Consider the following 144,179-nt stretch of genomic DNA (forward strand, 5'->3'; position numbering starts at 1 on the left):
TAAATTAAATTAATGGATTCGATTATAAATTTATATGAGCTTTAAATTTTAATTAAATTTGTATGTTTCCGGTTAGACTAGAAATACATTTTTATGTTTTAAATTAGTAAAGCATATGAATTTATTGGTTTAAGTGGGAGCATTTTTTAGTCATAAACTCTTGATTAGGTCTACAAATCCTTTAAGGTTAAACAACTTGATTAGAATTAATAAGGACTGAATAATTGGTAGATTATTGGTGCCCTTAATTAATTGCTGCAAATATTTATGTGATGCATAACGTGTTTTACTAACCAGCTATGTGGGCCATTCATGATAATGAATGGGTGAATGGTATATATTGTATATGTACTGTTTTGCAGGTTATGGAGTGACTAGTATGGCCCAAATAAGATAGAAAATATGGTCTGCGTACCATTAATTTGAATGTAATTGGTCTAATGCACCAAATTTGTTTTTCAATTTAAATATGGTCTGCGTACCATCAAATAGTTGTAATTAGTTTAATTATAGCTTATCCTATTTGAAGAAAATGGCGCCTCCCACGGTGAAATTCAAGACGGAGTTTTCAATCCATTTTCATGACGGACTTTGAAGTTGAAGCTTCAAGATGAAGTCGGGCCATACTAGATCACATTTATCTTATGCATGCTTTAAGTTATTTATTGCTTTAAATATGTCTTAATTATGCATGAGATTGTGGCTTGATCATGTTGCATGATTAAGGATTTTAGTTCACTTAAAATCTAACCAACATAGTAAGAGCCTTAAGTTCCAAACTTAAAAATTGAGTTAAAAGGTGCCATGCCAAAATAAACACTTGCTTGGATATCCTTTACATCAATCTAGTAATAGTTTTCGCTCAGCGAGGTGTTACTTATTGGTCCTAAAGGGGTAAGGTACACAAATAATTGTGAGTACATGTTAGTTTTGGTGAAACTCAACGATATAAGTAAGGAGTCCTTTTATGTCGTGGAAAATTCGATAGGTTTTCCTAATAAGTTCTTAGACGTACCTATCAACCAAGAGTAGTTTCTAAACTATTAGCAAAAGGCTTTTGCTTACCTAAAATATTTTAGAATTGAGTCAAAATAAATAATATGCTTAATTCTTCAATGATTTTAGGGTCTTGGAATCATTTTATTCACGCCTGCCGGAACAATAAATTCGAATAAAATGCTAATAACTTGTTTAAATTGCATAATTGCTTTAATTTTCAAGTTATTACTCATGATAAATGTTTAGACTTTGCATGCTTCAATGTATGTTTTAATTATTGTTTATAATTAAATATCTTGCACTGCAATAAATCCTTTTAGAAAGGTAACAGTAAATTTCCTCGATTGGTATGAATCCAAGAACGATTCACGGAAATGAGAGATGTGAGCAATTTAAAATGTACGTTTCTTTAGCGACTTTTATGGTTGTTTTCGAGTATCAAAATCGAATGGCAAACCAATTGGTGCTTGTGAATTCAAAATACACTGTAGTTTTGAGATCATAAAGCATTGAGTTTAAACGTTCAACTTTACCAATGGTTAGCAACCTAAAATCTTTTTCCATTTAATTCTCGAATGAGTCTAGTCCTTAGACATTCGAATAGATCGATGCTTAGAGAACTTTAGAAGCTTCTGGTAAGATCATCTAGTTGAAACAGAACTTTCAACATAAAATGGTAAGAACTTTGTTGGAGTGACATTGGACATGTCTAAACATAATATAAAATTCAACACTGGAGAATTCAATTCTTAAGGCTATTAGAAAGGGTACAAGAAATAGGAAAACAAGGAACAAAGGAAAGGAATTTACAATTCCGTTTCTACCTAAAAGTTAATGTTTAAAGAAAAGTGACCTAGCAATCAAACTTCCTTGGTATCATATACCGCTTGAGGTTCTTACTTCGGTAATAACTCAAACAATGGAAGCTAGGCTACACTAATGGCCTACAAGTGGGAAATGAAGCATGGCAATGCTACATTAGTTGTAGGGTCATCTAGTTTGTTTTAAGTCCTTTCAAAGGCTGGAACTTAATGGCTATTTTGTTCCATAATCAGCATACCTGAATTTTTGTTTCAAACACAAAAGACTCACATTCAGAAGAACGAAAACAATGCTTGTTTGTTTGTTAATTTGAATGAAATGGTCACTTACGGTTTGAGTCAATATGCTTGATTAAAAACAAACAACTCTTTAACAATAAAAACTTTACTTGGTTCAAATCAACCCCTTGATTTGAGTTCCACTAATCTTTGGCACTGTTTCTTAGACCATATCAACAAGTTAACATTCAAAAGCTCTATTTTGATGGACTTTTGAAAGTTGATTGTTTTCTAGATCAATTCAAGACAAGCTAGTCTTACTTGTTGAAAGTAACAAAAGATATGAACTATTGTTAGAACGCCTAGACGATAAAGTTCAAAGCTAAAGAAAGGTTTTATGACTTTATTATTTCACATAGATTTGAGTGAATATAGGTTTATTTACTCAAATATGGTATAAGTTTGAATCTGTTTGGCTAGTTCAAAGATTCAGAAGTATAAAATCCACTTGGCAAGAAATCATAAAGATCTAAGTTAGATCATGTCGATGATTACTTTAAGACCAAATATGATCATCAATGATTGTGTGTTATAATTTCACGATCTAGCTCCATAAGATATGGCATATCTAAGTTGGAATGATCGAAGTCAATTAGTACTTGATTCGATCAATGATAAATCATAAAGAACTTTCCTATAATTTCTAAAAACAAAATGCTCAACTACCACCAAACTAAACCAAATTCGTCAAAGCTATTGAAAAGTAATTTCAAAATATCTTTTCATAATATATATCTAGAGAGTTGCTAAACTCAGTGGGAGCTTAGTGTTTGTCATTCGACAAACTAAGGCCCAAGTATAGATATATGTTTCATTGTGATTTATTCAAATGAGACACAAGGGTATTGTTTCTACCACGAATTTTTGAGAACATAATGTTTGTTTGCTCGAAATAATGTCCTTTTGGAGATTCGTTTCCAAAATGACAAGTGGGAGAAAATAGACCTCGAAAGTCTTCGAGGCTAACAACAAACATAAACGGACATTCCGGAGGCTTTTCGAAGTGCTTCAGAAAATCCGAAATTATTCTTTAAGGACTTTAGAAGTGGCTTTTAAAGAATAGACATCTCTTAGAAGACTTTACAAGTGCTTCAAGGAGAACAAATATTGAAAGGACTTTCAAGTGGCTATTGATATTCTATTTGTTTGATGTTCTATACCCAAGTAGGCATAGAGTTCAAGTCACTGGAACTATGATATTCTTCTATTGGATAGGGAAGAAACATAGAGTTCAGGTCAATGAAACTATGAGATTCTTCTATTAGATAGTGAAGAAACCTACAACTTGCAGTCAAACTATTATCATGTAGAATAATGAGTTTGTGACTTGTAAGAAAGCTATGACGAAACCCAGATTCCCTAAAATGGTTAAAGGCCATATATAGACTCAAATGTTTTAGATGGTTAAAGGCCATAAAACATAACCAATGTTTTTATGACAAAATTGAAGTTTTGTTGATTTGCAAGAATGGGTTAACACCTATTGGTTGCAAATTTGTTTTAAGGATAAAAACCATCAAACATGGAATTGTGTTCACACACAAAGCTAGATTAGTTGCTAAAGGTTACAAGCAAATTAACGGTGTGGATTGTGTTGAAACCTCATGCAAAATCGTAATGCTCAAGTCTATAATTCAAGCAATAATTACATATTGGTACATATGGCAATTGGATGACAAAACATCTTCCTCAGTAAAATGTTTGAAGAAACTATGTACATGGCATGTTATAGGATTTGTGGATCCAAATAATGCTTGAAATGAATGCTAGCTTATAAAATCTAAGTACAAATTTAAGCAAGCAATTGGGAATTGGAATTGTATTTTAGTGAAGCTAATAAGTATTTTAGTTTCATAAAATGAACATGATTCTTATAGATATATAAGAAGTTTAGTGGGAGTACATAAAAACTTAGTTGGTCCTATGTGTGTCATACACATATCTCTCTATTGTGAAATAACATTCAAATGCTAATGACTTAGATTTGAAAATTATTCATTAATGACGGACCAAGGAAAAACTTAGTGCATACTGGGTATTAAGATCCATTCACAAAGATCTTATAATATTGTTTTGGATTAAGTAATGGAATTTACTAAATCAAACACAAAATACTCCATTGGAGATATTCGACCCATGTGAATAAATCTAAGTAAAAGAATGTTTGAACTATGTATAAGCATTTACTAAGTTAAACATCAAAGGATCTAATTAAGATTCTTAACCTATATTATATGTCAAAGAATTTAGCTGGATTTAGTATCTACTGAAACTAGATGAGCTAAAGTTACATGAATAGAATTCAATTGGGAATTATTCTGCAAAAGAATTTATCATGTATGATATGATATGAGGATCGCCAAAAACGTATCGTATGACTTTAGGCATAACGAACATATACCAATCTCTATTGATCTAAGTGAAGATCAACTAGATTGAGATCAAGAAAAACTTATGGTACTCGAAAATGTACATAGGAATAGTTCTTGATTCAAGGAAATAAAGACATGCTAAATATTGATGCTACACGCATAAACACTGGCAAAGGATCAAGCAAGATTCCTTTGGAGTTAACCATTGACAAGGACGAGCTAAATAGCATCGTGTTTCGAAATGGCAACATGGATTGGAGACCATGAGTTGTTGCGTGGGAAATTAAAATATTAAGTTCTATGTTCTAAGATACAGTTGGAAAGTCTTCCACATATCTGTGAACTGCTTGGATAAGTAAATCCAAACAAAGCATCACTACCAACCTAAATAGTTGAAGTAAAAGTACTTATTGCCTAAGAAGCAATAAAACAGAATTGTTTATATTAATGAGTTCTTCATTGAACTTGGGTGGATCACATGTCTGCTAACTTGATGGTTCTTCATTGCAAAATGCGTAGAACCACTATCGAAGTAAGAAAGACTAGATCACATAATAAACAAACTCAAAAGATCTTATCATCATATCTCGAAAAACATTCGATGAAAAGGATATTAAGATTGGCAAAACATGATAACTAAACCTATGCAACAAGTGAGAAGCAACACTCACATTGTAGCACCGGAAATCAAGCATAGCTTTGAGATTCCATGAACTGTTTTAGAAGATGGGTTTGAGGCCCATGGTTGTAAAACATTGGGGATGAACATTTATCATATATGAAATGTATTTTCATATTCCATTTAATCTTGGTTTAGTATTAAATGATGAGTCCCTTCAATTTGACGATATATTCAAGATAGACTGTCAGGACCAGTCCTGTGACTAAGAAATGTCTATCAAGTGAACTTGAATGTCAAAAGTTGAAAATGGTCCCTGGTCGGAGTTTTCTATAAAGATGGACGCATAGAAAACGTTAGACGACTAGAATGCAAGATGACTAGTAGTTCTGTTTCTTGAACTATGTGGACATGGCAATGTCATAATCATTTGCATAGATACTTACTTTGGGAAGACTAGTATCGGACAAACCTATGAAACTTTACTGTAAGAGATGAAAATCTGTCATAAGTAAATTTCATTAAAATTATTAGACACTAAATCCTCAATACCTGAGTGATTTGAGATTACTTGTTTGAGAACTGGTTGCTTTGACGTTGACCAACCGTCGCACCATAAAAGGAGGCTATAAAGGCAACGCTCAGATAATCACCTATCAAACGAAGTCTAATCTCAAGATCGCAAGATTGGGATTGTCCTCCCATAAATCGGGATGAGATGCTTAAAAGTTGTAGAAGGCCACTCGGAGAGCTAGAAACTGTGAAATGCATGGCCGTGCTCGGATGAATCATAGGATATGATTATCTGTTTATTTGATTAGTTGAACTCTGAAACCGAGAAACACCTCTGGATATAATAAGGATGACAACTCTTACCTTATGTTCAAGAGCAAGCATTGAGCGACAAAGGAATTAGGAAATGCACACTTGTCCCTAAGGACAAGTGGGAGACTGAAGGAAATAATGCCCTTGGTCCAAGTATGCTTATAATGTTAAGTCTAATAAATGCGGTTCAGTATTAATTAACAAGTTAATAATTCAGTGAGATCAAGTGAGCTGAATGCCTAGCTAGAGGCCGCTTCAGTTCAAGTGGAATTAATTATATTAATCCACAGCTTACTCTTGACTTAACCCATAGGGTCACACAAATAGTACGTAAACGGATCAAGTATTTAATGACATTAAATACTCCATCTATGGATATTCGGAATCGACGGATCTTGGTTCCAATGGGAGCTGAGATCGTCAAAGGCAAGAAATGAATACTCCGGAAACGATGATATTGCCGGAAACGGAAATATGGATCGTATCGGAAATATAAATATTATCCAAGTCGTAGATGTTGCCGGAAACGGAAACATGATACGTATCTGAAAATATTATTGGAAATGGAAATATTGCCGGAATCGGAAATATTGTCGGAAACGAAAATATTGTCTGAATCGGAAATATTATCGGAATCGGAAAATAATTCCGGAAACGGAAATATTAAATATTTGTTCGAAACGGAAATTCATTCCGGAATCGGAAATATTAAATATTGTTCGTATCGGAAATGAATTCCGGAATCGGGAATTTAATCGGAAGCGTATCGTACGAATTAGCATCGGACGAGGCTCGCTAGACGAAGCCAGGCCATCGCCCAGCAAGCCACACGCATCACCATCACACGCCAAGCCTTGACCAGGCCCAGCGCAAGGCCAGGCCCAGGGAAGGCCTTGGGCGCGCGCGCGGACACAGGCAGCGAGCATGGGCCGAGCGCTGTGCGCTCAGCGTGGGTCGCAAGGCCTGCGCGAGTGTGTGGTGCTCGTGCGATGCTCGTGTGTGTACTATACGAATCCTAAAAAAAACAGGATTCGATTAATGATTAAATCCTAATCCTAATAGATTAAGTTTATTATTTAGAGTTCAAGTTGGATTCTAATTAATAAATCCAAATCCTAGTAGAATTATAATTCCTTTTCCATGCCTCTATAAATAGGAGCCTAGGGTCATAATTTATAGAGACAATTGAAGTATTCTAAAGGTAAGGTTTTGAAGAAAAATCAGCCATACACATGCACCTAAATAGCCAAAATTCCTAAGCAACCTTAAGGGCGATTCTAGTTTGTCAAGATGAAGGCGGATCCGGACGTGCTGTGGACTATCTACGGAGGGACGACACTTGGAGTCCTAAAGACTTGTTCTTGTTCGGTTCGGGCGCAGCTAGGGAGGGCACGCAACAAAGTGTATGCATCTAAACTATGCTAAATGATTATGTGTAAATAATATGTTTTCCTGGCTTTATGGTTTTTCCGCATGATTTATGTTTTGTCATATGAATCATAACCTAACATGAGCCTCTTATTATTTTCATAATCTAAATTGCATGAACATGGTTAAATTTTACAAATTTGCAAAGAATTAAAGGGGTGATTAGTTTTCGTAATTAATTGCAAATTGCGTTTATTTAATTATATGTACGCAGGTTTTCGGCAGTTTCTTCGTTTCTCATCCAAATCGAGTGATTTTTGTGTCAATTCCGCATGTAAAAGGCATTCTAAAATTTTGACAAAAGTATTATTTTTCGGCCGAACCCAGAATTCCCAAATTCGAAGCCTAACTATGACTTTTCGGAGGTTTTAGTTTTTCGAACGCAAAAGTTTGTAAATTTAAGATGTTAAATTAAGTATTTGCAATTCTTGTTGATAAATCTTGAGTTTTTGATTGACCTACTGTATATGTTTAATAATTATGAATGCCTAGACTTGTTAATTATACAACCTAATTTGTAATTATGATTAATTTGTTGAAATTCGAATAATTTGGAATTGATTTGTTTTTCATAATTAATTAATAATTTAATTAGGTATCCATGATTAAAATCCACCATAAAAATTGTTAATTTATGTTAATTTTTTAATTTTCATGACCTATATTTGAATCCATGTTAATCGGAAATTAATTGATTAATAAATTTTCGATTTTTCGCCCTAAAATTATGAAATTAATATGTTTTGTTAATTTGTCATTAATTTTGAATTAAAAATTTTAAATTTTTATGAAAACGCTCATGAATGTTGCACGCACAAAGCAATGGAAGCTACGTGTTACCCTTGGGGGTGTTGTATAGTGCGGGCACGCGACGACGAGCAAGGGAGCTCGTCGCCCGTGCGGTACGAATGCAGCGAGCAACAAAGCGTGGCGCGCGCGCGAAGCAAAGGAGATGGCCGTGTGTGCTATGCGATGGGCGGGGGCGAGGGGCAAGGCAAGCGAGCAGTCGCGTGTGGGCAGCTAGCGAGCTGCGCCACAGCGCGTACTGCCGCGCGCAGCGAGCGCTGGCTCGCGTGCAGCGAGCGGTGCCTTTCGAGGGTGACCAGCAGCAGACGCGACACAACACAGAGGTTGCGCGCATCGTGGCCAGCGATGGCTGCGTGTGCGTGTGGCCTATGGCTGTGCGTTGCGTGGTGATGTGCGTACCTTGTGTTACGATTAAATCGTTTTAATTTTTAATTTGAGATTTTCAGTTCGAGTAATTTTAATTAATTTTAAAATTAATAATTTAAATTGTTTTCTTGGATTTTAATTTTAAAATATTATAATTATTAAAAATTTTAATTTATTCTAATTATTTTACTAAAATTAAAAACCTTGAATTAATTTAAATTCGACTGAAAATAAATTAAATAAGTGGATTCAATTATAAATTTATATGAGCTTTAAATTTTAATTAAATTTGTATGTTTCCGGTTAGACTAGAAATACATTTTTATGTTTAAAATTAGTAAAGCATATGAATTTATTGGTTTAAATGGGAGCAATTTTAGTCATAAAATCTTGTTTAGGTCTACAAATCCTTTAAGGTTAAACAACTTGATTAGAATTAATAAGGACTGAATAATTGGTAGATTATTGGTGCCCTTGATTAATTGCTGCAAATATTTATGTGATGCATAACGTGTTTTACTAACCAGCTATGTGGGCCTCATGAATGGGTGAATGGTATATATTGTATATGTACTGTTTTGCAGGTTATGAAGTGACTAGTATGGCCCAAATAGGATAGAAAATATGGTCTGCGTACCATTAATTTGAATGTAATTGGTCTAAAGCACCAAATTTGTTTTTTAATTAAAATATGGTCTGCGTACCATCAAATAGTTGTAATTAGTTTAATTATAGCTTATCCTATTTGAAGAAAATGGCGCCTCCCACGGAGATTTTCAAGATGGACTTTGAAGTTGAAGCTTCAAGATGAAGTCGGGCCATACTAGATCACATTTATCTTATGCATGCTTTAAGTTATTTATTGCTTTTAAATATGTCTTAAATATGCATGAGATCGAAGCTTGATTATGTTTCATGATTAAGGATTTTAGTTCACTTAAAATCTAACCAACATAGTAAGAGCCTTAAGTTCCAAACTTAAAAATTGAGTTAAAAGGTGCCATGCCAAAATAACACTTACTTGGATATCCTTTTTTCATCAATCTTAGTAATAGTTTTCCGCCATAGCGAGGTGTTAAATATCGATACTAAAGGGGTAAGGTACACAAATAATTGTGATTACATGTTAATTTTGGTGAAACTCAACGATATAAGTAAGGAGTCATTTTATGTCGTGGAAAAATCGATAGGTTTACCTAATAAGTTCTTAGACGTACCTATCAACCAAGAGTAGTTTCTAGACTATTAGCAAAAGGCTTTTGCTTACCTAAAAGATTTTAGAATTGAGTCTAAATACATAATGTGCTTAATTCTTCAATGATTTTTAGGATCTTGGAATCATTTTATTCACACCTGCCGGAACACATAACTAGAATAAAATGCTAATGACTTGTTTAAATTGCATGATTGCTTTAATTTTCAAGTTATTACTCATGATAAATGTTTAGACTTTGCATGCTTCAATGTATGTTTTAATTATTGTTTATAATTAAATATCTTGCACTGCAGTAAATCCTTTTAGAAAGGTAACATTAAATTTCCTCGATTGGTAATGAATCCAAGAACGATTCATGGAAATGAGAAAAAAATGAGCAATTCAAAATGTACATTTCTTATAGCGACTTTTATGGTTGTTTTCGAGTATCAAAATCGAATGGCAAACCAATTGGTGCTTGTGAATTCAAAATACACTGTAGTTTTGAGATCATAAAGCATTGAGTTTAAACACTCAGCTTTACCATTGGTTAACAACCTAATATCTTTTTCCATTTAATTCTCGAATGAGTCTAGTCCCTAGACATTCGAATAGATCGATGCTTAGAGAACTTTAGAAGCTTCTGGTAAGATCATCTAAGTTGAAACATAATATTCAACATAAATTAAAATGGTAAGAACCTTGTTGGAGTGACATTGGACATGTCTAACAAAGTATAAAAGTCAACACTAGAGAATTCAATTCTTAAAACTATAAGAAAGGGTACGAGAAATAGGAAAACAAGGAACAAATGAAAGGAATTTACGATTCCGTTTCTACCTATAAGTTTATGTTTAAAGAGAAGTGACCTAGCAATCAAACTTCCTTGGTATCATATACCGCTTGAGGTTCTTACTTCGGTGATAACTCAAACAATGGAAGCTAGGATACACTAATGGCCTACAAGTGGGGAATGAAGCATGGTAATGCTACATTAGTTGTAGGGTCATCTAGTTTGTTTTATGTCCTTTCAAAGGCTGGAACTTAATGGCTATTTTGTTCCATAATCAGCATACGAATTTATCATGTATGATATAATATAAGGATCGCCAAAATGTATCGTATGGCTTTAGGCATGACAAACACATACCAATCTCTATTGATCTAAGTGAAGATCAACTAGATTGAGATCAAGAAAAACTTATGGTACTTGAAAAGGTACATAGGATTAGTTCTTGATTCAAGGAAATAAAGATATGCTAAATATTGATGCTTCACGCATAAACACTGGCAAAGGATCAAGCAAGATCTCTTTGGAGTTGACCATTGGCAAGGACGAGCTAAAGAGCATCGTGTTTTGAAAATGGCAACATGGATTGGAGACCATGAGTTGTTGCATGGGAAATTAAATATTAATTTCTATGTTCTAAGATACAGCTGGAAAGTCTTCCACATATCTGTGAACTACTTGGATAAGTAAATCCAAATAAAGCATCACTAGCAACCTATACAGTTGAAGTAAAAGTACTTATTGCCTAAGAAGAAATTAAACAAGGTTGTTTATGTTAAAGAGTTCTTCATTGAACTTGGGAAGATCACATGTCTGCTAACTTAATGGTTCTTCATTGCAAAATGCGTAGAACCACTAAAAAAGCAAGAAGAGACTAGATCACAAAATAAACATACTCAAAAGATCTTATCATCATATCTCGAAGAACATTCGATGAAAAGGATATTAAGATTGGCAAAGCATGATAACTAAACCTACGCAACAAGTGAGAAGCAACACTCACATTGTAGCACTGGAAATCAAGCATAGCTTTGAATTCCATGAACTTTTTTAAAGATGGGTTTGAGGCCCATGGTTGTAAAACATTGGGGTTGAACATTTATCATATATGAAATGTATTTTCATATTCCATTTAATCTTGGTTTAGTATTAATTGATGAGTCCCTTCAATTTGACTATATATTCAAGATAGACTGTCAGGACCAACCCTGTGACTAAGAAATGTCTATCAAGTGAACTTGAATGTCAAAAGTTGAAAAAGGTCCCTAGTCGGAGTTTTCTATAAAGATGGACGCATAGAAAACGTTAGACGACTAGAATGCAAGATGACTAGAAGTTCTGTTTCTTGAACTATGTGGACATGGCAATGTCGTAATCATTTGCATAGATACTTACTTTGGGAAGACTAGTATCGGACAGACCTATGAAACTTTACTGTAAGAGATGAAAATCTGTCATAAGTAAATTTCATTAAAATTATTAGACACTAAATCCTCAATACCTGAGTGATTTGATATTACTTGTTTGAGAACTGGTTGCTTTGACGTTGACCAACCGTCGCACCGTAAAAGGAGGCTATAAAGGCAACGCTCAGGTAATCACCTATCAAACGAAGTCTAATCTCAAGATCGCAAGATTGGGATTGTCCTCCCATAAATCGGGATGAGATGCTTAAAAGTTGTACCAGGCCACTCGGAGAGCTAGAAACTGTAAAATGCATGGCCGTGCTCGGATGAATCATAGGCTATGATTATCTGTTTATTTGATCAGTTGAACTCTGAAACCGAGAAACACCTCTGGACATAATAAGGATGACAACTCTTACCTTATGTTCAAGAGCAAGCATCGAGCGACAAAGGAATTAGGAAATGCACACTTGTCCCTAAGGACAAGTGGGAGACTGGAGGAAATAATGCCCTTGGTCCAAGTATGCATATAATGTTAAGTCTAATAAATGCGGTTCAGTATTAATTAACAAGTTAATAATTCAGTGAGATCAAGTGAGCTGAATGCCTAGCTAGAGGCCGCTTCAGTTCAAGTGGAATTAATTATATTAATCCACAGCTTACTCCTGACTGAACCCGTAGGGTCACACAAATAATACGTAAATGGATCAAGTATTTAATGACATTTAATTCTCCATCTATGGATATTCGGAATCGACGGATCTTGGTTCCATGATCAAAAGGTTGTTCTGAAAGGTCCAAATGGGAATAGAATATCCTACCAGGGCATTGTAACCAAACCTGGGGTGAAGATTATACCAGCCTTAGCTATGCATAAGTACCTTAGAAAAGGACAAGAAGCCTACCTGTGTCAGATTCAAGATTTGGGGAGAGAAGATAGTGAATTAAGTGATATTCTTGTTGTTAAGGAGTTTCCTGATGTATTTCCTGAAGATATTCCAGATATGCCCCCGGATAGAGAGGTTGAGTTCACCATAGAGTTGATTCCAGGAACTGCACCAATTTCTAAAGCACCTTATCATATGGCCCCTGCTGAGATGAAGGAATTGAAGGATCAGATAGAAGATTTATTGAATAAGGGATATATTAGGCCAAGCGTGTCACCATGGGGAGCCCCTGTGCTCTTCGTGAAGAAGAAGGATGGAAGCCTGAGGTTATGTATAGATTATAGGGAGCTAAATCAAGTCACGATCAAAAACAAGTATCCACTGCCTCGTATAGATGACCTTTTTGACCAGTTGAAGGGTGCTGGAACCTTCTCTAAGATTGACTTGAGATCTGGGTACCATCAGTTGAAAATTGCGGAAAAAGACGTGGCAAAGACTGCTTTTAGAACAAGGTATGGCCATTATGAGTTCACAGTTATGCCATTTGGGTTAACCAATGCCCCAGCCGTTTTTATGGACCTCATGAATCGTGTATTTAGACCCTACCTTGATCAATTTGTGGTAGTATTCATTGATGATATTTTGATATACTCTAAAACCCCTGAAGATCATGAACAACACCTGCGTGTGATTTTAGAGACCTTGAGAGAGAAAAGATTGTATGCAAAACTATCTAAGTGTGAATTCTGGAAGAAGGAAGTAGCTTTCCTAGGTCATATCATATCAAAAGAAGGAGTTTCTGTAGACCCCTCAAAGGTTCAAGCTGTAATGAGTTGGCCTAAACCAACTAATGTGACTGAGATTCGTAGCTTTTTGGGTTTAGCTGGTTATTACCGTAGATTTGTGAAAGACTTTTCGAGAATTGCGAGACCCCTTACCAACCTTATGAAGAAAACTGTAAAGTTTCAATGGGATGATAAATGTGAAGAATCTTTTCAAGAGTTGAAAACAAGGTTAACCACAGCCCCGGTGCTGACATTGCCATCTGGAGATGAAGGATTTGATGTTTATAGTGATGCTTCAAAGAAAGGTTTAGGGTGTGTTCTTATGCAAAATGGTAAAGTTGTGGCTTATGCTTCTAGACAATTGAAATCGTTTGAGGAAAATTACCCTACTCATGACCTGGAGTTAGCTGCAGTCGTTTTTGCACTCAAGATATGGAGACACTATTTGTATGGGGTAACCTGCAAGATATTCACAGACCATAAAAGCCTTAAGTATATTTTCACACAGAAGGAGCTGAATATGAGGCAAAGGAGATGGCTAGAACTTATCAAAGATTATGACCTTGAGATACAATACCATGAGGGAAAAGCCAATGTAGTGGCGGATGCGTTGAGCAGGAAATCCAGTCATTCAGTCAATTCTATGTGGGTACTCCCAGATAAGTTGTGTGAAGAATTCTCGAGGTTGAACTTGGAGGTTAAGGAGTATGGAGAGGTGGAATCTGAAATAAAACTTTATTCTATGACTATTACCCCTACCATATTTGAGAAGATTAGAAGTGGTCAACCTGATGATGTCAAGCTAAAAAGGGTGATATCTAAAATGGAGAACGGTGAAATAGGACCTTTTAAGATGCATGATGATGGTAGCATTCTCTATGAGGGTCGGTGGTGTGTTCCAATGAAGTGTGACGAAATAAAGAACCAGTTGATGAAAGAAGGACACTTCACGCCCTATTCGGTACACCCCGGAGGCGACAAGCTTTATAAGGATCTCAAGCAACACTTCTGGTGGCCTGGAATGAAGAGGGAAGTCGCTGAATTTGTCTCTAGATGTATGACATGCCAGAAGGTAAAAGCTGAGAGAAGCAAACCTAAGGGATTACTTCAGCCATTAGATGTTCCAAAATGGAAGTGGGATTCGATATCTATGGATTTTGTGACTGCCTTACCTCTGACTAAAACCGGAAAGAACACTATTTGGGTCGTAGTAGATCGTTTGACCAAGACTGCTAGGTTCATTCCAATGAAAGATACATGGTCGATGGAGCAAATGGCAGCTGCGTATGTAAAGAATATTGTGAAGCACCATGGTGTACCTGAAAGCATTGTTTCTGATAGAGATGCAAGATTTCTTTCGAATTTTTGGGAGAAAGTACATTTGGCATTTGGAACGCAATTGAAGTATAGTACTGCATTTCACCCAGCAACAGGCGGTCAGACTGAGAGAACCATTCAGACCTTAGAAGACATGCTTAGAGCCTGCGCCATCATTTTAAAGGTTCGTGGGAAGAGCAATTGGACTTAGTAGAATTTTCCTATAATAATAGCCACCATGCAAGTATAGGAATGGCTCCTTATGAAGCTCTCTATGGAAGAAAATGTAGAAGCCCGTTATGTTGGAGTGATGTGACTGACCAAGTGGTGCTAGGCCCTGAGTATTTGCATGACACAGTTGAGAAAGTACGAATTATTCAAGAGAGGATGAAAGCGGCACAAGATAGACATAAATCATATGCTGATCAGGATCGTCGCCAAGCTGTCTTTGAAGTAGGAGAAAAGGTGTTGTTGAAAGTTTCACCAACCAAAGGTGTTATGAGATTTGGTAAAAAGGGAAAACTTAGCCCGAGGTATATTGGCCCCTATGAAGTGTTAGAAAGAGTTGGAGAAGTTGCTTATAGACTCGCCATGCCAACCGAGTTGTCTAAGGTGCATGACGTTTTTCACATTTCACAACTCAAAAAGTATATCCATGACCCGTCGCATGTGATTGAGCCAGAAATAGTAGAATTGGACGAGACTTTGACTTATGAGGAGAAACCCATAAAAATATTAGATGAGAAAGTGAGAAAAACAAGAAACAAGGAGGTGAAAATAGTAAAGGTCTTATGGTCGAACCATCAAACCGAAGAAGCTACTTGGGAAGCAGAAGATACCATGAGGCAGAGATACCCTGAATTATTCCCCCAGGTATTTATTTAGAGTTACAGGGACGTAACTCCCTTTAAGGAGGGTAGATTTTAGCATGTCCAAAATAAGTCATAATTCACGACCTTACTTAATAGTATTGCTATTAGTACTATTACGGAAAATTAGGTATTTAAAATTGATTTAGGATTTATTTAAGATTCGAGGACGAATCATTCTTTAAGGGGGGTAGATTGTAATACCCCATATTTTACTAACATTTATAACCTTATACAAATAACATTAGTTTTTCTTTATAAAAATAAAATAAAATAAAGTCCTATCACTATTTGGATAGTCCTCACCATATCACAATTTACTCCTTACTAACCTCACGTGTTTATTTATTGTTTTTAAAATAAAAATAAAAATAAAAATAAAAATGATTTTGAAACAACCTTATCATTTGCAACTTATTTTCGTATCAAGCTAAACTCAAGGGAGGATAGACTTCTCATCAAACCAACTCTAACTAATTTATCTAAGACTATCTTTCTAGAGCTTAACCGTGAAATCTTATCTCCGTAGAATCTCTAACTACTCAAATTGATAACCCTATTGTGTGCCTCCCCTATAAATATAGACATATACCTCATACCTCAAGCTTTTTGCAATCCCTCAAACACTCGTGAAAAACTAGAGAAAATAGAACGGCAATCGCCAAGGTTGGTTCCCATCTACTTTCGGCTTCACCGAGACACCATCAAACAACCTCGATCACCACTGCGAAGATAAACCCTTTACAGCCCTCACAACCCTCTACAACTACGGCCTTTCGGTTCCCAAAACCGCCAACTAACGAAGGTAAAATGGGTAGTTAAAAACTGATACTATCTCACGCTCAACTTCGAACAATACTCTGTTTTATACCGTAGCCATGGTTTTGAGCAATTTGGATTTCATCTTACGTTCTTTATTTTGTCCTATGATTTTGAATATCACTTGGCTAATTATTCTACTATATAAAAGTATTATATTTCTACTAATTAATGGCCTCTAATTTCTCTACGTATTAATGTTTATTTTCCCCAAAATCACCATTTTCTACAAAGAGTTTTTGTATTTGAATTTTGTGCACTAATTCAAATATATCATACGCATAGGATGAAAATAAGATGGCCATGTTTTATAAGAGTATCCACTAAGAACACTAAGAACATGATATTACCAACATCACTAATAATAGTTTATCTTATACATTCTCTAGAGTACGTAGAAGGCTGAAGGAAGGTTTACTAGTACTTGTGTGCGGTTGTGAGACTAAGCTTAATAAGGTAAGTTACTATGTTCATCGCCTTGTTAAATCCTGTGAAAACCCTGTTTTAATATGTGGATTATATGACGTACCTGGTTATGAATTTGGAACATAATTGTGTAATACTGGGAAACGGTCGTACCTGTACGCATTATATTTGAGTAATGAGTACCGACAAATACTTAAGCCATATGTACGGGCTTGCATGCCTTATGATGTATAATCATTGATCTCTTGTTGATTAGTTGGATTTCATTATATATATGTGGATTTGGAAGCTACGTGTACCACCTATGTAGATCTTACTAATAGGAAATTGTTGGGTGTGAATAAATGAGAGTTCTACACTATTTAAATGTTTAGTGATTGTATGGTGGGTCGCCAAATTTATAGGTGATGCGTGCAGTGAATTAAACCAAGTAATAACTCTAATTATATGCGGCCTATATGCTAAAATACATGGTTGTAAGCTATCTTCTTATATGGTTTGGATCACGAACTTAAAATATAATCATGTAAAGAGAAATATTCTTGGTTGGTAAGACATCTTAGGCAGGATCCCCTAAGGTGATGAACACATTGGTGGAACGACACAACGTGTCTTAATATTTTGTCGGAGCTAACTAGCACGACCTAGGCTTATTCTACTCCTTTGAGTTAAAAACACTCACTGGGGGGTGTGCACACTTAAGGACTAAGACCTACTTTGGTGGTTACACCCATTAGGGTGGTAGTCTCGAACTACATTTATGGTGGAATTATCTTGTTCTCTTACCTCTAAGTAATCAATTAACTATTAAATTATGGACTGTGTGCGTGTGCTTGCTATGTGATATTTGTGCGTGAAATGTTTTAAAATAAAATGTTTTCCAAGGTAAGGAAAAAGGTTTTCGAAAATGTTTTACGGGGTGAAATAGTACTTACTCAATTTCCACTGATTTGTGGTTTCCTTTCTGTATATGTTTTTCAATTTACAGGTATGCGTGGCACGTCATGAGCGACCGTTTCACAACAACTAGTAGCAAGTTATTAATAAAGTAGATCACCTAAAGACAATCAGTTGGGTTTTATTCAATTCAGTTTGTAACGACATTTTGGGTAGTTGGTTTAAGTTATTTAATTATGACAATGTTGGTTTATTTATAAAGGTTGGATTATTGATGGATAATATAGCCTTACATTTGGGTTGTAGCCCAAATGTGGCGGTAATACCCTTAATTCATTATTTTATGCTTCCGCTATAAGTCTTAAACAGGTATGGAAATTGGGGGTGTTACAGCAGTTCCATGAGGAGATTACGAATCCACGTCGTTTCAGCCACGACGTTAGCAACTCCTCTATACTCTGCCTCTGCACTGGACCGAGACAATGTAGCCTGTCGTTTGGAGGACCACGAAACAAGATTATCACCCAAAAAGACACAGTAACCAGACGTGGAGCGCCGAGTATCCGGGCAACCACCCCAATCCGCATCTGTATAAGAGACCAAGCCAACAACTGGAGTCGAAGAAAAGTGCATGCCATAATCCAGAGTACCCTTGATATATAGGAGAACACGCTTCAAGGCGTGGAAATGCTGCTCACGAGGATCATGCATGAACAAACATACCTATTGAATCGCATAAGATATATCAGGCCTAGTGAAAGTGAGATACTGAAGTGCCCCTGCAAGATGACGATAGAAAGAGGGATCATCAACCGGTTTCCCACTGTTAGCATTAAGCTTGGACTTAGTGTCCACCGATGTTGCAGCCGACTTGCAGGACGACATGTCTGCATGAGCTAGAATCTCCTGTGCATATTTTCTCTGGCAAAGAAACATGTTTTTCTTGGTACGAGTAACAGAGATACCAAGAAAGTAAGACAGAGGACCAAGATCCTTCATAGCAAACTCAGAACTGAGCAGATCGATACAGATCCTGAGACTGTCAGACGAACATGCAAGAATGATATCATCAACATATAATAGAAGATAAGCAGTGTCCGTACCTCGCCGGAAAATAAACAATGAAGTATCGCTCTTAATGTTAACAAATCCCAGAGAAAGAATGTATGTCGTAAATCGCTGAAACCAAGCCCGAGGGGCTTGCTTCAGCCCACAAATAGACTTACGAAGGAGACAGACATGGCGGGGCTTGTCAGGATGGACGAACCCAGGGGGCTAGTGCATATACACTATTTCCTGTAGATGACCATGAAGGAACGCATTCTTCACATCAAGCTGATGTATAGACCATTTCCTAGAAAAAGCCAAACTGATGACCATACGGATCGTAGTCGGTTTCACAACCGGACTAAAAGTCTCACCACAATCAATTCCGACCTCTTGTCCCTTAGCATTAGCTACCAACCGAGCTTTATGCCGTTCAAAGTCCCCATTAGACCTCTCTTTGTGCTTAAACACCCACAAGCACAGAATCACATTTGCATCCACAGGTCGGGGAACCAAGTCCCAAGTATGGGTATCAATCATGGCATTGTACTCATCACTCATTGCATTATACCAGTTAGGGTCCTTTAGAGAAACAAAAGGAGACTTAGGGAGGGGGGAAATTTTTGGCGTAGATGAAGTTACCAAAACTAATTTGGCGTACTCCGAATTTGACCTAAAAATTCCATCCTTGGAACGGGTTTGCATGGAATGAGTGGGGGGGGCTGGCGGAGGAGAGTGGGTCGGGGGGGAGGAGTCCATAAACGGTGAGTGGGTAGACCACGGGTGATCCGTGGCTGATTGAACAGACCCACGAATCTCCGGCGATCCATTATGCCCAGTACACTGCTGTGGAGAAGGAGTAGAGAAGGTTGGGCTAGAGAGAGAATGGGCCAGCCCAGGGGAATTGGTCACACGGACAGGGGAGCAGTGATCAAAAAATGCACGGAGTTGAACGGGGGCTTAATTTATGTGGAGCGGTAGCCGAGAGATTCGGGTAACAAAGACAACCAAAAGTACGAAGGTGGTCATATGAAGGTGCTTTGTTATAAAGGAGGTGCATTGGAGTGAGATTATTAAGAAAACGACTTGGCCGGATGTTCAACAAATAAGCGGCCATATTAAGGGATTCAACCCAAAAAGAAGGTGGAAGAGAGGCATGAAAAAGAAGAGTATGACATATATTATTAATAGTCCGTATCATACGTTCGTCTTTGCCATTTTGTGGTGATGTATGGGGACATGAGTGGCGCCAAATCATGCCATTGTTTTGGAAAAACATAGTGAAGCTATTATTGTCGTACTCACGATCATTATCACAATGCAAGGACTTAATGGATACACCACATTGGGTCCTAACATAATTGTGAAATCGTACAAAAGTGGAATACACATCCGATTTAGATTTGAGAGGAAAAACCCATAAATAGTGAGAATAATCATCGAGAAATAGCACATAGTAACGAAATCCCGTATGACTATTAAGAGGATAGGTAAACAAATCGGTGTGAATAATATCAAACGGAGCAAAAGTCTTAGTTAAAGAAATAGAAAACCGAAGATTGCCTAATTGGCAACCATGACAGATTGTGAAGGCATTCCCTTTATTACAACAAATAAGTTTTTGATTTCTAAGAAAACTAAGAACTTGATCTCCCGGATGACCCAAACGATTGTGCCATACTTCAGATGAGAGAGCAGCAAAAGCAGAAGGAGGAGATGATGAACTCGGGGAAAGTGGATATAGATTCCCGACACTACTGCACCTCGTCAATATTGTCCCCGTCCGGAGATCCTTCACAGAAAAACCAAAAGGGTCAAATTCAACAGCCACTAGATTATCAGAAATGAATTGACGAACGGAAACAAGATTCTTAATGATACTAGGAGCATAAAGAATATTTTTTAGAGTTAGAGAAGGAAAGGGATGAGATAGGGTTTTGGTGCCGGAACCTCTAATTGGTATTTTATTGCCATCACCAACCATAATATTCGAATTTATATTACGCCAATCACTAATAGAAGATGTAATACCTGAGCCATTCATGAGATGAGAAGTAGCACCGATATCCATATACCAATTCGAATCCGGAGGTTGCATTGACATAGCATTGAAGAAGGTCGGGAGATCCGTTGGCTGATAACCACCCCCTGGAATGAGAAACGCCCCATTGGGCTGTTGCGTGCTTCTGGGAGCCGGGCCCAACATCCCTGGTTGTTGGTTAACCTGCCCACGCCACTGTTGGGAAGGAACTGGACAAAGGGGGAACATCCAGTTTTGGGCCCAAGGGTGAACCAATGTCTGTTGCTGGCCTTGTTATTGCTGGCCCTTCCCCTGACCGTTCCCACCAGAATTGTTGTTCGAACCAGAACCCCCACCACGAGAGTAATTCTTGTTATTTCCCTTGTGGTGTTTGCCACCACCTGCCTTACCAGACCCACCGCGACCAACGCCGCCCCCACCGTGAGTCAGCGACGGTTGAGAATGAGTGGAGGGTTGTGCGGTATTAGAGGCAACGAGCAGGGTCGTTGAGGTGTTTTCCGACCCGTCGTCTTCAGTCAGACGACCCATCATATCCAAATCAAGCGTGGAGCAAGCTTCTTCGAAAGAGGGTAAGGGGTTTGTTTGACGAATAATCGTCGCAATAGTACGATACTCAGCATCAAGTTTGCCCACCAATTGAAGCACCAAGCGTTCCTCAGAGACAGGGTGACCCATGGTCGCGCGTTTGTCGGTGATATTCTTAAGTGCTTGACAATAGTCATCTAGGGAAGGGTAATTTTCCAAACGAACATTACCAAACTGATTCTCCAACAGCACCACCCGTGTACCCTTGTTATCCTGGAAAATCTTACGGATAAGATTCCACGTTTCAAAGGCAGTAGCGTTGTCATCCAAAACCTTGAGAAGGAGATCCTTTGAGATTGTGTCGTACAACCATTGGAGAACAATAGCATCCAAACGATCCCACAAATCATCATCCATGTCCGACGGTTTCTTGACCTTCGGATCGATGTGGTCCAATACAATATAGACCTTTGCTGTGTTACGGAAGAGAGTTGCCCATGGTGCATATTGGACATTGTCTACATCAAGAATGAGAGGAATGAAGGCCTTGCCGTTTGTCACATTAAGAGCAAGATGATAGGCATTGACGATTGTTGTGTGAGTGGGAGGAGGAATACCGTCATCACCGCCTGCCATTCATTGAGAAGAAGAAAGAGAAGAAAGAAGAGAGAAGCAGCGGAAGAGATTGTGCCTAGGGTTAGGCTGATACCATGTAGAATTATGGAATTCTCCCCTTAGGAGGCTATGCATTGATTATAACATATATATAGTTTATAAAGTTAACTAGGGTTTACCTATTACTATATTTACAATGCTAATTATGTAACAATAATATTTACATATTATTGTGTCTAACACACACCAATGGAGTAACTAATGTGCATGGCAATTGACAAAACAAAGATTCGGTCTCAATGTCTAGAACCACAATCGTATAAATTTTGAGGTAATTAATCTTATTTGCATTTTCCTGATTTTTTTTACTATACAATTGAGAACTATAGCATCTAATTTATTTTTTAAAAGTAAAAGTAATTCATATAAAATAGTATTCACGATAGAAATAAAAACTAACGAATATAAAACAACTGGTTCAAACAAAATTTTAATTCGGCAAAACCACGATTATTGTGGATGAGATCTAACCATGATGAATACTCTCATTCACATTTTTGTTTGATACAACCTTCCACGGGTAGGTCTTTTGATCTGTTGTAGTTTTGAGATTAAATTGGTTGTAAACGTATAACTGGCATATGTCATAACACCATATAATATTTATCTAATAATCACCTGTTCCTACGAACTTATATACATATCTCAAACTCCCATAAGGATCGAGATAAAATCCAATAAGTAGGTAGATATAACCCAATAGGTGGGTAGATAAAGTCTCCAATAAGGAGAGAATTGAGTTTTTATTCCAGACATGAAATCAAAAGCTAGTGAGCTATAGAATCTACCTAGGTTATGTCTCGTTCATGCAAAATATTCTAAAATATTATTTGATTATTTTTAATAAAATATTTAACTAAAATATTTATTCTCCTAAAGCTATATTGCATAGTAAGTAAATCTTCAACATACTCATTTAATCATGTAATATATAATTTTCGTCCTACTATGTATTACATAGGAAGTATTTTACTCCGTATATGTTTAATAATTGACCAAAATATTCGATATGCTTAATATGTTAATTTGACCAAAGTATTGAGTAATATATTTTTCATTATTAATATTACCAAAAATTATTTTAGCAAATTATTATTACGTAGTACTTCGTATCTATTATTTTCATATTCTATATATGGAGCCATTTTTATTCCATACATAAACAATTTGTAAAAATGGATAAGAAATAGAAAATACTGGAGAAGTTTTTTTATTTTTTTTAAGGAAAATAGTTTTTGGAGGGATTGTTTTGCACCACGAAACGACATGTGTCATTCCTGATACTTGTGTTGGTAGATAGAAGATTAAACGTAGTCAATAAAATTAAGTTTAAGACTGAACTTTTGACATTAACTCATAAGTCATACTCCCCCCATCCCTAAATACTCGTCTCGATTTGACCGGCCCAGAGTTTTAGAAATTTTAATTGAATTATTAATTTATTAGGTGGTAGTTGATTTTAGAGTATTTTTGTTAATATAATTAGTGGAAAGTGTGCCAAATAAATAGGTGGGGGTAGGGTGGGGTTGAGAGGGGGTTTGATTTTTTTTTTTTTTAATGTTTCTTTAGGAAATAGAATATATATGGGTCCTGGTTAAGTGAAAAAATGCTATAATATTAGTAAAAGTATGTCATTTATAGAAACAAGACGAATATTAAGGGACGACTTTATAAGGAAATATGGACGAGTATTAAGGGATAGAGGGAGTAACTGCCGGAGTACTCACTAGTCACTATTTTAATGAGTCAAAATTGAAAAAGTTAAGGCCATAACATATAAATAGAGTTGGATGATGATCGGGCCGACCAATAGGCTTTTCGAGCCTGACAAGAGAATGGCTCGGCACGGCACAGGAGGCATGACGATAAGATGTGAGCAGTTAATGGATAGTAGTTTAGAAACTTGGCAAGAACACAACAGGTTGGTCGCACGTTGGTGCACTTACTTTTAGCCAAATAAGAAAAATAAATCTAAGCATTAATTAGTAAGGGCCCGCTGGCCCAACATGACACATATCACTTATGACGGGTTGTGTATGAGCTATATTTATGGAAGAGAGACATAAATCTAGTGCGACACAACTTTTCCTTGGTCCTTTCTAGGCGCGGTATGTTGAGATACAAGGCACGCAAGCTTAGCACATAGGCCTACACAGTTCAACACGTTCTCAACTCTGACAATAAGGCAATAAGAGTTTTATTTCATTTGTATTTGTTTAATTTAAAATTATGGATCTTTTATATCATGATGTCAATACTTCCTCCGTATTTATTTAAGAGATACACTTGGCCAGACATGAGTATTAAGAACAATAATTGAATGAAATAAAATAATAAAGCAAGTGGGTTTGGTTAGATATTTTACTAAGTAAACAAGTGAGGACTATGTCATTTTGGGGGGTGGGAGTTGAGGTGAGTTTCTGAAATTATTTGTTTAATATGACGGTGGGTCATAGGGTAAATTAGATATATTATTTAATTAGATGGTGGGATTGATAAGTTATTAAAAATTGCAAGTGTATCTCTTAAATAAATACGGCCGGAAAAGGCAAGTGTATCTCTTAAATAAATACAGAGGGAGTACTATCTTTGTTAGGCCCTGTTCTTTAGAGCTGAACTGAACTGAACTGAGCTGAACTGAATTGAACTGAACTGAACAAAACTGAACTGAATGGTCTGAACTGAACTGAACTGAACTGAACTTAACTGAACTGAATTGAACTGAACTGAACTTAACTGAACTGAATTGAACTTAACTTAGCATAAATAATAAATGAAAAATAATAAATAATAAATAATAAATAATAAATAATAAATAATAAATAATAAATAATAAATAATAAATAATAAATAATAAATAATAAATAATAAATAATAAATAATAAATAATAAATAATAAATAATAAATAATAAATAATAAATAATAAATAATAAATAATAAATAATAAATAATAAATAATAATAATAAATAATAAATAATAAATAATAAATAATAAATAATAAATAATAAATAATAAATAATAAATAATAAATAATAAATAATAAATAATAAATAATAAATAATAAATAATAAATAATAAATAATAAATAATAAATAATAAATAATAAATAATAAATAATAAATAATAAATAATAAATAATAAATAATAAATAATAAATAATAAATAATAAATAATAAATAATAAATAATAAATAATAAATAATAAATAATAAATAATAAATAATAATAATAAATAATAAATAATAAATAATAAATAATAAATAATAAATAATAAATAATAAAATAAATAATAAATAATAAATAATAAATAATAAATAATAATAATAATAATAATAATAATAATAATAATAAATAATAAATAATAAATAATAAATAATAAGTAATAAGTAATAAATAATAAATAATAAATAATAAATAATAAATAATAAATAATAAATAATAAATAATAAATAATAAGTAATAAGTAATAAGTAATAAGTAATAAATAATAATTAATAATTAATAATTAATAATTAATAATTAATAACTAATAACTAATAACTAATAATTAATAATTAATAATTAATAATTAATAACTAATAATTAATATTTAATAATTTATAATTTATAATTAATATTTAATAAATAATTAATAATCAATAATTAATAATTAATAATTAATAATTATTAATTATTAATCATAATAAACTATTAATTACTAATTATTAATAATTAGTAAACTCTACTTAATTACAATATAATAATAAAAATGTTAATTAATAACTAAAGAATATTAATAATTAATTACTAAATAACTATATAATAAATAATATAATATGTAATTAATTACTAAATAATTATAATAAATTATAAATATTAATAATAATAATAATAATTCATAATTCATAATTAATAACTGAATAACTGAATAATAAATAACTAATTAATGAATAATTAATAACTAATAATCCGTAATTAATTACTAAAAATAATAGTAAATGATAAATAATTAATAATAAATAATTGGTTATATATAATAATAATAATATAATATAAATATAAATAATAATTAATATAATATTATAAATAATAATACTATTAATAAATAAATAATAATAACATCATTATTATTATTATTATTATTAAGTTAAATTGAATTGAATTGAATTAAACTTAACTTAACTAAACTGAATTGAGCTGAACTGAACTGAACTGAATGCTCCTGAACTGAACTGAACTGAACTGAACTGGAAAATAAGTCTTTAAGCTGAAATTAAGCCAAAAAGAACAGGGCCTTACTCCGTATTTAACATCTTAATATAGGTGGCTGGCTAGAGAATGTGATCCGGTTGAGATTTCAATCTTCCATTGTTGTTAATTACTAATTAGCTCCCTAATGCGGCTCTCTCTCTCCTTTTTCTCTCTTCTCTCTCATCTTTTAGGGTTTCAGTTTTCTTTGCCGTTTAGGACGGAAATAGTCTAATTTCTTTGAAAATTAGACTATTTTCGACCATTCTTCTTGTTTTTTCATGGTTTTCTCTTCATGTTTTGTCCTGTTTTTTTTTTTTTACCATTGATTTGTTCCCAATTTATTTTTGGGTTGTTCCCAATTTATTTGGGTTTTTCCTAGAGTTTTCTAGGTTCTTGATTCTCATCCATTGATGAGAATTTTTTTAGGGTTTCAATAATTGGGAAGGAGATTTGAATTCATTCAGGTTTAGGGTTTATCATCAACTCGTCAATCAGAACTTTCGTGCGCAGATTTGGAAGGACTCTACTTGGAAAGATGCGAAAACATCGAAAATCACTGCTCGCGTTACGCTAGAAGCGGTAGAGTACGTGATGTGTGCTTTAGGATGCAGAATAGTAATTGTTTTTATTGTAAAGTTATGAATTTTCTTTGAATCTGTGGTATCATATCTATTTTATCATTGTAGATGTCGTATGACGGATTATTAATGAAATTGTTTTTTTTTTTTTGATAAGCAAGTAGTATTATATATTGCAACATCATGTACAACTCAGACTAAGATCAAGAGGACAAGCCCTCTGATCAGAAACACAGGTAAACCTGTGAACACTACCCTGTGACCAGGGCTAAAAACCAGCTACGATCCCTAGTGCTAACAGCCCTAGGTAAGACAATAGAAATCCTATTATGTATAGTTTTCTGTATGGTATCACACACCTTGTCTATCCTTCTAATTTGTGCATTCCAGAGTGCATTATTTCTTTCCTTCCATATATGGTAAACTGTACAAAGTATACCAGTGATAATCACTCCCTTTCTGAACTTTGAAATTTTCCTTTTTTGAACCCAATGAATCAATTTGTGAAGATCAGAGGTAGCTGGAGCTATACCAAGCCATTTAGATACATTATCCCAACATTTGGAGCTGTATTCACAACTAAAGAACAGGTGGTTCTGATTCTCCACTACTGTCCCACACAAGAGACAGAGATTATCATCAGTAACACCTATTTTCATTAGTTTCTCCTTAGTGTTAAGTCTATCTAGCATAGCCAACCAAGTGATAAATCTGTGTTTTGGAACCCCCAACCTATCCCAGATAACAGTTGCCCATGGCTGTCTGGCATTTACAGGAAGCAAACTGTTGTAAGCCAGTTTGATGGAGTATTTAGGCATAGCCACAACTTGTTCAAAAGAGAGGTATCCCTTCATTATATCCTTGACTTGACAAATTGTTCTCCAATACCAACTGTCACCAGCTTTAGGAGCATAATACCAATTTTTCTCCAATACAAATTGTTCTCCAATAAAATTGTTCTTTCCCGTTAAAAAAAAAATTAACTAATTAGCTCCTTAATTAACTAGTATATCTCTTACTTGTGCTATTTTTTTTTTTTTTTTTTTGGTGTTCACCTGGTTTACCCTTAAGGCTAATTTGAATTCGGGGCGAGTTCTGGATGGTTAGCTTCCAGCCCTCTCTCAATTGTTGTTGCGGGGTATCGAACATGGATTCTTCCTACCAAGTTCAGCTCCAATTACCACTATACCAACAAGCAATTGGTACATATGCTATTTGTTTTTCCACATCCTCGTTTATTTGAAAATCTACTATAACGCAAATCTACTTTTATTATAATTTATTAATATAAATAGATGAAAGTCATTATTTTCCAAACTTCCATATAAAGTAAACAATTCGTGGAGGTCGTTCTGCCAAATAAAGTTCCAAATAAATACAGTTTTGAGCATCTTCTATTCTTTTTCTAACTGGGAGTCAATCTAGGATTTTTAGAAGGCGATGCAAAACTGTGTAATAAAAAAGTTGTTATTTCTTACAAATTCAAACTCCTAGATTTTATTTAATCACATCATAATTAATTGTAGAATTATAGCTAGATTATGTGTTAATGTCGAAAATAACCTTTGGTGCAAATGTGATATTTCCGAAAACAATATACTCCTATTATTCACCAATTGCTTGTTGGTTCAGTGGTGATTGGAACTGAACTTGGTAGGGAGAACCCGTGTTCGATCTCCCGCAACAACAATTGGGAGGAGACTGAAACCTATCCACCCAGAACTCGCCCCGAATCCGAATTAGCCCTAAGGGTGAACAGGGTGCTAACACCAAAAAAAAATATACTCCTATTATTTGTAATGTAAAGTTCTAAAAGTCACAACTTACCACAAAACTATTTGTGTCGCAATTATTTTTTAACTAGATTTTAGCCCGTGCGATGCTCAGATTCTATTAAATTGTTAAGTTAAAATAAAACTCCTATGTATACTAACTGCTATATTTTATATATTATATTAGATTAGTATTTTATTTTAGATTTATTTTTTAATTATTAGAGTGTTTGACTTCGGATGAAGTTGTATATGCATAATATTAGTAATTAATTTTTAAAAATATATATGTGACACCTAATTATTTATCTACGTGACACTCGACTTTTTTTATTCAAAAATAATTTTGAAATCTTATTTTTCATTGGCCGAAACTCATTAGATTTTCTACGTGGTGCTCTAATATTGAATTAGTGTTTGATTTTGGATTAATTTGTTTTAGATTAGTGTTTAATTTTGGATGAATTTTACTTTTTAGATTAGTGTTTTATTTTGGATGAATTTTATTTTAGATTATTTTTTAATTATTAGAGTGTTTCATTTTGTATGGAGTTGTATATATTAATAATTAATTAATTAAAATATCTACATGACACCTAATTAATTATCTACATGGCACTCGATTTTTTTAATTCTAAAATAAATTAAAAATCTTATTTTGAATAGGGCCGAAACAAATAGTAATCCTAGGTGGCGCTCTAATATTTCAGCAAATAAAGTTGGAGTTCATCTACTGTTCCTTATGAACAGTAACTCCACACGTGCCAATTCCCACGTATCAATCCCAAATACTAGTTAATCAACCAGATTGCCCAGCTGAGCAATCGGGTGGCATTTTGTAAATAAGTGTTCTTCTGGGGGCGGAGTTATATTTGAAAACTGAAGGCGTTAAACTAACGCTTGCAAACGGACGTTAACGGAAAGTAGCTCAACTCTACTCTTGACTTAAATTGGGCGGCTAAATCACAAAAAAACTGGTATTATGTCATAAAGCTTCTCCTTCCCCCCTCCTCCCATTCGTTTCTCTCTCTGCTAACCCCTCTCTTCAACCAGATCGGCAACTATCAATTTCTGGTAGCCGACGACGCGGGCTGGCCAAGTATTCATGCAAGGAGGTAAGTGATTAGTAGTTAGTTTCTTGTATTTGTTAAATTAGTCTCGGGAAATTTGTTGATTGATTTTGTTATCGAACACCCGATTTTATTGAATTTGCTTAATAGCGAATCGGTAAAGTTGTAGAAACTGTTGATAAATGTGGTATTTCTTCGTGTTAACTCTGTATTTGGGAACCCGTATTGTTTAATTTGTAACTTCGGTTAGATCGGGTACCATGCAAAAGTTTTTCGCCTAATTGAGTAATGTGTAATTAAATTAATTCAAATCTTTGAAATTTTTGTTTAGAATGGTACTGTTTATTGCAAATAGTACTATTGAATTGTTGTCGAGCTGAATTTAGCGATCTCATTAGTTGAAATAGATGGTTTTTAATTTCAGTATTACAGGGGATGTATTAATTTGTATTTTGTGAAATGATGGGATAATTGGATCGAAGTGCTTGTGTGTCTTATTGTACATTGAACATTATATAGTTATCTCAAATTGGGCACTAAATAGTGATTGAAATTGTTGGTTATGTGTATCTAGTGTCGATTTAACGGGCAGGAAGATGAGTAGTACTCGAACGCGTGGGAAGTTTAATTTGAATGAAGTTGCTGATAATGAAGTGCGTAGCAGTTCAAATAGTGAGGTAGATGATAGTGATGACATGGATTATATCGTTGAAAATAATGGTGAAGAGGATGATGAACAAAATTCAAATGTGGTGACCAATACGTCTATGAAACGGAAGAGGGGGCGTCCTAAGGTATTGTGTGGTAACCATAATTGAAATAGTGATAATCTTTCAGCAATTAGGGATTGTCTAAAATGTTGTATAAATTGAATGTATTAGGGATCGAAGAACAAACAGCAGATGATTGGTGAAAAGAAACTTAATAAAGAGAAAGTCGTGCTGGAGACGCGAGTATTCAAGGTTAGGTTCTTGTTGTTGTAATGTTGGCTTTACAATGTAATGTCTGTTATATTATATAGGATGACCTATAATTATTTCAATTTAGGACAATAGTTTCACGAGGGGCGGCGAAGTGAAGGAGGCTGGTGAGGTGTTGATAGTCCTCCATGATGAATATAAAGGACGGGTAAGAATGTTTTGTTAAATGGCAAAATTTACTAGGGATGCATAGAATTGTATATAGTAAGAGGTCAGTGGTCTTAGTGTTATGATATTGTAGATTTTATTGAAGAAAAGTTTAATCCTATATTGTCTTTAAAATATTACAGACTGGATTTATGGTACATGAGACAAAATGTTTTAGAAAGTTTGTTATCCATCTGTCAAATTCCATAGTACTAAACACTAGAAAGGTTGACTAATATATATAGTCTGTATATAATGTTATTGTTGACTAATAAATTTTTTTTGTAACATTTGGTTATGTTTTTAGGCTCCCACCATACATTGCAAGATTGAAGCGTTTGGCAAAATGATGCAAAGGTTTGACAACCGAAGGAGAAACTGGGTTAATGAAATGGGATTTGGTGGGCTTTACCATTTGTGCGGGAAACATTTGCCCCGGAACTTTGTCTATTGGCTGATGACTCGGGTTGACCCTATTAATCAGATTTTCTCAGCCCCGAACGGAATAGACTTCCCCATGAGCAAGAACCAGATTCGTTGGATATTTGGACTCCCGATTAAGGGGAAGGTCATTCCTATTTCGGAAAACGATGCTGATGAAGAAATGAAAGCCAAGGCACAGTTTATACTCGGGGCATATGGGAAGACGTGGGAGAGTGATCACCCAACTAATACTGGGGCTGTGATATCCACAGATGCTATTCCGGTGAATCCTAAATTTATCCAAAGACTAGAGGGTACTTGGGAGGACAAAGATGAAGAGGAGTTTAAGACGATGTTTTTGATAGCTGCTGTAGAAATGGTGCTATGCCCAACACAATGTGGAAGATTGAGTCCAAGTTTGTTATATGCCTGTTCACTTGGAATGCAGGCACGAGAATATGATTGGTGCAAGCTTGTATATGAGTTCTTCATTGAGAGGGCCAAAGTGTTCTGTAGGGACTTCTACACATTTGGTTGGACCAAAGGAGTTGGGGGTTGTAGCATGTACTTAGTGGTTAGTAGTTTATTATCAAAGTTATTAAAGTTTTTGGAAATAATGAAATGTTAATTTTTATCTAATGAACTAACCATTGTTGTTGCAGATATTTTATCTTGATCGATTGAATAGAATGCCGTTGCAGTGGGGAGTATTCCCAAGGCTGAAGGCATGGGATATTAATGACCTTTTGAAAGCAAGGCAAGCAGATATTCTGCCATCAGGGGATTACGGAAAGATTGGGGTATGTTTTTCATATCCGTTGACTATTTCCGCTAATATGTAGTACTATATGGCCTTCTTTACATGGTTTAAAGCGTAATTACCTATGACAACACTCCTAAGTAAGAGACAAAACTAAGTAATAGCATTAATCGGACAAAGGTTGTCAAATATATTACCATTAGTGTGGTTTTATGTTAAAGGGGTGTATTACAGTCTATTTATTTGGGTCAACTGTCTAAGGTTATTGATATACAATCTACCAAGTATTAATCTGTAATCAGAAATAATAGTCTACAAATGTTGGCAAACAGTTTTCCAACATTATGAACAGTCTTTGAAAGATAATACACCAACGTTCCTAGTTTGATATTCTCTTATATGGTATTACAAGCTAATATATACATTGCTGTTGTTGGTTGAGTAATGTAAACCTTTCATCCCAGTGTGTTGATGTTGCGTATGGGGATAGACAACATCCGAGGGCTGCCCGGGATAGTGAATGTCCTGATGAGGAGGTAATGAGTTTGAGTAAATGTTATTATTATTATCCGCAATACATACGTTCTAGTTTCTCACCCTTATCTTTTACAAACTTATGATCATAGTTTGTTGAAACTTGCAGGTTTTAATGCCAGCCATTGAGAAGGAGAAAGTTATCTCAAAAGCGAGGAGAAAAGGGAAAAGTGTACGGAATCCTTTCAAAATCAGGAATCCTCAGCCCAATCCGCAACCAACTCCGCACCCAAGTCCGACACCCGATCCACAACCAAGTCCTCAACCCCATCCGCACCCAAGTCCTCAACCCCAAACCCACCCAAGTCCTCAACCCCATTCCCACCCAAGTCCTCAAACCCATTCGCAATCTGGTCCACAACCAAGTCCTCAACCTCATCCGCACCCAAGTCCGCAACCCCATCCTCAACCAAATCCTCAACCCCATCCTCACCCTAGTCCTCAACCTCAACCCCAACCCCAACCACAACCAAGTCCTCAACCAAACCCGCAACCCCAACCGCAACCTACTCCTCAACCAAACCCGCAACCCCAGCCACAACCTACTCCTCAACCAAACCCGCAACCCCAGACGCAACCAACTCCTCAACTAACTCGTACACGAGGTCAACGACGCACACCATTATCACCACATGAGCTTAATGCTCCTGTTGTAGATGGTTCTCCCAAGTTAGCATCGTATAAAAACGATGAAAAGCGTTGTGAAGTTAAGACCTTACGTAGGAGTCCGAGAAAGAATATGTCGGCAAACAAAACAATGTCTAGTAAACCGGTTCAAGAGGAAGTTATGGAGAAATTTTCACCATCCCAGTCAAATAAGTTAGGGTTGGATGGTGGGAATGGAGGTTGTTCTAGTGGTGGTAGTGTTGTGATTGCACTTGAAACGCCAATGGGCGTAGAGAAAACGGTGGTGGTATCTGGTAAAAGTACGGGCGTAGATAAGGCGAATAAGATTCTGTATTTTCAAAGAACTCGACCTCGCCGTGGAAGGAAAAAGAAGACCTATTTATCGTTATCGGACATTGCTCGGCGTTGGTTTACAAGCGATAGGAAGAAATTTAGCTATAACTTAGTTGAATTTGTCAACCACAATGGTGGATCTCTGTCTGGTCGGGGTAATTTAAAAGGAATGAGGTACTTATCTATGGCTTCATGCACTTACTAGGTTATTGTCCTAAAATGTTGTACTATATGACAGGCGCTTGTTTGTATCATATAGTATGTGTAAGATGATCAAGTGTGAAGATGGTAGTAATGTTATCATGAACCAGTGCAAAGGGGTGACACAACTAAACGGTTGTGTCCATAAGCAGGTAAGTTCCTGTTGGTTGTATTGGTTTGTTAGGGATTTATGTTTTTTGGTTGGTCACATGATTTTATTTCTTTTGTAGTACGTAGACACTGTTGCGAAGTTGTACAATTCAACTTGTCTTGAGAAGTACTCAGGGAGGAGTTTACGGTACATGTTGAGTTCCGGCTTTGCGGTAACACCCATTACACAGAATAATTTCGTATTACTCACACATTTTAAGCGTGTGTTGCAAGCCCTTTAAGTTGGGAATTTTTCTTTATAGGACAGAGTGTTTAAGGTTTCAGAACCCCGCGACGGAGTTCGTCTATCCCCCTTATAATGCCACAAAGTGGCAGAGTGGATGAAGTTGCAGAGGGAGAAAATGTTGGGTGGTTCTGCTTCAATGTCCACTGACGGGGCTGGTATTGATGATGACGCTAAAGGGTCACAAGTTGCCACTCTTGTATCTCGAATATCGGAGGTATAGTTTCTCCTTTTAAACATGGCACTGCAGTTCTTGAATTAGTATTTTCATTGTTAACTGGTTATGTGTACGGTGGTGCAGTTGTTTATCCCTGTCCTGGAAAAGTTAGGAACCCATACGAACCATTGGTGGTGCCTAGTTATATCTGCAGATCCTCCAACCATTTACGTGATTGACTCCTTACACAGTAATCCCGTGGAACAGCGTAAAAGTGTAATTGATAAAATGGTAAGTGGGTTGTCTCCCTGTACACGTAAAGTATTTAGTAAATATTAATGGGAAGAAGGTGGGAGAGTGTTATTTGGTAGCCAATTAATTGCATGTTTATATGTTGATCTTAGATAATTGGGGTAGAGAAAATGCTCTTTGGCGATGAAGGTGGGCATAGTTGGGGGCAACTTCTTTCATGGGATAGGAGGCGGATGGATATAGACATCCAGGAAGACAAGTAAGTTTCCCATTTGTTAGTTTAAAAGTCGTTTGAAATAGTTTAATTCTTACTTTATCATCTTAATTTTTCATGCAGCCATAGTTGCGGTGTCCGTATGCTGCTATCTATCAAGGAGTTTGCAGAAGGTTTTGAGGCGCTCCGTATTACCGACATGGAAGAAGCTCGTCGGCTATTGTTCACCCAGGATGTTCTTAGTCCCTATAATGTGGTACGTGATCATGTCATTGAATTAGTGAATGACACAAATAAGAAGAGGAAAACGTAATTATCCTCATACTGCGATTGTATGCTAATAAGACTCGATGAGGATCCCTAATGAGGGGTCGATCAGAACGTAGTTGTATTACCATAAAACTTTGTTGGGCCTTGTAGTTTAGAATAAGAAACATTTTTTAGTCAATCGTGTTGTGGAATGCACAACCATTAACCCAAGTGTATACCAATGGGCTTTAATTGAGTGCTGAGCCCAGTATGGTTCATATGCCCAAATCAAAACTGGATTGTCACTACATTATTGCAAATATGTAATGTTACGTAGGTATTATTTAGACATTTAATTTGGACTTGGTGTATTGAGTAGTGATCCAATAATATGCGTTATGTTAATTAATAAATTTTAGTTGCATGTAGAGGTTTCAGTATTTGACACTGCCATTTACGACCCGAACTTAGGAAAAGTATGTGTCATGAGAATAATCAAACCACAATTCAAATTATGAACGAGAGGTATTAAATAAACCCTTTGAAGAAAATTACCGACAATATGAAAATGTTAGCATTTAACGAAAATGTTTAAGTGCTTTATCAACTAACATAATCCTTCAAGATTTTACATACCGGGATAACCTTTAATATTGAACATTTACTAATAAACTTAAAATTTGAAGACCGTAAAAGTACGCATCACTCGTGCCATTCCGAAGTTGCTCTAGGTTTCGTGCGACAAGCTTCTTGTTCCCCCAATGATCCTTGAGTTCTTCAATCACAAGTACAAGTGCCCTGCATTTCATGAAATTTTGTAAATCCATCTCCTAATCATTATGTAAATTATGAATGTGCATATAAATAAAGAGTATACAAGGTGAATGTAGTACCTGAACAATCCCCTGTATTCCCTGCCTATCAATGCTAGTTGGCTCAAAATACACCTGATATGAGCGCCACAAGATAATGATCCCCCCCGCCAAACCAAGGGGCTCGACCATCACCCACTCATCATAGGGTAGTTCATACACTATCTCAGCAGTGTTTTGCCTACTAATTCTGGTTTCGGATATGACCATCATATGAGGATTGTGTTTTTGGATTAGTAGACTGACATTTCGAATAAAAGACTGCCTTGCTATTCCCCTTGCATTCAAATAAAGAACAGCCATATCCCGCGTGGTCGGATGGAGAGGAAAGGGTCTTGTGGCCCTTCCTACACCAACATTGTTTGGTGAGTAGTCTACCTCTCGGCCCACCCTGGGGTCGTAAAGCATAAAATTTCTCGGTTCCATGTACAAAATGGTGGTGTTTCCTTCATGATGTACATCACCCCGGTTCCATCTGGCCCAAAGTTGTATCTGAACGTGTCTTCCATAGGATTGAATCATCTTTACAGAATTCGTCCATCCCCTTGTCTCGTCCGTCACCGGGAGCAGTTGTAGTGCGAGTACTTCCGTGAAGTCGGGAAGCACTTGCGGTGGATCCATTAGAAATTCCAAATCCTTTGGGATTATATCAAGGGACTTGGTTATAGCCAGCTTCTGCATCATCCACGATATATATTCCCTAGCTCCGGACGACATAAACGCCAAATCTGTAAAGTTGGGGAGGTGCGCAGGTATAAGATCTCCTTGAGGGGTTAACATCTTCAAGTCTAGCCACTCAGTCGGTGCGTTTTCTGGGTTCATAATCATGTTCCTCAGCAGGTCAGAAGTCGCAATTTGCAGGCTGTTGATGTCCGGTGTATCTAGCATGTAATCCACTTTGTTATAGTTCATTTCTGTTATGCCGCAACGTGGGTGCGCTTCATCGACGATGGACGTCTCATCGGAAAAAATTATGTACGGTGGTTCAGACGGCGTCCAAGGTGGATACGAAGAGCCGCTGGGACTACTTGAAGATGTCGAACTACGACGACGTTTGTAGGTTGGTGACGGGGAAGAGTATGGCTGCATCGAAGGGCTGCTGGACGGAGATTCCGGCCAAAGTGGAGACACCATAGTAGACTGGTATTTGTTTCCGATGATACACGGAGAAGGGAAGAAGGGAACGTGTAATAGTAGTAGGTTTTTGTGCTAGGGTTTGTGGGTTGGTTTTCTGGAATTTTATTTATAGGGGGGTATATTTTTGCTTTTGTATTATGGGCTACATGACGTGGAGGCCCATCAAACCATTGATTTAAGATAACATGTTTGGTTAGATTTCTGATTAGTTGTCCCAATAATCCCCAATAATCCCCAATGATCTTGTGGTAACGTGGCATCGAAGTAGTACAACTCCCTTATGCATACCCCACATTTGTATCCTATAATAAATAACTAGTATATTTTAGTAAATAAGCCTTGAATGTTGGTTAAAAGTTTCATGATTACATATTTAAGACTACTAAAATCCGCATAAACTAATTAGAGAGTACAAGTTTTTACATAAAGTACTTAAATCCACTACTAATAATTAGGGAATTCAAGGAACCTTGAGCAAGTTAGGCACAATTCAAATTAACAGCTGTGGTAAACAAAATAACCCCATAACATGTTGTTTATTAACCACTATATGCGTACACGATGGACTTGTTCCCGATTTGCGCACGTTCAACGATTTGCGATGGTGAAAGCTTCCTACCTTGGTTGTAAAAAATAACCTTTTTATGGTCAACCCCCATTGCAGCGGCCCACGCCTTGTAGATGGTGTCCAATTTGTCTGATACTTTTGCTTCGACTGGGAAATCGTCCGGATTGTCGTGCATTGGGCGAATGATAAACCTCTTCACATAGGTGTTCACATTCATCCCGTCAAACTGTAAACAAAACAAGAATTTTGTCAATGATCGGCACGTATAATATAATTTTTTAATGTTTGCAACGAATGATTACTTCTAATGGATGTTTGACTTACAAGTGCTTTTACAGTAAACACCTCCCCATTTTGAATTCCTATTTCCTTCACAGTTGTTTTGATAATTGGGAATTTTTCTGTCTGGTGGCGCCTTATCGAAATATCTTGTGCAAGGTGGCCAATTCTACTTGCGTAGTCGGTGTAGATCCGGATCATAATATCGTCCGGGTGTAGCACATAGTGAACACTTGGATCATCTTCCGACTCACTCCTAACCAAAATGGTTACCATTCCGTAGGGTAGTTTGGGTGGTGAAAAAGGAATGGGGGGGTAGGGATAATTTGGACTTGGTTTGAGTTTTAGTCCCCAATAGCTAGGGTCACATTCATTTTTTTCAGAATTATGTATTGAGGACGTGCTAATTGAGTTTGATCCTATGGACTCAAACGAGAAGGAGGTATAAGTGTCTGTGGAACCAATTTCTATGGAATTTAGGGAGTTGTTGGAGGAAGAGTAGGCTGGTAAGATGGGAGGTGGGTTTGAGGAGAGGGTTTTACCATAAGAAATAGACATTATTTTTGTAAAACTAGAAGGAGAGTTGGGAAAATTACTGGTTGTGTGGGTAGGTTGTTTATGTTTTATGTAGATGTGATTCAAATGGAAAAGGGAAGGTGGTGTATTTATAGTGAATGACTTGAAACCCTATGTGAGTCCAATTAGGTTTTGGCACCTTACTAAATATGGCGCCAAATTAGTAAAACAATATGGTAGATTTGGCGCCACATAGCAATGAGTGTGTGTAGATTTTTTTTATTACCTTGGAGATTGTTTGCTACAATAAGATTGTAAGCTTAAAGACATTTATAGTTTATGGAGACAATGGGATACATATATATTTATTTAACAGTCAACTTGGTCGGGCACGAGTGGGACTATGTCATTTTAGGGAGTTTATTAGTTACTCCCTCCGTCACGGAATACTTGACCTTTTTTCTTTATCGGGCCGTCCCGTAATACTTGACCTATTTCTAAAAATGGAAATATTCTAACAAATTTATATTATTTCTCACTCCACCCCTTTTAACCCACCTACCCCCTACTCTATACAAAAAATAATTAAAAATTCAACCCCACTATCAACTACTACTTATTAAATTAAATAAGTCAATTCAAGTCCATTAAACTCTGTGCCGGTCAAACTGGGTCAAGTATTTCGGGACGGAGGGAGTACTATAAATGGCTAGTGTTTATTTAAAATAAATACGGTCGAAAATGACAAGTGTATCTCTTAAATAAATACCGAGGGAATATACAGTACTAGACCGTTTGTATTGTATGCAAGTTGTCTACTCCATACTCCATAGTGTAAGTCTAATTTCTAGGGTATCCAAAGTATATCTCTAGAGTGCTAGGGTGGGCCCATAGGATAAGGCTTACCTACATGGCTACATCCTAAAACATTGTGGATTTATGAGATAATCTACCAATTAACCTTATTTTAAGAACTAATCAATTGTCCCTAGTAACGAACGGCATTACTAGTAATATTCACCTTTTTCGTATGACAAATTCACAATTTTATAGATTAGTAGCAATAGTTTAGGCTACCCTAACATAGTAACAAGTTGTAATCTCCAATGGGTAATTTAGATGACCATGAACAAATACATGAACTAATTTGACTGAATACAAAGGGACAATGGGTGGGTAGATTATTTTTATCACCTAAGAGATTGTTAACTTCACAATCATGATTGTACGCTTAAACATCCTAATGGTTTGCGGAGACAATGTTGTACACATTTCTTTATTTGTGAGACAAATAATTCAGTTAACAGAAACCAGTACTACACTAGTAGTCTACTACACCTATTAGTTGCACACTTGTCCAATCCTAAATGAGGTCTACTATAGTGCACTTACATCATTATATTGCTAGCGTGGGCCCCAATTTGGTGTTATTGTTTGTTTAACTATTTCCATGTCCCACACCAATTTGGTGGTATTTGTTATTGTTAATGAAAACGGTATTAACATCAATATATGGGAATGCTATGAAACACTTGCACAAAAAATAAAATTATTATAATTGAAAGACATTTGCTAGAAGAGTAGATTGAAAACATATTATAACACATACAATTAAGTACTTTAAAACAGAAAATAAGACATACAATTAACTATTTTAATGTCCAAACGCGTATAAAATAGACTTGTTAACAATCTCAGCACGTTCAACAGTCTGTTTTGCTGTTAGTTTTTTTCCTTGGTGGTACATTACAACGTTTTCATGGTTGTATCCCATTGCATCACCCCATGTTTTGAAAATAGTTTCCAATTTATCTGTTACTCTTGCTTCGACGGGGAAGTCTTTTGGAATGTTGTACATTGGTCGAACGATAAACCTCTTGATGTAGCTGTTCACATTCATGGCGTCGAACTGCATAAAATATTAAAGCCACCAAAGTGTAATAGTATACCATTGTAATGTGTAATGTTATTGGGATATTGTCAACGTATTGTAAAAAAAACATGTACTTACCATTCCTTTTACACAAAACAAATCTCCGTTTTTAATACCAAGTTCCTTGACTTTCACAGTACTTATTGGAATAGTCCTAAGACTTCGCCATATTGTAATATATTTAATGGGGTATCCAATTCTTGAAGCATAGTCGTGGTACACTCTGATCATGGTTTTTTCGGGGTGTAAAACGTATTGTACCCCAGGATCATCTTTGGAATTGCTCCTTACCAAAATAGTTACCATCCCAAACGGAAGTTCGGGTGGTGAAAAGGGTACGGGATCATGGTTCAAATTTGGACCAATAGGGTGACGCACACCATATAGTGTACGGAATGAAGAAGTGGACGACGTGTCCGAGTAATCGTCTTGCGATGTATATGGGTTTGTAAAAGAGGAAAATGTGTTGTTGGATGAAAGAGACATTGTGTTGTTAGGAATTAGTTAACTTATGGAGTTCTACTATGAACGTTGAGTGCCATGCATCTATATAAGGGAGCATGGAAAATTCAACCCTAGTGTTCTTTATGTCATTTTATGAACAAATTTTCCGCCATGAGGAAGGATCACAAGCACAATTATTGGCGCCCAATGTATGGTTCCTATTCCACAATTTTTGGCGCACAAATTCTGGATCCCATTTCACATTTTTTGGCGCCCAAATTTGTGTAGACTGGGGACTGTATTTGTAGACAAAGATTCCAATTTTTTGATTATGTAAGTAGGCTAAAAAGTCTTCTCTAATCTAATCAAGGGCATGGCTTTGTCAGGTGTACAATTATGTGGTGGGGTCAGAGTTACATTTTCCATTTAAACTTACACAACTTGCATTTTATTTTCGTACAACAGTGGAAGTCAATTATAATGGATAACCGACTTGGTTAATTGTTGGAACATGTGTAAACTAACCAAAATAAGATGTATTAAGGAAAAATTAGTTTAAAATCGGCGGACCAATAAGTCAATTCTATTCAACGTACGATCGAGAATACTTATCCGGGCCTTACATGTGTCCATAGACTAACTAAGTTGCGTCTTAGTAACATAAGATAAGCTTATCAAACATGTTTGGACCTAAATAAGGGTAATTAGGTTAATTAGTTGATAGTCGGTAGACCAATAAGTCAAATGTAGTCATCGTATGCTCGAGAAAACTCGTCCGTGCCTAGAAAGTTGTCTTAAACTTACCAAATTGAGCATTATTAACATAAGATTAGCTTATGAAACATGTTTGCACCTTAATAAGGGTAATTAGGTTAACTGCTTGGAAGTCGGTAGACCAATAAGTCAAATCTAGTCATCGTACGCTCGAGAAGACTCGTCCGTGCCTAGAAAGTTGTCTTAAACTTGCCAAATTGAGCCTTAGTGACATAAGATTAGCTTATCAAACATTTTTGGACCTAAATAAGGGTAATTAGGTTAACTAGTTGGAAGTCGGTAGACCAATAAGTCAAATCTAGTCATCGTACGCTCGAGAAGACTCGTCCGTGCCTAGAAAGTTGTCTTAAACTTGCCAAATTGAGCCTTATTGACATAAGATTAGCATATCAAACATGTTTTCACCTTAATAAGGGTAATTAGGTTAACTGCTTGGAAGTCGGTAGACCAATAAGTCAAATCTAGTCATCGTACGCTCGAGAAAACTCGTCCGTGCCTAGAAAGTTGTCTTAAACTTGCGAAATTGAGCCTTAGTGACATAAGATTAGCTTATCAAACATGTTTGGACCTAAATAAGGGTAATTAGGTTAATTAGTTGGAAGTCGGTAGACCAATAAGTCAAATCTAGTCATCGTACGCTCGAGAAGACTCGTCCGTGCCTAGAAAGTTGTCTTAAACTTGCCAAATTGAGCCTTATTGACATAAGATTAGCTTATGAAACATGTTTGCACCTTAATAAGGGTAATTAGGTTAATTAGTTGGAAGTCGGTAGACCAATAAGTCAAATCTAGTCATCGTACGCTCGAGAAGACTCGTCCGTGCCTAGAAAGTTGTCTTAAACTTACCAAATTGAGCCTTAGTGACATAAGATTAGCTTATCAAACATGTTTGGACCTAAATAAGGGTAATTAGGTTAACTAGTTGGAAGTCGGTAGACCAATAAGTCAAATCTAGTCATCGTACGCTCGAGAAGACTCGTCCGTGCCTAGAAAGTTGTCTTAAACTTACCAAATTGAGCCTTATTAACATAAGATTAGCTTATGAAACATGTTTGCACCTTAATAAGGGTAATTAGGTTAACTGCTTGGAAGTCGGTAGACCAATAAGTCAAATCTAGTCATCGTACTCTCGAGAAAACTCGTCCGTGCCTAGAAAGTTGTCTTAAACTTGCGAAATTGAGCCTTAGTGACATAAGATTAGCTTATCAAACATGTTTGGACCTAAATAAGGGTAATTAGGTTAATTAGTTGGAAGTCGGTAGACCAATAAGTCAAATCTAGTCATCGTACGCTCGAGAAGACTATTATATTGATCGATCGTTGATAAATTGAATTATTTACACTTTTTTAGGATTTTTCTAGAACATTGCCTTATTCACCTGAGGAGATTAATGAGGTGAAAGATTTTTGGGCAGATTACTTCATGAACAATGTCGACTTTTAGCTTAATTTGTAATATGAACTCGATCTCTAGCTAGATACCTTTGTTGTAGTAATTTTATGTTTGTTGTAACATGTTGGTTGATCTATGACGAATTTAATTGCCTTTTATTGGGAAAGTTAATTACGTTGTAAACTATTGTGACAGGTATTATTTATAAATGTATTCCCGGTATTGGGAAGCGTCTACTTTCAAAGACGATCATGTCGGAATTTCCAATAAAATATTAAAAAACCAATTTAAAAAAAAAAGAAAAAAAAGTCATTTGCCACGCACGTTAGCTTAATGTGCGAGGCAAATGACTTAATTTTTTGGCGCCAAAAATGTCATTTGCGTCGCACATTAAGCTATTGTGCGTGGCAAATGACTTTTTTTTTGGCGCCTGAAAGTCATTTGCCACGCACTTTAAGCTAATGTGCGTGGCAAATGACTTTTCAACATGGTGCCTGAAAAGTCATTTGCCACGCACATTTGCTTAATGTGCGACGCAAATAAGGGTCATTTGCATCGCACTTTTGTGCGATGCAAATGACTAAAAGTCATTTGCATCGAGATCTTTTGCCACGCACAATGTGCGGCGCAAATGTGCTTAAAAGTGCGATGCAAATGACCCTTTTTCCACTAGTGGTAGACCAATAAGTCAAATCTAGTCATCGTACGCTCGAGAAAACTCGTCCGTGCCTAGAAAGTTGTCTTACACTTACCAAATTGAGCCTTAGTGACATAAGATTAGCTTATGAAACATATTTGCACCTTAATAAGGGTAATTAGGTTAATTAGTTGGTAGTCGGTAGACCAATAAGTCAAATATAATCATCGTACGCTCGAGAAGACTCGTCCGTGCCTAGAAAGATGTCTTACACTTACCAAATTGAGCCTTATTGACATAAGATTAGCGTATCAAACATGTTTGCACCTTAATAAGGGTAATTAGGTTAATTAGTTTGTAGTCGGTAGACGAATAAGTCAAATATAATCATCGTACGCTCGAGAAGACTCGTCCGTGTCTAGAAAGTTGTCTTAAACTTACCAAATTGAGCCTTAGTGACATAAGATTAGCTTATCAAACACACTTTATCAATAACACATATAAAAGCGTGCATAGGCTAGTTACTACACACAATTTGGCAATACCACATTTACACACTTGCACATCCCGTGTCTGACATTACAGTGTGATGGGTCATAGTTTGACCGTTGGCTTATAAAAGTTATGTTTGTGTTTAAAACATCTTTCCCTCTCTCTCTTCAGCTACCAAGTTCTTTTCACTCCTAGCTCAAACACCGTACATAATTAATACTCTTTCCAGAAAATGGGCTCTGGTTCAAAATCAACTGGACCTTCATGCAAGTCAAATGGAGAAAGCAATACACCCTTTCTGTGCTATTACAATGACGTTGCTGTAACTCGGACCGCAAAAAATGGAGTCAACGCTGGTAGCCGTTTCTATGGTTGTCCAAATTGGCCGGTAAAACTAAATCTTATCCCAAATTAAAATTTTCTGAATTATAAATTTTTAATAAAGGTCCATGCTTATACTGGTTTCAGGGGGAGAATGCTTGCAAATTCTTTGAATGGGTCCCGAGTCACACAAATGTTCCAATTGGTGTGAAATATAATGAGTTTCAGCTTCAAGTCCTAGAGTTGAACACACAGATAGCAGAATTGGAGATGAAGAATAGTATAATAGAAAATAAGGTTAGGAAATTACAGATCAAAAGGGAAAGTTTGGAAGAGGAGAACCAGGAATTGAAAAATGATCTGACCCACATGCGGATGGAGTTAATGAATTGCTCTAGGAATGAAAAGAATGTCTCAATGGTCTTGGTTTTTTCCTGGCTTATGTTCGCCGTCGTAGTTATGCTACTGAGATAGAAACTAACTGCATATGTTTATTTCATCAATAATAATATAGATTAAGGGATATCATTAATGTAACGTGTAGACTGTGGAGACGTGGAGTTGTAAGATTAGGTAAAAATACTTTAATTTTTAAACATCGCAAAAATAAGCATTTTTGGTGAATAATATCTTTTGGTCCACACCATATAAATTTATTCCTATGTATAAGTTAAATTTTTTTTCCAGCTTGGCTAGTTCCGTGTTCATGCATTAGCCGACGATCACCGAGATTTAATTTTCCATGTTCGAGCTTGGCCCATTTGAGTTTTTCGTTGTTCGTACCAGGTCACGAGTAGCTTGTATAAGTTAAAACTCGAGCCGAACCGAGGTATTGAACGAGCTTTTAACAAACAAGCCTTAATAAATAACCAAGAATCGAATTTTAATTATCATTTTAGAAAATATAATATATAATATAAAATATTTTAAAAAAATACCATTCCAAATACTTAGGACAGTTAACTAACTAATACTTCATTTTATTAGACCATAAGTTACCCGGAATGAATAAACCCGACTAAAACCCGATCTAATGAAAAAAATATTTTACCCACAACAAGATTGTTAACTGGACCTAAGATGACGAATTAATGAATTATGTATTACAGAAAGATTGTTGGCACAACAACGTAGATTAAAACAATAAAAGGGAATAATTGTTTGGGGATTTAACGTTACTCATAAGTGGGACCTAATGACCTATCTATAAGATAGCTAAAGTTACTAGGCGCCATTGTAGTGATTACTACCTATGTACCATAGGATCAACTTCCAAAGCATACCTAGGTTGGGGGCCCGAGGAGACATTAGGAAGCAATCTATTCAACCAATGACGGCAAGATTTACTTAACTACTCCTTGGATGGTACAATTATTTTCCATTTTTTAAAGTATTCCGTATGGCAGTGTAAGTTAAAGTGTACAAATTTACAAAGTTGTTAGATTTATTTTATCAACTAAGGCTATTTTAGTGTTAATTGTGTAATTTGGGCTACGTTACGGGTCTGATTGGGGGCGGGTTTGGTCGGGTCTTATTGAATATCGGATTTGAGTCATAATACGGGTGGCAATTTCATCCAAGTCCGACGGATATTGGAACCAACCGAACCGAACATATGCATGAAAACCCGATAAAAAACATATCTTAACCGGGTGACGGGTAGATCGGGTGATGGTTCCGTTAAAAGTTTTAATTTTTTAACTAAAATTAATTAATTATTAATAGATTCTTATATTTATTACCTTTTAAATTATTATTATTAACATCTTAGGCTTTTTATAATGTATATGTATCAGATTTGTACTTCATTTACCACTACATTAACAAATATTACTATATGTGGATATTATTAATAAAATTTTACGATGAATTAATTTCCCCCGTTAGACACCCAATCCACCCAAGTCATGCGCAGATGTGGATGGGGTGAAATCGAGTGCTGGATGGGTTGGATGATGGATGCAAATTTGACGTATGGTGCCGGAATAAGCACCACCCGATCCACCTCCGATCCATTGCCACCCCTACTTGTGGCAGTCAATTTTTTATCGGATAATTTTTGGACCTGTTAAAATTCATGTGGGTTCACATTAGGACACGAGTTAAGGATGAGTCTTCTAACTAACAGGTCTAGTCAAGTTTTTACCTTATAAATAACTTTTCTATATTTAAGTAAATTAAGTTTAATGCTTATTCAATTGTTGTAGATTAGGTTTTTTCAAAAAGTACATATTAACTTGGTTTAAGTTATTATGTAGTTATGTCAATGACAAATCGGGTTTAGATGTCTATGCATTTTACATTTATTATTCCATTGACGCTAATTCCAATCCTAAAACTCAAAGTTTATTCCATAGTGACCCATAATCTTAAAACTTAAAGTGTATTCACTTTTGACAATCCGTCATTACTCTTAAGTATAGTTGTTTTAATTGGCTTAATACTCCACGAAGTACTCCACGAATTTAAGGGATTGAATTGTTGATGGATACCCATAACTGTGTTTGTGATCAAATTCTTACTAGACCAAAACTAGGATATTTGTGGATTTGTGGGCAGGGTGGTCTTCTTTTTCTCGCACTACAAGTGGGGAGGATAGTTAAATCATGAGCAAAGTGTCTCAGTTTTACTAGACCAAAATGGAATATACTACTCCCTCGGTCTCTTTTTACTTTTTGTTTTAAGTGTCTCATTTTAATTTTTACATGTAGATATTTGATTTTTTTTTTTAATATATATGTATTCCATTTTTAAAGTCTTTTATAATGTTCCTATGCAAAAATATGAGGTTTTTTTTAAATTAGGAAAATCTACGACTTACAACCCTAAAACTTTATCCACTTGAATTATGACATTTTATATAATACTAGTTTTAAATTAATAAAGAAACATTATCTTGTAATATTGATTAACAATATTTCATAATGAATATAATAATTTAATAATTATTATTCATGTAATAATTCAGGACATTATCAGGTCTTGTTGAATAATTTAAAATTGTACGTGAATAGACATAAGACACAAACTTAACTCCAAAAAGGTCTTTTCCAATTGTACTAGCCACATAAGTGTTAAGATTTATTTTGTAACACAAGTTACACAACCCTAATTGTGTGAGTGTACAATCAATTATGACCAGAACCTCACGCCCCACCAACTTAATTATAACCGATAATATAAATGGATCAGCTTACTTCGCCATAAATTCACCCAAAATCCATCACCACCCAAGCCAATGTCAACCCCAGACCAATTCTAACCCTATGATAATGGTTCTTGACACAAATTGTGACAACCCGTTACTTGAAATTAAAACTCTTGTTGACAACCCGATTTGTCATTGGCCTATGAAATTATTAATATATTTCCATAATTCCGTAACCTGTAACAAATGAAAAGCATTCAAACAAATATAATCAAAATACAACAGTTAATTATAAGGTAGACATTTGAATAGACTTGATAACCGTCGATCACGTGACCGAAGTGTTTATTGACCAGCTCGGCTCTTTTGCGGACGTTATCACGTTCCGACACGAGAACAAACTTGAGCCGTAATTAAAATTGGTCTACACAACATTTTTAATTGTCTACAAGGTGGTACATTTGGTCTTTAAAATTATAAGGTCTATACACTAACAACTTAAAGTATTAATATCAAGTCTTTTTCGAATAGAACTTCCGTTGCGTCAATCTAAACGTGGGAAAGTATTGTTTTGAAAATAAAATAACGTTGCACAAATAGTCTGATTTAACTTATGCATGTAGTACAAAAAGAAAAAGGAAAGGCAATGACACCTTTCCACTACCTTGTACCACGTGTTGACCTACTTGAGAAGATAGACCGGCTATTAAAGGGGAGGGGGTGACTCCACCTTTCTTCCACCACTTCATTCACTACAACCCCTTTCCCACTTTGAGCTTCCCTAAATTCCCCTTTTTGTTTTCCAACACTTCTAAGACACGCCTCCATGGATGCACAACCCACAAACAATTTAGGGTTCGGAATTCCCCCGCCCCCGCAGCCGTTCTTTACTAATTTTGCAGCCATCTTTCCAACATGCATGGTGGTTCGTAGCTTGGATGATGATGATTTGGGGGTGGAGTACATGATGTGTCCTTGGGACACTTTTCGTCTGGTATACAACGACTACGCCCGCCGAGTAGCGTGCTCTCCTCAACACCTCCTGATTTGCCGCCAAGGAGGAGAAGTTGTCCCACCGTTGCTCACGGCTGGAGAGATCGGTCTTATGGAGGGGGAGACCCTCATAGTTCTCGGCCTCGTAAGTTCGAACTCTATCATACGAACTTCCATCGTTTTATTTATTTATAAAACTATCGTGAGATTTGATATTTTGTTGTTAATTTGTTTGTTTGAGGTTTATAGTTTGAAATATATTATTTTTTGCCATTATTTTATGGGGTAATTATCAGATCTGTGGGATTCTATCAACTTTAGGTAGTTTGGCCTTGTTTTAGATTTATTTTGTAGTACAAATTACTCACTTGATCCATGCATAGTAATAGGAAGTAAAGTTTATTAAGCTTGGTACTTTTTAACTTATTAAATGCGAAAATTGAGCTCGAAGTGTGTGTGTTAATTGAACAATTTTGCTTGATTTGGTATTTTTCTTTCATGTTGGGATTAGTTTGTTTAAATAAAGTTTATGATAGTTTAAAATTAAGAATAAGATTCAGTAGTATTAATGAATATTAAGCTTTGTTTATTTTTTGCATGATAAATTTGACTTCATTTTGAAATTTTATATATTGAAATTGTTATTTAAATTGCCTTTGATCGATGTTATTTAAATTGCCTTTGTTGCCTTTAGTCGATTATTTACATTTTATATATTCGTATAAATTAAATGTTCAATAAAAAATGTAACTAAAAAATAAATTTTTCATTAGTTTGATGAAATGCACGAATTTGGGGATTTTATACTTATGTTTGATATTATTATTTTTGACTCAACATAAAACAAATATTTTTTAAATGGTTGGCCTACATAATGATTTTTTCCTTTTAAAAATTATACAAATATGCCATGTATTTATTGAATTTGTGGCTTATTTGATGGGTCATTAACAAAATAACGATACATGCTTTTGTCAATGTTTCAGGTCCCTGGGATGAACGTCAACTCGTTTGTCCGGACTTTTTCGGTGGTAGCAACCATGGACTACCCACCGGTGTATATGGTGCAACGGCGAGTGACCGATTACTTATGTTCGGTCATTACTGAATACGCCGACTGGCTACGCATCCATCCCCTTAGGGTAACAATCCGGCACAACATGATTGTGCGGGAAGGGACCGAAACTATTCAAGATGTCGGTATTGTGAACGGGTCCACCCTCTACGCAATCATCGAGTAGGATGGATTGCTGAATATTCCCTTTTGAAAACTTTTGGAACGCAAGGGATAATTTTTTGCATTTAATTAGGCCGGGTACTTATGATCTAAGTTTTTTCCTCATGCATTGAGGTTGTTGTATCCAACTAGTGCCTAAGTACGACATTTTGTATAACTACTATCAAACTAGTATCAAAACTAGTATTTATTTATAACTCGAACAACTTTTAATGTACCAATTCAAACAGCTATCTACTTATCTAATTTTATTAATGATTTTTAGCAAGTTCTACCTTAACACGTTTATTAGTAGGTTAGCAAGTTCTACCTTAACACGTTTATTAGTAGGTTTAAGATCATAGATATATATTCAAACGACTTCTAATTTCAAAAGAGTGTGTTGTGTTCGCATATATTCGTTTGTTCATAACCTCGTTTGGTGGAACACCTTAATCGTACCGATTATTCACATTGTTTACATTTGGTGATAGGGTTTATACACTAACAACTTATAAATTAGTTACAAATATTACATTTATCTATAATATGAAATGTTTATCTCCAACTAGAGAACAATATTAAATAAACGACTTCAAAACGAGAGCAACAATCCTTTGCACCTTTAACACTTAACACATGTTTAGGGATTGAACACCGAGTAATCCAATTCATTAAATAACTGAACCGTCAATAACCCGTTAGGTGGAACACCTTAATTGTACCTACAACACTAGAAGAGTATGGGTTGGGAGTTGAGTTTCCCGGAGGCCGTTGAAAATGTAATTGCCACGGACTTTTGTCTAGCTTCTAATAGCGTTGTGGGAGATTTATAAAAAATACAAAATATTAATAATCAATAATTTAATGGAAAAGGGAATGACAAGGTTGGATGGGGGACCACAGTATGAACAACAATTATTATTATTTATGGTTGACTTATATTAGTCCATTACTATAATCCATTTAAGGAAACGGATTTTCCATTTATTAAATGTATTATGTGGCCCAACTTACCTTAGGTTCCAAATTGGGTCACACAAATGGTAAAAGGAAGGAATATCTGCAATCAATGGGCAACACTTTTGGAGTTTTGGATATACAACAAAATCTAGTCAGTGGGCCACGCTTTTGGAATATCTTACTTTTGTTATTTTCCTCTACTTTAGTCTTTATTGAAGTCACATAACCGCCATTTTATGGCTTTAAACATTCACCAGCAAGTTGGCGTGAGTGGGCCCCATTAGCAACACTCCATTTCGGCCCAATAATTGGGATATCCATATTTTAGTACAAAATGGCCTACAGTGGGAGCAATTCATAATTAACGCTACACTAAAATCAAGTAATAAGAGCGACCAAATTAATTGAACTTAATCAAATACGAAATCTCCAGTAAGGTACATTACATTAGGATCTTCAATAGTAAAAGGTTTCAATAAATATAAAGCTTTAACATTTTACTCACCACCTACTAACATTTCATACACTACAACTCGTTAGCTTGGTCTTCCCACCCAAGGCTATTTCGGGATAACAATATATCATCATCGGGAACAACTCCTATACTCCGAGTATTTTGTGAAAGCCCAAGCATTTTCGTGGCTTTTTGTTTCAGCTTACTTATCACCTAGGAAACATTAGGGAAATAAATCTAATGTATTACATGAACAGAAGACTACTACTAAAATTGCAGTAAAATAACAAGAGTAAAAGGGTCCAACGTACCTGTAACTTTCCAACCCATTCTGTCGCAGAAGTAGACACCCCTTCAACGACCTCATCATCCGATTCCGATGACTCCTCCGTGACCTAATATTGGATCAAAGGTATGCGGCATTATCATACAAATAAAACCATAGATAAAATATTAATTGGGTTCTTAATACAACGCTAACCTTATTTTTTGCCTTTGATTTTTGCGTCCATATGTTATTCTCACCCACAGCCTTGTGTCTTATGGTCAAAGGCCTGCCCCTTTTCTTCTTGCTCCTGCTTACAGGGTTCTTAATCTTCACCTGTGTGGTACAACTTTGTTGGGAAGCCTCGTCTAAAGCGCGGGATTCTAAGGGAATAAACTGTTGTTTTTCTCTGGCTGCCCATACCCTTTCCCTCACGCCTATTTCAAGACTTTGCAATTCCTTGACTACAAACTTGAGAATCTCATCGTTGAAAGTCGCTTCCTCACAAATAGGCTCAAATACGTTCATCATCATATCAAACCTTTTCAGCACCTCTGTCTTTGTAGGATCATAGGAAGAAACGATCACATGCATGTGCTTCCTATAAACATCTTTTCTCCATCTACGAAGGATGTATTTCTCAGGAACATCAACTACAAAGTTTTGATCCAGTATGCGTATACAATGCCTGCATAGAATACCTCTCGTTTCAAACATCTTACACATACATGAGACTTCCTTTGCCTCGGCACAAAATTTAACCAAATAGAACCTCCGATGATTAGTCAATATTTCTTCACTCTTACCTTTTTTAATGAGCCAAACCCTATCCTCCAGCACATATTCAAACTTCGTCTTTGATATTTCTTTGGTCTCCTTCACAACACAATATAAAAGCTTCTCACATTGTATTTGCACTTCCCTAAACTTGTTGTCTGTGTAAAGCTTCTGGAATACCGCCTCAATGTTAAAACCAGTTGTCAACTTGCGAATATATTTCGCATTATTAGCATCCGCGTCTTTCTCATCACTGCATCTTTTATTCATAGCTTCACAATATTTCTTAGGAAACTCATACAACTTTGTGCTTCTCTCCAAAAAACCATCAAAGAATGAATTTATCGACTCGACACGCTGCGTTGTTTTCATGCCAGCCCAAAATATATTATTCATAAACGCAGGTACCCACATTTCCCTATCCTTGTACAAGCTGTCGAGCCAAACATGGCAAGCATGGTTTGCAACTTCAAAATCAACCTTCATGCTAGACCACTTGTTCTCAAACTCCTCTACACACAAACTCTCGTAAACAACTCGCTTCATCACCTTTTTCAACTCCTTATACCTAGCCCGAACACATTTTTTGGTTTAGTACATATTTCTCCAAGGATAATTTACGTTATAATACTTATAAACAGAGGTACTACTCTAACAAGTTAATTTTTTTTAATAACGCTTGAATAACTAGTTAAATAAATTTTAAATTATCCGGTTTGCATCATACTCTAGTACAGTAAAATTTAATTATCACCAATCTTCTTTTTACCTAAAACAGTCTAAGTTAACATTTATACCGTCTCATAATCAACTGAAATTATAATCTACTATTAACATAAACAGTCTAATTATTTAAGAATCCTATCTGAACATTATTCTCCTACTTATTATATGCAACCAAATTACACACCTTAACGTGCAATGGACAAAAAAAATCGACTAATATTATTTTAAAGGGCCTCAAATATAATAAAACCATTCTACGTACCACTCACTGATAGGCACTATAACCCTAAACATGCAATGTCATTTTATAAATAAGGTACATAACATAATAGTCGCAAGAATTAGAAAACATACTTGGGATGACTACCAAGTTTGGTAGGAATTTTGTTCATTATGTGCCATAGGCACCAACGATGGCGAGCCTCCGGCATCTCATCCCTCAGAGGTCGTATCATAGCCGGTGCTTGGTCTGTTAAAATGGCATCCGGACATCTACCACCCATGCATATGCGCCATTGCCTAAACAACCAACTAAAAGTATCAACATCTTCGTGGGACAACAACGCACAACCAAGCAAAAGTGACTGCCCGTGATGATTTACCCCCACAAAATTGCAAAAGGGGAGCTCATAATTGTTTGTGAGGTAAGTGGCATCAAAACAAACGACCTCGCCAAATTCGTTAAAGGCCACACGGCTCCTAGCATCAACCCACATAATGTCCTTCAGACCACCTTCGACATCAAGTCTGTGGGCATGGAAGAATTTATCATTACCCTTTTGCATTCCTTCAAAATAGTTCATCATCGCATTTGCATCCCCACCTTCCATTTTCAGCCTCCTTCGTTCTTGAACTTTGTGTACAATATCCTTTTCAGTAAGGATAACATTTTCAAGCCCACCAAAGCGTTCAGCTAGATTAGCCCTGACTTGTGACACCGGTGCCCCAGATTCGTACCTGGACATTAATCCTTCCTTAAAGTAGTCACTAGCAGTAGCCATTCGATATTCTTTCACGCCCCTCCACTTGCTTGGTGTAGGCTGGTGGTTCAAGTGTTCTAGCACAACCTTCCTAACTTCCCATTCATTGTCCCCGTTAACACTAGCGTACAACATGGCGGTACAATGACACTTCTTTGATTTACGATTCAACTTACATGGTGGATCGGGTACTGAGCTACCACCCAATTCCATATTCTTTGCTCTTTTCTTTGCCTCCCTTTTCTGTCTCATGTAAGGGTCACCATAACACTCACACCTCCATGTCGTACCCCTCTTTTCCTTCAATTTATTATATGTAGCTTGCGGTCTACACACACCAAATCCCTGTTGTTTTGCATATCTCTTGTAATACTCCTCAACATCCTCCCAACTTCCAAAAATAAGCCCTTCGGTTGGGGGGGGAACTACTTCCTCGTTTGTGACAATATAGGAAGTACCTCCAACCTCGTTGGGTCTATCACCGAGTACGGCGTGTTCAGGAGTGCAAAGGAGTCCTTCCTCTGAATTAGTCATGCTATTCTGAATCCTACTATTAGGGGTTACATTACATGATTGGATTGAAGTACGGGGAGAGATTCCAAAAAAGTTGTCGTCTACGCTCCTACAATTTGTAGTGCGGCTTGGGGTTACAAATGATGAGGTATCTGAAGAAACAACACCCGACCTAACGGTTGATTGGAGTTCTACAATGTCAATTAATCCCTTCCCACAACTATCCCCATGATTACCAATAATACCACAAGGGATTTGGTGTAAAGTTACACTTGAATCTTGTCCTTCGCCCAATCCGACAGAACATCCTTGAGGTTCTACATTAACACCACCACCCAGGTATATGGCCTACATTTTACAATATTTTAATTATTATAACAGTCAATTAACACAAACACTGCTGTCTTTATTAACATCCTAACAATCTGATTATATCAATTTTTCATTCAATCACTCCAAAACTTAGTACAAACAAACTCTTCCACGGAATAATAGCCCAAATAAAATATTACCAACAGTGACAACAAATCTGTTTTATTAGAACATATTAGTGTAATTAATTAAACCCTTCTACATTTAATAAACTAAACCTATGGCCTTCACAAATTCATGTTACGGACAAAATGATAATTAAATTATCACCACACCACTTTTATAGTTAATTTCGTGTTTGTCGAGGATAATTAATCATTAATTATTAAAACAGATCTCACCACTGTTCACTCTCTCCCCCACAATCAAGCGGATCTCCCAATACAGGACAATAAATAAACCCCAATTATCATAAAAATGATTATTTCACACACCAATAAAATACAACAACAAAATTCGCCAACATTAATTGGATTCAACATACACACTAAGTATCATACGAGATTATGCACGAAACAGTCAAAAATTACCTCGACATAGCTAGGTACTGCAGCTTCACTCCCAATATGTGAATTTTTTCCTGTCATTTGCTGCGCTCGGGAGTTGATCAGAGTAGTTGCTTCATTAGGGTTTGTAAAAATGGAGGTTTGTCAGTCAAAAGAGAAAAGGATATTTGAATTCTCAAGAAATGGATTTGAATTTCAAACAAACGGCAATTAACTGGTGTTAACTTCATGTCATCTTCGTCAAGTAACGGAACAAAACCATCCATAATTATTTCTCCTTTATTTTGTATGTTAAGTAAGTAGAGAAACTTTTGTGTGAGACCGCCTCACAGGAAAGACCGCCTTGTTGGCAGTCTTGCTGGCAGCCATGTTGGCGCGTGTGCTGACGTCATGTTGACGTCAGCATGTAATTTTTTTTAAAAAAAATTAAATTTTTTATAAAAAAAAATTAATTTTTTTTTTTTTTGATTTTTTTTTTTTTTTTTTGATTTTTTTTTCAGGCTTAACTAATTGGACTTCAGGCTTAACTAATTGGACTTCAGGCTTAACTAATTGGATTTCAGGCTTAACTAATTGAATTTCAGGCTTAAATTATTAATTTTTCGCATTTTTTTTCAAAATTAAAATTTTCAATTTTTTTTGGTACTAACTAAACTAGTATAAAACATAACTAAAAATAATAAAAATCATAACTAATTGAATAACAAAATAGTTAACGTATATAGACAAATAGTTAACCTTATGAGTCAAATAGTTATTAATTTTAAACAAACTTATTATTAACTAAAACTCATAAAATCTTAACTAATCAGTTGCAATGCTTAACTAATTGATTTAATTCCTTAACTAATTGGTTCAGTACTTAACTAATTGATTTCGTTGCATAACTAATTAGTTTCGTTGCTTAACTAATTGAACTTTAAACTTAACTAATTAGTTCCAGTGATTAACTTAATTATATCCAGCGCATAACTAATTGATTCTAGTGCTTCACTAATTGGTTGCATGGTTTAACTAATATGTTACATTACTTAACTAATTTATTACATTGCTTAACTAATTGGTTCTGAAGCTTAACTTATTAGTTTAAATTTTAACTAATTGATTCAATTGCTTACCCAATTATTTTCAATGCTTAAAATTTTGTATCTTAACTAAAAATCTGAAATTCGTTATCTGAAAATCAAAAATACATAACTAAAACTCAAAAAATATTAACTAAAACCAAGAAAATCGTAACTTAAACAGGTAAAATCATAACTAAAACTCGAAAAATCATAACTAAAGCCCTGAATGGAAACTCAAAAATACGTAACTAAAACTCAAAAAAAATTAACTAAAACAAAAAAAATCGTGACTAAAACTTAAAAATTCATAACTAAAACATAGAAAATCAATCCAGCAATTCCACTGAGAAGACCATTATTTCAAAATTATAAAATAAACTAAAACTAAAACATAATTATTCTTAACTAAATACAAAAAATGTGTAACTAAAACATTACAATTCTTAACTAAAACTAAAACACCAGTACTTCCAGCTACGAATCCTCAGTTTGCAGCGATTCTATCACAATAATCGGCATCACACTGCAGCACTAACACTGCACAACCATCAGCCAGACCGCCACCACCGCAAAGCCTCCTCCTCCTGCCGGAAACAAGAACAAATCAATTACATCCACATAAACTGAAAAAAGTAAACCTAATCAATCCAATCTAATCGACACCAAAAACCTAAAGGATTGCACAAAAACCTAATCAATTCAATCGAAACGAAACAAAAACCTAATCGAATCAAAAACAAAATCGCAAGAGTTGACCTAATTACATCAAAAATCAAAATCCAAAAACTCTAGCGTAAACATAGCTTCAACCATCAAAATCGACAACAATAAAAAAAAAACGAATTACATACCTTGAAGATTTAGTTCGAGCGAGAGAGAAGCCGGAAATTTATAGGTTGCGTGAAGGAGATTAGATTTTCGACAACCTTCGTTGGCGACGGCAGCGACGCCGGATTCTCCTTCATCTCTTTCCTTCGCCGATCTGGTTTTCACTTCCCCATCCCGCCGGCCACCAGGATCCCGCTGCTAAACACCACAATCGACTTCGCTGTTCTCCTCCTCCACCACCACCACTGTCGTCGCTTCTTCTAACAATTAGGGTTCCGAAAATCAAAATCGAAAAAATTGAAGAATTTCAGAGGAGATAGAAAAGAGAAATCCAGATGAAGGAGAGAGATGAGGAATTACCTCAACAAGCCACCACCATTATCTGTTCCGTCGGCTTCTTAGCCATCTCCGACGGCGATTTGGGCAGGCAAGGATTCGAGAAGAGAGAGAAAGGCAGAGTTTCTGAGGAGTGAGAAATGAATTAGGGTGAAAATGAAATGAGATGAAATGATAAATACGCATATATATTTTCATTAAAAAAGCTAAATGTATGCTTACGTCAGCAAATTACGTGGCAGACTGACCGCCTTATACAAAAGTTTGTAAAGTAAGTTGATTCATTTTCCTTTTCTTTTTTAATAAAATATTGGATCTGAGATACCTATTTTACCCCCCGCTTAACGCCCCTGGTTAATCAAGAAGATCAACTGGGCAGGCCTCTAAATTTTCCTCTTTGCTTCCCCAGGTTTCCTCTCAAGTTTTTCCTCCCTTTCTCTCTCTTCCCCCATCCTCTATATCCTGTAACTCTGTAAACTAGAACCCGTGAAAATGGAGGTTTCTCCTTCAAGGTCAAGAAATCTAAGGCTTTTCTCTGTTTGTGAGCCTCCATCTCTCTACTGGTTATGATTTCTCTAGGTTTCTCTCTACTCTCTAAGAGCATTCTAAAGTTACCACTCCTTTAAAACCTTTTTCTTGTTTCTCAAATCAGGGAAATTACTGTATAGGTTTTCAGTGCGGTTGATACGTGACTGCGAGAGGGGAAGCTTTGGTTCCTACTCGTAGTGTTGGTGTTCCTCGATCAATCAAGGAACCTACGCCGGAGTTGGTATGTTTCCTATCTCTTAATCTCTTATTTATGTTCCCAGAAAACATCCAATGTTAATTTGATTGAGGAAATCATATTTGTTCCTGGTTTATCTTTGAAGCATTTTGTCGAACACATTGTGTGCACGAAATATTTCTATCTCAATTGGGATTTATATTGGGAAATTGTTGTCAAATTATCCTACATAATATTATGTTTGAACCAACCTCCTCCAATAATTTTTGTTCAACGCTCAAATTGAACCTAATTATGTATTTATACGCAAATCAATTAAACCATGGTGTCAATTTTGTTATGATTTTAATGGTAATCTCATGATAAATTATGTGTAGTTATTTTGACATAACTGAGAAGGGTTCAAGGTGGGGTAAGGAGATAGAGATCGATAAAGATAATTGTGTGTTGTGTGCCTAGGAAAAGATGGGCTCAAGGTGGGATCATTTCAGAAGAATACAAAATGGACAACATCCTTATCAATTACCCACTTAATCAATCACTCACTTAATCTTAATGGCAATGTTACTATTTGTCCTCCACCTGATGTGTTAGTATTTCCTTTTGGCAGCAATTTAGGACACCTTAGAGCAGAGCTTGGTAAAAGGGGAGTGAGTACTGAATAGTGCATCTTTTGTAAAATGTGAGTTGTTACATTCCATCAGTCACACCAGGGGTTGTTCATCAGTTGTAATCCATGTACCATTGGCAAGCACCTTAACATTTGAAGCTATCCTTTATTTATTTTAAAATAAAGAAATATTTATTACTAAACACACATTTTTTTTTCTTGACATTAAAGCTTCAGGGTTGAGGTTGCTTAGAATGAAGTATGAGGTGCTTTCATAACTCTCATATACGGATTATATATCATAATATCTGCATATATTTACCCCACGTTGCACTATTAGAGTTAATTAGTAGCATATCTATCATGAATTCTTGAAAGAGAATTTTTTTGTTTAGCTGTGTATTGGATGTATCTATTGTTGACACTAGCACATCCATCTGAGATTGGTTAGTTAACTTCTGAGAAAGTGAGAATGGTCAATGTGTTACCACTCAAGGGAAATTAAAACTGAGTTACGTAAAGTCACCAAAACCAAAGGAGCCATCTATGTCGTATTATTAAGTAGCAAATCCTGTAAGGCCGTAAAGAAGATAACTTCCCATAAAAGAGAACACAAACATTGAACTACCTAGAGCTTATAACTTACAAACTTCAAACAATTGAGGATTTTACACAGTCACAACTGAATTTGCAGTAGCAGAAATATACAAATTAGTGCAGGTTTTACTTAGAATATCAAGATTTTACTTTTTCAAGTAAAAGCAGGTATAGGGCTGTCTGATTCTCGAATGGCCTTCAGTACTTGAACTGTCTGCATGCCGCACCCTTCGCAAAATATCCGGAAGAAACTGAGGGGCTTAGGGAGGGAGCTATAGTCTTGATAAAGTGGTAAATAATTCTCTCATGCTATGCAAAAACATTACCTGTTGTAAATTCTGCTACAAAAAGAAAACCAGAAAGTTAGCCAGATATAAACTGAAGCCTTTATATCCAGCCTGGAGATATGTTGAATTCAAACCCTTAATTTTCAGGTTAGGTAGGTCAAGCCAGATGTGCTACTTGGTTTCTGGAGTTGGCAGTCTCTTGAATGAAGAGGTGAGTGTATCATGAGGTCTTTTTACATTTTTAAGCCGGACTGAAATGGAGTGATGACTAATGAGTAAAGACGAATTTAAATGGATTATGTATGCTATTTCAGAGATTATGAAACCGTTTGTTAGGGATCTCGGTTATTTGATTGGTATACTCCGTATTAAAAAGGGGCTTGAACTTGGACTTACCAGTTTCATGTATGGAATATTTAGATTATCTTCAGTAATATGATTATGCTTCATGTTTATCAGATGCCGTTTTAAGTACTTATGTAGTTATGTTACATCTGATAGTTAGGAAGGCATTTCCCCTCTCGAAAATATATTTTATCATTCTTGTATATTTTAAATACTAAGCGTATTGCATATAATGTTCTGCCATTGTTGTTTTTAATTTTTGGATAGATAAATATATTGAGACATCTCAGTTGAGAATATATGAGTATATGGGTATGTACGAGTACATTTTGTGTAATCCTACAGCAGGATATTTGCTATACGAAATACTTTGGCATTGTATTTTCGAAAAGTAGAAGAATATTAAACAACTTTAATACTTCGTACTAAGTAATTGTTTGCGTTTCTTCGATATGTCTGATGGCTGGAACTCTCAACTATTATTTTAGCACCAACAAAACCATAAGGCAATTTTCTTTTTTCTTTATAATTACATGTGATGTTTTTTTTTTGTTTTATATTCAATTCCATAATCAATGAGAGTCATTATTCTTCTTTGCTCATGCATTATGCACGACTCCTAATACATTGGTTGTGCAGACCTTAATTATCACTCCTTTGTGGGTTCTGATTATTCAGCTGTCCACTGTGATTACAGATTATTTTGATCCAAGTTTCCTTGTCTTCTTCCTGTGACTTACCGACTTTGATGATTAGTTCGTTTATTTATTTATTTATTTAGGGACATCGTTTTTTCTTATGAGAATCAGTATTTCGGAGCTAGGGTGGAGAGTGTGAGATGAGCATAAAAAGTTATCTTCGATGTAGGAAACAGATGGTATCTTTTGTGTAGCATAGGAACTAAGTTTCTTCTCCTATTGAGGAAATTGTTTCATGCTTAAGTTAGTGTACGATCTACCTACAGATTCATATAACAAAGTAAGATGAGGATATAAAAGAATTTCTTGAATTCAAGTGAGCTTCAGTGCTGTATTATTTTCATGATTGAATTAGATCAGTCTGAAGTTTCACCTATTAAAGATTGACCTATATTTACGTCCTTTGAGATGAACTCCACTGCATAAAACTTTTGATCAAATCGATAATCTGTCTTTTGTTGATTTGTGATAGTTTATGTATGTCTCTATTTTTGGTTCTTTTCTGTTGATTATCTTTCGTTTCATCTGCCTTTTTTTTCTCAGAAATTTTGTTATTTTGGGGGGTTTTAATTGGATAATGTAGTTTAGTTTATAAGGTAAAACTTTGAGTGGTAATGTCATATGTAGAACATTTTTCTGACCACAAACAAATATTATATGATCCTCTTTGAACAGGTAATAAAGTCCAAAATCAGCAGTCTATAAATTTCTTATAAAATATGTATGCTTTTCTCGTCCCGTATATTTATCACGCATTTTTTTCTCTTGTTGATGGGAGAATCAACTGAAACAATTGAAGAAAATCCAACAGCCAGCGCAGTAGACCACTCCCGAGACTTAGTTTCAAGTTCAAGAATTCTTCTTCAGAGATTGAGAATGCCGCCATTCTTTCCCTCAGTTTTCCGTCTTCGGTGGGAGAAGGGAGAAAACCAATGATGCGGACATTTTCTTTTTCAAAGCTTTTTACACCAAAAGGAAATAAAGCATATTCATTACCCGTTACTCCAATTTCACGCTTACACTTAATGTGGTTTATCAGATACTTTAATCTATGCACATCATCCATTATGGGTAGAATTGTTTAACATTTCTGCTATTATTCGTGCAGAAGTGGATGCATTGACCAGCTTTAATTGAGTGATTATTATGAAGGACCAACCTGCCGTCCAAGTATTTCAACGGGGTCCAATGCGAATGAAAGTCTAGGGCATCCTATCATTAGAAGTGATTCTTTAGGCAGGGGTACATTTGTACCCAATGACATTAATATTGGTGCCAAGACTCCCTTATAGCACTTTACAATCTCTCTATATTAATCACCAGCAAACATTGCCTTTGATTGTATCACCAGATATTGTATTGTACTAAAGCTTTGTTTACCTATTTTATTTATTAAATTTCTCTTTACCTCGCCACATGTATAGGACATTTCACTTCATAACGTTTACATAGATGCACACAGAGTATTTGGACCAAAGTTGGTGCCAAGTAGCTACACATAGCCATACCGCGCGCAACGCGCGCGGCCAAGCTACTAGTATATATATATATATATGATCAGGTTCTGGTGAGAACATCCCTTAAGATGAGAACCTCCCTTATAATGAGAACCTCTGATAGTTGTTGGATTAAAACAAAACGGACGGAAAGTAAACATAAGATTAAGAAAAGTAAACACAATATCGACAGAAAGTAAACACAAGATCGAAAAAAGTAAACACAACATCGAGTAAAAGTAAACACAATATAACCAAAAGTAAAAGCACTATCGACAGAAAGTAAACACAAGATCAAAAAAAGTAAACACAACATCGAGCAAAAATAAGCACAATATAATCAAAAGTAAACACAATATCGACATAAAGTAAACACAAGATCAGAAAAAGTAAACACAAGATTAGAAAAAGTAAACACAACATCGGATAAAAGTAAACAAAAAATAATGAAAAGTAAACACAGCATCGACAAAAAGTAAACACAACATCAGAAAAAGTAAACACAACATCAACAAACGAATAAGAACTAAAAACCCTAATTTCACTTGTTCGAAAATAAAAATTGAAAAGGGGATTACCTGGGCAACGGAAGAAACGAAAAACAAGTCCCAGAATATGAATTTAGAAGAAGAAGATATGAGAAAGAAGGAGGAAGAGATTGAGAGAGAGAGAGAGAGAATTCATAGGGGAGGAGGGAGGAAGAGAGAGAAAGAAATTCTGAAAATTGAGGAGTTGGGGGAGGTCATTCAACGCTGGTCAATTACCATTTTACCCTTACTAATTTCGAAATTTCGGGTAGCTTTACAGCCATTAGATTCAATTGATCGACGACTGAGATTAGTTCTCAGTTCTCATCTTAAAGGGTGGATCTCAGTTCTAATTTATATATTATATAAATTAGATTACATAAAAATATATTATTAGATTGTAATTTTTATTTTTTAATTTACAAGATAAAGGAAAATATATATCAACGCGTCTCCTATATGACCAGCCACACCATTAACTACTATGGAGAAGGTTATTGACTGGTGTTACTTGACTTTCTATGTTGTTGTGACTTATACATTGTATTCGTTGTTACTTTTCTTGTTTTATTGCAGTTTCTTGGATTTCATGTTAGAAATTCCTTATATAGACTGGTGTTACTTGGCTTTCTATGTTGGTGTTACTTATACATTGTATTCGTTGTCACTTTTCTTGTTTTATTGCACTTTCTTCAATTTCATGTTAGAGGTTCCTTATATTGACTAGTGTTACATATACATTGTATTCGCTTTTACTTTTCTTGTTTTATTGCAGTTTCTTGAATTTCATGTTAGAGTTTCCTTGTATAGACTAGTGTTGCTTGATTTTCTACATTGGTGTTACTTATACATTGTATTTGACGTTACTTTTCATTACAATTTCTTGAATTTCATGTTAAAGGTTTCTTGTATAGACTGGTGTTACTTGACTTTCTATGCCGGTGTTACTTATAAATTATATTCGCTGTTACTTTTCTTGTTTTATTGCATTTTCTTCATTTTTATGTTAGATGTTCCTTGTATAGACCCGTGCTACTTATTTTCTATGTTGATGTTAGTTTAAGTTCTGTTAATGTAGGGGTATTTTTTTGTATGCAATTCCCTACAAGGGGGGTGGTTTTTAGAAACCATCGTATTTTTGCACCTCGAAGGGTTCGCCACCAAACATTGTTTAGGGTCTTGTTTGGAAAGACTGTAAATGACTCTATTAGGATAAGGCTTGAATCTTCGAAACGGATGGGTGAGATCCGGGCACGGGAACGAGATGCTTATTCCGCGAGCTTTAGAAATTATCCAAGTACGTGACATAACATTTTCGAAAAAATACCCTAGTTTAGACTATGTGGGTTTGAATTTAGAGCAAATAGAATCTCTAATTTGTATGGTGGTCACTTTTCTTTAAAGTTAATTTAAGGGAACCTAAGATCGGTTTGTCCAAGAAATTATCTTTGTTAAGCGTGATGTAACCTTGTATTTTGTTGTATTTAGCATGTATGGTGATGAAAGCAATAAAGCAAATAAAGCAACTGAAGGAAATAATGCCCTTGTTCCAAGTATGCATTCAATGTTAAGTCTAATAAATGCGGTTCAGTATTAATTTACAAGTTAATAATTCAGTGAGATCAAGTGAGCTGAATGCCTAGCTAGAGGCCGCTTCAGTTCAAGTGGAATTAATGATATTGATCCACAGCTTACTCTTGACTGAACCCGTAGGGTCACACAAATAGTACGTAAACGGATCAAGTATTTAATGGCATTAAATACTCCATCTATGGATATTCGGAATCGACGGATCTTGGTTTCAGTGGGAGCTGAGATCGTCACAGGCAAGTGAATACTCCGTAAACGATGATATTGCCGGAAACGGAAATATGGATCGTATCGGAAATATAAATATTATCCAAGTCGTAGATGTTGCCGGAAACGGAAACATGGTACATATCGGAAAATATTATCGGAAATGGAAATATTGCCGGAATCGGAAATATTGCCGGAAACGGAAATATTGTCAGAATCGGAAATATTATCGGAATCGGAAAATAATTCCGGAAACGGAAATATTAAATATTTGTTCGAAACGGAAATTAATTCCGGAATCGGAAATATTAAATATTGTTCGTATCGGAAATGAATTCCGGAACCGGGAATTTAGTCGGAAGCGTATCGTACGAATAAGCATCGGACGAGGCCTGCCGGACGAAGGCCCAGCATGAAGCCGGGCCATCGCCCAACAAGCCAAACGCACGCCACACGCCCAGCCAAGGCAGCGCCCAGGCCCACCGCAAGGCAGGCCCAGCGCGCGCCAAGGCCACGGCTGTGTGGGCCTCGTGGCGTGGGCTGCTGCTCGCACGCACGCGCATGGGCGGCCCTCGTGGCGTAGGGTCACACAAATAGTACGTAAACGGATCAAGTATTTAATGGCATTGAATACTCCATCTATGGATATTCGGAATCGACGGATCTTGGTTTCAGTGGGAGCTGAGATCGTCACAGGCAAGAAATGAATACTCCGGAAACGATGATATTGCCGGAAACGGAAATATGGATCGTATCGGAAATATAAATATTATCCAAGTCGTAGATGTTGCCGGAAACGGAAACATGGTACGTATCGGAAAATATTATCGGAAATGGAAATATTGCCGGAATCGGAAATATTGCCGGAAACGGAAATATTGTCAGAATCGGAAATATTATCGCAATCGGAAAATAATTCCGGAAAAGGAAATATTAAATATTTGTTCGAAACGGAAATTAATTCCGGAATCGGAAATATTAAATGTTGTTCGTATCGGAAATGAATTCCGGAATCGGGAATTTAATCGGAAGCGTATCGTACGAATTAGCATCGGATGAGGCCCGCTAGACGAAGGCCCAGCACGAAGCCAGGCCATCGCCCAGCGAGCCGCACGCAGCAACGCACGCCTCGACCAGGCCCAGCGCAAGGCCAGGCCCAGCCAAGGGCGCGCGCGCGCAGCACCGCACATGGGCTGTGCGCTTGTCGTGGGCCGCAAGGCCTGCGCGGGTGCACGGCTTGTACGATGCATGTGCGGGAAATCCTAATCCTATTAGGATTCGTGCGAAGATTAAAATCCTAATCCTATTAGATTTGCTTTGTTATTTAGAGTCCTAATAAAGTTCTATTTAACAAATCCACATCCTAGTAGGATTACAATTCCTTTTCCATACCTCTATAAATAAGGGCCTAGGGTCATTATTTGTATACATGATTCAAGTATTCAAAGTGATTTTTGAGAGCAAAAATTCAGTCATATAATTGCCTAGATTAGCCGAAAATTCTAAGTACCTTAAGGGCGATTCTAGTTGGTCAAGCTTAAGGCGGATCCGGACGTGCTGTGGACTATCTACGGAGGGACGACATTTGGAGTCCTAAAGACTTGTTCTTGTTCGGTTCGGGCGCAGCTAGGGAAGGCACGCAACAAAGTGTATGCATCTAAACTATGCTAAATGATTATGTGTAAATAATATGCTTTCCTGGCTTTATGGTTTTTCCGCATGATTTATGAATTGTCATATGTATCATAACCTAACAGTGGTATCACGAGCCTCTTATTATTTTCATAATCTAAATTGCATGAACATGGTTAAATATTACAAATTTGCAAGAATTAAAAGGGGTGATTAATTTTCGTAATTGTTAATTAATTGCAAATTGCGTTTATTTAATTATACGTACGCAGTTTTTCGGCAGTTTCTTCGTTACTCATCCAAATCGAGTGATTTTTATGTCAATTTCGCATGTAAAAGGCATTCTAAAATTTTGACAAAAATAGTGTTTTTCGGCCGAACCCAGAATTCTCAAATTCGAAGCCTAACTATGACTTTTCGGAGGTTTTAGTTTTTCGAATGCAAAATTTGGTAAATTTAAGATGTTAAATTAAATATTTGCGATTCTTGTTGATAAATCTTGAATTTTTGATTGACCTACTGTATATGTTTAACAAGTTTGAATGCCTAGCCTTGTTAATTATGCAATCTAATTTGTAATTATGATTAATTTGTTGAAAATTGGAATAATTTAGAATTAATTTGATTTTCATAATTAGTTATAATTTAATTAGATACCTATGATTAAAAACCACCATAAAAATTGTAAATTTATGTTAAATTTTAAATATTTATGACCTAGACTTGAATCCATGTTAATCGGAAATCAATTAAATAATAAATTTTCGATTTTTCGCCCTAAAATTATGAAATTAATATTATTTATTAATTTGTCATTAATTTTGAATATAAATTTTTAATTTTTATGCGACTCGCTCATATAACTTGCACGCAGAAAGCAATGGACGCTACGTGTTACCCTTAAGGGGTGTTGTATAGTGCGGGCATGCAAAGACGAGCAAGGGAGCTCGTCGCCCATGCGGTACGAATGCAGCGAGCAAGGGCATGGTGCACGAGCACAAGGCAGCAGCCCTGCCTTGTGTCGTGGGCTGTGAGCAATGGGCGTGTGGGCAGGGGCGAGAGCAAGGCACGAGCAGTCGCGTGTGGGCAGCAAGCGTGCTGCGCCACAGCGCGCACTGCCTCGCGCAAGCATGCGGAGCCTCGCGCGCAGCGAGCGCAAGCTCGCGTGCCACGAGCGCTACGCACAGCGTCGATGGCTCGCGCGCAGCGAGCGCCAGCTCGCATACTGCTGCCTCGTGCGATGAGCGCAAGCTCGCGTGCGGGAAAAGGCAGGTGCGCAGCGAGCGTTGGCTCGCATGGATCGAGCGCTGGCAAGCGAGCGCAGCGAGCGATGGCTCGCGTGCATCGAGCGTTGGCGCGCGCAGCGAGCACCAGCTCGCGTGTTCGATTGATGCCTTGCGATGGTGAGCAGCAGCGATGCGACGCAGTGCATGGGCTGCGCGCACATGGCCAGCGATGGCTGTGTGCGTGTGGCCCATGGGCGTGCGTTGCGTGGGATTGTTGCGTTGCGATTAGATCATTTTGAAATTTTAATTTGAAATTTTCAGTTTACGTAATTTTAATTAATTTTAAAATTAATAATTTAAATTATTTTCTTGGATTTTAATTTTGAATATTGTAATTATAATAAATTTTATTTATTCTAATTATTTTACTAAAATTAAAATTATGAATTAATTTAAATACGACTGAAACTAAATTAAACTTTTTGGAATCAATTATAAATTTATATGAGCTTTAAATTTTAATTAAATTTGTATGTTTCCGGTTAGACTAGAAATACATTTTTATGTTTAAAATTAGTAAAGCATATGAATTTATTGGTTTAAGTGGGAGCATTTTTAGTAATAAACTCTTGATTAGGTCTACAAATCCTTAAGGTTAAAACAACTTGATTAGAATTAATAAGGACTGAATAATTTGTAGATTATTGGTGCCCTTGATTAATTGCTGCAAATGTTTATGTGATGCATAATGTGTTTTACTAACCAGCTATGTGGGCCATTCATGATAATGAATGGGTGAATGGTATATATTGTATATGTACTGTTTTGCAGGTTATGAAGTGACTAGTATGGCCCAAATAGGATAGAAAATATGGTCTGCGTACCATTAATTTGAATGTAATTGGTCTAAAGTACCAAAGTTGTTTTTCAATTCAAATATGGTCTGCGTACCATCAAATAGTTGTAATTAGTTTTAATTATAGCTTATCCTATTTGAAGAAAATGGTGCCTCCCACGGAGATTTTCAAGACGGACTTTGAAGTTAAAGCTTCAAGATGAAGTCGGGCCATACTAGATCACATTTATCTTATGCATGTTTTAAGTTATTTATTGCTTTTAAATATGTCTTAAAATGCATGAGATCAAAGCTTGATTATGTTGCATGATTAAGGATTTTAGTTCACTTAAAATCTAACCAACATAGTAAGAGCCTTAAGTTCCAAACTTAAAAATTGAGTTAAAAGGTGCCATGCCAAAATATACACTTGCTTGGATATCCTTTACATCAATCTAGTAATAGTTTTCGCTCAGCGAGGTGTTACTTATTGGTCCTAAAGGGGCAAGGTACACAAATAATTGTGAGTACATGTTAGTTTTGGTGAAACTCAACGATATAAGTAAGGAGTCCTTTTATGTCGTGGCAATATTGATAGGTTTACCTAATAAGTTCTTAGACGTACCTATCAACCAAGAATAGTTTCTAGACTATTAGCAAAAGGCTTTTGCTTACATAAGATGTTTTAGAATTGAGTCGACAAACTGTGCTTAGTTCTTCAATGATTTTAGGATCTTGGAATTATTTTATTCACACCTGCCGGAACAATAAATTCGAATAAAATGCTAATAACTTGTTGAAATTGCATGATTGCTTTAATTTTCAAGTTATTACTCATGATAAATGTTTAGACTTTGCATGCTTCAATGTATGTTTTAATTATTGTTTATAATTAAATATCTTGCACTGCAGTAAATCCTTTTAGAAAGGTAACAGTAAATTTCCTCGATTGGTAGTGAATCCAAGAACGATTCACGGAAATGAGAGAAAATGAGCAATTTAAAATGTACGTTTCTTTTCGCGACTTTTATGGTTGTTTTCGAATATCAAAATCGAATGGCAAACCAATTGGTGCTTGTGAATTCAAAATACAATGTAGTTTTGGGTTCATAAAGCATTGAGTTTAAACGCTCAGCCTTACCAATGGTTAACAACCTAATATCTTTGTCCATTTATTTCTCGAATGAGTCTAGTCCCTAGACATTCGAATAGATTGATGCTTAGAGAACTTTAGAAGCTTCTGGTAAGATCATCTAGTTGAAACAGAATATTCAACATAAATAAAATGGTAAGAACTCTGTTGGAATGACATCGGACATGTCTAACAAAGTATAAAAGTCAACACTATAGAATTCAATTCTTAAGACTATAAGAAAGGGTACAAGAAATAGGAAAACAAGGAACAAATGAAAGGAATTTACGATTCCGTTTCTACCTATAAGTTTATGTTTAAAGAGAAGTGACCTAGCAATCAAACTTCCTTGGTATCATATACGGCTTGAGGTTCTTACTTCGGTAATAACTCAAACAATGGAAGCTAGGCTACACTAATGGCCTACAAGTGAGAAATGAAGCATGGCAATGCTACATTAGTTGTAGGGTCATCTAGTTTGTTTTAAGTCCTTTCAAAGGCTGGAACTTAATGGCTATTTTGTTCCATAATCAGCATACCTATATTTCTGCTTCAAACACAGAAAGACTCACATTCAACAAAAACAAAAACAATGTTTGTTTGTTTATTTGAATGAAATGGTCAATTACGGGTTGAGTCAATATGCTTGATTAAAACAAACAACTCTTTAACATAAGAACTTTACTAGGTTCAAATCAACCCCTTGATTTGAGTTCCACTAATCTTTGGCATTGTTGCTTAGACCATATCAACAAGTTAACATTCAAAAGCTCTATTTTGATGGACTTTTGAAAGTTCATTGATTTCTAAATCAATTTAAGACAACTAGTCTTACTTGTTGAAAGTAACAAAAGATATGAACTATTGTTAGAACGCCTAGACAATAGAGTTCAAAGCTAAAGAAAGATTTTATGACTTTATTATTTCACATGGATTTGAGTGAATATAGGTTTATTTACTCAATGTGATATAAGTTTGAATCTGTTTGGCTAGTTCAAAGATTCAGAAGTATAAATCCCACTTGGCAAGAAATCATAAAGATCTAGGTTAGATCATGTTGATGATTGCTTAAGTCAAGAATGATCATCAATGATTGTGTGTTGTAATTTCACGATCTAGCTCCATAAGATATGGCATATCTACGTTGGAATGATCGAAGTCAATTGGTACTTGATTCGATCAATGATGATTCATAAAGACTTTTCCTATAATTTCTAAACAAAATGCTCAACTACCACCAAACTAAACCAAATTCGTCAAAGCTATTGAAAAGTAATTCCAGAATATCTTTTCATAATATATCTAAAGAGTTCCTAAACTCAGTGGGAGCTTAGTGTTTGTTATTCAACAAACTAAGGCCCAAGTATAGATATATGTTTCATTGTGATTTATTCAAATGAGAATGAGACACAAGGGTATTGTTTCTACCACGAATTTTTGAGAACATAATGTTTGTTTGCTCGAAATAATGTCCTTTTGGAGATTCGTTTCCAAAATGACAAGTGGGAGAAAATAGACCTCGAAAGTTTTCGAGGCGAACAACAAACATAAACGGACATTCCGGAGGCTTTTGGAAGTGCTTCAGAAAATCCGAACTTATTCTTTAAAAACTTTAGAAGTGGCTTTAAAGAATAAACATCTCTTAGAAGACTTTACAAGTGCTTCAAGGAGAACGGAATATTTAAAGGACTCTCAAAGTGCCTGTTGATATTCTATTGTTTGATGTTCTATACCCAAGTAGGCATAGTATTCAAGTAACTGAGCTATGAGATTCTTCTATTAGATAGTGAAGAAACATGAAGTTCAGATCACTGAAGCTATGAGATTCTTCTATTAGATAGTAAAGAAACCTACAACTTGCAGTCAAACTATTATGTAGATTAATGAGTTTGTGACTTGTAAGAAAGCTATGACGAAACCCAGATTCCCTAAAATGGTTAGAGGCCATACATAGACTCAAATTTTTTAGACGGTTAAAAGCCATAAAACATACTCAATGTTTTGATGACAAAATTGAAATTTTGTTGATTTGCAAGAATAGTTTCACACCTATTGGTTGCAAGTTTGTTTTAAGGTTAAAAACCATCAAACATGGAATTGTGTTCACACACAAAGCTAGATTAGTTGCTAAAGGTTACAAGCAAATTGATGGCATGGATTGTGTTGAAACCTCATGCATAATCATAATGCTCAAGTCTATAAATCAAGCAATAATTGCATATTGGTACATATGGCAATTGGATGACAAAACATCTTCCTCAATCAAATGTTGGAAGAAACTATGTACATGGAATGTCATAGGATTTGTTGATCCAAATAATGCTTGAAAAGGAAAGCTAGCTTATGAAATCTAAGTACAGATTTAAGCAAGTAATTGGGAATTAGAAATGTATTTTAGTGAAGCTAATAAGTATTTTAGTTTCATAAAATGTACATGATTCTTATAGATATATAAGAAGTTTAGTGGGAGTACGTAAAACTTAATTGGTCCTATGTGTATCACACACATATCTCTCTATTGTGAAATAACATTCAAATGCTAATGACTTAGATTTGAAATCATTCATCAATGATGGACCAAGGCGAAACTTAGTACATACTGGGTTTTAAGATCTATTTACAAAGATCTTATAATATTGTTTTGTATTAAGTAATGGCATTTACTAAATCAAACACGAAAGACTCCATTGGAGATATTCGACCCATATGAATAAATCTAAGTAATGAATGTTTGAACTATGTATAAGCAATTACTAAGTTAAACATCAAAGGATCTAAATAAGATTCTTAACCTATATTATATGTCAAAGAATTTAGTTGGATTCAGTATCTACTGAAACTGAATGAGCTAAAGTTACATGAATAGAATTCAATTGGGAATTATTCTGCAAAAGAATTTATCATGTATGATATAATATGAGGATCGCCAAAAACGTATCGTATGGCTTTAGGCATGACGAACACATACCAATCTCTATTGGTCTAGGTAAAGATCAACTAGATTGAGATCAAGAAAATCTTATGGTACTTGAAAAGGTACATAGGATTAGTTCTTGATTCAAGGAAATAAAGATATGCTAAATATTGATGCTTCACGCATAAACACTGGCAAAGGATCAAGCAAGATCCCTTTGGAGTTAACCATTGGTAAGGACGAGCTATAGAGCATCGTGTTTTGAAATGGCAACATGGATTGGAGACCATGAGTTGTTGCGTGGAAAATTAAAATAATAATTTCTATGTTCTAAGATATAGTTGGAGAGTCTTCCACATATCTATGAACTGCTTGGATAGGTAAATCCAAACAAAGCATCACTAGCAACCTATACAGTTGAAGTAAAAGTAATTATTGCCTAAGAAGCAATAAAACAGGGTTGTTTAAAGTTCTTCACTGAACTTGGGTAGATCACCTATCTGCTGGCTTGATGGTTCTTCATTGAAAAATGCGTAGAACCACTCTTGAAGCAAGAAAAATGTCTGCTAACTTGATGGTTCTTCATTGCAAAATGAGTAAAACCACCATCAAAGTAAGAAAGACTAGATCACATAATAAACAAACTCGAAAAGATCTTATCATCATATCTCGAAGAACATTCGATGAAAAGGATATTAAGATTGGCAAAGCATGATAACTAAACCTATGCAACAAGTGAGAAGTAACACTCACATTGTAGCACTGGAATTCAAGCATAGCTTTGAATTCCATGAAATGTTTTAAAGATGGGTTAGAGGCCCATGGTTTTAAAACGTTAGGGTTGAACATTTATCATATATGAAATGTATTTTCATATTCCATTTAATCTTGGTTTAGTATTAAACGATGAGTCCCTTCAATTTCACGATATATTCAAGATAGACTGTCAGGACCAGTCCTGTGACTAAGAAATGTCTATCAAGTGAACTTGAATGTCAAAGGTTGAAAATGGTCCCTTGTCGGAGTTTCCTATAAAATTGGACGCATAGAAAACGTTAGACGATTAGAATGCAAGATGACTAGTAGTTCTGTTTCTTGAACTATGTGGACATGGCAATGTCATAATCATTTGCATAGATACTTACTTTGGGAAGACTAGTATCGGACAAGACCTATGAAACTTTACTGTAAGAGATGAAAATCTGTCATAAGTAAATTTCATTAAAATTATTAGACACTAAATCCTCAATACCTGAGTGATTTGAGATTACTTGTTTGAGAACTGGTTGCTTTGACGTTGACCAACCGTCGCACCGTAAAAGGAGGCTATAAAGGCAACGCTCAGGTAATCACCTATCAAACGAAGTCTAATCTCAAGATCGCAAGATTGGGATTGTCCTCCCATAAATCGGGATGAGATGCTTAAAAGTTGTACAAGGCCACTCGGAGAGCTAGAAACTGTGAAATGCATGGCCGTGCTCGGATGAATCATAGGCTATGATTATCTGTTTATTTGATCAGTTGAACTCTGAAACTGAGAAACACCTCTGGACATAATAAGGATGACAACTCTTACCTTATGTTCAAGAGCAAGCATCGAGCGACAAAGGAATTAGGAAATGCACACTTGTCCCTAAGGACAAGTGGGAGACTGAAGGAAATAATGCCCTTGGTCCAAGTATGCATTCTATGTTAAGTCTAATAAATGCGGTTCAGTATTAATTAACAAGTTAATAATTCAGTGAGATCAAGTGAGCTGAATGCCTGACTAGAGGCCGCTTCAGTTCAAGTGGAATTAATTATATTAATCCACAGCTTACTCTTGACTGAACCCGTAGGGTCACACAAATAGTACGTAAATGGATCAAGTATTTAATGGCATTGAATACTCCATCTATGGATATTCGGAATCGACGGATCTTGGTTTCAGTGGGAGCTGAGATCGTCACAGGCAAGAAATGAATACTCCGGAAACGATGATATTGCCGGAAACGGAAATATGGATCGTATCGGAAATATAAATATTATCCAAGTCGTAGATTTTGCCGGAAACGGAAACATGGTACGTATCGGAAAATATTATCGGAAATGGAAATATTGCCGGAATCGGAAATATTGCCGGAAACGGAAATATTGTCAGAATCGGAAATATTATCGGAATCGGAAAATAATTCCGGAAACGGAAATATTAAATATTTGTTCGAAACGGAAATTAATTCCGGAATCGGAAATATTAAATGTTGTTCGTATCGGAAATGAATTCCGGAATCGGGAATGTAATCGGAAGCGTATCGTACGAATTAGCATCGGACGAGGCCCGCTAGACGAAGGCCCAGCACGAAGCCAGGCCATCGCCCAGCGAGCCGCACGCAGCAACGCACGCCTCGACCAGGCCCAGCGCAAGGCCAGTCCCAGCCAAGGGCGCGCGCGCGCGCAGCACCGCACATGGGCTGTGCGCTTGTCGTGGGCCGCAAGGCCTGCGCGGGTGCACGGCTTGTACGATGCGTGTGCGGGAAATCCTAATCCTATTAGGATTCGTGCGAAGATTAAAATCCTAATCCTATTAGATTTCCTTTGTTATTTAGAGTCCTAATAAAGTTCTAATTAACAAATCCACATCCTAGTAGGATTACAATTCCTTTTCCATACCTCTATAAATAAGGGCCTAGGGTCATTATTTGTATACATGATTCAAGTATTCAAAGTGATTTTTGAGAGCAAAAATTCAGTCATATAATTGCCTAGATTAGCCGAAAATTCTAAGTACCTTAAGGGCGATTCTAGTTGGTCAAGCTTAAGGCGGATCCGGACGTGCTGTGGACTATCTACGGAGGGACGACATTTGGAGTCCTAAAGACTTGTTCTTGTTCGGTTCGGGCGCAGCTAGGGAAGGCAAGCAACAAAGTGTATGCATCTAAACTATGCTAAATGATTATGTGTAAATAATATGCTTTCCTGGCTTTATGGTTTTTCCGCATGATTTATGAATTGTCATATGTATCATAACCTAACAGAAGGACCCTACTGCACTGGTACCTCGGACAGGTATTTCCAGCCATCTTTGCATGACAGACTCATTGGAAGTGAGGGGGGATTATAGGGGAAATCCTCACCTCCAAAGAGCCCCTAGTGAGGTTTGATCCCATAACCTTGAGGTTATGAGGCCAAACCTTTACCACTAGGCCAACCCTTGCTTGGTGGATAAACCTATATGTCTACGCTAACATAAGTAAACAATACAATACCATATACGAAGTTACTAACTTACCATTAAGATATTTCTTTACGTACATAGTTGTTTAAATTTCAAGGGGGCGTTTGGTTGGGGGTAATAATCAAAGAGAAAATGAATGAGATGACACCATTCCCTTTGTTGTTGTTTGTTACACCTATTTAATCATTTTCTTTTCCCTTTTTCATTTTTGAGTTTACCTTAAAACCCTCTACACTCACTCCTCCCCCCTCCCCCCCCCTCCCTGTGAGGGGGTCGAAAAAGCACGAGGCGAAGGAGAGCAGCAGCAGCGATGCGACGCAGCGCATGGGCTGCGCGCACATGGCCAGCGATGGCTGTGTGCGTGTGGCCCATGGGCGTGCGTTGCGTGGGGTTGTTGCGTTTCGATTAGATCGTTTTGAAATTTTAATTTGAAATTTTCAGTTTACGTAATTTTAATTAATTTTAAAATTAATAATTTAAATTATTTTCTTGGATTTTAATTTTGAATATTGTAATTATAATAAATTTTATTTATTCTAATTATTTTACTAAAATTAAAATCATGAATTAATTTAAATACGACTGAAATTAAATTAAACTTTTTGGATTCAATTATAAATTTATATGAGCTTTAAATTTTAATTAAATTTGTATGTTTCCGGTTAGACTAGAAATACATTTTTATGTTTAAAATTAGTAAAGCATATGAATTTATTGGTTTAAGTGGGAGCCCTTTTTAGTCATAAACTCTTGATTAGGTCTACAAATCCTTAAGGTTAAAACAACTTGATTAGAATTAATAAGGACTGAATAATTGGTAGATTATTGGTGCCCTTGATTAATTGCTGCAAATGTTTACGTGATGCATAATGTGTTTTACTAACCAGCTATGTGGGCCATTCATGATAATGAATGGGTAAATGGTATATATTGTATATGTACTGTTTTGCAGGTTATGAAGTGACTAGTATGGCCCAAATAGGATAGAAAATATGGTCTGCGTACCATTAATTTGAATGTAATTGGTCTAAAGTACCAAAGTTGTTTTTCAATTCAAATATGGTCTGCGTACCATCAAATAGTTGTAATTAGTTTTGATTATAGCTTATTCTATTTGAAGAAAATGGTGCCTCCCACGGAGATTTTCAAGACGGACTTTGAAGTTAAAGCTTCAAGATGAAGTCGGGCCATACTAGATCACATTTATCTTATGCATGTTTTAAGTTATTTATTGCTTTTAAATATGTCTTAAAATGCATGAGATCAAAAGCTTGATTATGTTGCATGATTAAGGATTTTAGTTCACTTAAAATCTAACCAACATAGTAAGAGCCTTAAGTTCCGAACTTAAAAATTGAGTTAAAAGGTGCCATGCCAAAATATACACTTGCTTGGATATCCTTTACATCAATCTAGTAATAGTTTTCGCTCAGCGAGGTGTTACTTATTGGTCCTAAAGGGGCAAGGTACACAAATAATTGTGAGTACATGTTAGTTTTGGTGAAACTCAACGATATAAGTAAGGAGTCCTTTTATGTCGTGGCAAAATCGATAGGTTTACCTAATAAGTTCTTAGACGTACCTATCAACCAAGAATAGTTTCTAGACTATTAGCAAAAGGCTTTTGCTTACCTAAGATGTTTTAGGATTAAGTCGACAAACTGTGCTTAGTTCTTCAATGATTTTAGGATCTTGGAATCATTTTATTCACACCTGCCGGAACAATAAATTCGAATAAAATGCTAATAACTTGTTGAAATTGCATGATTGCTTTAATTTTCAAGTTATTACTCATGATAAATGTTTAGACTGTGCATGCTTCAATGAATGTTTTAATTATTGTTTATAATTAAATATCTTGCACTGCAATAAATCCTTTTAGAAAGGTAACAGTAAATTTCCTCAATTGGTAGTGAATCCAAGAACGATTCACGGAAATGAGAGAAAATGAGCAATTTAAAATGTACGTTTCTTTTAGCGACTTTTATGGTTGTTTTCGAATATCAAAATCGAATGGCAAACCAATTAGTGCTTGTGAATTCAAAATACAATGTAGTTTTGAGATCATAAAGGATTGAGTTTAAACGCTCAGCTTTACGAATGGTTAACAACCTAAAATATTTTTTCCATTTAATTCTCGAATGAGTCTAGTCCCTAGACATTCGAATAGATCGATGCTTAGAGAACTTTAGAAGCTTCTGGTAAGATCATCTAGTTGAAACTTAATATTCAACATAAATTAAATGGTAAGAACCTTGTTAGGGTGACATTGGACATGTCTAACAAAGTATAAAAGTCAACACTAAAGAATTCAATTCTTAAGACTATAAGAATGGGTACAAGAAATAGGAAAACAAAGGAACAAATGAAAGGAATTTATAATTCCGTTTCTACCTAAAAGTAAATGTTTAAAGAACAGTGACCTAGCAATCAAACTTCCTTGGTATCATATACCGCTTGAGGTTCTTACTTCGGTAATAACTCAAACGATGGAAGCTAGGATACACTAATGACCTACAAGTGGGAAATGAAGCATGACAATGCTACATTAGTTGTAGGGTCATCTAGTTTGTTTTAAGTCCTTTCAAAGGCTGGAACTTAATGGCTATTTTGTTCCATAATCAGCATACCTAAATTTCTGCTTCAAACACAGAAAGACTCACATTCAAGAAAAACAAAAACAATGTTTGTTTGTTTATTTGAGTAAAATGATCAATTACGGGTTGAGTCAATATGCTTGATTAAAACAAACAACTCTTTAACAATAAAAACTTTACTAGGTTCAAATCAACCCCTTGATTTGAGTTCCACTAATCTTTGGCATTGTTGCTTAGACCATATCAACAAGTTAACATTCATAAGCTCTATTTTGATGGACTTTTGAAAGTTGATTGATTTCTAGATCAATTCAAGACAAGCTAGTCTTACTTGTTGAAAGTAACAAAAGATATGAACTATTGTTAGAACGCCTAGACAATAGAGTTCAAAGCTAAAGAAAGATTTTATGACTTTATTATTTCACATTGATTTGAGTGAATATAGGTTTATTTACTCAAATGTGATATAAGTTGAATCTGTTTGGCTAGTTCAAAGATTCAGAAGTATAAAATCCACTTGGCATGAAATCATAAAGATCTAGGTTAGATCATGATTACTTGAGACCAAATATGATCATCAATGATTGTGTGTTGTAATTTCACAATCTAGGTCCATAAGATATGGCATATCTTAGTTGGAATAATCGAAGTCAATTAGTACTTGATTTGATTAATGATGAATCCTAAAGACTTTTCCTATAATTTCTAAAACAAAATGCTCAACTACCACCAAACTAAACCAAATTCGTCAAAGCTATTGAAAAGTAATTTCAGAATAACTTTTCATAAAATATATCTAGAGAGTTGCAAAACCCAGTGGGAGCTTAGTGTTTGTCATTCGACAAACTAAGGCCCAAGTATAGATATATGTTTCATTGTGATTTATTCAAATGAGACACAAGGGTATTGTTTCTACCACGAATTTTCAAGAACATAATGTTTGTTTGCTCGAAATAATGTCCTTTTGGGATTCGTTTCCAAAATGACAAGTGGGAGAAAATAGACCTCGAAAGTCTTCGAGGCGAACAACAAACATAAACGGACATTCCGGAGGCCTTTTGAAGTGCTTCAGAAAATCCGAGCTTATTCTTTAAGGACTTTTAGAAGTGGCTTTAAAGAATAGACATCTCTTAGAAGACTTTACAAGTGCTTCAAGGAGAACAGAATATTCAAAGGACTTTCAAGTGTCTGTTGATATTCTATTGTTTGATGTTCTATACCCAAGTAGGCATGGAGTTCAAGTCACTGAAACTATGAGATTCTTCTATTAGATAGTGAAGAAACATAGAGTTCAGGTCAATGAAACTATGAAATTCTTCTATTAGATAGTGAAGAAACCTACAACTTGCAGTCAAAACTATTGTCATTAATGAGTTTGTGACTTGCAAGAAAGCTATGACGAAATATAGATTCCCTAAAATGGTTGGAGGCCATATATAGACTCAAATGTTTTAAATGGTTAGAGGCCATAAAACATACTCAATGTTTTGATGACAAAATTGAAATTTTGTTGATTTGCAAGAATAGTTTCACAACTATTGGTTACAAAGTTTGTTTTAAGGATAAAAACCATCAAACATGAAATCGTGTTCACACATAAAGCTAGATTAGTTGCTAAAGGTTACAAGCAAATTCATGGCATGGATTGTGTTGAAACCTTATGCATAATCTTAATGCTCAAGTCTATAAATCAAGCAATAATTACATATTGGTACATATGACAATTGGATAACATAACGTATTCCTCAGTCAAATGTTGGAAGAAAACTATGTACATGACATGTCATAGGATTTGTGGATCCAAATAATGCTTGAAATGAATGCTAGCTAAAGAAATCTAAGTACAGATTTAAGCAAGCAATTGGGAATCGGAATTGTATTTTAGTGAAGCTAATAAGTATTTTAGTTTCATAAAATGTACATGATTCTTATAGATATATAACAAGTTTAGTGGGAGTACATAAAACTTAATTGGTCCTATGTGTATCACACACATATCTCTCTATTGTGAAATAACATTCAAATGCTAATGACTTAGATTTGAAATTATTCATCAATAATGGACCATGGCGAAACTTAGTACATACTGGGTATTAAGATCTATTTACAAAGATCTTATGATATTATTTTGGATTAAGTAATGGCATTTACTAAATCAAACACGAAAGACTCCATTGGAGATATTCGACCCATATGAATAAATCTAAGTAAAGGATGTTTGAACTATGTATAAGCATTTACTAAGTTAAACATCAAAGAATCTAAGTAAGATTCTTAAACCTATATTATATGTCAAAGAATTTAGCTGGATTTAGTATCTACTGAAACTAGATGAGCTAAAGTTACATGAATAGAATTCAATTGGGAATTATTCTGCAAAAGAATTTATCATGTATGATATAATATGAGGATCGCCAAAAACGTATCGTATGACTTTAGCCATGACGAACATATACCAATCTCTATTGATCTAAGTAAAGATCAACTAGATTGAGATCAAGAATACTTATGGTACTTGAAAAGGTACATAGGAATAGTTCTTGATTCAAGGAAATAAAGATATGCTAAATATTGATGCTACACGCATAAACACTGGCAAAGGATCAAGCAAGACCCTTTGGAGTTAACCATTGATAAGGACGAGCTATAGAGCATCGTGTTTTGAAATGGCAACATGGATTGGAGACCATGAGTTGTTGCGTGGGAAATTAAAATAATAATTTCTATGTTCTAAGATATAGTTGGAGAGTCTTCCACATATCTATGAACTGCTTGGATAGGTAAATCCAAACAAAGCATCACTAGCAACCTATACAGTTGAAGTAAAAGTAATTATTGCCTAAGAAGCAGTAAAACAGGGTTGTTTAAAGTTCTTCACTGAACTTGGGTAGATCACCTATCTGCTGGCTTGATGGTTCTTCATTGAAAAATGCGTAGAACCACTCTAGAAGCAAGAAAAACGTCTGCTAACTTGATGGTTCTTCATTGCAAAATGAGTAAAACCACCATCAAAGTAAGAAAGACTAGATCACATAATAAACAAACTCGAAAAGATCTTATCATCATATCTCGAAGAACATTCGATGAAAATGATATTAAGATTGGCAAAGCATGATAACTAAACCTATGCAACAAGTGAGAAGCAACACTCACGTTGTAGCACTGGAAATCAAGCATAGCTTTGAATTCCATGAACTGTTTTAAAGATGGTTTGAGGCCCATGGTTGTAAAACGATGGGGTTGAACATTTATCATATATGAAATGTATTTTCATATTCCATTTAATCTTGGTTTAGTATTAAATGATGAGTCCCTTCAATTTGACGATATATTCAAGATAGACTGTCAGGACCAGTCCTGTGACTAAGAAATGTCTATCAAGTGAACTTGAATGTCAAAGGTTGAAAATGGTCCCTAGTCGGAGTTTTCTATAAAATTGGACGCATAGAAAATGTTAGACGATTAGAATGCAAGATGACTAGTAGTTCTGTTTCTTGAACTATGTGGACATGGCAATGTCATAATCATTTGCATAGATACTTACTTTGGGAAGACTAGTATCGGACAAGACCTATGAAACTTTACTGTAAGAGATGAAAATCTGTCATAAGTAAATTTCATTAAAATTATTAGACACTAAATCCTCAATACCTGAGTGATTTGAGATTACTTGTTTGAGAACTGGTTGCTTTGACGTTGACCAACCGTCGCACCGTAAAAGGAGGCTATAAAGGCAACGCTCAGGTAATCACCTATCAAACGAAGTCTAATCTCAAGATCGCAAGATTGGGATTGTCCTCCCATAAATCGGGATGAGATGCTTAAAAGTTGTACAAGGCCACTCGGAGAGCTAGAAACTGTGAAATGCATGGCCGTGCTCGGATGAATCATAGGCTATGATTATCCGTCTATTTGATCAGTTGAACTCTGAAACCGAGGAACACCTCTGGACATAATAAGGATGACAACTCTTACCTTATGTTCAAGAGCAAGCATCGAGCGACAAAGGAATTAGGAAATGCACACTTGTCCCTAAGGACAAGTGGGAGACTGAAGGAAATAATGCCCTTGGTCCAAGTATGCATTCAATGTTAAGTCTAATAAATGCGGTTCAGTATTAATTAACAAGTTAATAATTCAGTGAGATCAAGTGAGCTGAATGCCTAGCTAGAGGCCGCTTCAGTTCAAGTGGAATTAATGATATTAATCCACAGCTTACTCTTGACTGAACCCGTAGGGTCACACAAATAGTACGTAAACGGATCAAGTATTTAATGGCATTAAATACTCCATCTATGGATATTCGGAATCGACGGATCTTGGTTTCAGTGGGAGCTGAGATCGTCACAGGCAAGAAATGAATACTCCGGAAACGATGATTGCCGGAAACGGAAATATGGATCGTATCGGAAATATAAATATTATCCAAGTCATAGATGTTGCCGGAAACGGAAACATGGTACGTATCGGAAAATATTATCGGAAATGGAAATATTGCCGGAATCGGAAATATTGCCGGAAACGGAAATATTGTCAGAATCGGAAATATTATCGGAATCGGAAAATAATTCCGGAAACGGAAATATTAAATATTTGTTCGAAACGGAAATTAAATTCCGGAATCGGAAATATTGAATATTGTTCGTATCGGAAATGAATTCCGGAATCGGGAAATTAATCGGAAGCGTATCGTACGAATTAGCATCGGACGAGGCCTGCCAGACGAAGGCCCAGCACGAAGCCGGGCCATCGCCCAGCAAGCCAGCGCGCCACAAACGCACCAGCCAAGGCTGCGCCAGGCCCACCGCAAGGCAGGCCCAGCGCGCGCCAAGGCTACGGCAGCGTGTGGGCTTGTGGCAGTGGGCTGCGAGCTCGCGGGCTGCGCGCGCGCGCATGGCGCCCCTCGTGGGCTGCTGTGCGTGCGTGTATGTTTGTGTGCTACTCGAATCCTAAAGCTACCGGGATTTGTCATATGATTAAATCTAATCCTAAAAGATTTAGTTTATTTAATTAGAGTCCTAGTAGGATTATAATTTAATAAATTAGTATCCTAATAGGATTCCAAATCCTTTTCCATAACTCTATAAATAGGTGCCTAGGGTCACATATTTACATCGAGCATTCAAGTATTCAAAATGATTTTTGAGAGTAAAATTCAGTCATACAATTGCCTATAAAGTGCCGAAAATTCTAACTACCTTAAGGGCGATTCTAGTTGGTCAATCTTAAGGCGGATCCTGACGTGCTGTGGACTATCTACGGAGGGACGACACTTGGAGTCCTAAAGACTTGTTCTTGTTCGGTTCGGGCGCAGCTAGGGAAGGCACGCAAAAAAGTGTATGCATCTAAACTATGCTAAATGATTATGTGTAAATAATATGCTTTCCTGGCTTGATGGTTTTTTCGCATGATTTATGAATTGTCATATGTATCATAACCTAACAGCTCCTGGGCTCGTGGATGGGTAGTAGATTACCTTCGTACCAGCCCCGTGGGATACCTTTCGCTGACCTGATGTGGGCTTTGGAGCATGGGGTAGAGGAGTCGCCTTCGAGACAGGCTCGGTTGTTCTACCTCCATTTTATTACTTCCACTTTTCTGTCGGGTCCGACTGACACTTTTGACCCGAGGTGGATAGGCATGGTGGAGGACGTGTCTACACTGGGTGACTATCGCTGGGGCGATTTGGCTATGCGACGCTTGTCGGCCAGATGAGTTTGTCGGTGCGCGACTCGGACCCGAGTAGACGTCACTTTGTGATTACATTAGCGGGAGTGCCGCGTTTGATCGAGGTATGTGCCTAGACTTTCTTTTGTTTTCTCGCTTTTACCGGGCCTCTTTTTTTAATGTTTTATTGTCCTTTTCTTTTTGCAGCAGTGGGCCTTTGAGCACTTACCTTGGCTAGCTCCCCGAAAGGGGCAGAGGCCTTTGGAGTTCCCTGCCGGTCGCCGTTGGGGTTGGAAGAAGAAGCTGACAGTGCGTCCACCGCCCGATACCGTGTGGGATCTTATCCGGGACGGGAACCCTGAGCATGTACAGAATCTTATCCTCTATCTCGTATTTCGTCATTCTTTTATATTTTCTATGTGCGAGATCTGACTGCGTTTGTACAAAAACAGGTGGTTTGGATCCCATGGCTCTCTTTCAGAGGTACCCATGCTTCGGTCAGGGATAGTTATGCCCTGAGCCAGATGCGGGTCTTGTTCGTTGGCCGCCGGGACCCTGTCTGGTACCTGGGAGAGCGGGTACGTATGCAGACGGTCGGGGCTTTTTGGGTGCCCAGGCCTCCGCCTGCGACCATGCTGTCTACTCGCTCGATAGGCGAGTCGTGGAAGGTCCACTCAAGGACTGGCATGCCGGCGACGGAGTTGGTGATAGAGGGAGCTAGCTATTACTAGTTTATCCAGGATTCTCTTCGTCTCCCGGAGCCTGGCGCTGTAAGTTACCTCCTCTCTTCGTATTGATTTTAGTGTTTTCATGCTTGTGCCCATGTGTTTATGCCTACTGTGTTTTGTGCAGGAGTGTCCTGACCCTTCGTTGGGGGGATGGGTGCTTCCCGATGCTCGGATCTCGTATACCGGAGAGAGTGGATCCGAGATTGTGGAGACTTTCCCGGAAGCCCGGGTTTTCCATGCTCCGCTCCCTGAGGGAGTATAGGCGGTATGCACCTTTTATTTGTGTACTCTTCTTATATTATTTTTTTCTTTTTTACTAACATTCTTGTTTCAGGTTCCGGCCCGTACGGCCAATGCGATGGTGGGGGTGATCAACCGGTTGAAGCTCGCGTTGGTTCGAGCTCGGTCTGCACTTTCTTGCAGGAGCCCCCACTCTACTCGGGTAATGTGCCCTCTTTTTTGCTTTTGATCTGTACCTTTTGTTTGGCTTTCGGTTATTCACTCTCTTTTTTGTCCCTTTTTTGTAGACGGCTGCTGGACGTGCCAGGGCCGACGACGCGGGTCCCTCGAGCGGGGGACACGGTCGTGAGAGAGAGAGGGCACGGCACTCGCCCCTACGGCATCGCCGTTCCGACGCGGGGGTGAGTTCTTCCGGGGAGAGGTCCGAGCCGGAGCGTAGGCGACGTTCCGTGTCGGTGGCCCAAGAGCCTAGCCCCGAGTTGCAGTCACAACCTCATTTTTGGGGTGACTCTGGCTGGGGGCCCTCATACCACGGGGAGTGGAGTGGATGGACCGGCGAGGCTTGGAGACATGGAGCCGATGACGAGTCTTAGGCTTACCTCCTGTTTTGTACATATTCATTCTTGTATTCCGCATGTATATATATATTTTTTGCGTTTTTTGGTGCAAGAATGTTTTGAGCCTTCCGTGGGCTTTGTTTTAACATATTATAGCAATATTAGCTTTCTAAACCAACGACGAATTTTGAAAAGGAAAAGACTTTCGTAAAAATAATGAGTTCATATAAGAGTGCTCACATATTTTTAGACTAACCGACTACTTGGGGTATTACATATGCATGTTCACTATTTTTTTGTTTTTTGCCGACTCGTGCCATACTCCTTTGTTGGGCTTGTTCCTGGAAATTCTTGTGGCTTTGTTTTTTCATTCTATTTGGTCTTGCCCGTGCATGGGTTAGGGTAGAGTGCCCTTTGCAATATCTTTTCTTCTTGATGCGTTGCATGACTTTATTATTTTTTTAATTTTTATTGGACCGAATCCTTGAGAAGGATTGCCTACGTATCTTGTCAAAATCAGGTCGCGCGTAGTTCTAGTTTTTGAAAAAAAAAAATTTGAAAGGGTGTTCATTACACGTCTGCTTCCCCCCCAAGTGTTCGTGGTTCTTTTGAGGGTTAGAAAAAGGAGTACGAACACTTTGCAGAAGCGGGAGGGTAGGTGGCAAGAGAGAATGACGCCCGATCAAGGGCGAAGGAAATATCGGCGCCCAGGCCTGGGCGTGAAAAATAACAGCGCCCAGTCCTGGGCGTTGAAGTTTTCTCCTTCGCTTTTTCTACCTTATCGAGTTTTATGCCGTTTGCTTAGAGTAATGCGCAGAATGTTTGCTTATGAGTCTTCATGTGTTTTATTAGATGCCTTAACTCTGGACTGAATTTAAATATGGTACTTTTTTAATTGGTCTAAGTTCGTGAGGTTAGCGAATTCCGCTCCATCTATGTCAGCTAGTTGGACTGCTCCGCCAGGTAGGATGGTCTTTACAAAATACGGTCCTGTCCAGTTAGGCCGGAATTTTCCTCTAGGGTCCGTAGTAGGTGCGCGGACTTCTTTTAATACAAAATCGCCTTCTTTGATATTTCGAGGTTTGACTCTTTTGTTGAATTGCCTTGCGATGCGCCTTTGATACACTTGCATGAGATGTAGAGCTCTCAACCTCCGTTCGTCTAAAAGGACGAGCTCGTCGTACCTAGCTTGAACCCAATCAGCTTCGGGTAGCTTGCTTTCTAGGATGATCCGGAGGGAGGGAATCTCCAACTCGACCGGTTGGACTGCTTCCATTCCGTATACCAAGGAGTAGGGTGTTACTCCAATGGAGGTGCGGATTGATGTTCGATAGCCCCATAATGCGAAGTGTAACTTGTTGGGCCAATCCTTATAATTTTTGGCCATTTTTTCGATTATGACTTTAATATTTTTGTTGGCCGCCTCTACCGCGCCGTTCATTTGCGGTCTGTAGGGAGAGGATTTATGGTGTTTGACATGATATTTTTCGAGCAGGTCTTGGACTTCGGCCCTGAAGTGGGAACCTTGGTCACTTATGATTTCATGTGGAACCCCGTATCGACAGAATATGTTCTTTTCTAGGAATCGAGCGACATGTTTGGTCGTTAATTTTGCATAGGAGACTGCCTCTACCCATTTAGTGAAGTAATCAATTGCGACTAAAACGTACTCGTGTCCCCCTATGCCTGTTGGTGTTACCTTGCCGATTATATCTATACCCTAGGTGGAAAAGGGCCATGGAGAAGTGAAGGTGTATAGTTCTGAGGGAGGCAAATGGTTAAGGTTACTATGGGATCCGCACACGCCGTTATGGTATTCTTCCATTAGTCTTTGGGCTTGGTTTTGATGGACACAAAGTAACTTGATTTTATTCGGCGTGTATTTGTACAGTTCTCCCAGAATTATGCTATATTGTGAAGCGAGGAGGCGTAGGGCCTTTTGTGCTCGCGGGGAAGTGTTTGGGGGGAATTCCCCACTTGTTTTGTAACGAAGGATGTCCGTGTACCATGGTTCTTCTTCGGTGTTTTCAGGTTCGGAGTCTATGGCACAACAATAAGCTGGCTCTTTCCTTCGCTCGACCCGAAGGGTCATTCCGTCCCATTCATTCGGGATGTTGAGCACTGAAGCTAGCTTCGCTAGTGCATCCGCGAATTGGTTGTCGTCTCTTGGCAACTACGTATACTCGATTTTTTCAAATTGCTCGACTATTTGGTCCAAGTGAGCTTGATATTTTGAGAGACTAGTGCTTTGGACCTTCCATCTTTTGGATATATGGTTGATTATTAGGGAAGAATCCCCGAAGACTTGTAGATGTTTGACTCTGACGTTAGCTGCGGCCTCTAGCCCAACCATGCAGGCCTCATATTCGGCGGCATTGTTTGTGGCCTCGAAGTCAAGTTTGACGGAAATTGGTATATGGGCTCCTTCGGGACTGACTAGGAGAACTCCGACGCCGCATCCTTTTTGGTTGGACGCGCCATCGAAGTATAGTGTCCAATAGTCGTCTCGTATCATCAGAAGTTCCTCGTCGGGGAGGAGGTAAGCTTCCGTGGTTTCCTCATTCGTGGCATGCTCGGCCAGGAATTCGGCTACCGCACTTCCTTTGATTGTTTTTTCCGGCATGAATTTTAGGTCGAATTCTGAGAGCATGACTAGCCATCTGGACAGGCGTCCATTTAGGGCGGGCTTTTCGAACATGTATTTTAAGGGATCTAGTTGTGACACTATATAAACAGTGTGGGCCAATAGGTAATGTCTGAGTTTTTTGGATGCCCAGATGAGGGCGAGACAGGTTTTCTCAAGTTCTGTGTATCTCGTCTCGTACTGTATGAACTTCTTGCTCAAGTAGTAAATGGCTCGCTCGGATCCATGTACACACTGTGAGAGCATAGCTCCTGCTGCAGTATCCGTGACGGTTAGGTATAGGCGTAAAGGGATTCCAGGTAAAGGCGGGGAGAGGACGGGTGGTTTGCTTAGGTATTCTTTGATTTTATCGAAGGCAGTTTGGCATTGTTCATCCCATTCGATCTTTTCTTCTTTTCTTAATTTTTTGAATATTGGCTCACAAGTCATAGTAAGTTTGGAAATGAACCTACTAATGTATTGCAGCTTTCCTAGGAAGCCCCTTATCTGTTTTTCAGTTTTTGGTGGGGGCATTTCGGTAATGGCTTTGATCTTAGATGGGTCAATCTCGATTCCTCGCGTACTAACAACATATCCTAGCAATTTTCCCGAGGTTACCCCGAACACACATTTTTGTGGATTTAGTCTCATGTTATATTTCAAGATTCGGGTGAAGAACTTTTTAAGTGACGGGAGGTGACCGTGCCGGTCTTTAGATTTGACGATCATGTCGTCCACATAGACCTCGATTTATTTATGTATCATGTCATGGAGTAACGTTGTGGCTGTTCTTTGATAGGTGGCCCCCGCGTTTTTCAAACCAAAAGGCATTACAGTGTAACAATATGTTCCCCAAGGGGTAATGAAAGTTGTTTTTTCCATGTCTTCTTCTGCCATGAGTATTTGGTTATATCCGGCGTACCCGTCCATAAAGGAGAGGAGCGCGTGTTCTGCGGTGTTGTCTACTAGTATGTCAATGTGAGGTAGAGGGAAGTCATCTTTAGGACTGGCTTTGTTGAGGTCTCGAAAGTCTACGCACATTCGCACTCGTCCATCTTTTTTAGCTACGGGGACAATATTGGCCACCCATTCTGGATAGTTGGAGACTTTTATAAAGCCGGCGTCTAATTGCTTAGTGACTTCTTCTTTTATTTTCAAGGCTATCTCTGGTTTGAGCCGCCGTAGCTTTTGTTTTACTGACGTCATTTTGGGATCTAGCGGAATTTTATGCTCAGCGATTTCTCGATCTATTCCTGGCATGTCTTTCTAGGACCAAGCAAAGACACCCTCGAATTCCCGCAAAGTGGAGATTAGATCGGCCTTTTCAGTGGGAGTTAAGGTGAGGCCAATTTTAATAATTTTAGGATTTTCTTCTGTTCCAATATTTACCGATTCTGTGTCCTCAATTATAGGAGTTTTGAGTTCTTGTTCACTTACATCTTTTATTAGTTCGGTATATTCCTCTTCTGGCTCTTTTTCGTGCTCATTAGTGGCGAGACATTCTGCATTATTACTCGGATTTTTAAGCGGCACATACTCAAAAGTTTTGTTTATCTTATTAAAGTCATGAAGCATTACATCAAAGAGATCTCCCGGAGTAGAGATTTCCGGGTCTAAACTATTTTTGGGAGGGGTTACAATTTCGCTAGGTTCGGACTCAGAGTCAGACTCGGATTCAGACTCTAATTCATCGTACATCGGACCCTCTCCCGCAGATATCTTGAACTTCATCCCACGAGCGTTAGTCCATTTGAAAGTCTTGCGCCACCCTCGTTGGATTTGGTCATCTTTTGGGGGTGATGGAGCAATCAATTTAGTAGGATCGAACACTTCATCTTGGAGAGCTAATGCCATAATTTCTGTTTCTTTCTTCGCTCTTTTCTTTTCTAACCCAAACAATAGCCCGAAAGCGTGTGAGTTGGGGAGCGTTTTTGGCATAGCATGGTTCTTTGGGGCGAGTGGCCTTTGAGAACGTAAAGGGTCGTGTCCCAGAGCATGCATCTCTTGGGTTTGTGCGACCTCTAGGTATAGATGTTCGGGATATGCTTCTTCCATCGCGTTCCTTGATGGCTATCACGGGCAAGTACTCAGGGGTCCTGCATTATTGTTGTGGAGTAGGAAACACATTAGTTTGTTTCGTGAGTCGGTTTTTTTAGACATTCTATGACTGCCCCTAAGTCGGACTAGTATATTTGGACTGTTATGTGTGCACTTTGAACTCTTTATGTTTTTGAAAATCTCTGCCCGTGTGACATTCATGATTATTTGCATGGTCGACTTTTAGTGTCGAGCATTGCCGTCGCAGGAGGCCTAACAACGACGCAAAGAGTTATTAATTTTTCGCGAGTCGCTTTTGAAATCGAGTGCTTTTCTTACGCCCTCGTAGCAATTCTTTTTATGAACATTTTTTTTGCGCTACGTTTTTTCCTTTCGTGCGGGCACCGAGGCTGCTGCGCCTGACCAGAAGGCCAAGCAGCAACTTCAGCGCCCAGCGAGGGGCGTGAGAAATTCTGGCGCCCAGACAGGGGCGTTGAAAATGCGTCCCTGGCTGGTTCTCGTTTTCTGTCTTCTGTTTATGCGACTTCGATTTGCGTGCTTGCCTAATAACGTCATTTACGCGTAACAGCGTTTGTGGGATTCGTTACAGGCCATCCCGAGCGTCGCTTATTTTGTAATATCCCAATATTTTATAATTTCGTATAATATATTTTATAGTCAAAATATAATTATATCCGTTTTTAACTAGTCCCTTTTAATATTTTCAGAAATTTAAAAACGCTATTTTAAAATTAGTAGGACTCTTATTACGAGCACCTATATATAACCCTTTAAACCTAATTATTTTATGAAAACCTTGTGCAGCCGTAATTTCACCCTAGCTAACAAATCCTCTTCATTCATTTTCGTATTACCTCACATCTAACCCAATAACTTTAGCAACCATTGATTTTCATCATACTGATCTATCATATTGATTATTTGGTTATCAAAAGCATACAAGAAAATTTGAGCACACTGTCACCGTAAGAAAATTTATTATTATTATTATTATTATTATTATTATTATTATTATTATTATTATTATTATTATTATTATTATTATATGTCTGCTTATTCAATAAGCGTTGATTACTCAGCTTTTGCTGACGTGTGTGTTTATTTGTTATGTGTGTTTGCGGCCATGTCTTTTTCTTATGGTGGCCCTGCGACGATCCTTTTGGAATTTGTCCACTATGGTGAGCAGTCAAGATTGACTGGAGCAGATGGATCGTGAAAGATGCAATTACAAGTTGAAAGAGCTCAATATTATCGTTTTGTCTTGTATGACCGTTTAATACTTTTAGTTTAAATAGACCACCTAGTAATCGAGTTGTAATAGTTTGAGTATTGTAAGCCTTAGCACTTGACAATGTGATCAAGTGTGGCGGTGATACCTCCGATTTAGGTGTAAGTTTCCGCAAATTTATTATAAAGTCTTTTATATTCTTATTTATTTATAGTTAGTAAATTGGGGGTGTTACAAAATGGTATCAGAGCCTATTCGGTCTTGGATTAACACACAGGGATCTTCATATCCCAGTGTCTGGTTTGAGTTGTCTAGGATTAAAATGACTAATTAGGAGTTAAGTTATAATCTGTTTAATTGAAGAGACTATCTCTTTCTACGTGTTAGCTATGTGATTCTTGTAATGATTCTATATGACTAGTTTTGAGTTCGAGGACGAACTCCTTTTCTTTAAGGGGGATAGTATGTAATACCCCTAATATAATATTGTCATGAAATATATATTTTTAAATAGTAAGTTTTTGTTGATTTTACTTTAAAAGTAAGAGTGTCAAAGTATTAAAATTTCAAACATTAAGTTTCGGGACGAAACTTCTTTTATGGAGGATAGATTGTAATACCCTGTATTTTTATAACTTTAAGTTTCGGGACGAAACTTCTTTTAAGGGGGATAGATTGTAATATCCCAATATTTTATAATTTCGTATAATATATTTTATAGTCAAAATATAATTATATCCGTTTTTAACTAGTCCCTTTTAATATTTTCAGAAATTTAAAAACGCTATTTTAAAATTAGTAGGACTCTTATTACGAGCACCTATATATAACCCTTTAAACCTAATTATTTTATGAAAACCTTGTGCAGCCGTAATTTCACCCTAGCTAACAAATCCTCTTCATTCATTTTCGTATTACCTCACATCTAACCCAATAACTTTAGCAACCATTGATTTTCATCATACTGATCTATCATATTGATTATTTGGTTATCAAAAGCATACAAGAAAATTTGAGCACACTGTCACCGTAAGATGATCATCTCGCTACCCCGCACGCACCTGAGTGTGTGTGTTCATTGCGTACATTATCGTATATTAATTTCGGGAAGGTAATCACGCACACTTAGTCTCTTTAAATTATTCGTAATTAAGTATTGATTATTATATATAATCATGTATTGGTCTTTGGAGTTGTTTGTTATATATAGTATAAATCTTATGTCTAATAATAAGTGAATAATGTGATAACGTGTATTAGATAAATGCTCAACTCATGGGTAATATTGTTGAGTTAGATTTCTTATTATATTAATCACTATTATTTTGTATATGTGTAGATATCTAAGGGTCTAGTTTATTTGTGGATTGATATTGGAAATTTGGATTGGGTCAATCTATATATTCTAGAGTTTTAGATCGTTATAGAGTTTCTTGGCTTTATTAATTAATAGTTAGTAATCACACTTAGTCCCTTCTAATTGTTCGTGTATATTATTAGTTGTAATCACACGCACCTAGTCTATTTAGTTATATATATATATATATTAATTACTGAGTTATTTATATATATTAATTATTATGTGTACTCTCGTAATGTTAGAAGTTGTTACATATATTATAAGTGAAGTTTGCTTAATTGATTTATCAATGAGATCTTTGTACATGACTTAGATTATTTTGCCTTTGATATATGCTTATATGGGTTACAGCTGCATTGTTTATATGTTAACTTCTAATACTTGATAAAGTGAATTAGCATAGTAGCCGTATAAGATTGAGACTGTAATGCTACAAGTGTTTTATATTGTACCATACGTCTAATTCTATTAGTCTCCGAGCTTAACGCTATACAACATTATTTTTATGGAAGTTTAGATTAATCATTTTGGGATGGTAATTGATCATCTTGTAGTACAATTTCTCTTAAGATAATATATGAACCGGTTGGAAAGCACATTGTGCTTTATTATTTGGTCGGAGCCATAAGCACGACCCTAGGCTTAATCTACTCTATTGAGTTAAAAACACTCAATGGGTGGTGTGCACACTTAAAGACTAAGACCTGTTTGGTGGTTACATCCAATAGTCCAATACTATTGGGTGGTGGACTAGATTCACATTTTTCTGGTGGTTACATCCAATAGTTTAATATATACTAATGGGTGGTGGACGCGATCCACATCTCTCTGGTGGTTACATCCAATAGTTCAATATATACTATTGGGTGGTGGACTCGATCCACAATACTCAAATGGTGAACTTATAAGAAATTAAAAATAAACCCTTGTTACTTATGGTTATATGTACTAGTTTTATAAGAATTGTTTATCAATTTGTACTTATGTGTTTGTTAAATTATTATTATTATTATTATTATTATTATTATTTATTATTATTATTATTATTATTATTATTATTATTATTATTATTATTATTATTATTATTATTATTATTATTATTATATGTCTGCTTATTCAATAAGCGTTGATTACTCAGCTTTTGCTGACGTGTGTGTTTATTTGTTATGTGTGTTTGCGGCCATGTCTTTTTCTTATGGTGGCCCTGCGACGATCCTTTTGGAATTTGTCCACTATGGTGAGCAGTCAAGATTGACTGGAGCAGATGGATCGTGAAAGATGCAATTACAAGTTGAAAGAGCTCAATATTATCGTTTTGTCTTGTATGACCGTTTAATACTTTTAGTTTAAATAGACCACCTAGTAATCGAGTTGTAATAGTTTGAGTATTGTAAGCCTTAGCACTTGACAATGTGATCAAGTGTGGCGGTGATACCTCCGATTTAGGTGTAAGTTTCCGCAAATTTATTATAAAGTCTTTTATATTCTTATTTATTTATAGTTAGTAAATTGGGGGTGTTACATATTTTGTGGCGATCATTCGGGTTTGCGGAACACGTGTTTCGGTATAACTCTTTGGCAAATTAGTCTATGAATGTTTGGGCAGTTTTTAAGGTCGTTGATTTTCTAGGATAGTTTGTCACACACAATCACATATTTCGCTACATATAACTACATTACAAACATGGATTTGAAAATTAAATATGCCACGTAGTTTATGATAGGCTTCTATGGGTAGTTTATTTGCGCCTGGCTAGGTACCGCTTCTATCGTAGATCCAACACATGCCCCGGTCGAGGTAGTGTCTTCAACAGACGAATTTCGCTCAAGAGGCCAACCCGCAAGTGCAAGCCAAGGGGGCATGCTGTACTATAGCATAATAATAATAATAACAACTTGCATGCGCACTACTTATACATGCAAACCAACTTGAACAACATGCTTGACATAATTCAATGATTTTAAAAGTCCATAACATGATAGTTCAATAGAATCTATAAGGCATAATTCAATTCATAACATGCTCGTTCATATAGATTCAATAATAATAATAACGTGCTCGTTCTCAACATTAAACATGAATTCATAATAACATATTCATTCCCAATCATCAAACATGAATTCATAACATATAAGTTCACATGATTCGCATTCAATACACTTCATAAAGTCCTCAAGGGATGGGTGGTCACCCTAGTCTTGTACGTACCTGGAATACCTAAGTACGGGGGCCACCGTGCGAATCACGACTCACTAGAAATCAACTCCTATAAAACAAAATAAGAGAACTAAATTATTATCCATGTTTACTAAATTTCCAGCAACTATTTAAGAAACTAAAACCCTTAGTTTAATTAAAAATCATTCATTAATTGGTAATTTAATAGTCTCAAATAGTCAACTCAAGCCCTAGTATAAAAACATTGACTTTTTTGCTTTAACACCCTTAAAAACCAACTTTTTGAAGCTCATAAACATTCTGAAAATTTTGATTGATTCCCATAATTTAAATTGACATTAAATTATGTAAATCAATTGCTTAATCAATTTGAAACCAAAACCCTAGCATAGTTTAATCCGAAAACATGTTTTGACTTCAAAAATCACACTTTATAACATATAAAATCTGAAAATTATAATTTAAATCATCAAAACCAATCTCTTTAATTAAAACACAATTCTAACCCAATACGGTGTTCATAACCGTTTTAATTAATCTAAACAATCCAATAATTAAACTCAATCACAATAATTAAATCGATTTAAAACTGAAAATTAATAATTTTGAAAACATAATTTGATTGTCCCAATTCAACAACACACACGCACACAACAATTAATTGTGTTGTGTGCGTGTGCGTCGAATAATCAACGCAACAACAGCAACAACAACACGCACGCACCGCAGCAGCAGTGCGCATGAGCACGCGACGAGGGCGAGAGGGGCAGGCAGGCGCTGGCCGCGCAACACAGCGACGAGCGGGCACGAGCTTGCATGGCTGCTGGGCAGGACGACGCGCACGCAACACACAGCAGCAGCGAGGGCGCTGCGCTGCGGGGCGAGGCGACGAGAGAGAGAGGGGCACGCGAAGTGCTGGGCAAGGGACAAGGCAGCAGCAACACGGGGCGCTGCGGGCTGCGGGACGAGGCACGACGTGTGAGGATGGGCGAGCACACACGGCACGGCAGCGTGCCTTGCGCGGCAAGCAAAAGGGTCGGACGAGAGGAGAGGGAAGGGTGCCGCAAGGAGAGAGAAAGTGAGGAGGGAGAGGGAGTGCTGAAAATTTTGTGAGGGTTTAATGAGAGGGTCTATTTATAGGTTTTCTCTCCCTTGTGGGCTAGGTTAGGGTAATTTTGAGTTGGGCTTGCTTTCGGGCTTAGTTCATTAATTTCCTTGCAAGCTTTGTTGGGTTTAATTAAAACAAAACGACCAGGCTTTAAGTTTATTAAATTCGTTTTTGAAATACGACCCAACAATTCCCGATTAAATAAATTCCTTGAATTTATTTAATAAAAATACGGTTTTTGAAATAATTAATATTTAAATTAATTAAAAATAAAAGTGCATTTAATTCTCATTAAATGAAATTAATTTGTAAAAATACAACGAAATGCTTTATAAATATAATAAAATATATTTATAATAATAGAAAAATACGAGGTATTACAGGTCGGCCATGTACTTTTATAGTTATAGTCAAGATACTTCTATAGCTTTATAGTTTTAGGGGAGATACTTTTATAGTTTTTAGGCCAAGTACTTTTATACAAGGAACCTCTAACATGAAATTCAAGAAAATTGCAATAAAACAAGAAAAGGTTCAATGAATATGTATAAGTATCACCAACATAGAAAGTCAAGTAACATCATTCAATAACCTTATTTATAGTAGTTGTGCGCGAGGGAGTTGATACTTTTATAGTTTTAGGGGGGGTACTTTTATAGTTTATGTCAAAGTATTTCTATAGTTTTATAGATCCGGGGACGCTACTTTTATAGTTCTTAGAGGAGGTAATTTTACAGTTTTAGGGGAGATTTTTTTAATAGTTGTTAAGGTACTTCTACAGTTTTATTTATAGTTTTAGTCAAAGTACTTCTATAGCTTTTAGTTTCAGAGAAGGTACTTTATAGTGTTAGGGTAGGTACTTTTATAATTTTAGGGGAGATACTTCTATAGATTTTAGGTCATGTACTTTTATACAATGAACCTCTAACATAAAATTCAAGAAACTGCGATAAAACAAGAAAAATAATACTCCCTCCGTTTCTTTTTGTTTGTTACGTTTGGACTTTTGCACGTTTATTAACGTATAATAAATATTCTTTTCCTTTTTTATTTTAAATGCTTTAGATTCCATCATTAATCCTGATTTCATTTATCAAAATCTGACATTTATTGTCTCTTTGAATATAGTACAAATCAACTTTCATTTTTTATTAAAAAAATAAACCCAAGTAAAACCTCAATCCACTAATTATTACAACAACCAATAAGATTGTTTTATTTATCAAAATGAATCAATATTGAAAAAACACATAGATCGCTAACTTAATATAATTGGAAAATTGTAAAGAAATTTAATGCGTTGAAAAAATTAGACCAATAAAAATTAAAAGCTGGCACAAAAAATAACAGTATAATAAATTTATAAAATGAAAAATTCTCCCACGTAACAAACATTTAAAAAAACCCTTAAAAAATACGTAACAAACAAAAAGAAAAGGTGAGTAACAAATACAATGTATAAGTATGTACCATTAGAATAGATAGTCAACCAATACCCTTCAATAACTTTCTCCGTAAAAATTGTGCGTGAGGTATTACGCGCGCGAGTCCCTCTATCAAAGGATATTTTATTGGAAAAGCCAACCAAGCAATTGCGTATAATATTTGTAATCGTATTACTTGTTTCTTTTTGTTTAAAAGCAAGAATAGAATCTTTAAATACTTACATATCCAATATTTGTCGCACTAGCATTGGTGTCCTCATGAATTGTGCTCAAAGTTTCAAACACATGAATTGTGCTCATTCTCAAAATTTATAAAAAAATTCCAATCCTCACAAGCCTTTACAAAGACAAGTGGAAAAATATTACCAAACTAATTAACCCTCGCACAAATTCGTATCTAAACGTGTTGTATAATAAATATTGTGTATCAAAATAAAAGTTAAGTTAAAATATTTGAAAGTTATCCTGATGTAATGTAAAAGTTATCTATTTCTTATTGATATTTTTCTTTACGTTCATAAAAAAGTATCCCTTCTGTAGACATCTAATTTGTGTCTCCCCTAATGGGATGATGACGAAACCATTATCCTTGCTAAGAGGTTGGTACAACTCCGTGCGGAAGTCCCAATTGCTAAGATATATTCCAAAATCCAAAGTCCAATTCTCGAGCCCATTCCCATTCCGGAACTCGGTACAAAATTCAATTTCCAAAAATTAAATTCAAAATCCAAATACAATCTCACCCAATGGACCTCTCCATTGGTTTTACAAGGTCGTTTCCAGTTAAAATGCCATCAAGCAATCCAAAATCGGGCGCCGATCCATAAAATCGAGCATGCCGGGCCCCGTCACGTAAAATCGAGTCCAAAATACAAAATCCGAGTACAAAAAAAGGAGTGTTTTTAGAGGCAAAGTGCCTTAACCTCCAAGAAAAGCTACGTGCCAAAAATCGTACAAGTCGTACAAAGGTACAAAGCTACAAAACAAAGCAAAAGGACGGTGTCATCGTTCTTGTTTGACGGTGCCTGAGACACGCCACCTGCGCCAGGCGAGGACGTGTCTTGGCGTTCATTTCACACAAATCGGGACGAAAAATCAATACACCGTCGTAATTCTGGTTTTCCCTCTCAAATTCCAATACAAAATTCAAGCTTTAATTTTTCAATTCTCACTACAATTTTCAAATATATCAAAGCAATTGGGAGTACAAGTCGGAAAACTAACCTAATCCTAAATAGGTAAATTCGAATCCCTAATCAAATTATCATGATATTCTCTACTTTTCTACATTTCTAAATCCAATATTCAATTCCTATGATGTTTTCATTTGAGTGCACACTCATGATAAACTAGGAAAAGTGTTCAAAAGTGCAATCTTTGGGAGGATTTCACTCTTGGAATTCCTCCTAAATGATTTTCTAAGCACATTTTCAATATCATATGCAAGATTCAAGCTTTATTTTCGAAAACGATTAGTAAAGTGAGGAACTTTCATACTTGAAAGGTTTCCCTTGTACAACAATCATCATACAATTTTAAAAAATACAAATCTTTTCAAAGTTCAAGGATGTTTGGAAAAGTGCAAACCCTTTTTCAAACTAGAACAAATGAGCATTCAACTTTCTATGTTCAAATACAAGTTCTATTTTCAATATTCAATGATGTTTAAGTGAGATCAACTTCTCCTTGAACTAGAATCAATTTCAAGCTATGGAGCATATTAAAGGTGAAGCCTTTTAAGCATGAAAAGGTATAATCTTTAAGAACCAACTCTCCAAATTTCAATATTCAAGTTTTATATTCAAGTTCTATTTCAAGTTCTATTTCAATAACCAAAATCCATGATGCTTTATGATGAGCAACTCACCTAAAGTTGAGATTTTTAGAGAATTGAATCCGTGTCAGACACACTTATTATTAAATAGTTGTTTGGCTTCGGATTTCAAATACAATAATACAATTTCAATATCGTCATTTGAATTTTGCACTTTCAATACCGCAATTTCAATATCGCACTTTCAATATTGCACTTTCAATACCACACTTTCAATATCGCACTTTCAATACCGTCATTTCAATATCGCAATTTCAATAACGCACTTTCAATATCGCAACTTTATTTCATATGCTTGCTATTTCAATTCCACGCCCTTTACTCACATTTTTAAGGTAATATGGTTTTGTAAGCATTTCGATAATTCCTTTACTTTGTGATGATGCTTTACATGTTTATCGCATTCATCCCCTAACATGCTAAATACAACAACATACAATGGTTAAATCACGCTTAACAAAGATAATTTTTGGACAAACCGGCCTTGGGTTCCCTTAATTAACTTTAAAGCAAAGTGACCGCGTACAAGTAGCAAATACAATGTTCTAAATGCATGATCCAACCAACCTATCGTCCTGATTAGGATTTTTCACGAAATTGATCCTTGTCTTTTGTTTGAATGCACTTCCAAAGTTTTCCAAAATAAGCGATTCGTTCCCGTACCCGAATCTCACACATTCGGTTTCAAGATTCAATGCCATATCCAAAAGAGTCCATTTTTGGTCCGTCCAAACCGGACCCTTAAAATGTTTGGTGGCAACTCTTTCAAGTTCAAATTTTCAAAAACCGTAGGGAATAATCCTATATGGATAAGTAACACCCCCTACACCTTCAAAATCACTAATAATTAGACCTGTCAAAAATCGACCCGACCCGAAAACCGACCCGAACCCGAGCCGAAAATACTGGGTCCTGAACAAGATTTTGTAACCCGATTTTATCCGAACCCGAGCAATCCGAAAAGTAATGGGTTAAAACCCGACCGAACCCGTTTTGGACCCGACCGATTGAAAATCGTTGTATTTATAGTAATAAATGTGATTATGAGAAAATTTAAGCATAATAAACACGCTGTTTTTACTATTATTGTGTGTAATATGATTTTGATTTGAATTATACGTCATTTTATGGTTGAATTTGACTAAATATAAACTTGTGTAGGAAGATTTGTTAATTTGTGCCCATATTTTGTATATTTATCACCTAAATTAATGAAAATATAATGCGCATTTTAAAATCTCTCAACCCGTTGGGTCGACCCGAACCCGAAAGTTCTGGGTCTTGAACAAGCATTTGTAAACCCGAACCCGAAAGTGACCGACCCGATCTAACCCGAACCCGAAAATAATTTTTTACAACCCGACCCGACCGACCCGTTTGACAGGTCTACTAATAATATATAAAAGTAATTACGAAGTATATAACTCTTTAAAATAGTTATCTATAAAAAAAATTATAATATAAAAGTTGATAAAAATATGTAAAAAGATATTAAAAATTATTTAAAAGTTACATTGATTTATAATAGATTTATTATACACCTTATGCGTGCAAAATATTTTGTTAATCTCAATGCTACAGAGTAATACAGAGTATTATATTTCAGGGTGTAAAAGACATGTAAGGATGACATCTTGGAAAACACTTCAAACCTATACTTTGTATATGTTTTGATTACGTTTACAATTACAAATTTACAATATCTTTTCTTGATCTTACGTGAGGAAGTATAAATCCATCTCAGATATATTTTATAAAGACATATCACCCCACTAAAGGACAAAATAGGCTAAAGACAAACGCTAAAGGACAAAATCAATTTTTTTGGAAAATGACATCCGGTTTTTGAAAAATGGCATCTGTTTTTGAAAAATGGCAACCATTTTTCCAAAATGACATTTGTTTTTTCGAAAAATGGCATATGTTCTTTGAAAAATGGCACCTGTTTTAATGCTTGTCTTATCCCTATTTTGTCGTTTAGTGGGTGATATGTTTTTGTAAAAACATATCTGATATGGGGCACGCCGCCCTCATCTTACTTAGCGAAAAATTATATTGTTCACACCACACACTTCACCTCCCAGTTAAAGATATTGACATATCATTGTAGATTTTCAACCATTGATTGTTGGTTGTTTGTTGTTTCACTTACCATTACATGGTTTTATCGACTATTTATATTTATTACTTAAGTAAGTGTCCATTCACTAGAAGAAAAATAGTCATGTGCTTCCCTTCAAGTGCGACTCATTTAATAAATTGGCAGCACTTGAGAGGAAAAAAAAAACATTTTCACAAGGGCGGGCTCGTTTTAGAAAATTGGCAGCACTTGAGTTCAAGTGTGGGCTTAAAACTCAAGTGTTTCTCGTTTAATAATGAGCCGTGCAAAATTTTTGTAAAAATACATAAAGCCTCATCTTTCTCTCTCTCTGTTACTTCTCCCCCTTCCTCTTCACCTTCGTTTTCTCTCTTCTCTAACGTCTTCGTCGCTTCCTTACCGCCAGAGATTATCGCCGAACATTTGTGTCACTGCGTAGTTATTTATTGTTGTTGTGGGGTTGATTGTTGATGTATCTCCACTCTCCATCTTCACTTGTCTATGCACTCTCTCTTGTCTATAGTTCGTACCTCCACCGCCAACGGTGGTCGGGAATCGACCATCAACTATACTCCATTATCAATTGGTAAGCTCTTTAACCGATTCCATAAATCAATTGAATTGAGTAATTTAAATTACCAATTGACTAAACCCTAACTTACGCTTCTTTGATTCTTTATCTCCTCTTGATTGGTGCACCAATTCATCTGTCGCCGGAGCTGTGCTGTGCTGGTGGTGATTTCCCCCTTGTACGTTGTGGTTATTAGTCGTCTTGATGTTGTTTCTCTGCTCACATCTTTCCTGCTTCCCTCCTCAGCCTCTCCTCTCTGCCGCTAGACTCACTGGAGCTCGACCTCCACGGCTCTGTCGGAGCTGTTGCTCCTTCTTTCAATGGCGTTGTTATTGTTGATTTTGTTCTTATTGATTTCTCCTCTGCCAAAATATTTCTCTAATGGTATAAATCCAAACCCAATTTACTTTTATTTTAATCGAGCCCAATTCAATTATAACAATTTTTTTATAGAAATTTGAATATCATTGATTTCCCATTTTGATGATGCATAAATGGTTTCAATTAGTAGATTAAGATATATTGATTATGTAATGCTAATATCACAATGTATGAGGTTGACGAATGCTGAAACCACCAGTACATGAAGTTCTTTTTTTTGAAACTTTGGGTAGTTTAGAGATTATAGTTGTTATCCCACTTTTTGGACTGACGATATAACTTCTTTGACGTTTGATCATGTCGTGTCGACCAGGTAATGTCGTGTCACAGGTAGCGTCGTGGCGGATGAACAGGTCGGACGTAGCATCAAGTGACGAGACATAGGCGACAAAAGACCATTGACAAAGGATAGGCGACGAGCGACCAACGACAACAGAAAAGTGACGAAGAGAAGATAGGTCAAGATCCAAGCCCAATGCCCAAGATGTATAGCGCCGTCAAGTAAACAGAATAGGTGAAGGGAGCCTCCCAAGATCTCGGATGTTGTTGGAGACAAGCGGAGAACGTGAGGGCAACGTCCATCAACCGATTCCTACTTTCAAGGGATCCTTTCAACCAATCATGTCGTTGGACTTTACCTATATAAACAAGGAGCAGCGACTCTAGAAGACACAAGTTAACTCAAGCACTCAAGCAATACAACAACAATATATTTTAGCCATTAAAGCGATCATTGTATTCGTTTATTTCTTCTGCAAAGCACAATTATGTACTTAGTTATTTCTTAGGATACTTAGTGGATTAATAGCCTCATAGCTATCCGCGGTTTTTTACCTTATTCCTGGGTTTTCCGCGTCAACATCTCCTTGTGCCGTCTCTCTTTTTATCGTTTTTTGCATTCTTTACTTAGTTAGTGTTGACCCAAGCCAAGTGTCGCCTCTAGACGAAATTTGGCATAAACAGTTTGGCGCCGTCTGTGGGGACATTAACTAGGTTTCACACAAAAAATCCCCTCACAAAAGCACCTCTCTCAAAATGACTTCCGGAGACATGACACTCGTAGAGATGAAAGCGGCCTACGACAAGGCCCAAGCAGAGCTGGCTCGGGAGAAAGCTGAAAGCGCTCGCATCCTGGCCCAAAACGAGAAGCTTGCATCCGAAAACCTGTCCTCCAAAGCATCTGTTGAAAACCTCTAGAAGGAACTAGAGTCCGCAAAGAGCAACAAGTACCAGTCGCATTACAAAACCGGTGGAAATCCAAAGAAGCTAACATTAGAGATGCCCGACGAGTTCGAAGATCTGATCCCGTCCGACGAGGAGCCCTATGAAGAAGAAGAAGAAGGAGCGACACTTGACCCTGTGACCCGCCGCCTGAACAAGATGTAATCGCATATGAAGAAGCTGTGTTCGTTGATGTTGAAACTGATGACCAAGCTACCAGGAGCACCTACACCAGTGGAGACTCAGCCGACCGACGGATACGAAGCTTCACCATTTTGCGAGGCAATCGCCAGGGTAACAGTCCCGTGAAGGAAATAATGCCCTTGGTCCAAGTATGCATTCTATGTTAAGTCTAATAAATGCGGTTCAGTATTAATTAACAAGTTAATAATTCAGTGAGATCAAGTGAGCTGAATGCCTGACTAGAGGCCGCTTAAGTTCAAGTGGAATTAATTATATTAATCCACAACTTACTCTTGACTGAACCCGTAGGGTCACACAAATAGTACGTAAACGGATCAAGTATTTAATGGCATTAAATACTCCATCTATGGATATTCGGAATCGACGGATCTTGGTTTCAGTGGGAGCTGAGATCGTCACAGGCAAGAAATGAATACTCTGGAAACGATGATATTGCCGGAAACGGAAATATGGATCGTATCGGAAATATAAATATTATCCAAGTCGTAGATGTTGCCGGAAACGGAAACATGGTACGTATCGGAAAATATTATCGGAAATGGAAATATTGCCGGAATCGAAAATATTGCCGGAAACGGAAATATTGTCAGAATCGGAAATATTATCGGAATCGGAAAATAATTCCGGAAACGGAAATATTAAATATTTGTTCGAAACGGAAATTAATTCCGGAATCGAAAATATTAAATATTGTTCGTATCGGAAATAAATTCCGGAATCGGGAATTTAATCGGAAGCGTATCGTACGAATTAGCATCGGACGAGGCCTGCCAGACGAAGGCCCAGCACGAAGCCGGACCATCGCCCAGCAAGCCAAGCGCGCCACACGAACAGCCAAGGCCACGCCAGACCCAGCGCAAGGCCAAGCCCAGCTGGCCGTGGCAGCGCGCGCAGCTGCGAGCAGTGGGCTGCGAGCATTGCTGCAGCTCGCGTGGGCTTGTAGCTCGCGTGGGCCGAGCGGCCGTGTGGGCTGTGCGCGGGCATGGCCTGCACGCTTGCGGGTCATGCTCGTGTAGAGTTTGTGTTCACATACGAAACCTAAAGAGTATAGGATTTGTTTAATGATTAAAATTCCTAATCCTAAAAGATAAATTAATTAAATAAGAATTCTACTAGGATTCTAATTTAATTAATTCGTATCCTAGTAGGATTCGATTACTTATTCCATGGTCTATAAATATGAGTTAAGGGCTCATAATTTATATCGAGTATTCAAGTATTCAAAGTGATTTTTGAGAGCAAAAATTCAGTCATATAATTGCCTACAATAGCCGAAAATTCTAAGTACCTTAAGGGCGATTCTAGTTGGTCAAGCTTAAGGCGGATCCGGACGTGTTGTGGACTATCTACGGTGGGACGACACTTGGAGTCCTAAAGACTTGTTCTTGTTCGGTTCGGGCGCAGCTAGGGAGGGCACGCAACAAAGTGTATGCATCTAAACTATGCTAAATGATTATGTGTAAATAATATGTTTTCCTGGCTTTATGGTTTTTCTGCATGATTTATGTATTGTCATATGAATTATAACCTAACAGTGGTATCACGATCCTCTTATTATTTTCATAATTTAAATTGCATAAACATGGTTAAATATTACAAATTTGCAAGAATTAAAAAGGGGTGATTAATTTTCGTAATTGTTAATTAATTGCAAATTGCGTTTATTTAATTATACGTACGCAGTTTTTCGGCAGTTTCTTCGTTACTCATCCAAATCGAGTGATTTTTGTGTCAATTCCGCATGTAAAAGGCATTCTAAAATTTTCGGCCGAACCCAGAATTCTCAAATTAGAAGCCTAACTATGACTTTTCGGAGGTTTTAGTTTTTCGAATGCAAAATTTCGTAAATTTAAGATGTTAAATTAAATATTTGCGATTCTTGTTGATAAATCTTGAATTTTTGATTGACCTACTGTATATGTTTAACAAGTTTGAATGCCTAGCCTTGTTAATTATGCAATCTAATTTGTAATTATGATTAATTTGTTGAAAATTGGAATAATTTAGAATTAATTTGATAGTTATAATTTAATTAGATACCTATGATTAAAAACCACCATAAAAATTGTAAATTTATGTTAAATTTTAAATTTTATGACCTAGACTTGAATCCATGTTAATCGGAAATCAATTAAATAATAAATTTTCGATTTTTCGCCCTAAAATTATGAAATTAATATTATTTATTAATTTGTCATTAATTTTGAATATAAATTTTTAATTTTTATGCGACTCGCTCATATAACTTGCACGCACAAAGCAATGGACGCTACGTGTTACCCTTAAGGGGTGTTATATAGTGCGGGCATGCGACGACGAGCAAGGGAGCTCGTCGCCCATGCGGTACGAATGCAGCGAGCAAGGGCATGGTGCACGAGCACAAGGCAGCAGCCCTGCCTTGTGTCGTGGGCTGTGAGCAATGGGCGTGTGGGCAGGGGCGAGAGCAAGGCACGAGCAGTCGCGTGTGGGCAGCAAGCGTGCTGCGCCACAGCGCGCACTGCCTCGCGCAAGCATGCGGAGCCTCGCGCGCAGCGGGCGCAAGCTCGCGTGCCACGAGCGCTACGCACAGCGTCGATGGCTCGCGTGCAGCGAGCGCCAGCTCGCATACTGCTGCCTCGTGCGATGAGCGCAATCTCGCGTGCGGGAAAGGCAGGCGCGCAGCGAGCGATGGCTCGCATGGATCGAGCGCTGGCAAGCGAGCGCAGCAAGCGATGGCTCGCGTGCATCGAGCGGTGGCGCGCGCAGCGAGCACCAGCTCGCGTGTTCGATTGATGCCTTACGATGGGGAGCAGCAGCGATGCGACGCAGCGCATGGGCTGCGCGCACATGGCCAACGATGGCTGTGTGCGTGTGGCCCATGGGCGTGCGTTGCGTGGGGTTGTTGCGTTGCGATTAGATCGTTTTGAAATTTTAATTTGAAATTTTCAGTTTACGTAATTTTAATTAATTTTAAAATGAATAATTTAAATTATTTTCTTGGATTTTAATTTTGAATATTGTAATTATAATAAATTTTATTTATTCTAATTATTTTACTAAAATTAAAATCATGAATTAATTTAAATACGACTGAAATTAAATTAAATTTATGGATTCAATTATAAATTTATATGAGCTTTAAATTTTAATTAAATTTGTATGTTTTCGGTTAGACTAGAAATACATTTTTATGTTTAAAATTAGTAAAGCATATGAATTTATTGGTTTAAGTGGGAGCCCTTTTAGTCATATACTCTTGATTAGGTCTACAAATCTTTAAGGTTAAAAACAACTTGATTAGAATTAATAAGGACTGAATAATTTGTAGATTATTGGTGCCCTTGATTAATTGCTGCAAATGTTTATGTGATGCATAATGTGTTTTACTAACCAGCTATGTGGGCCATTCATGATAATGAATGGGTGAATGGTATATATTGTATATGTACTGTTTTGCAGGTTATGAAGTGACTAGTATGGCCCAAATAGGATAGAAAATATGGTCTGCGTACCATTAATTTGAATGTAATTGGTCTAAAGTACCAAAGTTGTTCAAATATGGTATGCGTACCATCAAATAGTTGTAATTAGTTTTAATTATAGCTTATCCTATTTGAAGAAAATGGTGCCTCCCACGGAGATTTTCAAGACGGACTTTGAAGTTAAAGCTTCAAGATGAAGTCGGGCCATACTAGATCACATTTATCTTATGCATGTTTTAAGTTATTTATTGCTTTTAAATATGTCTTAAAATGCATGAGATCAAAGCTTGATTATGTTGCATGATTAAGGATTTTAGTTCACTTAAAATCTAACCAACATAGTAAGAGCCTTAAGTTCCAAACTTAAAAATTGAGTTAAAAGGTGCCATGCCAAAATATACACTTGCTTGGATATCATTTACATCAATCTAGTAATAGTTTTCGCTCAGCGAGGTGTTACTTATTGGTCCTAAAGGGGCAAGGTACATAAATAATTGTGAGTACATGGTATATTTGGTGAAACTCAACGATATAAGTAAGGAGTCCTTTTATGTCGTGGCAAAATCGATAGGTTTACCTAATAAGTTCTTAGACGTACCTATCAACCAAGAATAGTTTCTAGACTATTAGCAAAAGGCTTTTGCTTACCTAAGATGTTTTAGGATTAAGTCGACATACTGTGTTTAGTTCTTCAATGATTTTAGGATCTTGGAATCATTTTATTCACACCTGCCGGAACATATAACTTGAATAAAATGCTTAATGAACATTGAATTATGCATGTATGCTAGAACTTAAGTTTATTAAGAGAAACTGTGAATGGTTATTTATTTGTTTATTCTTTTCAATTGTAGTTTTAACTATGGCAAACAACAATCAAAACATCATCATGGGTTCTGAGCTTATGGTCAAGCTGAACCTGGCAAATTTTCTTGAATGGGAAGCTAAGCTAGTTGAAATAGTCAGACTCAATGGACTTGAGTATGTACTATCACATCCCATGCCAAGCTACTATGCCAGAGACATGACCCCTGAGAGATTTTTCGCCTGGGATGCGGATCTCAAAAAGGTTATGAGTCTCATGCTGAACAATATCCCTGATGATTGGGCTAGAAGGTTTGTAGCCTATGAACCTTTTACGCTCATCAAGAATCTGAGGGATATCTGTCGTGGAAGCACGGAGGACAGGGACCTGAACGTCCATGAGTTGATTGAATCAATGTCTGGTCTAAAGGTTAGTTCTCCCAACAGGTGTTATAGGATGGAAGTCCAAGAAACACATGTTCAGCTCCTTCGCACTAAACAGAGGGTAGGCGTCCCACTGAGGTTCCATGTGGATCTTATGCGTTCATACTTTGATCGCCTAAGTCTACTAGGAACACCAATAAGCGAAAGGATGGCAGTCTCTATCTTGCTCAATTCACTACACAGTGGGTTTGGTCGCTTCAAGCAACTATACCTAAGTGAACCAAGAGAAGAAACAGTAGCAGAATTTGTTCACCTTGTCAGAAAGGCTGAAATAATACTGGACTGTGAAGCCAAAGATTTACTCAAGGCTAGAAGGAGACCGTTCAAGAAAAGTGGAAAGTCCAAGGGCAATGCTAAATCAAAGCAGGACAAGTCCACATCAAGCTGTCTTTATTGTGATGGAATAGGCCATTACAAAAGAGAATGTCCAAAGCTAAAGGAAGATCAGAAGAACGGAACAGTCGTTCCATCTTCAGGTATTTTCGTTATAGACTGTATACTTGCTAATTCAACTTCTTGGGTATTAGATACAGGTTGTGGCTCACACTTATGTTCCAATCCACAGGGACTAAGAAGAAGTAGAAAGTTAAGCAAGGGAGAAGTCGACCTACGAGTGGGAAATGGAGCACGGATTGCTGCATTAGCTGTAGGAACTTATTTTTTGTCGTTGCCCTCCGGGCTAGTTTTGGAACTGGAAGAGTGTTTCTATGTTCCAAGTCTTACTAAAAACATCATTTCAGTTTCTTGCTTAGATGCTAAGGGATTTTCCTTTTTAATAAAAGACAATAGTTGTTCGTTTTATTTTAAAGAGATGTTTTATGGATCTGCTAGATTAGTCAATGGACTTTATTTATTAGATCACGACAAACAAGTATATAACATAAATACCAAAAAGGCCAAAAAGGATGATTCAGATCTCACCTATCTGTGGCATTGTCGATTAGGCCATATAAACTTGAAACGCTTAGAAAGACTTCAAAAGGAAGAAATTCTAGAACCATTTGACTTAGAGGATTATGGTAAATGCGAATCATGTTTACTTGGCAAAATGACAAAGCAACCTTTCTCTAAAGTTGGAGAAAGAGCAAATGAACTACTGGGTTTAATCCATACAGATGTATGTGGACCAATGAGTACAAATGCTAGAGGTGGTTTCAGCTACTTTATCACTTTCACTGATGACTTTAGTAGATATGGTTATGTCTACCTAATGAAGCATAAGTCTGAATCCTTTAACAAATTCAAGGAATTTCAGAGTGAAGTAGAGAATCAATTAGGCAAGAAGATTAAGGCACTGCGGTCTGATAGAGGCGGTGAATATCTGAGCTATGAATTTGATGACCATCTGAAAGAATTTGGAAATCTATCAGAATTGACTCCTCCTGGAACACCACAATGGAACGGTGTGTCGGAACGGAGGAACAGAACCTTGCTAGACATGGTCAGGTCAATGATGGGTCAGGCCAAACTTCCATTAGAATTTTGGGGACATGCACTAAATACATCTGCACTCACTATAAATAGAGCTCCGTCTAAAGCTGTCGAAAAGACTCCATATGAGTTATGGTTTGGAAAGCCTCCAAATGTGTCTTTTCTTAAGATTTGGGGATGTGAAGTATACGTCAAACGATTAATTTCAGACAACCTTCATCCAAAATCTGACAAATGTATCCTTGTGGGCTATCCAAAGGAAACAAAGGGGTATTACTTCTACAATACATCTGAGAACAAGGTGTTTGTTGCTCGAGATGGTGTCTTTTTGGAGAAATATCACATTTCCAAAATGACAAGTGGGAGAAAAGTAGACCTCGAAGAAATTCGAGTCGAACAACAAACTCAAGAGAATGCTCAAGATGACATTCAGGATGAAACTCAAAGATCTTTAGAAGAATCTGGTGAGAATCATGGTCAATCTAGAAATGTTACCCCGCGTAGATCACAAAGATATAGATCTCAACCGGAAAGGTACTTAGGTATTTTGACGAACGAGAGCTATGACGTTCTATTACTTGAAAGTGATGAACCTGCGACTTACAAACAAGCTATGACAAGCCCTAGCTCCAAGCAATGGCAAGAAGCCATGCAATCTGAATTAGACTCCATGTCTGAAAACCAAGTATGGGATTTGGTCGATTTGCCAGATGGCTACCAAGCCATTGGAAGCAAATGGGTTTTCAAACTGAAAAAGGACAAGGATGGGAAACTTGAAGTTTTCAAAGCTAGATTGGCTGCAAAAGGTTACAGGCAAGTCCACGGTGTGGATTACGATGAAAACTTTTCACCAGTTGCAATGCTAAAGTCTATTCGGATAATGTTAGCAATCGCTGCATATTACGATTACGAAATATGGCAGATGGATGTCAAAACTGCTTTCTTAAACGGCGTTTTAACAGAAACTGTGTTTATGACACAGCCTGAAGGTTTTGAGGATCCAAAGAATGCTAAAAAGGTATGCAAGCTAAAGAAGTCAATCTACGGATTGAAGCAGGCATCCAGGAGCTGGAATATACGTTTTGATGAAGCAGTCAGTGACTTTGGTTTCATCAAGAACGCAGACGAATCTTGTGTATACAAGAAGGTCAGTGGGAGCAAAATTGCTTTCCTAGTATTATATGTCGACGACATATTACTTATCGGAAATGACATTCCTATGTTGAACTCTGTCAAGATTTGGCTTGGGAAATGTTTTTCGATGAAAGATCTAGGAGAAGCACAGTACATATTGGGCATCAAGATTTACAGAGATAGATCTAAAAAGATGATTGGACTTAGTCAAAGCACTTATATCAATAAGGTGCTTGATAGGTTCAAGATGGCAGACTCCAAGCGAGGCTACCTACCCATGTCTCATGGAATAACTCTAAGCAAGACTCAGTGCCCAAAAACACTTGATGAGCGTAGACGAATGAATGGGATTCCATATGCATCATTGATTGGTTCAATAATGTATGCTATGATATGTACACGCCCGGATGTTGCGTACGCACTCAGTGCTACGAGCAGATACCAGTCAGACCCAGGAGAGGCGCATTGGACTGCTGCCAAGAATATTCTGAAGTACCTGAAAAGGCACAAAGATGACTTCCTGGTCTATGGTGGAGATGATGAATTAATTGTTAAAGGCTATACGGACGCAAGTTTCCAAACCGACAAAGATGATTTCAGATCACAGTCTGGGTTTGTCTTCTGCCTCAACGGAGGTGCAGTAAGCTGGAAAAGTGCTAAGCAAAGCACCATTGCGGATTCTATAACTGAAGCGGAGTACATTGCTGCACATGAAGCAGCAAAGGAAGCTATATGGATAAGGAAGTTCATAGGTGAACTTGGTGTAGTCCCCTCCATTAAAGGACCAATAGCCCTGTATTGTGATAATAACGGAGCTATTGCACAGGCAAAGGAGCCTAGACACCACCGGAGAGTCAAGCATGTACTTCGTAGATTTCACCTTCTACGAGAGTTCGTTGAAAGAAAGGAAGTCGAAATAAGCAAAATTGGAACTGATGACAACATATCAGATCCATTGACTAAACCTCTGCCGCAGGCGAAGCACAACTCGCACACTGCAGCTATGGGAATCAAGCATATTGGAGAATGGCTTTGATATCCTTGTTTAATGTTTTAAAGTTTTAGAGTTTAAATCTTTGTAAAACATTATTGGTTAATCATTCACAATAAATGAAGAGAATTCATTTTTCCATTTAATTTGTGGTTTATTAAATGATGAGTCCCTTCAATTTGGCGATATATTCAAGATAGACTGTCAGGACCAGTCCTGTGACTAAGAAATGTCTATCAAGTGAACTTGAATGTCAAAGGTTGAAAATGGTCCCTAGTCGGAGTTTTCTATAAAATTAGACTCATAGAAAACGTTAGACGATTAGAATGCAAGATGACTAGTAGTTCTGTTTCTTGAACTATGTGGACATGGCAATGTCATAATCATTTGCATAGATACTTACTTTGGGAAGACTAGTATCGGACAAGACCTATGAAACTTTATTGTAAGAGATGAAAATCTGTCATAAGTAAATTTCATTAAAATTATTAGACACTAAATCCTCAATACCTGAGTGATTTGAGATTACTTGTTTGAGAACTGGTTGCTTTGACGTTGACCAACCGTCGCACCGTAAAAGGAGGCTATAAAGGCAACGCTCAGGTAATCACCTATCAAACGAAGTCTAATCTCAAGATCGCAAGATTGGGATTGTCCTCCCATAAATCGGGATGAGATGCTTAAAAGTTGTACAAGGCCACTCGGAGAGCTAGAAACTGTGAAATGCATGGCCGTGCTCGGATGAATCATAGGCTATGATTATCTGTTTATTTGATCAGTTGAACTCTGAAACCGAGGAACACCTCTGGACATAATAAGGATGACAACTCTTACCTTATGTTCAAGAGCAAGCATCGAGCGACAAAGGAATTAGGAAATGCACACTTGTCCCTAAGGACAAGTGGGAGACTGAAGGAAATAATGCCCTTGGTCCAAGTATGCATTCTATGTTAAGTCTAATAAATGCGGTTCAGTATTAATTAACAAGTTAATAATTCAGTGAGATCAAGTGCGCTGAATGCCTGACTAGAGGCCGCTTCAGTTCAAGTGGAATTAATTATATTAATCCACAGCTTACTCTTGACTGAACCCGTAGGGTCACACAAATATTACGTAAACGGATCAAGTATTTAATGGCATTAAATACTCCATCTATGGATATTCGGAATCGACGGATCTTGGTTTCAGTGGGAGCTGATATCGTCACAGGTAAGAAATGAATACTCCGGAAACGATGATATTGCCGGAAACGGAAATATGGATCGTATCGGAAATATAAATATTATCCAAGTCGTAGATGTTGCCGGAAACGGAAACATGGTACGTATCGGAATATATTATCGGAAATGGAAATATTGCCGGAATCGAAAATATTGCCGGAAACGGAAATATTGTCAGAATCGGAAATATTATCGGAATCAGAAAATAATTCCGGAAACGGAAATATTAAATATTTGTTCGAAACGGAAATTAATTCCGGAATCGAAAATATTAAATATTGTTCGTATCGGAAATAAATTCCGGAATCGGGAATTTAATCGGAAGCGTATCGTACGAATTAGCATCGGACGAGGCCTGCCACACGAACAGCCAAGGCCACGCCAGACCCAGCGCAAGGCCAGGCCCAGCTGGCCGTGGCAGCGCGCGCAGCTACGAGCAGTGGGCTGCGAGCATTGCTGCAGCTCGCGTGGGCTTGTAGCTCGCGTGGGCCGAGCGGCCGTGTGGGCTGTGCGCGGGCATGGCCTGCACGCTTGCGGGTCATGCTCGTGTAGAGTTTGTGTTCACATACGAAACTAAAGAGTATAGGATTTGTTTAATGATTAAAATTCCTAATCCTAAAAGATAAATTAATTAAATAAGAATTCTACTAGGATTCTAATTTAATTAATTCGTATCCTAGTAGGATTCGATTACTTATTCCATGGTCTATAAATATGAGTTAAGGGCTCATAATTTATATCGAGTATTCAAGTATTCAAAGTGATTTTTGAGAGCAAAAATTCAGTCATATAATTGCCTACAATAGCCGAAAATTCTAAGTAACTTAAGGGCGATTCTAGTTGGTCAAGCTTAAGGCGGATCCGGACGTGTTGTGGACTATCTACGGAGGGACGACACTTGGAGTCCTAAAGACTTGTTCTTGTTCGGTTCGGGCGCAGCTAGGGAGGGCACGCAACAAAGTGTATGCATCTAAACTATGCTAAATGATTATGTGTAAATAATATGTTTTCCTGGCTTTATGGTTTTTCCGCATGATTTATGTATTGTCATATGAATCATAACCTAACATCCCGCACCTGCTACGACTCCCTATTTGGACCACCCTCTACGACGGAACGTTCGACCCTTACAAGCATGTCAACGTCTACAAGCAGAAAATGTGGCAGATCGGCATCCCATATGAACTGGTTGAACCTGTCATGTGCAAATATTTTTGAGGTACCCTCGATGGAGCAGCTCTGGAATGGATCATGAACATCACCCCCGGATCCATATCCTGCTTTGCTGATCTCATCAACGCCTTCTATCAATAGTTCGCTAGCAGTCGTCAACTGGAAAAATAGACGAGCGACCTCTATCGGTTGGCCCAAGGACCCACCGAGTCGGTACGCGATTATTTTAATCGTTTTAATTGTGAAAAAGTTAGTATAAAAAACTGTGATGTCAAGACAGCTATCGAGCATTCAAGAGAGGTCCAATCCCCAACTCGGAGTTGTACCGGGAGATTACCAAATATCCCTGCACAGCCTTCGAGGAGGTCAGATCGAGAGCCACTACGCAGATGCGGATCGAGGACGACGAAGTTACACGGTCGACAGCACCACGATCAGCAGGGGGCAGCAGCGATAGGCGGTCGTACACCCCGAGGAACAACAGTTGGCGACATCAACCATGCAATCGCCAAAACCAGGTACAGAATGTCAATCAATATAATGATACTAACAATGTTTACAAGAATGAATGGGCCGATCATCCCGACATCTCCGAATATGGCTTCAACGTCGACATCGGAGGCGTCGTCAACGCTCTTCAAAATGTAGGCGGAACAATCAGGTGGCCTAGGAAGAGAGACATACCGGATTCTATGAAAGACATGAGCAAATGGTGCGAGTTCCACCGCGACAACGGCCATAAACAGAGGAGTGCATCTCCCTTAAAAAGGAGGTCGCATATCTTCTAAAACGAGGGCACCTGAAGGAGCTGTTGAGCGACAAAGGGAAGGAGACATACAACAAGGAGAAACCCGCCCAACCCAACCCAGCGTCGAGCAGAGATCGACTGGCCCCGCCCAAATTTAACAAAGGGGTAAACGTTATTTCTGGTGGTTCAGATATATGTGGACTTACTTCTTTTGCAGCCAAAAAGATTAACATGAAAGAATCTGGAGCCGTCAAAGAGGGGCAGACCGAGGATGAGATCGCACTCGACAAATCCCTGGCAGCAATGTCAAGCACCTTCGACGACTCAGATTCAGTGGAAGCACAACAGGAACACCATGATGGATTGGTAATATCACTGCCAATAGGCAACACTCTAATCAAAAGGATATTGATCGACAACGGCAGCTCAGCAAACATACTGTTCTTGGAGGCCCTACAGGAAATGGGGCTCGAGGAAAAGAATATTGTCAGGAGATCGACAGTCTTGGTAGGGTTCAGTGGAGAATCGCTGCGAACAGTCGGAGAGATATCACTGCCCACATATGTAGAAGGTGTCAACATCATAACCAAATTCAACGTCGTCGACTGCCCATCAGCATATAACGTCAACCTAGGGCGACCATGGATCCACAAAATGAAAGCAGTACCGCCAACATACCACCAGTCAATTAAGTTCCCAACCAAATGGGGTGTCATGGAGATCAAATGACAGAAAAGGGACGCAAAGAGATGCTACGAAATTGCGCTGAAACCATCCAAATCATCCATCTAGCAATCACAGCCAGGGTCGACAGCAGATGAACGGGGCGACCAACAGATCGATGAAATCGTACTAGACCCGACAAAGCCAGACCAAGTCGTAAGGATCAAAGCGTCGCTGCCTGACAATATCAGAAGTCAGATAGTAGCGTTCCTAAGAGAAAACTTGGACTGCTTCGCCTAGTCGCATGAGGATATGAAAGGAATTAGCCCGGACGTCATAACCCATAAGCTCAACGTCGACCCCAACTTCAATTCGGTAAAACACAAACGACGAAATTTCGCACCTGAAAGGAATAAGATCATAGATGAAGAGGTTCAGAAATTGATAGATTCGTGGAAAATCAGGGAGGTTAAGTATCCAGACTGGTTAGCAAATGTCGTCGTCGTAAGCAAAAAGAACGGGAAAGGGAGAGTCCTCATCGACTTCACGGACATCAACAAATCTTGCCCCAAAGATCCGTTCCCTCTGCCGCACATAGACGCCATGGTCGACGCCACCGCCGGTCACGAGCTACTCACTTTCATGGACGCTTACTCGGGATACAACCAGATCCTCATGCACCCGGAGGATCAAGAAAAATCATCTTTTGTAACAGATAGAGGAATTTATTGTTATAAAGTTATGCCTTTTGGTCTTAAAAATGCATGTGCGACGTACCAACACCTGGTTAACAAAATGTTCAAGGACCAACTCGGATACACGATGGAGGCCTACATCGACGGCATGTTGGTGAAATCAAAGAAAGCGGACGACCACGTGGAGCACCTGCGACAGTCCTTCGAAATATTGAGGAAATACGGTATGAAACTTAACCCAACTAAATGTTTTTTTGGAGTGTCCGCTGGAAAATTCTTGGGCTACATCCGTCACCCAACGAGGAATCGAGGCAAGTCCCAACCAAGTGCGTGCAATCATCAACATCCAATCGCCCAGAACCATAAAAGAGGTACAACGCTTGACAGGAAGAGTGGCCGCATTAAACCGTTTCATCTCTAGGTTGTCAGACAAGTGTCGTCTATTCTACGACGTCTTGCGAAAAAATAAAGATTTTCATTGGTCTGACGACCACTAAACTACTTTACAAAATCTCAAAAAATATTTGATGTCGCCACCCTTCCTGTCCAAGCTCAAGGAAGGTGAAGTCTTACAACTTTACCTTGCCGTCAGCACAGCAGCAGTCAGCACGGTGTTAGCCCGAGAAGACGAGACACAACAACTGCCCATTTACTACATCAGTAAGTCTCTGTTAGAGGCGGAAACAAGGTATTCCTCCCTTGAAAAACTTGTTTTAGCACTCGTCACTGCTGCATAAAAGCTAAGGCATTATTTTGAAACTCACCAAATTGTGGTGATGACTAATTATCCAATTAAGTCTGTGATGCGTAGGCCAGAACTCACAGATCGAATGGAGAAATGGACAATGGCGCTGGGAGGATTCGACATCAAATACCAACCCAGGACGGCTGTAAAGTCGCAGGCCCTAGAAGACTTTGTGGCCGACTTCAGCCCCGACTTGGAGAAAGTAGCAGACGACGAAGTTAAACACATCAACAACATAGGGGAAACGTGGACACTCTTCGTCGATGGTTCTTCTAACTTTCGAGGTGCAGGTTTAGGCGTCGTGCTGAAATCACCACAAGGGGACATGATAGCACATGCCATATGATGCGACTTCAAAGCAACGAACAACGAAGAAGAGTACGAGGCACCGATCCGAAATGACATTAGGTGAAAAACTAGGAGCAAGTGGACTCGACATCTTCAGCGACTCACAACTGATCGTCAATCAAATCAACAGTGACTACGAAGCCAAATACCTCAAAATGACCTTGTACCTCGAAATAGCCAAGAACCTAACTGCAAAATTCAAACATTTTTCCATCAAACAAGTACCACGAGACCAAAACACACAGGCCGACGCACTTGCAAACCTAGGATCCGCACTCAGAAAATCACCGTTCTCAACCATACCCTTAATAAACCTACTGTCGCCCGCTATAGACAAAGAAATTCCACAAAACGCCAACCTCGTCTTATCAACCACAAACACAGACAGCTGGACCAAACCCATTCTCGACTACCTTACGCACGAAACCCTTCCCAACGACAAGCTCGAAGCCAGAAAAATCCTTTTAAAAGCTTCACGGTATGTTATTTTGCAGGACGTGTTATTTAAAAAACCACCCAACGGAATGATGATGCGATGCGCAGAAAAAACCGAATGGGAAGGACTGCTCCAGCAATACCACGAAGGAGAATACGGAGGACACGAGGGAGGACGAAGCTTGTCAACCAGGATCAAGAGAAACGGATACTACTCGCCGACGATGTTCAAAGACGCCATGAGGTACGTCGCCAAATGCGACAAATGCCAAAGGCACGCAGGTATGACACCCAAACCATCTGAGTTCTTACATCCGAATTTAACACCTTGGCCTTTCATGAAATGGGGTATGGACATCGTTGGTAAATTACTCGTCGCCCCAGGACAAAAGGTATTTATGTTAGCACTAACGGATTACTTTTCTAAGTGGATGGAAGCAGGTGCGTTCTAACAAGTAAGGGACAAAGAAGTATGCTCGTTTATTTGGACCAACATAATATGTAGGTTCGGAGTACCCTCGAAGATTATATGCGACAAAGGATCGCAGTTCATAAGCGACAAGACGAGATCTTTCTGCGAAACGTGGAACATCGAGCTAAAGACGTCGACGCCAAGATACCCCCAAGCAAATGGCCAAGCAGAATCTAGCAACAAGACGATAATCGGGTCGCTGAAGAAGCGCCTAGACGACAAGAAGGGACGGTGGGCAGAAGCGCTGCCTTCCATCCTATGGGCCGACAGGACGGCGCCTAGGACGGCGATGGGGCAGACACCCTTCCCACTCGTCTACGGGTGCGAAGCGGTACTGCCCCCAGAAGTGAAACTGCCCAGTGCACGGTACGGTCTCATGACGCCAGAACAGAACGACGTGGAACTAAGTGAGAGCCTCGACAATACGGAGGATTTAAGGGAAGCAGCATTGATAAGGATGACATCACAACAACTGATCGTCGCAGAGTGCTTCAACAAAAACGTCAAGGTGAAGATGTTCAAGGAAGGCGACTGGGTGCTACGCAAAGTGTTTCAAAACACAAAGGAATTAAACGCAGGTAAATTGGCACCAGCTTGGGAAGGACCGTACTTAATCGACAAGATCATGGACAGGGGGCATACAGACTCGTCACCAAAGACGGCAAGTCGGTCCCCCGAAGCTAGAACGCCGCCCACCTTAAACTTTATCACTTTTGAACCTTCGTCGTTACAAATTTTTCAGCTGTTACATCGTCTTTTCATTCTTTCATTTTTTATCGCTTTCTTTCAATTCATAACCATTACTGACTTAGGCATCGGAGGGCCGTTGGCACCACCAACGGCCTATTCTCCTAGAGACCCATGTTCGTTTCGCATGTCATAACAATCGAACGAGGTCACAAGCATAAAAGAGGAGACAACGACGCAATGGACGACGTCGCCCCTAAAGGTCATGACCCTTAAACCTAAATGGATCCTAACAACGACGCATCGCTTCTGAAACGCAACGACTACAGACGACGCAGGTACTATTTTATGTGCACATAACTTTGTCCTTCGAGTAACTATTTTTGTGACATATAAATACACTAGACAGAACAGCGACATCGAAAAACAAAGAAGTTATCACACGACCACAAGAAGTACTTGAAAACACACACGTTTATCACACAAAGCAAAATGCGCGACCTCCAGGGCCACGACTTTCAAATCCAAGTGGTCTCCTCAAATGGGCGACAAAAACACACAAATTATCCCAAACACCTCATCGTCGCCATCGACGACAAGTAAAAACATCCACAAAATAAACCAAAATAAAAATAAAGTTCAAACTACGCACTATTACATTCATTCTTGGGGGGGAACAGGGCCTTAATCAATGTGCAGTGGGGGCACGATAGTGTCAACAGTAGTCACCACCTCTGTCGTCTCTTTCTCTAGCGTCTCTTCCTGTGGGGCGTCGACGGGAGCTTCCCCTTCCTCGTGGACAGCGGGGGTAACATGAACATCGAGGGCCGGCTGGTTGACGTTTTCCTCTGCCGCCTCCGTACCTGTAGTATCGACGACTTCTTTTCCCACATCCACCACTGGCACTGCCAATTCTTCCATCGTGCCACCACAAGCCAAATAATCGTCTGCCTCCTTCTGGCACGACCATATACTCGTCTCCCCAATTAAGTGAGAGTACATCATCTGCGCCCTCGTCCTCATAACCGCCAACAATTCACAATCTTTAAACTCCTCCTGCGAAGCGTCGTGTAAACTCATGAGCCCCTCCATCTCTGTCGTCTTAGAAGCCAATTCCCCTCTCGCCTCCTCAACCTCCTTCGTCACATTGGTGATCTGATCATCCTTAGCCTTCAACTGCTCGTCCTTTACCCTTACGGCTGCAGTAAGGTCGGTCACCTTCTTCTCAGCTACCTTCAGCTTCGACTCCCACGATAGGGCTGCCTTCTTTGTGGACGCAACCAACTTGTCAGCGTCAGCCAAGTCGTCACATAACTGCATGCAATACTTATAAGCAGCCATCGAGGCTTGAAATTCATGCACATAGAGATGTCACAACAATTAGCGACACACGAACGTAATGTGCGCAAACACAAACAACGCAATGACACACGACGGTCGATAAAACAATGTAAATAACACAAAACAAACTTACTCGCAAGCTTAGTTGAGCAGCGTCCGACACAACAGACACCGGCGTCGCCTCACGATAACGCCGATACGTCGAAGGAAATATCAGACGATCTGCATACGGCCAAACGACATCAGTTTCATCGTCGCCCAAGAAGTTCGGGGGCAGAGAGATATTCGTATTATCGGTAGTACTCTTTTCAGCAGGACACTTCTTGGCCGACGCAGCAGGAGCCTTCCCAAGGGTGACAGCAGTCGATGATGCCTTGAATGGCCTCGGGGGCGACGACGACGCATTGGGATGAAAACTTGCAACGCCAATGATGACGGGCGTCTCAGGTGACGCGCCTATCTTAGAATAGCGAGAAACGACAGACAAGCTCTGCCCACCAGAAGCAGCAGATGAACTCTTCCTACCAGAAGAAGCAGATGACCTCAACCGCTTCCTCGCACGCACCATCATCTCGTTCTACGACATCCTAGCCACTTGTTTAGACGAAAAAGTATGTTCTGCACCAAAAAACACATCATGTCACTGTAATACCTGAAGTATCTGCTATATCACCTTCCTCCCCTTCGGTAGACGATGAATTCGCTACTACCTCTTCAAGCAAATCCAACCTCCTTCGTCGACCAGTCAAATGATCTGAGTCCTCTTCCACTTCCTCCTCATCGACATCACATGACTGATCCCCTTCTTGACCTTCCAAGCGACCACCGTCACGACAGAATGACCTCTCGTCGACAGAGTACCCCAAAACTTGAGATTCTTATCGTGAGAATCCGAGTTCAATCCAGCCATCGACGTCTTGACGACTTCAAAACAAAGAGAAGTAAGGCGAAGTTCAATAAAATAGCAAAAACAAAAAATGAAAAATAAATTTACGTTCCGTCGTCCACCCTTCAACCAAGAAACTTCCCACTTTTCCCAGGGAATCCTTATTCACAAAAACAAAACGACTTTGCCACCCTCTATTGTTCACACTCAAGCCAATACCCAAATTCTTCATCCCTTTCCCTGTGACCAAAGTGTAACGGCAACACTCCTTCAGCCTCAGGTCATAGGTATGCAAAAAATCGGCCAAGTCAAACGGTACCCGCCAATATGAAGTAATTCTTTGCACCACAGTAAAGATTCGCCAGATCTGAGACATTAACTGACCAGGACTCAAATGAAACACTTCAATAAAAGATCTAGCCAGAGCCGTGAAAGGAAAACTCAAATCGATCACAAACGGGTACTCATACAACACCACATAACCGGGGGGGCAATGAAGGGCCTCATCCTTCGGACCAGGAATTACCACCTCCGCCGACGGCGGCAAACCATCGAGCTTAATAAACGCTTCTGGACTCTCAACAGTGGAATAAAACGGATTAAGTGATTTAACCGGGCTAGACCCAGCTTCTTCCTTCTCTTTGACCACCACCGACTTAGATCTAACCATTGTTTCTATGAAATTCGACAGGAAAAACGAAAGGAAATGGTCGAAATTTACCTGCGTTTGGGCGAATAACGATTCCACTTCTCTTTTTCTCTCTCTTGTTTTCAGATCTGAAAATTCTCGAAGCTTTCTATGTGAAAAACTTATTGCATGCTCTGATTCTTATTTATTGGCTTTTAATTCATAGCGGTTTCCCATGACCAAAGCAGTTGAACAGCTTACTTTTTCAAATTTGAAATTGTCGTTTTTACTTCGCGAACCTTCGTAAATCACAATTGGGGGCAAACTGTTATCCCACTTTTTGGACTGACGATATAACTTCTTTGACGTTTGATCATGTCATGTCGACCAGGTACTGTTGTGTCACAGGTAGCATCGTGTCGGATGAACAGGTCAGACGTAGCATCAAGTGACGAGAAATAGGCGACAAAAGACTAGCGGCAAAGGATAAGCGACAAGCGACCAACGACAACAGAAAAACGACGAAGAGAAGATATGTCAAGATCCAAGCCCAAGGCCCAAGATGTATAGCGCCGTCAAGTAAACAGAATAGGTCAAGGAAGCCTCCCAAGATCTCGGATGTTGTTGGAGACAAGCGGAGAACTTGAGGGCAACGACCATCAACAGATTCCTACTTTCTGGGGATCCTTTCAACCAATCATGTCGTTGGACTGTACCTATATAAACAAGGAGCAGCGACTCTAGAAGACACAAGTTAACTAAAGCACTCAAGCAATACAACAACAATATATTTTAGCCATTAAAGCGATTATTGTATTCGTTTATTTCTTCTGCAAAGCACATTTATTTACTTAGTCATTTCTTAGGATACTTAGTGGATTGATAGCCTCATAGCTATCCGCGCTTTTTTACCTTATTCCTGGGTTTTCCGCGTCAACATTTCCTTGTGCCATCTCTCTTTTTTTTCGTTTTTTTCATTCTTTACTTAGTTAGTGTCGCCCCAAGCCAAGTGTCGCCCCTAGACGAAATTTGGCATAAACAATAGTCACGTAATTGTTCAATTCTCCCCGTGTATGTGCCAAAGTAACAAGCGGGAAGTCATTAAGCTTGCATTTATTCCGAAATGCCTAATAGTGTAGACTGAAATTGTGACATGCTCTATTGGTTTTCTGTTTAGGTATATGCACTGTTACCAAAGCTACCCGTGGAATCATGCGGCAAGTGTTAGATTACAGAATTATGGTATATGATTTGCAACCACCTTATGTAATATTTAGAGAAAATTTGTCGTTGTTTTCTACTTCCTTCTTGGGCTTGAGTGGATGATTGCCTTTGATGCTTTGGTTCTAGATGATTCTATGTCATTGTTGTTCGTGAGTTTTAGTGGTTTCTGATTGGAAATTTAGTTACCAGTTTCGAATATTGATGGGAGTCCAGTAAGATCAAGGGTGTAGTCGTGTAGAAGATAGTGTGAATAACTGATAATATTAGCTGAGAAATGACCGAATGAATCATACTAACTACCTAGTTTCCCAAGTTCTCTTGAAAATTCTTTCTATTCGCACGGTATACTTTTAATAGAAGGGAGGACATTCATGCTTCCTCGTTCTCTTGAAAATTCTTTCTATTCGCATGATTTTTTATACTTTTTCTGTAATTCGCGAAGAAGGGAGAGAATGAACGGGATATGGAAAAAAAAACAATCTGAAGGAAATATGTCATTCACCTAAGGTGCATTAAGTCTAATATCAAGGTTCAGATTAATTGCAAACAACTAATTCAGTAAGATCAAGTGATCGGAACAGCTAGCTGGGGCAATGCTTCCGATCAGTTAGTTCTAATCTATATTAGGCTCACAACTTACTCTTGACTAAACCTACAAGGTCACACCAATGAAATGTAACAGATCACTGGATTAAATGAATCGGAAATTCATTTAATAGCTTTTCGGGAATTAGTTTGGAAAACGTATTATACGATACGACCTTGTATCGGAATTGTATATCGTATCGCGAATATTCGTAAACTGGGTGAAACGAATAATCGTATCGTACGACGGTGATTCGTCGTGTAAGATACGATAAATAATAGCCGTAAGGCGTTAGTCGCGAATACGAGCCGCTTCGGAGCTGTCGGCCCGTCGAGCCAAGCGCGCATGCGCGCAAGGCCCAACGAGCCAGCGATCTCGGAACGCAGCAAGCAAGCCAGCCCGCAAGGGCGTGGCAGCATGCACATACGCGCAGAAGTACAGCAAGGAGCACGCAAGGCCCACAGCCCACGCTGCTCGGCTGCGCGCTATGGGATTCGGCCTGCAGTGTGTTGGCTGTGCGCGGGGCTTGTGCTCGCGTGTGTAAGTGTGTGGCTGGTCAAGGCCCTTTGGTCTTGGCCAGTTACACCTAATATAACATTTATGTTATATTATTTTACACACACTTCAACATTCAGTTTTTCCAGTAACCCTAAACCTAATTCCCAAAATTACGTTGTTCAATTTTTCTCTCTGCTAAAAAACTGTTCATCCCGAAAAGAAAATATCTTGTGCGTTGTCTAAGCTAAAATAATCAAGACGGATCTGAACGTGTCGGTGAACCAAGTAGAGGAACGACAAGTGGAGCTCTTTGTTCGTGTTCGTTGATACTATACTCGGGAAAACACGCTTCAAATGTAAGTATGCTTAAACTGTGCTTTATACATGTTTCCTAGCTTTGGGGATGTTCCACACATGTTATGTATGTTTACCTGTATTCCCCTACAATCTTCCAGGTTAACTGATACACTAGTGTTTCACAGAACATCATTGTCTGAGGTTAACTAGATAATTGGATACTTTTTATGTGATGTATGGAGGTTAACTAGTGACGTGGTCCAATTGTATAATATATGTAGCAGGGAATCGGTTAAATAACAAATGTAGATCAAGTGCAGCTCATTTATAGGCAGAGTGCGACTCATTTTTATACTTGTGCTGCCCATTTCAAGGTCAAGTGCGGGCTCAATTCCCAAATTGGCAGCACCAAATTTGTCAATTGCGGGCTCATTTTCAAAATTGGCAGCACCAAATTTGTCAAGTGCGGGCTCATATTCCAAAATTGGCAGCACTAAGTTAGTCAAGTGCGGGCTCATTTTCCAAATTGCAGGCACTTGACCCATCCAGTGCTGCCAATATTTTGGCAGCACTTGAGAAACAGCAAGTGCGGGCACGCCATGTGTTGCACATGTAAAAGCCCGCACTTGACCCCTTAAAATGAGCCTACACTTGAGCTTTTTTGTACTAGTGATTGTTCATACATATATATTTGTTTAATAAGGGAAAAAAAATCAGGTTAAGTTAGTTAACCGATGTGGGAGAGAAAACACAACTCATCCTTTCAGATGATGTGCCCGAGAGAGGGGATGATCAAAGGATGAAAATCATAACGACATATTAGGCTAGAGCTTCCTTTTGCCGCGAAAAATCTGCCGCTTTATTGACTTCTCGGTGATAATGAATGACAAAAAATGAATCTAAATTCGATAACTCCTAACTATAATCCACAACGAGTACACAAATCTCCCCACATGACATGCCAAATGCAGTTTACCGAGTTGTTACTACCAAATTGACCCCTTCAGTAATATGATTTTTGCACCGAAACGCCACCACACTTTAATTTGATTCCTTCATAGAGTGCTGAAGTTTCAGCAACTAGGAATATGGAGTCTTCTGGGTGAAGGGTCTTGGCTCCCGCCACTAACAACGCGCGCTCATTCGTCATGGAAAATAACAAACCTCAAACTTGTGGTGGAGATTCCTATTTTGGCACCATCGAAATTTTATTTGAAGAAACTAGAAGGAAGTCGAATCCATACCTTGCTGTTTCGCATGACCCACGCGTTTTTCAGGATGTGGGGAAGGATAGTCTTTCTCTTCGACGTTGGACCATGTCCTTATGTAGTTAGTGATTAAGAAGCTAATCCTTGACTGATGTTGTTTCATTTTTAAACACTATGGAAATTTTAGTATACTAAATATACCACCAAATTGTAACCAATTTTTCTATACAATCCCACCCATGTGAGTCCTTAATTTGAGCTAAGTTATTGAGCAATGAATAATTGAGATCAAGGGAAGTGAGGCATCAACCATGTGAATGGTTATATGGCTAAGAAGATCCTCTCCAAATGAGCAAGAGTGGAAAAATAGTCATTAGTTTCCATATAATAAGAGCAAATTTGGCAGGAATCGGGGTTAGCTCAAGTGGTGAACTTTCCCTTCTTCCCTAGCATTTGCTTGGGATTTAAGTGGGGGAGGGGGGGAGGGTATAAGGCTTGTAATGGGCCTTTGGGTGTGGGCCATATGCGAGGGCAGCCCAAAGGATTTCTTCTTACCTGTAAAATAAAATAAAAAAAGAGCATATTTGGCGTTGAGAAGAACTGAAAGTATATATCTTTAATAGTTAAGATGTTGGTTGTTCACCAATTCTAATTAAGAGAAAACGAGTGTCGTTGATACATGTTGTGCTTGAATAATGTGATTTTAAGTCACAATTCGCTTTTAAAAATATAGGGTTACTATCCTTCTTACTGTGTCTAAGAATTTTGGTGTTTAATTTATTATAGTTACTATATGAACAATAAAGGTCACTATGAAGAGAAAACTATTGATTTTGGGTCCACACTAATATTATTGTAGAAGAATAATCCGTTGTTTTATATAAATTGGCCTTTTATGAACAATGATGTATTTATTAGGTAGTATATTTTTATCAAGTAGAGATATAAAAGTAACAAGAAAAGGAAACCCAAAAGCCAACATAAAAAGTTAATAAGAGAAGTATTTCATTTGGCTTATTTAACCAAGTGAAAAGCAATTTACCAAAAACCCTCTTTTTCGTTCTCTCTCTACATTTCCTCTCAAAGAAGGAAACCCAGTACTCCTAAACCCTAACTCCGTTGCCTTAGCTCATCGGCGGCATGAGAACCGCTCACCTCGGGTCGTCGGCGAGCTCGTCCCTGCATGTGTCCGTCTTGCCTCCGTCATAGTGTAGAAGTTATTGGCGAGGTTGTCTCCGGCAAAGAAGAAGAAGAAGAGGAAAACAAGGTTTGTGTAATCGAATCTTCAATTCCACTTAGTGTTTTCTCTCTAGCCGGGTTTCTTTCAAGTAGGTAGGTCTTCAACCAAGCTTAGCTTTGCTTGGGGGATCGTTCTTAGCACTTAGAGGGTGGAGATAAATCTCGATCTGGTTTTCAGTAGTCGTGGGCTCTCTAATCTTGAACCTATCTCGTACGCCGTCGTCGGAAATCGCCGGTAAAGGTAAAGTACGAGGTAGGGTTTCTATTTTGGAATATTATGGGTTATCGGCATTCATATCTGATTTGGAGGGGATTCCGGCCACTCAAAATTGGAGCTACTCTCGTCACCGTCGTCTCATGGTATCGGGAAAAACCTCGATCTTGACGATAAAGGAGCAGTGGCGGAGCCAAGTAGGTGCATGGGGGGTCCACCGATCCCCCAAAAAAATGGGGAAAACATACTCATTGATGAGATCTAAGAGACCAGTTATTATATATAACCGATCTCTTAGGTTATAGTTAAAAACACCCCCCCGACCTAAGACATCGGGTATACTATATAGATAAATCTAAGAGACCAGCCTTTAGAAAAAACCGATCTCTTAAAGTTTTGAATAACTATAGGGGCTACTCCTAAGAGGCCATTATTTAGAAACAACTGGTCTCTTAGAGTTTTGAATTTAACCTCTTGAATTAAGTTGTACTTTTCAGCTTTCACCACACATATGAAAACCGTTGGACAATAATTGTAATAATATTGTACGGTTGTAATATGAGTATTGATTAATTTTAGGACGATACATTTTGTTTTAGTAATATATTGTGTGTTCTGGAAAATCACCAGACACAATACTCTAAAAATCCTGAGAACGTCATTCTCGACACCCCAAAAAAAAATTACAGGGTCCGCCACTGTAAAGGAGAGGAGGGGAATCAATTGGAGCCAACCTGGTCACCGTTGACTTGTGGTATCGGGAAAACGCCAATCTTGACAATAAAAGGTGAAAGGTGGGTTGAGGTTCTGCTACTGGTTTTGGAGTAGTCAAGTTGAGGGTTTCGCTGATCTTTGTCACGGATGTCCGTCAAATTGCATGGATGTAAGTGGTGTACCTCTTCCTCCTTTTTCTGGCCTTCTAATTTGTTGAGTTAATTAGTTTAATTTGTTGGTTTTGGATTTTGGGATGACCATAGTTATGTCCCTGCTTAGTTTGTTCATTGTCTTAGTTGTTGGCTCATTGGTATGTCTGTTTTGGGTAGCTTGGTGTTGTTTCTTTGTGTTTAGTTTCGTTGTTTCCCCATATGAGGTTGTTGTAGGATTGGTTAAATTTTCAGGGACTCTTATGTAGGAGTTCCTAATTCAGAAGTCTGGGATAGGAATGTTGGGATTAGTTGATAAGTTTATGGAGGCAATGCGTGTTAATAGCATTTGCTAGTTTGGGAAAGTTTGTTCATTAGGTGGACGATTGTCCTTCTGTGGTGTAACAAACGTTGGAGGTTATGTTTTAGGTGCCATGTCAAGGGAAGGGGATATGTGTGGGAGGGGGTTTGAGTTTACACTGGTCATGGTTGTCAGGTCGTTTATGGGGTTAACTAACGTTAATTCTCATTTTAGGTTAGCCATAACTGTGTTTGTCGCTTTCAAAACCTTATATTTTAACGTTGCTCCCCATTTTATGGGGATTCATAGCATGCTTTTTGAGTCACTTTTAGTGATTCATGCCGCTTATGAGCAAATCACAAGTCCCTTGTGTAGACACCTACTTTTTTCCCCATTCCCGAAAGGGAAGATTCGATGATGAGAACATAAATCTCCATTTGGCAACGCATCTCCTATAAAATAACGAATCTCGATCACCCTTTTCATTTCACCCGAACCTGCTATTTATAGAAACCTGCTAAAAATAGTAACTGTCGTAACGGGTAGTTGCTAAAAGTGGCAAGACATAAAGGATAAAAACCTGTCAGAATTAGGTGCTACACTCCAACATAAATCCTAAAAGAGATAGAATTTGCGAGAAGATTCCTATTCCTAGTATAATTCGAAAATAAGAGTTAAGTATTAATTAAAATCCTAACGAACCTAGAGTTCGTAACGGGCCCAGACGCATTCCGTCATAAAGTTAATACGCACTAAAAGACTCGGATAAGTCTCAAAGACTCTGTATTCCACGAGTCCAAATCTGACAAGGAAATACGGCCCAGACCCTATTTTCAACGCCTGGCTCTGGGCGCCGAAATCTTCGGCGCCCAGCCCTGGGCGCTGAAATTACCTGGGTACGTGTTCTCTCCTAATTCTTCTTGGATTAGTGCTCTAAAATTCTATCTTTCCACGAACTCTTTTCTATAAATACAGCCCCAAATTCGACGTGAAACCAAAAAAAAAAAAAAAAAACACAATTCATATTCTGAGTATTGACTCCAACCCCTAAGCCAAAGCCTCACGCTGCGAAATTGATCCCGCGTTCTGTCGCAATCGATCCAAAAATCGAACAGAACGTATCCTGTCCCTTGTAGCTGAAGAATTAAGCCCGGAAACTTGAGATTCGTTAAATAAAAGGAGAAATAGCAAAGCCAAAGTGGTTAGTTTTCTGAGAACCATGACGCACCTCTCAAGGGTGCGTCGTAATGTGTCCCTTCGCATGATTTCATCGCTTTCCTCACCCTTTTATAAAACTGTTAAACTATTAAATCTGATTGTTCTATCACGCCTAATAAAGATAATATCCTGGACAATTGAACTATCATGCTAGGTCCCTTAAATCAATCTAAACCAGATAATAACGATCGATCTAGTATTATGTGTTGCATATTGCTAAAATCAATTCAGATTAGTTTAATAGTTAACGCATGTTCCTTCAATTATCTATGCTGAGCTAGTAAGGATATCCTGCCTCTGGAGTTATCGAAGTGCGAGTACTCCTCTCGGTAGTTACAGTCCCCCGAACCCTCAATCTCTGCCCTGCGGGTGTACGTTGAGCGATCCCCACAACAGGGATCACAAGGGAATCTATGGCCGTCGTGGCCAAACATAATTGCACTCCCTTTATGTCACGATAACCGGGTTTTGTCAGTTTTTCTCATTGTCGTTAAAAACTAAATGGCGACTTCTATATTACTAGTCAATTGGGTGTAAACTCACAGGAAATCCAATTACACTTGATTTGACAAAAAGAAACGTCACGCCCACGAGGGACGAGGTCACGCATTAGCCTCGTGCTTTTTCGACCACCTCACAGTGGCGACTCCACTGGGGATAGTGAAGGAAATACTCGTGCTCGTAGGTAATCAAAATAGCCGAAGGGTGAAACGATCCTACCCCGCGTTTATTTCCCCCATCAAGTTGGGACGACCTGAAAATCAGCATATTAATGTGAACGGACAGAACCGCATAACGAATCTTGGCTCCCTTGGATGTTTCATCTCGGGAGTTGGGACTAAGGATACCCATCGCCAACCGGGGGGTGCATACGCTTTGAACGTTGTCCACTCGGCACTTTTCGCTAGTAGTACACCTGTCCCAAACCCAATCGCTCGCCCACTAGGACCCTCTCATTGGTGCATGCCCCCTTGGCTTACATCGTGATTGGCCTCTTGGGCGAAATTCGTCTGTTGAAGGCACTACCTCGACCGGGGCATGTGTTGGATCTGCGATAGAAGCGGTACCAAGCCGGCACAAATACTACCCATAGAAGCCTATCATAAGCTACATAACATATTATTATTTTGCCTCATGATTGTGTATGACAAATAATGCTAGGAAACCAACGACCTTAAAAATTGCCCAAACATTCATAAACCAATTGGCCAAAGAGTTATACCAAAATACGTGTTCCGCAAACCCGAACGATCGCCACAAAAATAAGCGACGCTCGGGACGGCCCGTAACGAATCCCACAAACGCTGCACAACGCGTAAAGGACGTTATTAGGCAAGCACGCAAAATCAAGTCGCATAAACGAAAAGATACACGCAAAAAGAAGACGAGGACCAGCCAGGGACGCATTTTCAACGCCCCTGGCTGGGCGCCAATATTTCTCACGCCCTACGCTGGGCGCTGAAGTTGCTGCCTGACCCTTTGGTCAGGCACAGCAGCCTCGGTGCCCGCGCATAAAGAAAATATGTAGCAAAAAACAAAAACTTTTCGTAAAAAAAAGTTGCTGCAAGGGCGTATGAAAAGGCACTCGATTCTAAAAGCGACTAAAATAGTGGTAATAAATAACTCTTTGTGTCGTTGTTAAGCCTCCTACGACGACAATGTTCGGCACCAAAACCGAGCATGCTAATTAAAATAACCTTGAATGTCACATGGGCAAAGAATTCAAAAAATGATGTTCAAATAAAGTTTTCAAGGAAAAATAATGTTCGAATAAAAAATAAATAAATCCGAGTCTAGACTAGGTTACAATCTAAATCCTAAGTCTTAGTTGTCTTATACATAGAACCGGTCCTAATGCTTGGTGTCGTTCTGCAAGTTAAAAGGTTAAACCATATTGAGTCTCCCTTCCTAACATTTAAATCAATAAGCACCCATATGTAATTGTCATCCCTTGCTAAGAATCTACGGCCTCAATACTCTCTCTCACCAACAAAAAGAATATATTATGTAATTCAAGTATTTGCAAAATGGAAACAGTCACATTATGAAAATCATTCCTCCATAGTCGCACAACCCCCAAAGTGAGCCTAAGGTGTCAATACCATTGGCAAAGAAAAAATTAATCGCCTCAAGGCTTATGATCACATTGGGTCACGACTATCATAGTCCTCTCGAGTCACTCGCTCCTTGAAATACTACTAAGTATGGACTAAAAGATTTTCCATGAATGCAACATGACCAACCATGAAAATACCCTAATCGGCATACCATAAGGCTACCATTGGGGTAAAGCAATACACACTAAGAGGGAAGCCGCACTAATGATTCTAGTCTTGCAAAGATAAAAATTCGATCTCCCCAACTAACTACCTTGCCAACATTAAGCAAAATGGCGCATGACAAATGAACACCCAAGGGTTAAAATCTAAAGTGTCAACCAACGAAAGTTATGGTCCAATTAGCCTAAGTCTGAAAGTTGCTTGGTCGAGTATTATAGGCTTACGCCACGTCATTATTTTGAGTCTAGGCCACCTCCTTGTATTCATGCACGGGTTATAATCAAAAAAATTAATGAAAGTTCGAGTCTAAATCACAACTTCCAGTTTAATCCTGGAAACTGGAATCTGAAAAGAAGCAAAAAAATTATTTTCGATGTAATTCTTTCGTTAAATTTCAATAAGTAAAAAATAACATTTTGAATCTACGCTATTTGCACATTTTAAGAAACGACTAAATACGCTTGCAAAGTAAGACAATTTAAAGGTCCACCTTAGGCCTACTAAAACTAAAGGTCCACTATAGGCCTACCAAACGAGGCTCACTCAGTCTCGCCTCGTGACTCAAAGACCACAACCATCTACCTTTTAGCCCAAATAAAAAAAGGGGGAGAAATCCCAAGCAAAAAAAGAAAAAAGAGAAAGATAAAAGGGAGAGCGAAAAGAGCGAGCCATGAAATACTTAGCCCGTACCTCCCAAAGTACGAAATTTACCCAAAAGAAAAAAGAGAAAGAGAAAAGGGAGAGCGAAAAGAGCGAGCCATGAAATACCTAGCCCGTACCTTCCAAAATGCGAAATTTACCCAAGTGAACGAAGGAAAAGAATTGAGTCAACCGATCCAAATCATGCCACAAAAACTACATAAAGTTCTACGATGTCTACCCTTTCCAATCCTTATGTTCTTAGACGCCTTCGCTCTGGGGCCCCTGTTCAGCTCATTTAACCCATCCATGTTCTCATTGCCATAACCCAAGAAACCATTACCTCGAATCTTGTTCCTGAACTTGTCGTCAACTACAAACCACGTACGGCCATTGACACGTGCGTCATACCCATTATTTCCAAAGCCCAAACCTGCTCTTGCATCACCATTAGCATAATGACCATATAACTTGTGTGGATACATCCTGTTGATATACCCTTGAGCCGTCCCCATGCTACTCATTGGCCTTGGTTGATGTAAACTCATGACACTAGCACGAGGCTGCAAATTGTGAGTCCTAACAGATGTAATCCTCATGCTTGACTAATACCTATACAAATTATCCTATCTCATTCGACCCGTCTTTCAAGCCGTCTTGAGTCACGAATAAAAAATAACAAAGTACGTTCTACGCTTAACGTAAAACAAATTAAATAATAATAATAATAAACGACTTTGCAAAGCGCACAAAAAAAGAAAAGAAGCATTTAAAAAAAGGAAAAGAAGCATTTAGCGCACAAAAAAGATTCGCAAATATTTGGCACGAAACAAAAAGGAGCAGCGCAAAAAGGCAGCCTAGAACACGCTTTCAACGCCCAGACCTGGGCGCCGAAAATAATAGCGCCCAGCCCTGGGCGCCGTTCCTGCTTATCACTTTTCAACTCCCAATTTCTAAAAATGTTCGTATATTTTCCTATATACATGCGGAAGAATAACGAACACTTGGGGGGGTAGAAGATCATATAAAATGCGCAAAATACGCGCGCTCCAAAATTTTCGTACACTTATTTCACCCTATTTCAAACATTACGGTTCCACTCGAACGTACTTGTTTAAAATCGGCATTCTAAGAAACCATTTTCTGGCTAAGAACTACGCAAGACCTGATTCCAAATTAAATCTATTTAAGGCGGATACGTAGGCAATCCATGATTCGGTCCAACCAATTTGCAAAAATATTAAAGCCTATAGAATAACAAGAATAAAAAAAATAAAAGTCCCTTATTGAAATTTAATTACTTGCAATCCAAGTCGAAAGAAAAATTTAAGTCAAAGGAAGAATCCAAGTCATCAAGATGCCAAAATGAGCACACATCGAAAAAATAATAAGGGCACGTACCCTTGCCAGAAGGAGCACTCACACTCCTAGGCACTTAGCCAATACTCAAAAGATCGCCTTGCCTCAATTGAACGGGGTCTAGCGCGAGCGTCCATGACCTCTAAAGTACTCGACTTGACCCTCCCTAAAGCAAAGTAACTCACTTAAAGACCTTCTTTCACCACTAGACACAGTCATAATCGCCAACAAGTAGTAAAGGCAGTAAGCTTGCAATAAAGAGGATTGTTCTACGGCATCGCCCCATCGTTCCTTCGAACTCAGGGCACCCGTTCATGGTAATTCAAATGCTTGCGAATCCCCTTTGAAAAAAAATCAGACATTGTCAATAGGACTTGGCACTTCACCAAGGCTCACCCTACTCAGACATATGACACGGGCATCTAAAATCGAAATCTGAAAGCATCATTAATGGGAAGACATAATAGCAACTAGGGGCTAAAAAATTGAAATGAAAGAGCTAGGGAAAGAACTAAGTATACCTTGACCTTTTGTGCAGACATACACCAAGTAAATCTAAGTCAATTTGAAAACGGTTTATATTCCCGCAATTCTGGAAAAGATGGCCCTAAAAGCCCAAAGCATGTGCCACACGGGCACAAGTAATATCTTGACGCCTGCACCCTGGCTTCCAGCAAATCCTTAGACAGCATTCCAAAAATCGTAACAGTAGTTTGATTCACTCATATAATCCTGTACGAACCCTTCTATAAGTCAACTTACTTAGGACACCTCGGATTGTACGCAGTAGGACTCGGATTTCAAATAATTTTCAAAGACTTCTTCGAACATAATAAAGTGTCGTTGGTTTAAGCTAAGTATGCATTTATCTCGATGTTGCAAGTGAGTCAAAGGGATTTCTAAACATGATTATGGGTAAAGAAAGGCACCTAGCTTTTGGTCAAGGCACACTTCAACATGTGACTACCTTGACCATGGCAATGTCGCACAATACGACATTTACAAGAGAAGTAGCAAATCACTACTCGAACTACCTCGCACTAAACGAGTCTGGTTCAAACTATTCATGATCCATGTCACCATGAATGCATAAAAACGTATGCCAAGCATTATAGCATCAAGCCAATCCCGTAGCTACAATTGGGGGCTTGAGAAAAACACTCTAAAAATGCTCGAAATGATGATTTTATCGCAAATTCTCGACGCTAATGCTATACACACGTCATAGGGGCACAATCCTAAGCTTTGATCGTGTAAAACAAACCTTAGAATGGCTACAACCTCTCCCAAATTCTAAGCACTACTTAGAATATATAAAGTCACCCCAATAACAAGGGTAACTGAGAATCGCGAGTCACCAAAACTCCGATCAAACTACTGCACATAACGCTCGCCCTACAAGCGCCCGTTACACAGTCTACGTCGTTCCAAAGCAAAAGCAAAAGAAAAATCAAGGATAAAAAAAATAAACTGTCAAATTCTGCCCAGAAATCATTTTCAACGCCCAGAGCTGGGCGCCGATATCTTTAACGCCCCAGCCTGGGCACTGAATCTCTCTGCTTACCAAATTTTGCCCAGATATAAAAACAAGAAAAAAAAACATCTATGAATCCTCGCATCGAACGAAGTAATAAGCCGTGCACACCCACGCAGAAGGTGCTACACTTGTTCGAGCACCTGAACGAGGCGTAATGAAGTACTCCAATGCAAAAAATAATAATGATATCCCAACACCTGGAGAAATGTTCTAATACATGCGGTTAGGCCACACAAGCCTACATCGCACCATAAGTTCAACCATCCCACGGTACAAGTCTAAAAAAAAAGGGTAAGGCAAATTGCACTAATGCGGGCACGACCAAGGGTATGAGGCAAAGACTACTTATCGCCCAAAATAAAAATGCAAGCCACACGACTTCTACATTAAGGATTAAAGGTAGCAAAATATTACCTACCACAGAAGGAATAGCTCGCACCTACACGAGCGGAAACCCAAGGCATCTTTCTCGAAAGAACCTACAAAAATCGTACGCCAAAAGGAAGCATCCCAACCTGCATACTTGGGGGCTCCAAGCTACGAAATGACCATAGCAAAATAAAAAATCTCGAAGCAAATGTTTGAACGATCGAAAGGGCACGATGCTTGAGCCCACTTCATGAATGGGCCTGACCGCTATCAAGCTTCTAAGCAAACTATTCAAAATCAGTCATTGCTCAAAAAAAATGATTCAAGCGAACTGATTAATGGACCGCACACAACGGCCATTCTATGAACGCTCGTTCGCACATACATATCATCATTCACGAACGCATTCAAAAGAAAAAAAATATATATACAAGAGCGATCAAAGTCTTACACCTCAAGGTATGTTCCTCGGGCCATAAAGACTCGCCCAACTATTGCAATAACTGTATGCCTTAAGAACAACAGTTCCTTAAGTAATCGCCCCAAAGCGACAAACACTGTAGTCCACCAATCGGCTATGGCTTCTCGAGAAATCATCACGATCACTCAACTCATTGTGATCTCCAATAAAATTCTACGTTCCAAAAAAAATAAAGAAAAAAAAACACAAAAGAGAAGAGAATACGTAGAATTCCCAAGTGAAATAAACGAACGAACAAGAGGCCAATTGTGTCATCAAAAGACCAGTCCAAACAACATTTTCAACGCCCCACCTGGGCGTGAATTATTTCTGACGCCCAGGCCTGGGCGCCGAAAATGAGCCCAGGCCCAAAAAGAAGCCCTGACTGCTATAGGGCCTTGCCGTATCCATTCGACTCGAAAATTGCCGATTTCTTTACTGAAAGTCGCACCTCACGGCTTTGTTCAAAGTAGCATACCACTACAAAGATCGCTCGCACTTACGAGCACAATCCCAAACATGGTCAAGGACATTACAGAATGCGTATCCCCAAGGAAACCTCTTTGACAAGAAATGACCGTCGAGCACGAGTGCTTGGGGGCTTGAAAGAAAATATATATTTCAAAAGAGAATATGCAAAGTTAAAAACAATATTCCCAGACTACGCTGTACGAAATCCCGTGTTTGGATAATCTCAAAAGATAAAATCGGATTACGACCTCAAGAAAAAGGTCGCCGTTGATACCTATACATAGTCCCCTAATCAAAGGACCCAGGTAGTAGCAAAATTGAGCCGTAAAGGTTAGCTCAAAACCATGAAAAGATGATGACCACAAGACAATGGTCCGTCTAGCACGTTGTCAACCCACATTCAAGTTGCAACTAAATCCGAGCATCCCTCGAAAGAATTCGCTCCTACAAGAATGAATAAAAAAGAAATTCTCAAAAGAAATCACAAGAACAAATGAAATAGGGACTTGCCCATCTCAATCGGGAAAGATCGCACCACGAACCACGCGAGTCCCAAATCGAAAAGACGAATTCAGGTTCGCCCACCTTCAGCGGGCGGGGTCTGCGTCACTAACCGCGCAGGTCCTCAGTTTTCGAAAAATAAAATCTTCAAAAAACAAAAAACAGGCTCGCCATATTCAGCCGGCGGGGTCTACGTCACAAACCACGTAGGTCCTTATTTTCAAAACATCAAAACAAGATTCGTCCATTTCTATCGGACGGGATGTCCACCCTTAGCGGACAGGCTCGCCATCTTTAGCCGGCGGGGTCTACGTCACAAACCGCGTAGGTCCTTATTTTCAAAAAAAACAAACAAACTTCAAAACAGATTCGTCCACTTCTATCGGACGGGGTGTCCACCCTTAGCGGACAGGCTCGCCATCTTTAGCCGGCGGGGTCTGCGTCACTAACCGCGCAGGTCCTTAGTCGCTGCAGCGATAACTTTTTCTGGTTTCCCTTTTTCCAAAAATCAAAGGATTGGTTTTTCCGTTTTTCCAAAAAAGAGAGATGTGCTGGATTTTCCTTCGTTTTACGTCCCATAAAAACAAGGGGGTTTTCTCGTTTAGCTAACCCTGAAAATGAGAATCTTTAAAAAACATTTTACCTCGTGATTGGGCTTGGCCAGGCCCAATTACACTTTATAGCTTTGATTTCGAAAACATCTGTAGCTACTTCCAATGACAAAGTGATGGAGTTTCTACACATCTTTAGATACTTCCAATGACAAAGTGAGGGAGTTTCTATATTATCCGTTGACAAATCCCAATGACACGTGAGGGATATGTCGACACTTCAAGTAATGACCCTTAAGTCAAATGTTAAATCGGGGGCTCGTGAGACCCTCGCCAAACAAGTCACATACACTATGGCTTGTGTGACGCACTCCGTCTAGTACTTTGATCATCGTCTCATCCCGAGACTCAGTCAAAGTGGGGGCTAACTGTAGACACCTACTTTTGTCCCCATTCCCGAAAGGGAAGGTTCGATGATGAGAACATAAATCTCCACTTGGCAACGCATCTCCTATAAAATAATGAATCTCGATCACCCTTTTCATTTCACCCGAACCTGCTATTTATAGAAACCTGCTAAAAGTAGTAACTGCCGTAACGGGTAGTTGCTAAAAGTGGCAAGACATAAAAGATAGAAACCTGTCAGAATTAGGTGTTGCACTCCAACATAAATCCTAAAAGAGATAGAATTTGCGAAAAGAATCATATTCCTAGTATAATTCGAAAATAAGAGTTACGTATTAATTAAAATCCTAACGAACCTAGAGTTCGTAACGGGCCCAGACGCATTCCGTCATAATGTAATACGCACTAAAAGACTCGGATAAGTCTCAAATACTCTGTATTCCACGAGTCCAAATCTGACAAGGAAATACGGCCCAGACCCTATTTTCAACGCCTGGCTCTGGGCTTCGGCGCCCAGCCCTGGGCGCTGAAATTACCTGGGTACGTGTTCTCTCTTAATTCTTCTTGGATTAGTGCTCTAAAATTCTATCTTTCCACGAACTCTTTTCTATAAATACAGCCCCAAATTCGACGTGAAACCAAAAAAAAAAAAACACACACAATTCATATTCTGAGTATTGACTCCAACCCCTAAGCCTAAGCCTCACGCTGCGAAATTGATCCCGCGTTCTGTCGCAATCGATCCAAAAATCGAACAGAACGTATCCTGTCCCTTGTAGCTGAAGAATTAAGCCCGAAAACTTGAGATTCGTTAAATAAAAGGAGAAATAGCAAAGCCAAAGTGGTTAGTTTTCTGAGAACCATGACGCACCTCTCAAGGGTGCGTCGTAATGTGTCCCTTCGCATGATTTAATCGCTTTCCTCACCCTTTTATAAAACTGTTAAACTATTAAATCTGATTGTTCTATCACGCCTAATAAAGATAATATCCTGGACAATTGAACTATCATGCTAGGTCCCTTAAATCAATCTAAACCAGATAATCACGATCGATCTAGTATTATGTGTTGCATATTGCTAAAATCAATTCAGATTAGTTTAATAGTTAACGCATGTTCCTTCAATTATCTATGCTGAGCTAGTAAGGATATCCTGCCTCTGGAGTTATCGAAGTGCGAGTACTCCTCTCGGTAGTTACAGTCCCCCGAACCCTCAATCTCTGCCCTGCGGGTGTACGTTGAGCGATCCCCACAACAGGGATCACAAGGGAATCTATGGCCGTCGTGGCCAAACATAATTGCACTCCCTTTATGTCACGATAACCGGTTTTGTCAGTTTTTCTCATTGTCGTTAAAAACTGAATGGCGACTCCTATATTACTAGTCAATTGGGTGTAAACTCACAGGAAATCCAATTACACTTGATTTGACAAAAAGAAACGTCACGCCCACGAGGGACGAGGTCACGCATTAGCCTCGTGCTTTTTCGACCCCCTCACACCTTGCAATCTGGTCGTGTCATTACTACTCTTCTACTTCTTTATTTGGGTCTCAAGTGTTTTAGGTTCTTAAGGGAACCTCCAGTTTATTTTCCCAGCATCTCAGGTTTCTACAAGGAAACGATCAAGAATGGCTTTGACATGCTACTAGTAGTTTGGCAATGTAAATAAAGTTAAGTCAACAACCGGGGGACCATCGGATAAGAATTAGCTATCCTTGTAATGTTAAGTAGTTTATTTTTAGTTTGTTATGTAAGTTAGTTATTGTAATTTGTAAACTTCGTATATTTATAAAAAATTAAGCCTATGACAAAAAAAAAAAAAAAAAAAAAAGTAATTTACCTTGTTACGTAAATAATAAATAATTTACGTAACATTTTCTATATCAAGGCCTTGTTCGATTTACTTTGTTTTCTATTTACAAGATTAATAACTAGTGTTTGGTGTCCGGGCAATACCCCGAGTTACTACTTTGAATCTCATATATGTGGTATGTATTTTGTAAAAAGTTTGGTGTTATTATATTATATGCTTGGATGTTCTAAGTTATATATATTTATTTGCAGTAAAGATCATATCTAATGGTTGGCTAAGATGGTAAGATATTAACTTTTCATTTGATAGATCTCATGTTCAAATCCTATAGTTATACGTGACACGAATACGTTATTAAAGACGTCTTTTAATATATTAGTATATAATGTTTATTTGGCATGATAAATGTCGTAGCTAGTGTACATTTGTATTTGATGAACTTAATGAATCTTTTCACTTTTATAGACTACATATATTTTCGTCAAATATATACTGAGCTGAAGAAGAATATCGAATTTTAATTATTCAAATTAAGTAGCAAGCAGGACATCGCCCGGGCCACACACTAGTTAATATATTAGATGGCGTTTCTAAGAAAATCTACCATGATGACGCTCTACTCCTTCAATTCGACACATGACACTCCATATCATCCACATACATTTCGACATATAGTTTAAATTAACAAGATTTAAACTCATGGACCTATGATTTGAACACTAATAGAGTAATAGCTTATCAACTAGGCATGTCATATAACATGATAAGGTGTGTTCTCTTCACATGTCATGTTATGCTATGTACATGACATCTTTTGCAAACGAAATATAATAAGTGATAATAAAATAATAAACAATTATTTTAATAAAAATAGGATTTAGTTAAGATTATTATTATAATTATAATTTTTATTTTTATTTTTTTACAAAAGGCATATTTATTGTTATCTATGACTCGTGACATCACCGGATCACAAAAACTAATTTGTAACTAAAATAAGTTTAAGAAGTTAAGATAAGTAAAAATCATACGAAGAGAACAAAACTTATCTACTCCTTCGGTTTACAAATAATCTTTATTATATTACTTTTTTGGTATAACGGCAAAATTCTTGACTGAAATTCCACCTATTTAACGATGTGATCACACTCTCGCTTCATATTCTATATCATGTGGTTCTTCTCATCTACATACTACTAACTAGTAACTATCATTCGATCAATTTTTTTTTTTTACTAATTTCTCTACTATCTACAAAATATTTGAGTATGCGTGTCAAACCTATTTTGGCAGATAATTTTATGAAAGAAGGGAGTAAAATGTCTAACCATCAACGAGCCAAAAACCTATGAAAAACTACGAGTTATATCAAACTATTAAAAGGTGAAACAAAAGAAGAGGGAGAAATAGAACTAGACTTCATCAAATGGTGGCCAGGTGTAACATTTTATTTCATTTGATGGGCTGGGAAAACAAGGGGCTATTTTTTATGCACAAAATCCGCTAATCCATGACAAAAACGACTAGATTTTTCAGACCTATTCATAACCAAAATTTCAATTTTGAGCTTATCAAAACCAATACAAGATGTAAAATTCTGCCCAAACCAAACAAATTTTAATTAGAATCCGTCTCCATATGATCAGATCTATATCTAACTAGTGCCATTCATCCAAAAAAAATGAAGTTGAAACGTGAAAAAGAGTTGCCTACCTCCTCCTCAAAATATAGTTTATACATCCGGGTGCACAATGCTTATTGTGCACCCTGTTTTGAAATGAATCTAAAGTTCAAATACAAATAACATATAGAAAATGTACATATAGTTCAAATTCAAAGAACATATAGTTCAAATATTTCACTTGTACATGTACATTGATTCTCAATGAATGTCCACCAGGATGCACAATAAAAACTGTGCAGCCCAGTGTATAATGTTAGCTAAATAAATAATTGGAACAACTTAGCTGAATAATACGTATGTACGAACTGAACACTTGTCGCGCCGTGGCCTAACCAATGCTCTAAAAAACAATTCCGCGCTACCTCCGATGCAGTAGATCATTTGCGGTATCCCTCCAGGGTTAATACGACACCAAGGTTTGTGTGCACTCACAAGCCTCGATTGGAGACCAGAATGTTTACCCAGAAAAACGAGAACAATGTTTGAGAATTAGAATTAAAAAAACCCACCACTGACCAAAATGAAAGACCCGGACCACAAAATCCACCCCACGCCCGCGAACCGCATTCGCCAAGTACCAAAGTACTGCACGCGTGTGTGTTGTGTGTCCACCCATGCCACTCACATGCTTTCTTAAACAAATGATTTCCTCAAGTCCCCAAATATAAACATTGAATGTGGTTTGTGTTTTTTCCATGTGGGACTTTCCATATTCTCACATTTTCCCATTTCTCACTCATTCTCTTTTGTATTCTCATTAGAATTTCCAACATATAATCCAAATTGCGCCTATTCTTCCGTACATTTAAAAGTTTTTATCTAATGGGGAGTTTGTAAAAACTAAAAACCAGTGGTAAAAAAAACCTTTAGGAAATACATTTAAAAAAAAAAAATTGAAGTAAGTAAGTCCCTTGTCTAGTCATTTCCTTTTCTACCTTTCAAAAAAATAAAATAAAAATATATAGTCATTTCCTTTCCTTTCCTCTTCTCCCCCCTCTTTCTCTCCTTTTTCCTAATTTCGATCATCTTTTCTTCCAGAATACGAAATCCCTAATTCAGCCTATTGGCAATGGAGCTGGTTTTTCCAGACACAAAAGCCAGCAGCTGCAGCTCCCTCCCAAACTGATGAACTAACCATTTGAAAGATTTCCTTTTCTATTTATTTATTCTTTTAATTTCAAAATTTTGCTGAAAAGCTCAAGTTGGGCAACATCAGTGCTTTTACAACCACCCTTTTTGGTTCTTAAAGAAAAGGCTTGCTGATCAATTCCCACTTTATTTGATTGATCACCCAGATCGTCTTTTGCAGATCTTTCGTAAAAAGCCCTCATGGGTAAACTAGCTTTCTCTCACCTCCGATCGATTTTCATTTTTTTTCTCTCTCCTAAACTAGCATCTTCTTCATTTCCACTCCCTACTTACTGTATATATTTTCCTTTTGAGTCAACGAATCTGTCTTCCATTATTAAGATTATTACTCTTGTTTTTATATGTTGATAATATTTTCCTATTGATCGTTTATTGTCAGGTGATATGGATTCAGGCTATAGTGGAAGTATGCAGTCTTCGAGCACGGACGGCGGCGGTACTGCTGCTGGTGGAAGTTGTTGCGGAGATGATCAAGAGTACGACTCACGCAGCGGATGCGGTGGTGGTGGTGCCGAGTCTATCTCGGCGTTTTTTAACCCCATGTCCAGCTTCAGCATCAACACGAACAACAACACCAGCAACAGCAACAACATGGGAGGTGTTGCTCCGCTACAACTTTACTCTTTCAGCAACGGATCATTGTCGTTTGCTCATCAAGTATCCAACTATTTCGATCATCCACAACCTACTAACTTTATAATTAACCATCATAACAGTGGTACCAATAATAATAATAATAATAATAATATTAATTATAATAACAATAATAATAATAATCAAGCCGACATGGTGTGGCCCAACAAATTTGCTGCAGTTAGACCATCTATATCAACCGATGAAGCCAATTGCACTGCTGAGGGTCGTCTTGGCTACAGCATCCCCAACAACAACAACAACCACAACCAGCAACAACAACAACAAAACACGCATCGGCAACATCCTACAGTTACACCCTTACCGTCCCCAGGCCCTCCTGCGCCCGTGTCGTCATCGAACCCGACTAGCACCCGACCGGGCCGAAATCCGAAGAAAAGGTCCAGGGTTTCAAGAAGGGCACCCACAACTGTGTTGACTACCGACACCAACAATTTTAGGCAAATGGTCCAGGAGTTTACCGGCATACCCGCGTCTCCGTTCAACGCCTTCTCACCACGAGCTCGATTCGATCTCTATGGTGGTTTGGGTGGACATTTTAGCTCAACAGTGCCAGCTCCACCAAGTTATCTTTTAAGGCCCTCTCCTCAAAAGA

The 144,179-nt window shown here is 37.8% G+C and overlaps 6 protein-coding genes and 2 long non-coding RNA genes across 13 annotated transcripts in view; 5 read left to right on the forward strand and 3 right to left on the reverse strand.

The window, feature by feature from the left end:
• The first annotated feature begins 16,091 nt into the window (after positions 1–16,091).
• On the forward strand, positions 16,092–18,124 carry LOC130469414 (uncharacterized). The gene is made up of 3 exons (XR_008929944.1): positions 16,092–16,570; positions 16,974–17,040; positions 17,999–18,124. It is a non-coding gene; the product is annotated as an uncharacterized lncRNA (long non-coding RNA).
• A 3,144-nt stretch (positions 18,125–21,268) lies between these two features.
• LOC130470090 (uncharacterized) lies at positions 21,269–22,156 on the reverse strand. Its single transcript, XM_056839670.1, has one exon. The coding sequence runs from the start codon at positions 22,154–22,156 to the stop codon at positions 21,269–21,271; it is 888 nt and encodes a 295-aa protein (XP_056695648.1).
• Positions 22,157–27,185: 5,029 nt separating this feature from the next.
• On the reverse strand, positions 27,186–27,858 carry LOC110779830 (uncharacterized). Its single transcript, XM_056839671.1, has 2 exons — positions 27,364–27,858; positions 27,186–27,260 (listed from the first exon to the last, which is right to left on the reverse strand). The coding sequence occupies exons 1-2, from the start codon at positions 27,856–27,858 to the stop codon at positions 27,186–27,188; spliced, it is 570 nt and encodes a 189-aa protein (XP_056695649.1).
• A 1,710-nt stretch (positions 27,859–29,568) lies between these two features.
• LOC130470091 (uncharacterized) lies at positions 29,569–34,243 on the forward strand. Its single transcript, XM_056839672.1, has 10 exons — positions 29,569–29,891; positions 30,421–30,640; positions 30,728–30,808; positions 30,894–30,974; positions 31,281–31,970; positions 32,059–32,196; positions 32,621–32,692; positions 32,800–33,824; positions 33,889–34,003; positions 34,082–34,243. The coding sequence occupies exons 2-10, from the start codon at positions 30,443–30,445 to the stop codon at positions 34,241–34,243; spliced, it is 2,562 nt and encodes an 853-aa protein (XP_056695650.1). The 5' UTR covers positions 29,569–29,891; positions 30,421–30,442.
• Positions 34,244–34,285: 42 nt separating this feature from the next.
• LOC130469415 (uncharacterized) lies at positions 34,286–35,508 on the forward strand. The gene is made up of 4 exons (XM_056838721.1): positions 34,286–34,462; positions 34,547–34,693; positions 34,807–34,913; positions 34,992–35,508. The coding sequence occupies exons 1-4, from the start codon at positions 34,343–34,345 to the stop codon at positions 35,179–35,181; spliced, it is 564 nt and encodes a 187-aa protein (XP_056694699.1). The 5' UTR covers positions 34,286–34,342; the 3' UTR covers positions 35,182–35,508.
• Positions 35,509–51,328: 15,820 nt separating this feature from the next.
• Positions 51,329–55,476, reverse strand: LOC130470092 (protein FAR1-RELATED SEQUENCE 8-like). The gene is made up of 5 exons (XM_056839673.1): positions 55,420–55,476; positions 53,379–54,865; positions 51,738–52,866; positions 51,568–51,651; positions 51,329–51,469 (listed from the first exon to the last, which is right to left on the reverse strand). The coding sequence occupies exons 1-5, from the start codon at positions 55,474–55,476 to the stop codon at positions 51,329–51,331; spliced, it is 2,898 nt and encodes a 965-aa protein (XP_056695651.1).
• A 2,517-nt stretch (positions 55,477–57,993) lies between these two features.
• Positions 57,994–62,302, forward strand: LOC130470528 (uncharacterized). Of its 6 annotated transcripts, XR_008931101.1 has the most exons (4): positions 57,994–58,167; positions 58,279–59,848; positions 59,992–60,055; positions 61,996–62,302. It is a non-coding gene; the product is annotated as an uncharacterized lncRNA (long non-coding RNA). The 6 variants fall into 6 exon arrangements; XR_008931105.1 differs by having other exon boundaries at positions 57,994–58,395; positions 59,726–59,848; positions 59,992–62,302; XR_008931100.1 differs by having other exon boundaries at positions 57,994–58,205; positions 58,295–59,848; positions 59,992–62,302.
• An 80,424-nt stretch (positions 62,303–142,726) lies between these two features.
• LOC110777694 (uncharacterized) overlaps positions 142,727–144,179 on the forward strand; it is a 2,154-nt gene continuing 701 nt past the window's right edge. The window contains exons 1-2 of the mRNA XM_021982284.2: positions 142,727–143,114; positions 143,310–144,179. The exon at positions 143,310–144,179 is cut by the window's right edge and continues 701 nt beyond it. Of these exons, the coding sequence (XP_021837976.2) occupies positions 143,111–143,114; positions 143,310–144,179 (874 nt within the window). The 5' untranslated portion in view covers positions 142,727–143,110. The remainder of the gene's footprint in view (positions 143,115–143,309) is intronic.

Source organism: Spinacia oleracea, chromosome 3 (assembly GCF_020520425.1).
Source record: "Spinacia oleracea cultivar Varoflay chromosome 3, BTI_SOV_V1, whole genome shotgun sequence".
NCBI classification, from domain to species: Eukaryota; Viridiplantae; Streptophyta; class Magnoliopsida; order Caryophyllales; family Amaranthaceae; genus Spinacia; species Spinacia oleracea.

Coding starts and splice junctions, on each gene's coding strand:
- LOC130469415 (XM_056838721.1), top strand. CDS start 34,343: ATGAAGTTGCAGAGGGAGAAAATGTTGGGTGGTTCTGCTTCAATGTCC. Junction 34,463..34,546: donor TTGTATCTCGAATATCGGAG/GTATAGTTTCTC, acceptor ACGGTGGTGCAG/TTGTTTATCCCTGTCCTGGA. Junction 34,694..34,806: donor AAAGTGTAATTGATAAAATG/GTAAGTGGGTTG, acceptor TGTTGATCTTAG/ATAATTGGGGTAGAGAAAAT.
- LOC130470091 (XM_056839672.1), top strand. CDS start 30,443: ATGAGTAGTACTCGAACGCGTGGGAAGTTTAATTTGAATGAAGTTGCT. Junction 32,197..32,620: donor GGGATTACGGAAAGATTGGG/GTATGTTTTTCA, acceptor CTTTCATCCCAG/TGTGTTGATGTTGCGTATGG. Junction 32,693..32,799: donor GTGAATGTCCTGATGAGGAG/GTAATGAGTTTG, acceptor TGAAACTTGCAG/GTTTTAATGCCAGCCATTGA.
- LOC130470092 (XM_056839673.1), bottom strand. CDS start 55,476: ATGACAGGAAAAAATTCACATATTGGGAGTGAAGCTGCAGTACCTAGC. Junction 54,866..55,419: donor CAGTACCTAGCTATGTCGAG/GTAATTTTTGAC, acceptor TGTAAAATGTAG/GCCATATACCTGGGTGGTGG. Junction 51,470..51,567: donor AATGGGTTGGAAAGTTACAG/GTACGTTGGACC, acceptor AATGTTTCCTAG/GTGATAAGTAAGCTGAAACA.
- LOC130470090 (XM_056839670.1), bottom strand. CDS start 22,156: ATGGCAGGCGGTGATGACGGTATTCCTCCTCCCACTCACACAACAATC.
- LOC110779830 (XM_056839671.1), bottom strand. CDS start 27,858: ATGAAGGGATACCTCTCTTTTGAACAAGTTGTGGCTATGCCTAAATAC. Junction 27,261..27,363: donor AAATTAGAAGGATAGACAAG/GTGTGTGATACC, acceptor CCCTGGTCACAG/GGTAGTGTTCACAGGTTTAC.